The 144,179-nt window shown below is 42.2% G+C and overlaps 2 protein-coding genes and 1 long non-coding RNA gene across 5 annotated transcripts; 2 read left to right on the forward strand and 1 right to left on the reverse strand.

Moving 5' to 3' along the window:
- Positions 1-5,831: 5,831 nt before the first annotated feature.
- On the reverse strand, positions 5,832-20,811 carry AMIGO2 (adhesion molecule with Ig like domain 2). The gene is made up of 2 exons (XM_005297963.5): positions 20,671-20,811; positions 5,832-13,273 (listed from the first exon to the last, which is right to left on the reverse strand). Exon 2 carries the CDS (start codon positions 13,198-13,200, stop codon positions 11,635-11,637), a length of 1,566 nt encoding a protein of 521 aa, XP_005298020.1. The 5' UTR covers positions 13,201-13,273; positions 20,671-20,811; the 3' UTR covers positions 5,832-11,634.
- A 232-nt stretch (positions 20,812-21,043) lies between these two features.
- LOC135973654 (uncharacterized) lies at positions 21,044-99,328 on the forward strand. Of its 3 annotated transcripts, XR_010590592.1 has the most exons (6): positions 21,060-21,184; positions 43,882-44,896; positions 56,870-56,982; positions 73,833-74,053; positions 76,499-76,626; positions 96,655-99,328. It is a non-coding gene; the product is annotated as an uncharacterized LOC135973654 (long non-coding RNA). The 3 variants fall into 3 exon arrangements; XR_010590593.1 differs by lacking the exons at positions 73,833-74,053; positions 76,499-76,626; positions 96,655-99,328 and adding exons at positions 24,615-24,691; positions 63,786-68,748 and having other exon boundaries at positions 21,044-21,184; XR_010590591.1 differs by lacking the exons at positions 73,833-74,053; positions 76,499-76,626; positions 96,655-99,328 and adding an exon at positions 63,786-68,748.
- Positions 99,329-105,331: 6,003 nt separating this feature from the next.
- LOC135973657 (uncharacterized) lies at positions 105,332-108,743 on the forward strand. The gene is made up of 2 exons (XM_065557864.1): positions 105,332-107,520; positions 108,122-108,743. The coding sequence occupies exons 1-2, from the start codon at positions 106,980-106,982 to the stop codon at positions 108,622-108,624; spliced, it is 1,044 nt and encodes a 347-aa protein (XP_065413936.1). The 5' UTR covers positions 105,332-106,979; the 3' UTR covers positions 108,625-108,743.
- Positions 108,744-144,179: the final 35,436 nt, after the last annotated feature.

Genomic DNA, 144,179 nt, shown 5'->3' on the forward strand with positions numbered 1-144,179 from the left:
GAACTGCCCCATTTATAACACACTGTAATTTAATCAATTGTATGCTTAGCATAGGAGGTGTCTTGTCGTGTACCTCTGTGTTTGGCACTAGTGATTGCTCTGGAATACTGTGCCAAGTTCTGGTGTCCACAGTTGAAGGATGTTGATAAATTGGAGCAGGTTCAGAGAAGAGCCATGAGCATAATTAAAGGATTGGAAAACCTGCTTTATAGTGATAGACTCAAGGAGCTCAAGCTATTTTTTTTAAGCTAGAGAGAAGGTTAAGGGATGATTTGGGCCACAGTCTGTAAGTACCTACATGGGGAACAAAATTTTGATAATGGACTCTTCAATCTAGCAGACAAAGGTATAACAAGATCCACTGGCTGGAGGTTGAAGCTAGACAAATTCAGACTGGAAATAAGGTGCAAATTTTTAACAGTGAGGGTAACTAATCATTGGAACAATTTACCACGGGCTGTGGTAGATTCTCCATTACTGGCCATTTCAAAATCAAGATTGGATGTTCTTCTAAAAGAGATGCTCTAGTTCGGGGATCGGCAACCTTTGGCACGCGGCCCAACAGGGAAATCCACTGGCAGACCAGGAAGGTTTGTTTACCTGCAGCATCCGCAGGTTCGGCCGATCGCACTTCCCACTGGCTGTGGTTCACCGTTCCAGGCCAATGAGGGCTGCAGGAAGTGGCGGCCAGCACATCCTTCAGCTCACACTGCTTCCTGCAGCCCCCATTGGCCTGGAACGGTGAACCACAGCCAGTGGGAAGTGCGATCGGCCGAACCTGCGGATGCTGCAGGTAAACAAACCATCCTGACCCACCAGTGGATTTCCCTGACGGGCCATGGGCCAAAGGTTGCCGGTCCCTGCTCTAGTTGAACTAGAAATTAATTCAGGGAAGTCCTATCGCCTGTGTTACGCAGGAGGTCAAACTAGATGATCACAGTGGTCCCTTCTGGCCTATCAGTCTACAAAGGACCGCCTCATAGATGAGTTTATCACCTCTGTGAAGATAAGTAACCACCACCTGCTCGGAGCCTCAGGTTCACACTTCCTTCAGAACCTGGTCTCCCAGATTGTTTTGCTATTTAAAAAATAAAAAGGGTGCGGGGGAAGAGCTTGAATAATTAAATGTATCTGGCACAATAATGCAGTACATATGCGCTGGGTAAACTATAGTCATTAATACAGACTGTGATTCTCGTATATAAACATAATGCTGACTTCAGCAAGAGTTATGCCTGAATTAAAAACTGTGGTAATGGCCAGTAACTTCACAAATCATGCACTGTAGTATAGTATTGCACAGGCCTAATTCACTATTACTGTACAGTACATAGAGACATTTGCTTATGTTTTGTGGTACATTTAAATAATGCAGTAATTACAGGATAGACTTTTTCTATACATAAGAAACCAAAGGATAATTCTTAAAGGTGAGGAATTTTTCAAAACCCTCCAATTACTGGTTTTGTTTATTATGAAACAGTTATAAAACATCAGCTAGCTGGTGCAGGCCAAAATGAACAAGGGTATTCAATAATAGTAACAATTCCTCGCTTTTACATTGTGCTTTTCATCTGTAGATCTCAAAGCACTTTAAAAAAGGGGTAAGCGTCATCTCCATTTTACAGATGGGGAAATTAGTTATTCCTTTGTTTGCAATGCACAGTAGTAACCCCAACAATAAGCTAACACCTGCTATAAAACTCATAGGGGAATAAATGACTATTTTAAAAATTCTGTACCCCAGTAAAATTTCTCAAGCCAGGTACCATTTCCAGACTTGAGCTATGATTAGGGCTGCAAGGTTGTCACGGTGATAAAAAGATCACAGATACTGTGATTTTTCTGTTTGCTCATGGCTTTTCTTTGTCTGCGATTTTAATAGACTCACCCTGCAGTGGCAGCTCCTGTTCCAGCTCCCTGCTCTTGGCAGTGCAACCTGGGGTCACAGTGCTGCGCAGGTCTGGCACAGCTGCTCCTCTGTCAATGGGAGAGAGAGATTGGGTAGCTGGGCCAAATTTGAGTGAGTGGTGTTGAGACCTGGTGGACGGAGAGGCAGCACCACTTACTCAAATTGGGCCCAGCTATGCCCCTATCATGATGGAGGGGCAGTTGGGCTAAACTTAAGTGGTGCTGTGACCTCATGTGCCAGGTTGCAATGCCCAGAGCAGGGAGTCAGGCCAAGCCTCATGAGATGGGAGCTGCCTCAACCTGCCGGGTGAGTGCAGGACACACTCACTCTCCAGTTCCTCCCTCCTTCACACACAGGGCCTCCCAACTCCCTGGGCAGGACTTAACCCCTGTGCATAGGTGCTGGAACTAGTGGTGCTAGGGGTGCTGCTGCACCTCCTGGCTTGAAGTGGTTTCCATTATATACAGGATTTACAGTTTAGTTCAATGGCTCTCAGCACCCCCACTATACAAACTGTTCCAGCGCCCCTGCTCCTGTGGTGCCTCTGCCCACTTTAAATGATGCTCCTGTGATTTTACACCATTTCCCCTTATGACTTTTTTATTAATCTTACTGTGACTGCAGTGTGACTTTTGATTTAAAAAAAAAATGGCATGACAAATCGGCATGGTCAAGGTCATGGTCAAGGATTACGATAGGTCCTCTGGGTTTAAGGGAAAACTGTTATTTTTCCAGTAAGCAGTTGCTTCATCTTAGGGAGGGTATGTGCTGTTTTTTCAACTGATTTGAAGTAGGTCAACCTGAAAGCTCAAGCCCTCTGCAGAAGTGTAATTAAGTATGAATATTAAAGGACAAGACTGTTTTTTCTACAATCATTCAATCATCCTGTGACTTATCAGATCTTTCATAGATACTACTTTGACTTTCTTTTCTCTGTGGGGAGGAAATTCTTTTAGGAAGCTTAAATGTCACAAAGGCAACAACAGCATAAAAAACACGTTGTGGAGCAACATATACTACAGTAAGCTAAGCAAATCAGCTTATGTTTGTAGAACGTATAGATTGAATTTTATCTACAATGAAACATGAACATTTCACTTAAATAGTACAAAGTCTTTTACCTATGATAAAAATAAACAGGGTGTGGGGGAAATAAAAGAACATGTGCAACTAAAAACTCCAGTTAAATCAAATATATCTCCTCAACTAGAGCACATCCAAAAAAGGGGGGAAAATGGAAGGTTCTCTTTTCATAAGTCTGTTAAGCAAAACAAATATTTAGGTTGCAATTACAAATACTGCCTTCCCACCTTCAGAAATGTTAATTTAATGAAAATGGGTCTAGAAGGGATTTCAGGCAATAATTAAAATATACTCATTTACACTTAAAAAACCCTCAAAGAGCAGGTTTTTTTTTCCATATAACATTAGGAATGAATGGTTATTAGAATGGTCACACTTCTCTTTGGAAAAGTTCTACTGGTTTGAGATCTAGGATCACATCCTCTGCTGGGTATATTGGCATAGTACCGTTGATAATAGCCCAGTGGAGAAGCTGACCTGTGTTCCCTATACAATTCTTAAAATGTGGGTGAGGGATCCAGCAGAATTGATGATAGCTCCCAAATCTGTAGAAACTTAACTGCACCCACTGTACAGGTGTTTCTAAACACTTGAACTTGTATTCAAGTTATTATAGATGTCAGTGAAACTACATGAATTTACACTAACTGAAGTCCCAAGTCTACCTATGTCTTTGTCATGGTTTCCTCCCCACTCTGAACGCTGGGGTACAGATGTGGGGACCCGTACGAAAGACCCCCTAAGCTTATTTTTAGCAGCTTAGGTTAAAAACTTCCCAAAGGCACAAATTCCTTCCTTCCTTGCCCTTGGTATCACTGCCACCACCAAGTGATTTAAACAAACAGTTAGGGAGGGCTACTTGGAGCCCTATCTCCCCCAAAATATCCCCCCAAACCCCTACACCCCCTTTCCTGGGGAGGCGTGAGACTAATAGCCTAACCAATTGGTTACAAAGTGAGCACAGATCAATCCCCCTGGGTCTTTGTTTTTCAGTGTCCTAATCAGGTTCTTAAAAAAAGTTTATTTAAAAAAAGATAAAAGAATCACCTCTGTAAAATCAGGATGGAAGATAACTTTACATGGTAACAAAAAGATTTTAAACAGAGGATTTCCCTCTAGGCAAAACTTTAAAGTCCCCCCCCCCCCCAAAAAAAAGGGAAATAAACCTCCCTCTTAACCTAGGGAAAATCCACAAGCTAAAACAAAAGATAATTAACCTATTTTCTTGCTATTACTTACTATTTTTGTAATATTAGATGTCATTTCAGTAGGAGCTTGTCTGGTCTCTCTCTTTGTCTCAGAGAGAACAACAACACAGAGCAAAAACCTTCCCCCACAGATTTGAAAGTATCTTCTCCCCTTATTGGTCCTTTTGGTCAGGTGCCAACCAGGTTATTGAGCTTCTTAACCCTTTACAGATAAAGGAGGGATTTTATGCTACCCTTAGCTGTATGTTCATGACAGTCTTTGAAAAGCACCTAGTGCAAAAGGACCCAGATCTTGCTTGGGGGATTTGAATACTATAGTAATATTAATAACAATAAGGTCATCATGTGGAAATACTATCCCCATTGGCTAAAATATGAAAAACCTTAATTCTGACCTTAAAACTAAGGAGGGAAGTAGCATTGCATTCCCTTTCTACCAAGGATTAGGGACCTATATGGTAAATAATCACAGGCTGAAAGATTATTTGTTCTGAAATGTTCAGTATAAAAAGAAAAAAAAAAGCAGCTGGCTTTGAGAGATTCTACTGTCAATACAGAAGAAGGAAGAGCACAAAGGTCTGCTATAGACAGGCCTTACTGCGAACACTTTAGCTGCAAGTGTAAAATGGCTAATTGAGCTGCTCCAGGCAACAGTAGAGTTTATTTGATTTATTTTACTGTGTGGTATATTATTACCTGCAGTACCTTGATTATCAGAGAAAGTACTAAAACATTTCAGCCTCTGGGAAAAGAGGTTTTGTTTGATGAAAGCTACAGGGTTGAAAGTTGAAGGCTCTGTTCTGCCTTAGGGACACAAATCCTGAGTTTGGTGAAAACTAGTCCTAATTGTGAACAATGTCTGTGCAGGTTATTTTATTCATTTATTTTTGCTGAGGATTTAGTCTTTTGTCTGTTCCTATTTATCATCTAGAGATTCTTTAGAATGGTGGCCATTAACCCTGAAACAGGAAAACTGTAAAGGTCTGGTATTAACCAACTCTTATGGATGGAGACCGCAGTCATTTCCCTCAACCTCCCCTGTCCCCCTGCCCTGCTGCTGTCTCTATGCAAGCATGTACATGTGCATACACACACGCACACTTTCACTAGTGTTCGCACACTAGTTCCAAGCTGGAGTAATTCCACTGAAGTCAGTGATTGTCTACACCGTTGATAAGTGGAGTTTTCAGTCAAGTTAAACTAGCTTGATTGAGTAACTTGAATGGATGAAAAAAAGCACCCTTGTTCCTATTCTAGACAAGGCCTAAATAACATAGTCTAGCCCTCATTCTCTACTGAAATAATTTTTGGGAGCTGCTGGATTGTCTTCTGGAACATACTGCATCTCGGGGCTCTTCTACACACAGTGGTGCGACAGTTCAAATTAAGAAGTGACTTTTAGAAAGAAGTTTAAATTAAGCTGAAATAACTACTCTGAAACCACAATAAGTGTCCACCTGGGGGTTTGTACCAGTTTAAGTAAAAAGGTGCAAATTCGTGTGTAGACTAGGTTTCAGTCAGCAACCAACTTTTTAGTGCTGCAAAGATGTTTGGTAACAACCCCGCTGCATGCAATCAAACTGAATTTATAAGTCTTATCCATTAAAAGGTGAAGACTAACAGGAAGATTAAATGGGAAAATATTTATTTCCTGTCAATGTAAATTACAAAGAAATACAAAAAATAAGTTTGTACAGAAAAAAACTATATATCACACACATGAAAATATAATACAGGGATTTACAGTTATAATAATAATTTGTTTAAATTAGAGCTATTAAATAAGGACAGGAAAATATAATCATCTTGCTTACAATATAAGACCTTTCCAGAAACTTCAGGATGCTATTTAATTTCACATTTCCAGAAACAAATCTTTGAAGTGTTTATATTCCATTTTTGTGATGGACCATTTTTATACCTTCATGTCAGTCCCACCTTCCAAAGATATTTATGTTAGGAATGTGGAAGGGGAAAAAAAATCAGTCAACTAGATCTTACAAATGAACTGATACTCATACATGAACTTAGAAGAGAGAATCCCTTTAGCTATCTATAAAATGATCCAATCATTTTTCACCAGAAAGGTGAAAAAAATTCTATGTGGTCTAAACTGTTCACCTATAAATGAAGTGTATGTTCTGCTTGCTTAGAAACTGACATTTACTAATGCCAGCTCTTACCACTTACACAGCTTGGAAAATATCAGCAGTTTTAAAATTTAAGACAGTAATTAGTTACCCCATCCTGCTCTTTTACATACATCTGGCAACAACATAACTTTCTATTGTCAGTAAGGCCAGTTTTTACACAGAAAATACTTAGGGCCAACCTAGATCTCTCCCAGCCAACTGGCAAAGAGCCAGCTACAAGTGCAGCCATTCCACTTCACTGAGGTGTACAAAGGGAGTATAGAGGGGACTAGTGGTTTTAGCTATCAACATAGGCACGTGCATTCTACACCCTCATAAGGGATAGCGGAGCAGTCATGCTTCCTCTCTGCATCCTCCAGAGTGTATTGGTGGATGCCGTATGTCTGTACTGGCCACAGTACAAAATTGCAGCTATGCCACAATATAGCCCTAAGACGAGCCTTAGGGGATTACAGTACAGCGATGCTATCATTGGGAGTCTTCAAAATGCAATTATTAAAAGAATCCATACTCGGGTGGCAATTGCTACATAGGTATCACAGAAGTGTTTCCCTGTTCTACTGGCCTTTAATTAGAATGTGCATGACTGGGGTTAAAGGGAGGGATGTTTGCCTTGTTTTCATCGTCCTGCTCAGTAAGTGTCAGAAAATATGAAACTGTGTGGATTTTTTCTCCCCACTTTGGATGTGTGTTTCTGTTTTGGGAGGCTGGAGGAAGGCTAAGTCCTAAAATGATCGGTGGTGGATGTAGCATCAGAACCTAAAAAGACTAATTCAGTAAAGCACATAAACACATTCTTAACATTGAGCTTGGCTGGTTTAGGGCCTTTGTTAATAACAGAGCTGTGACTAGGTATGGGGTGGGAAATAATTAGATGTACTTATTGTTAGTTACGTGCTCAAGGTTTGATTAGACCAAGCCTTGTTAAGCTGTTCAAATTGTAGGGGAGTGCGGGTGAAAAGAGGGCACAAACAAGTCTTTCTCACAAGGCTTGTACCCTTGCCACAGGGAGGGCAATAGGAATCTAATGCTGTTGCTGCTGCTAGGCTCCCAGAGGCAATGCTAGACTCATTTGGGGTCATGTGGCCTGTGTGGGAGTGGCTCATGCTGTACTCTTTCAAAAGGTGGTTCACAGGCTGGAGCCTTTGTGGCAATGGGAAGTCCACTGTGCATCAAAGGGATAATTTAGCTCTTTAATTGTGGTTGGCGATATTAATACAATATTAGGAAAAGAGAGATTGCGGCTAATGGACAATTCAGTCATGGATTCAGCTGGGCAACTCTGGAATTTATTCATCACTTGATCGGGGGTATTGGCGTTAGTGTGGTATAATCCTAACTCCTCACTCTGGGCATTTTGCTATCTCCAGAGATAGTACGTTGGGACTTACTTGTATACACAAGAGGATAGTTTCCTTGTTTATGCAAGGGGATCATACTCCATTGCATATTGGGTCCCCTCAGATGCAGCGTGGCTCGTTGTGTTGAGTGAGCATTGGAGCAACTATATAGATAGTTCATGATCTGTGATAGGCAGGCAGGGTTTGCAGGTGTGGTGCTATTGTTGTATTGTAAGTATTAAAGTAAATTGAAGTGATAGGATTTCTTTAAAAATTTTCTTCCTATTAAAGCTGCAACCATTTAACTAACTCCAAGGTTGTGAGATGTGGAAATAATAGGCCTCACCCAGAATGTTAATATTGCTACATTGTTAGGAAAGATTCTTAATCCAGTTTCTTAGATGTATAATCACACAACTGAGCATTTTAAAGCAGGCACTAATATATGAACAGTTAACATTTAAAACAAACATCTGATGCTTAGAACTATATTCGCTCTCTGTTACAGCAGGTTGACAGTTTGGGTCTTACTCTGCAAATTCTTATGCCCCGCAGTGGGATATAAGCCCTCCAGGAGTAAGGGTGCAGGGTCAGTTTCCCCTTTACTAAAACATGGCTTTAAAGTACATATAGTTAATTCAGCATATTGTATAAGTGCAAGTATTGTGTTATGAACAGGCAAGTGAGCGCACACAGTCAAACATTGCTTTAGATATTCAGCTATTTGGATGGACAGTGGTAGCAATCTGTTTTGCTTTTCAATCTATTTTGGATTTGACTCGATTAGCACTTTTATAAAAATTCACACGCACTCCCATGCTAGTAACCTAAGCAAATTAAACCTATATTTTAAGGTACAATTTGTATGTGCAACACCATATCCAATAAGTACAGCCTTTTCTAGCAATACTCAGTTAACAAAAATAGGCCAAATACATACAAATCAGATACTCTTTACCTCTGGCTTTCCCCTTCTGTCTTACCATTTTGTATTCAATCCTCTGTTTCAGTCACTTTGCTCCTTCTTGTACAGTACAGAATATGTCCATGCACATATGGCAAATCATGGGGCTTATTTCAATCTTCTTTCTAATCAAAAAATCCTCAAGCAAGAGACAGATTCTTAAAGGGCACATCTTCCTCTCATAAAGGTCAATGACAAATCTACCGTTGATTTCAGTGGAAACAAGATTGGTCCCATAATTATTTACTAACAGATAGTATATGTAGGGCTACTGATTTTGTTTTAAAGTATATAGCTAAAGTATTACAAAATACAGCTATGTATATGGAAAGGACGCTAAAAGGCTTATATCTTAGATATGAGCAGTTATTTAATATATGTTGTTCAAAGTAAAAAACTGGATCTTTTATACCTACATCCCCATTATTCAGTCTCTACAAAAGAATGTAAATAATCATGTATCTGATTTTGGTTTCATGTGTTGAAGGAAGCAAACATTCTAATGATTCCAAACAGCTGTTCAATTCCTCCTTTTTTCCTCCTACATTGTGTACATCACAGCAACACTGTTTCATGGTTTAATTTGTTTTCTAGATAGGTGGCTGTCAAACAACTAGATACATCCTGATTTTTTTTCATAGCAAATTAGTTGTTATATTTTTGACGATCACAGGCCAAAATTCAGTCTAGTGTAAACAGGTGCCATTCCATGGAAGCCACAAAAGTAGTAAATTATTATTAAAATTAGAATCAATGGAACAAAGTTCAAACACTTACATAATTTAGCCCCTTGACTCTAACTTTGATAATTCTCTCCCATGTAGTGTACTCTTTGGAGATACAGTGGGCAAGGGTCTATCAAACTTACATTGTATAGTACCTTAACTCTGAAGAGACCTGTTGATTTCAATGAGACTTCTCAGAGTTAGGTACTACTCAGGGTGAGTAGGGTGGCAAAGTCTACCCCAATGGAAATGTAAGTAAACTAGAAAAGAATGAAAATAGTTAAAGCCCTGTGTACGTTTTTATAATATTATTTTAAGGACTACAATACAGTGTGCTACCTAGTAATTAACTCTAAATTGTTTTGGGAAACAAGCTATAGGAAAGACACAAGGTTCAAAATAAGGGCCCTATCCTGTGAGCTGCTGACTAACGCTGTGTCTACACTGCCATGCCAGAGTATGATTGCAGCTCATGTAGACATAACCAAGCTAGCTTTAATCTAGCTGGCTCTGGTATCAGAGCCATGACCCTGGGTAATTACTCATGTAGTTAACCCACGCTGAAGCGTATGTGGAAAACTAGCTCAGATATGTCTACACAAGCTACAGTCATGCTCCATGATTGCAGTGTAGACGTGCCCAGTAAGTTGAGGGTATACTGCCCCTCAGAGGATTGAGCCCAAATGTTATAGTTGATTCTCTGACAATCTTTAAAAGCAAATTTTACGAGAACATTAACGTTTTGTGCCTTTGAAAGGACAAAGCAAAGTGCAACACAAAATTAGAAAAAGGGAGGGAAAAAAACCCTCCGCTAAACATTGGGCCCAGACTTGCTCTCATTGATGTCAATGGAAGTTTTGTTACTGAACTCAAAGTGTGTTGAACTGCTTGAGTAAAGAATGCAGGATCCCAAACATGCAATACATGATTGGACAAATCTGCTCACCTTACTTTCATGAGCAATTCCATGGATTTAATTATAAGAAAAGTGAGGAGGATTTTCCCCCTCCCATTTAGTCAAATGTTTCATATGGTAAGAGGTAAACAGATTTTCTGTGCCTGGCCATAAACATTTACTATACAAAATGATTAAGGTAACATACAAACGCTCTGGAATATTCTGGCTTGTGTAACTTCATTTATTCCTCTACAAACTGAATGCTTAGAGGATGGAAAGAGGTTTGATAAGGGCTGTTTGGAGGCATGCTGACTGCAGTTCTGTTCCCTGATATTCAAATTTACACCCAGCTCCATATATTTAAGATACTGATTCTTATAAGCACACAGATTGAAAAGACAGTATCATCTACAGCAAACATGTTCTCCCCACAACTGATATCTAGAAAACACATAGCAAAGTGTCCCCCACCTTCACGTTAACACTTTGGGTAAGTCCTCACTGCAAAGTTAACTCGGATGATGCCCTCCCAGGTCTGAAGCGCCTGGTTAGCCTAGCCCAGGTGTGAGCAGTCCCCCTCCAAAGCCATGCCTGAGTTACTGGGTACATCTACACTGCAGTGAGGTAGTGAGTCTCGGAGCCCAGGTCAACATTCCGGTGAGAGAGGGGAGGGCCTTAGGGCCCAGGCTGCAGCTTTAGTGGGAGCATCTACACTGTTTGTACACTGTTATTTTTAGCCCCATAGCACAAGCCCAAGTCAGCTGACCAGATCTCTGAGACTCACTGCCGTGGGGGCTTTTCTGCAGTGTAGGCATACCCTGTTTCCTCACTGGTGGTGCACTCACCTGTGTGTGCCACTAGGATGGCCATGGGCATATCCCATGTGTGCTGCAGTAAGCTGAGCTGCTTTATGATTCTTTCCCAGCCCTTCTGCACATTGAGGGGAATCGTGGGAAGGCATTAATAGACTACCAGCACTCGGGTGGGGATTTAGCCTGAATCCTCAATGCAAAGTGGGTGGGTTACTAGCCTCAGTGAAAGCAGCACTTGCTCTTGAGCCTACAGCCCCAGACAAGCCTGCTAGCCTGGGCTGATGGCACCACTAGACTCAGGTGAGAGGTTTTTGAGTGTAGACAGGAGGGGGATTGGGGCAACACCCAGGTAAGAGCCTGAGTTAATTCTACAGTGAAGATATACCCTTTGCTAGTTATCCCAATCACAGAAAGAGTAGGTGGACCTGTTCTTGAAGACTACTGACGCTGAATTTTTTGCCACATTTTATTATTTTTTTCCAGATGGTTGCTACAGGCAGGGTGGAGTTGAGAGATTTAACTGCACACTATAAAGCAAACTAAGATGATGGCATGAAAGGTGTATCTGAGAACACTGAGTTGACGGAATCAGAGTCAGATTTTGCTCGGGTCGTTTTCAAGATGCTCTCTGCTATGACAGTTTCTTTGGGAAACAGTCTCACTTTCCCATTCTGCCCCTGTTTTGGCTCATTCACAGGCTCAAGGAACACCACTCTCTTACCACTGCTGGATTTCTTCTCATCGGCTGGAGGATCCTGAGATGGAGTGGAGTTTAGGATGGATGAATGGGCACTGCTTTGGGGCAGCTTCCTTTTTCTTCTTCTTGTCTTACACTGACAAGGACATGGAGTCAGATAGAGATAAAGCAGTACCAAAATAATACTGGCTACACAGGCAGCAAGGGTGGTGAAAGCAGTGTTAAATGCTTCATGAGCATGGGATCTGTTCACTGTGAAATTGCTTACATTAATTCTAACCTCTATGGTTTCATTTAACAGTCTTCTTTTATTTATTGCAATGCATGAATACAGCCCAGAATCCTCCAGCTGGGGATCCATTATCTCTAGACTCCCATTGTGAAACACCTTAAAATTGTCAGTGTCCTTATCTGGCTCCAGTAATCTATTGTCTGGGCTAACCCAGATGAAATACGTTCCTGCATCACTAATTTTGCTGTCACAGTGTACAATCAGCCTTTCTCCAATTTGGGCCTCATGAATAAACCCAAAGGCATAGAATGACACATTGATGGTGCTTTCGGAGCAATTCAGAAAGTTGTCGTGCAATAAAGGCAGTTTATTGGAACCTTTGGGATCAGCTCGTAATACACAGGCATACTCATTTTTGAAATCCACAACTGAGTTGAAGTGTCTGTGATACCAATAAATTAGCATGGAGTATAGAGTACAGTCACAGTAAAATGGGTTACCATGAAGATAAATTCCACTGAGTTGTTTGGCCGGCACTAAACTTATGCGTTGAATGGGTACTGACTGGATGTGGTTATAGGAAATGTCTAATAATACAAGTTCTGTAAGTTTGTGTTTTCCAATATACAAGTCCAGTGGGAAGTGTGACAGTGAGTTACAACATAAGTACAGCTTCTGCAATTTGTATAATCCTCCAAAGGCAGCAGAATCAATCTGTGTTATCTGATTGTTGTAAAGCAAGAGAACTTCCAGTACTCTCAGCTCTTGAAATAAAGGGCTTCCCAGTGTCTTCAGGTTGTTGGATGACAAGTCTAGGTACTTTAAATTTGGAGTTGTGGAAAAGCTGCCAGTGATAATACTGCTAATACTATTATGATTGATTATTAAAGTATTCAATTTGTCAAAAAGCACTGGGACCCATTCAGGTTCCAAAAATGCAATTCTGTTATAACTCAGATCCAGTCTTTTTATGAATTTGAAGAGAGTTCCTGGCACCCTAGAGAGGTTCTTATTGGTGCAGCTTACAATGTCACTAGCACAGATGCAGGCTGTAGGACACAAGCCAGAGGCACTGCCACATACACTTATTGTATAGACCAAAAGGCATAGCAGTCCTTTGCCGTTCAGTTTAAGAACACCAAGTCGAGTAGAAATTGTCTGGCAGCTTAAAGACATTATGGCTCTCTCTTAGCCGTCTCCCAGTTCTCCTTGCCACAGATTATACATGTAGTTAGCCTTGCACTAATCTCTGTTAAAAGAGGAATACAGAAGTACAGAATGTTAACACATAATGTTCACACCCCATTTGGTTTCCTATGCAGACCTTCTGAACAAATGCAGCATTTTTAGTGACTGAATCCCTTCCATTTCACGTTTAGTTTTCAAATCCATTATTTCCTAGGCCATGATTATCAACTTTTTTTTTGCATCCATTAGATTTTGAACCCACCTGCAAATTCTCATATTACAGACCTATCATTTTTTGCTCTCCCTTCAAAAAATACTACCTGTTCTCAGCCTCCTAGCTCAGTACGTGCAATTTCTGACAGTTGAGAGAGAATATTATAAGAAATGGCAAGGTAAGTATGCAATTTCTGAAGGATTTCACTGTCATCCATGTTCCCAGTCCTGGTCCAGGGATGCAGCTTCTGATGCAAGAAAAATAAATGGCTTGCTCCACACCAGTGCTCTTCTTTTCTCTAGTGGGGAGCAGTTTTTGATGGGTGTTTCTTCCCAATCAGGAAATGTTACCCACTTCCAAACCAATAATTTTCTAATTCACTATTTAGTTTTAAATGTCAAGAGAATTCCATTTGTTGTTGTTTTAATAAATTACTGCACACAGTGCAGGGAGCAACACTTGTAGTTAAGATTGCCCAGTACTTTCCATTATAAGAACCTATTTTCTGTTTGCCACACTAACTGTTCAGGCTGAAGTGTTCAATGTGAAGTATCTGCCTCAGGTTGCATTTTTTTGAGTTTCAGCTAAAATGGTTCAGCTGTTTCTCAGAATTTGGTTAGGAGAAAAATAAGATGTTTTGCTCTTGTTTAAAAAAAAAGACTGATATTTTATTGTGATGTTCTAGAGCCTCCATGCTTTGGAGAAGAAACTTGAAATTTAGCAGGGAGGTCACCCTACTGCCAGGAATGTGCCTTATGCCATCTCCATGAAAACACACCCAAATTTGGCCATATTGTAACCCCTGAAAAAAAGTCTCAGTTTGCACATGCTCAGTAGATATGTGTAGAGGTTAGCAGCTAAATTATTCCAAGATTCCACCTGCATTGAGCATACTGCTTCCTCTCACAGCTAGGAACTGGACTGCCTGTACACTGTCCCCACAGAACAACTCCATCTCTGGCAGCAGGATCTGAGCAACTGCTGCTGCAGGCCACAAGAACTGAGAGCAGAGAGCCTGTCCCTCCTGTGCTCTCAGTGCTCCCCCTTCTGGCACCCCGGCAGCATGGAGGCAAAGGAGGAAGCTGCCTGACTTGAAGGCTGAGGGATAAGGAAGGGGGGGGGGGGAAGAGGGGGAAAAAAGAGGGGAACAGAAGCTCAGGGGGAAGAGGGATAGGAACCTGATGGGGTGGGAGGGTTAGAAACAGGAGTGGGAGGAGGGGCAGAAGATGGAAGGGAATAATAGGAATAGTGAAAGGGATAAGGTTTGGAGCAGAGAGAGGAGCCATGGCAGGGAGGGAGAAAGAGGTTAGGAGTGGGAGGAAACATGGGCAGGAGCAGGGGACACAAGTCAAGCCCTTAAAAGCTAGGAAGTGCCAGAAGTAACATTGCCTGTGCAATCTTAATTTAGCCACTTTGTGCATATGCATTATGATACAGTGTTTAATCACATGATCACATCCTACTTTTTTTTCACAAGACCCCCACCTTACACGAGATGGAGTGAGTGAATCAGGGTTGTGCAGGGAAGGAGGCTGTTGTCTGCAGGAGCCCTGCCTCCTTTGTTGCTGAAGTGGCAGGTGTGTAGTGAATGAGGCATGGGACGGCAGGAAGAGAAAAGAAGGCCTCATTTTTAAGGCACTTAAATGTTGTCCTGGAAAATTGCTGCATCCTTGTCTCTGCCAGAGAGTACCAATGATGTCAGGCAAGTTATGTAAACTAAAATTTGTATAGGTGACCACTGTGTGTTCCTCATTTTCTGGATACCAAGATGGGGTCTGATTTGCAGGAGTGCTGAGTACTAAGAACTGCACTGAGGTCAATGGCAGCTCTGCTCTAGACATATAAACTACTACAGAATACTGAGTACTCTGAAAAACCAGGCCTCAGGTTTCTCAAATTGGACACCCAACATCAGTGGACACTTTTGACACTACCTCAGTCCCCTATATGTAAAATGGAGACGATAATACAACCCTCACCTCAGAGGAGTGTTGTGAAGATCAATTCACCAGTCTTTGTAAAGAACTATGATACCATAACCAGAGCACCATACAAAAGCCCATGAGGAAATACAAGATTTTGTATTCAGTACAGGGTTTGGATGGTTGTGGAGTAAATAATGCATGAGGCCACACATTGAATGATGAGGATAAAAAGAAATATTCAGCAGCTGCTCATTCAGTGAGCACCATCCATAATGTGCATCAGAGAAATCAGGGATGCCGCAGAAAAATAGTATGTGATCATGTAATTAAAGACCGTAAGGCTGCAATGGATTGCATTTCCTAACTTTTCAGTGGTTGGTTTTGCAACCTTTGCAGTCTTAACACTCTTTTCACATAGTGGGTTTTTTTAGTGTAATACCATTGGAGAATACTACTGGAGAATTTAAAAATAATTCCCATCTGAACTATAACTGGAATCCCTAAGATATTCTAAATTGGATGCAATTAATTCTGTTTTGGAAGGGTGAACAATAAGATACATAGGCTTCTATGTATGCTTCCATCCCTATCCACTGCCATTTCCACAGACAATTTTAATTTCAGTGCTAAGATATTTTATAAGGGATATTGCTACGTGGGAAATATTATAGCTAATATTTGTCATTGACAATAGAATATTTATGTACACAACTACTTCACAATAAAGTTGGATATGTAATTTAGTAGGAAACATTTAACAAAATATGATTGATGGTAAAAAATGAAGAATGCATGTGGACTTGCATTAGAGGATAACAATACGTGGTATTAAGTGTCGTGTTTATATTTTGAGTTTATTGATTTAAAATTATAGTATTTATAGAGATAAGGTGGCTGTGTCTTGATGAAATACACATTTCTGTATACTTGATAGGAATTATGGGCCAGATTCTCAGGTGGCACGAACAGTCCCTTTGATTTCAATGGAGCTATTTACAGCGGCTGGGGATCTGGCGCAGTCTTAGATTTTTGGTCTGGTTTTTAGAGGTAATGGGTGCTCAGCACCTCTGAAGACCAGGCCATGTATGTCATCAGTGTAAGATTTAAGATGTCCTCAACTAGTTAATGGCACAAACCTTGACACCACTTTATGTCCTCATATGAATGTCTCCGTGTCTTCTTCTCTGCTTCCTCCCATGCCTAGAAAAATCTCTCCAATTTGCACACCACCTCTCTTGGCTCACTCAAGTCCTCCTTAAAAACTCACTTTTACCACAAAGAAGTGAATTATTTAAAATTAAACGTAAATGTTTGTTCACTAATTGTGTGCACAAAGTGAGCTACCACATATCATCTCAAACTTCTCTTCACCTCATCTGTATTCTCCCTCCTTAAAACATGATTGTCTAGACAAATAAGTAGGCAGCTGGCATGCTATAGCTGCTGCTTTAAATGTTTGCCAGAATTGTTGGATTGTCTCCATATGCTCCCCATCTGTTTGCTGCATTCACCTGCTGTCTCTTGTTTTATACTTTGACTGTAACCTCTTCAGGGCAGGTTACATGTTATGTACAAATACATGTTGTTATGTATTTGTACAGTGCCCAATACAGTAGGGCTTTGATCTGTGACTGGGGTCCCAAGGTGCTAACCACAGTACAAGTAATAATAATAAATCCTAGATTGAAAAATCTAAGCAGGGGGATTGTGTCTACCTAGCTGTTGTGTGAAGAGCTGAGCGCAACTTTGGGCATGGTACAAACAATAATATTGCTCATTCCCTTGCTTGTAAGTGCTTGTGTTTTGTTAGTGACGGGATGAGGAACCATGTTAGAACTTCGTAATTCTAACTGGTCAGGAAACCAAGTTTTCTAGTGGGTTTTTTCCTTCTTTTTGAAAACTGATATAAATAAATGAAGATTCAGGATAAAATTTTCAAAAGCACCTAAGTAACTTAGGAGGCAAGTCCTATTTTTCAAAATCAAATTTAAAATCAATAGGCTGTGAAGTCATTTAGGTGCTTTTGAAGATTTGTATATCTAGTCTTAAATATTAAATTTGATTATAAGCTCTTTGGGGCAGGTATTGCATCTTCCTATGTATTTGTCCAGCACCTAGCACAATGGGGCTCTAATTATGACTGGAATGTTTAGCATTACTGTAATTCTAAATAAATAATTACACACACAAAAATTAAACGTGAGGGCCATTATTATGTTTGCAGAGTTAAGCACTCAAAAGTTAGAAAATGCCAGAATTCAAGTTGCCTGTGCCAGTCCCAGTCTTTCCTCCCCTCCTGCTCCCAGTTCTGTTCTTCTTGCCCACCCTTCCCAGTTCCATTCCCTTGTCCCCAGTCTCCTTGCCCACCCCATCCCAGTTCCACCCCTCCTGGCTCCTCACCTTATCTGTCTCTCTCTCTCTCTCTCTCCCACCCACCACTGGTCTCCAATCATCCTCTGTCCCCCACCCATGTTCCCTTTCCTTACTGGCTCCTAGTCCCAGTGTCCCTCCCCTGGCACCTCATCTGAGTGTGACTCCCAATCTAATCCCACCTGTACCAGTAATTAAGCATAATAGTAACTGAAATGAAATGCTGCTGGGAAGGCAAAAGTATTAACATTAGCATCTTCCTTGTATTACTTTTTGGATTAAATTTAACAAGCCTTTTCTCACACACAAGGTATAATGATTTGATTATTGAAAATAGACAAGTATTATTTTAAAATAAACCTACTTATATGAAGTACAAATATTCTTTTAAAATCCTAAATTTAGGGATCCTGCATGTGCATAGTGTTAGAGCCATCAATTAGGAATAGTCCATTTAGATGAACAAAAATATTTAAGACCCAGTTTTTGCAAAGGTTCCACATTGGCCCTCTTGAGGAATCAAGCCCCAAATATTTTGATTAATCTTGGAAAATTGATCATTCTCTATGGAGGGCTCCAGCCCTGTGTAATGTCACATACACTTGCATTCATGGGGGATATTGGTCATGGGGAAACTTCTGGGGTTTCTGCCAGGAACCTCATAGCTCCGTTTTTTCCAGTTCCATGCTTTTGCTCTGCCTTTGATGGAGCACTGCAGGTAAAAATTTTTGTTTTTTTGTTTCTTTCAAACTGATTATGTTAGGATTTTTTTTTAAACAAGACTGTTTTGGAATATTTAACCTTTTGGGGTGGGAAAGACACCAGTGAGCAGCTGCACTCAGCAGCTTTGATAGAGCAGAGCTAGATTATCCAGGCATCGTGTGCACCTGGACGAGTGACATGATGGGGAGATGAGGGGACACTGTTACTGAACTACAGAATGGCTAAGGCCTACTGGGCTACACGCTTAAACAGGATTGAGCTGCACTTGCAGGACCCATTGGGGTGGTAAAAATAGCTTTACGTCACCTTTGCATCAAGCTGATCCTGGGGTCAGTTTGGTGACCGGTTCGGTTCCTAGTGCAGCCTCAAGCCAGCACCTAGCTGCCGTGACCCTCAAGATGTGGTGGCGGAGAGTCAGCTGTAGCAATAGTGACACTAAGCACTCTACTGTGTTTTTACAGAGGGATAGCTCACATGCATTAGTTACTCCATGGTACAAATGCTGTTTTAGTGAAGACGAGGCGTTAGTGGGGCTGAAGACCTGACCCATCGAGACAGCCACCTCACAGACCTCATTGGAGTTAGACTAGGGATGAATTTGGCCCAATAGTCTTACCCAGAGTGACACCTCATGCATAGCAACACATCACAAAGGGACTAAGTAAAGCCATCTTTTCTCCATCTGTATGCATAGTGCTTGGGGTGTCATTTAAGACTGAGAGTTTCCCCGAGACATGTTTTTTCTACTAAAGATAGCTCATTTGGCTTACATGAGCTAACTGCCTGAGAGATGGGTGAACAAAAGGGTGGGGGTGCCAGAGAGCCTGGATTGGGTTAGATACAGAAACACTAGCAATATCATATACAGGAAGTCAATCTCTGCAGCTCTTTTCAGTTTATATGAGTGCAAAAAATGCTGATGCCCAAGGCTCTCTGTAGTACAGACCCTGCTACTATGGCCTTAATTGCCAAGCAGATCATCAGATTAATGGAAACCTGCCTTTCCCCATGGCAAACTGCAGCCCACTGGCAGTGGTGTCAGATTTCGGTCAGTCTCCAAGCAGTGACATTTTCTGCAAAATATAGCCCAGTTTAGGATTCTCACTGTCTCCACGGGCTTTTCTGATCATTTAAACTAAACTTTAGGGGAAATGTTCACTTATTATTCAAACATCTGTTTTTAACTTTTTTTTTTAAACTGCAGAGCTCTTTTATGTGGTGTCTCCTTAACATCCTCCTACAGCTAAACTTTACTATGTAACCAAGCTCTAAAGTTGCTCTGGGGAAGGGGCAGTATCAGGACTGAGTGGGGTGATTTGAACTGACAGGATCTCCTGCTCTGTAACAGGCTTAGCTCACAATATGAAAAATGCATAGATTACTGATTCTCAAAATAGCATTGTTTAGTTTCCTTGTTAGCTGTCACTTCTGTTACTTAAAGGTCAAAGCATAGTTAAATATTTATTTTAGGGGGGATTTTAAATCATTTACTGTAGAGGGGTTTAGAAAATGGTTACCCCCCATGCACATACTCAAAGTTTTAGAATTAACATCTCTTATGAAACTAACAAATTCCCCATGGCATATAAAGAGGTGGTGGCTTTAAATCTCACTGAAGAGTTAGGAGTGATTACCACAGTTTAGGTTTAGGAAGATCCTTAATGTTGAACTTTTTCACTCCCAGGGGGAACCCCCTCTTTCTCCTTGTCTATCTTTCCCCCTCCCTTAGGGAAGACTATTTTTCTCACTATGGAGTGATGCTCAAATTTACCACAGTCTAAGGTCTCTCTCCCCTCCTTTCCCCTTCATCTCTCCTCATTTTTGCGTCTCTGTCCCTTCCTCTCCGATTCTTTTCTCCCCTTTCTCTGTATCTCCCCACCTCTGCCCCCCTCCGTTCAGAGCCCTGGCTTTGCTCGGGGCAAGGATTCGGCTGGCAGGGAAGGGCGCCTTCCTTGTTACCGGGCGGGCTCACGGCTCTGGGGCGTGCTCCTGAAGAGGGAGCGAACCCAGGCGCTGCTCCGGGGCTGCCTGCTAACTCCAGCCATGGCCAGCAGGAGCAATGCATCCGGATCGACGGGTTTTGCCGTCGCCTTCATGCCTCTGCCCGCAGAACCCGCCCGGTGCCAGGGCACGGCCAGGGCCCGAGAGTTCCCATTTACCCTGCCACAAAGGGCATCTGGAGAGGTCCGCCAGAGGCTGCACTTGGCAGGGTAGGAGTCGGATTACCTGGGGGTCCAGGCAGCCTCCTGGGGAGGAGCAGCAGCAGCCGCTTGTTCATCGCAGGGGGCAGGGCGGAGCCGGAGGCGTGGGGAGCGCTGGCCCTTGCTCTGCGGCGGTGTCCAGCCCTGCATGCTCTTTGCCCCGAGCCTGCTCCAACTTTGAGGACGGGCGGAGCCGGAACGGGAGCCGGGCGCTCTGGCCGCACAGCGAGTCCCTCTTCGCTTCGCAGCGGGCGCCTGCCTTCATCTGCACCGCAGGGACTAACAAATGCGGAGCCAGCCGCCGCCTCCGCCCCCCGGCAGCGGGATTGGTTAGAGCAGCGGGGGGAGGGAGCTGCCCCACCGCGGGTAGCCAGTGGCCGCGAAGAGGTCGGAGAGAGGGACGCGGGGTGTCCGCAGTAGCCACGAGGCTGTGGCTGAAGTGGCAGCGAGGAGTTCAGTGCTGCTGCGGTGATGGGGTTTTATTCTCTCTTCCCCGCCTCCCTCATCCCGGACCCGATCCTGAGCCCGATCCCACTGAAGTCAGTAGCACAGCTGCGAATCGGGCCCTTGGTTTCCACTGGAGGAGGGGCAGCTCCTCCTCCTTTGAGCCGCGAGGGGGGGCTGTGGTATAGCGGGGCGGGGACAGGGACAGGCGTCAGGGGACGGGAGTAGTCGGAGCTCCTGGCAGGGATTTCACAGGGGAGAGCCGGGGACGTTCCCAGTGCAAAGCGAAGTTGCACCTGAACAGATGAAGGCACGTGTCTGTCTGTCAAGTGCGTGGAGCCCAGCGAGCCTGGGGGCGGAGTGGGGCGTGGGGTGGCTCCTGGCCACATGGGCTTGGAACAGGAGTGCTGAGGCTAGTGCCCCCCATTAAGGGTGTGTTGGGAAAGGGAATGAATGGGGCAGTTTAAACACGGACAGCGGCCCGATCCTGCAGCCCACGGCTCCCCTGAATAAACTAGTCCCGGGAGCAGGCATTGCCGCACAGCGCTAGCATAGACACACGCGGAGCGGGGCGTCGCAGCTCCCTCCTCTCCTGCTGTCTCGCTAGATGCAGATGCGCCGGGACCGGGATCCTCTGGTTCCCTGGGTACATGTGGTCACGACGGTAAAAATCCCCGAGTCAGCCGGAGCCCCGCTGCTGCTAGCTGGACTGGGAGATGGGGATCGGGGCTGGGGCGCGCTTCTCTCTCGCTGAGGCAGCGGCTTTCAGTACACAAAGCACCAAGGAGGAAACACGAAAAGGGCAGCTGCCTGCCTTAATGCAGCTGCATCTTGTTGGCCACGGTTGATCTCCTCGCCAGCCCCTCTCAGCTTACCCCCTGGGCACAGGCAGGGGCTTCAACAGACTCTGGGGATAAGTTCACTGAAGCCGCAGCAGTAGCTGAACAAGGCAGCTAGGGTGACCAGAGAGCAAGTGTGAAAAAGCGGGAGAGTGGGGTGGGGTTACTGGGGGACTAATCCGGCGATATAAGACAAAGCCCCGGCCCTAACAATTGGGACCGTCCCGATAAAATGGGGACATCTGGGGACAACCTAAAGCAGTGATTTTCAAACTTTTTAGGTTGCTTACCCTTTCTAAATAATGTAGTTTACTGCATACCCCCATCTGAGCTAGGCAATGTTGACGTGGGGGAGAGGGGAGGCTCATGGGTCACCTGCCACTCCCAGATTTCTGCCTTCTGTTTAGCAACAGCTTCTCAAGTTTTTCAAACTGTGGGGCATATCCCCCTATGGGGGCATGGAGGAAGGTGGAGGGGGGGGGCGCGTCGTGATGCCAGGTGGCTCAGGCCTGCTCCCTGCAGTGGGGCTCCTGGAGGGAGGGACCGCAACCTCCAGCCTTTGACACCTCAGGAGGCCACCCAGCCTGTCTGGGTTGGGAGAGGGGCACAACCCAAAATTATAACTCAAAGGGGGCACGAGGCTGGCCCGAGCCCCGCCACCCGGGGCTGGCCCAATCTGCCTGGCATCACTGCTCACCCACCCCATACTTTCCTGCATGCCCCCCTAAGGGGGTGCGCGCCACAGTTTGGAAACCTCTGTATTAAATAAAAATGCATTGTCTGCCATTACAGGATTTTTCTTGCGTACCCCCTGACAAGGGCTCATGTACCCCTCCTGGTACATGTACCCCAGTTTGAAAACCACTGTCCTAAAGGCAGCACTGCTGAGTCATCCCCCAAAGCTGTGGCCTCCTTAGAAAGAGGTGGCAAATCTGAAGAAGTGTCCCAGATTGAGGTGTCAATAAAGGAGATTTTGGAACAAATTGATAAATTAAATAGTAATAAGTCATTAGGACCAGATGGTATTTACCCAAGAGTTCTGAAGGAACTCAGATATGAAATTGCAGAACTACTGACTGTGGTATGGAACCCATCACTTCAATCAGATGACTGGTAGCTGGCCAATGTGATGCTTATTTTTTTTTTAAAAGGCTCCACAGGTGATCCTGAAATTATAGGCTCAAAACCTATATCTTCAGTTCCAGGCAAATTGGTTGAAACTATAGTAAAGAACATAATTTTCAGACACATAGATGAACATGATTTGTTGGGAAATAGTCAACATGGCTTTTGTAAAGGGAAATCATGCCTTGCTAATCTATTAGAATTCTTTGTTGGTGTCAACAAATAAGTGGACAAGAGTGATCCAGTGGATATAGTGTACTTGGACTCTCAGAAAGCCTTAGATAAGGTCCGTCACCAAAGGCTCTTGAGCAAAGTAAGCAGTCATAGATCAGAAACTGGTTAAAAGCTAGGAAATAAAAGGTAGGAATAAATGGTGATTTTTCACAATGGAGAGAGGTAAATAGTAGTGTCCCTCAAGGATCTGTATTGGGACCAGTTCTGTTCAACATATTCATAAATGATCTGGAAAAAGGGGTAAACAGTGAGGTGGCAAAGTTTGCAGGTGATACAAAATCACTCAAGATTGTTAAGTCCAAAGCAGACTGCTAAGAGTCACAAAGAGAATCTCACAAAACTGGATGACTGGAGAAGAAAATGGCAGATGAAATTCAGTGTTGATAAATGCAAAGTAATGCACATTGGAAAGCATTATCCTAGCCATACATACAAAATGACAGGGTCTAAATTAGCTGTTACCACTCAAAAAAGAGATGTTGGAATCATCGTGGATAGTTCTCTGAAAACATCTGCTCAATATGCAGAGGCTGTCAAAAAAGCTAAGAGAATGTTAGGAATCATTAGGAAAGGGATAGATAATAAGACAGAAAATATCATAATGCCACATAAATCCGTGGCATGCCCACATCTGAATACTGTGTGTAGTTCTGGTTGTCCCATCTCAAAAAAGATATGTTGAAATTGGAAAAAGTACAGAGAAGCGCAACAAAAATGATTAGGGCTATGGAACAGTGGCCATATGAGGATAGGGACTGTTCAATTTAGAAAAGAGATGACTAAGGGGTGTGTGTGTGACTGAAGGCACCCTTGTATTCACACTCTACACACTACTGTAATAATCTTTGAACAAAATATGCCCTGTGAGGTATCATTTGAAACTAATAACTTTCTGCTCAGTAATATCATGGTAAAACTTATTTAGCAACATTGTATGTAAAGTTATGAACATAAGCTGAAATCATGACTGACATATGTGTACCAGATAAGTCCAGGGAATGAGTAAACCTGTTTCTCAAAGATGAAGGACAAGTTGATGCCCGAGTCAGGTGTCATCAAAGTTGATGGGCCTTCACCTATCAAGTGGCCATTCTTTGGCAAGGAAGGGGGATGGGCTGGAACAAACATATCTGCTCTTAGCAAACAACAGCATGAAACCTCTCCCCCCACCAGACCCTATGTTTCCTTTCTTTCAGCTGGAAAGAACTTTATCTAGGGGTCTCTCTCAGGTAAATGCATTTCAAAAGGTGAATAAACAATAAAAGAGAAAGCAAAAACACCCGAAGGTATCTTTCCCTATCCATCTCTCTCTCTTTTCACTTAAAAGACAAAAGAAACAGCCACTGGAATTTGGGAGCAGTTCCTTGCCTGAGAGTTTGGTCAGCAATGTACTGAAACCATGTGGTAAGGAAGTTCACTTTGAACCAAGTCTAGTTTGTTAAGTTTAGAAAGAGCTTTATCTTTATTTTTCTTATAATCCTTCCTGACTTTATGCCTCATTACTTGTACTCAGTTAAAATCTATCTCTTTGTAAATAAATACACTTGTTTTATTCTTTAATTAGAACTAATCTAGGGTTGTGAATTGTTTGGGTAACTCCATTTAAGGTAGCAGACTGTTATATGTTGATGCCCTTAGAAGGTCAATGGACCTAATATATCTGAACTATCCAGGAGAGGGCTGGACAGTGCAGGACAAACGTCGTTGGGGGAAAATCCGGGACTGAGAGTACATTCAGGTCACTCTGCAAGTAGTAACCAAGGCTGCTGGAAGCCAGAGTGTGGTTGGTGTTTGAGGACAGGCTGCTGGGGTCAGAGTTGGGAGACGAGGGCTGTGACTACACAGCACTCAGGCTGTGACCTGCATGCTGTTTGGCTGTTCGTGAGGAGCCAAGGTTGGGAGTTACAGCTGCAAAGCACTGTGAGACACCTTAGGTTGCAGGGCAAGTGGTGACACAGCCCCTCACTGGTCTGGATTGTCCCCTGGAATGTCATAGGGGGATATGCTAGAGGTCTATAAAATCATGAATGGATGTGGAAAAAGTGAATAAGGAAGTGTTATTTACCCCTTCACATACCACAAGAACCAGGGGTCACCCAATGAAATGAATAGGCAGCAGGTTTAAAACAAACAAAATGAAGTACTTCACAAAACACACTGTCACCCTTGGAACTCATTGTCAGGGATGTTGTGAAGGACAAAACTATTACTGGGTTCGAAAAAGAATTAGATAAGTTCATGGAGGATAGGTTCATTAATGGCTATTAGCCAAGATGGTCAGGAATGCAGTCCCATGCTCTGGGTGTCCTTAAACCTCTGACTGCTAGAAACTGGGACTGGATGATAGGGGTTGGATCACTCAATAAATTACCCTGTTCTGTTCACTCCCTCTGACGCATCTGGCACTGACCACTGTCGGAAGATAGGATACTGGGCTAGATGGACCATTGGTCTGACCCAATATGGCCGTTCTTACGGTTTTAATTAAATCTGTTAATTGAATCTTCAGTTGCCTCTTCAGTATTTGTGCAGGTAGATTAATGCCCATTTGACATTCTTCATGGTCATGCCCCCTTTTAAGGGACGAGGAGGCAGATTTCAACAGGCCTCTCTGGGAGCTTTGCTGCTGACACCACTTAACCGTGACTGTTGATCTGTCTGTAAAGGAAATGAGATAAAACTGCACTGAGTCCCAAGGTGTCCTGTATGCGGAGAGAGTATTTTAGCAGCTGTAGACACTACATCAGGGAAAACTGCACACTCCCTGGCCTCTTAAAAAGGAGGCAGGAAATCCAAAACATGGACAGGATTTTGGGGGGAGCTGTGGAGGAAAGGGTGACTAAAACACTCTGAACATCCTTTTGCTTAAATGATGTGGGACAAAAAGAGAAGACAATTTCATCCCTCCGGTAACTCAACTGGAGCCTAAATTACTCCAGAGATGAATCTGGCCCACAGTGTGAAAATAATCCTCAACTGTGAACATGCTTTTCTGCTTCTGAAATCCCTGGCTTTCATGAGGACCCACCACCATGGGTGTATAAACAGGGAAAGATTTTATTTAAATGCTGTAAATACCCAATAGAGCTGACAGTATATGTCAAAATGGAGAAATATGCACCAATATTGTGCCTTAGTAGATGGAACTGCAGGGTATTAATAATGTAAAATAGATTTAAAAGGCATTGTGTGTGGATTTATTAAACATTTCTCCAGTTAATTAAATGATCAAAATCAAGAAAGGCTCCACAGTAAACAGGGTTTTGTTAAGAACAAAAGAGCCTATCAAATGATACAAGGGGTTATCTAAAATGTATTGCCATGTACTCAGTATGCCTGAAACAAGCGATCTGTGGAAAAGTAGCTTAAAATAGGAAAGCACTATCGGGGAGAGAAGAGGCAAATTTTCCAGCTATAGTTTATACTCTTTAGAAAATTCTTTCAACAGTTTCCAGCCTATTTTAATATTGTTCAGTAATATTTATAACTGAATTTCCATCATCATTTAAAGAACTCTAAATTTAGAGACTGAAACAAAGCAGTGGCTAGTTTAGCAAATAACAGAGATTGTGAATTTATTGTCAACCTGGCTTACAGTTTATAAAATAATTCTCAGCTAGCAGGCTTGTGTATGAAAGCTATTGTAAATCAAACTTTTCTTCCAAGGGCACCTAGCTGAAGTGATTTTTTATGTAATGGTTTATGGCTAGATATAATGTTTCAAGGAACACTGCCATCCTAAAATCCATGTTACAAACAAACAAATGTCTTTACCTGTATGATGGGTGGTATTTCTATTGATATCAATGAGCTCTGGAGCAGGCCAAGATTAGTGAAGTGAATTATTATAAAAATCCAGTTTCCAGGTCATCTTTCATGGGCTTTGTTTTCTTTTTGCATTTCTCTCAACTTGGATAATGAATCAATGAAATAAAATTAATCTCCAGGTTTTTAGTTCTGCAGTGTTTGGGTTACAAACATTGTAGGGGGCTGTGGGCTTATTTAAAGAGAACTGTCTTCATTGGAATTTTTGTTTAAACTGAAACAAACATTTCTATTTGCCTTAGATTTAATAAAATCTTACGCCAAATTTAATTTGATCATATCACTAATATAACTACAGGAAAATATTAACTTTCTTTAAATAAAATAATAATACCCTCCCCTCCTCCCGCCCAGCACTGAAGAACTTGTCCCTTAATTCCTCATGAAGGCAAAACTCCTATTCATGTCAATGATTCTGGCAGTATATAAATTGCTGGATTGGCCCATCAGTAGTATAGACTGTTATCTTATGTAGCAGTAACATATTTGCATGTATTTTTTCTGCATTTCCTTAAAAATGATCAGATTGATTCACGGTTTTATTAATGTTTGTGCAGGGCTTTGAAAATACTATAGAAATGCAAAATGATATTACTGTTTGTAGCTGCTTCACTGTTTATACCCCAAATCTGGAGTGTTGACACCGAGATACCTATTTTCGGGTCTGTAGGTTCCAGGCCATAGCTGAGAGGCTAAAAATTAAGGAGATCTAAATATTTTTTCCTTCTCAGTGTGCGAAATATCATTTATTTTTTCTATTTGAGACTTTAGGGCCTAAACCTGCAAATTGATGAGGACCTTCCAGAAATCAGCGGGAGCTGAGCTGAGTCACTAAGCTCGCAGAATTGGGCCATTTGACTATAAGTAGAAATATGACATGTCATGGAGAAATCATGACCCAGGGACGTACCAAACTGTCTGACAACAATTTAGACAATAATGAATTCTCAGTTGTTGGTTTCTTGTTTAATTTTGACAAGCTAGCCTATGACATGATGCAGCTTAATGATTGTGCTGTTGCACAACATGAAGCTTCATCTGATGCTTCATGTCACATTAAATCATAAGAAGGTTTTTAACAAGAATGCTTTTGGGTTTGAGCAATTGTAATGAAGTAGGGTAATTGTCTTTCTTTTATTAAATGTTACTGATGTGAAAAACAGCCCTTTCCCTTCCTGATTGCTGATGAGATATGGACACAAAAAGTGTGAAGCTAACAGTCCATTAATTAGGACATGACTGTATCCTGTTCCAAATCTAGACGAACACCTCACCAGTAGAAATTTTTGTTGCAGGGAATTATTGCTAGCTGTCTCCATCTTCCAAAAACATCAGGATCCTTCCTCTGCCTTCTTGCCTCTATACCAAACGATCCATTAGACTGAAAGTAGTTATGGAAACGTTCTTCTTTTTGTGGTACGGTACAATGTCAAATACATTGTCAGTGCTAAGAACATTAACAATAATAATTCCCCTATAAACTTAAAAAAATCCCCTTCTAATGTGTTTTAATAAATACATTTTGCTAAAATAATAATTTTACAATTGTCATACATTTTACCACTGAAGGGTCTACAAACATTTCTTAATGTTAGCAAATGTTAAATTTGCCCCCGTTGTAAAATAGTCCATAATACTTATTATAGAATATACAATAATGTCTCTTTCAGCACTTAGCAAGGAATTTTCAAGCAGCACATTGAAAATTATATAGCAGCACAAGAAAACCATGCATGTCTGTAAGATGCTTAGCTTGTAAGGGCAGTTACTGGTCAAAATTAATTCTCGGTGTAACTGCATTGCCTTTGCTGGAGTTATCACCAGAGATGAACATGGCCCATTTTGTTTTAGATGTATTTTTAAGCTTTAATTTGCCATTTTGAAAAAAGAATATAAGAAAAACACTTTCCAGGGACTGACTTTGTGGGCATAGAGCTGTGTTTTTTAATGCCAAGCATGGTCAATGGATGAACAGCTGCGTTCCCCACCCTGCCCAACGGGAGTGGGGAGCCAGAGTGTGGCCCGTGTGGCGGCGTGGCTGCGGGGGAGGGGCAAAAGTGAGGGAAGGGCTGGGACTAGGTTTCCCGGCCGGGAGCTCAGGGGCCTGGCAGGACGGTCCTGCAGGCCGGATGTGGCCCGTGGGCCGTAGCTTGCCCACCTCTGGTCTACACAGACCATTTAATGTGCAGCACATTAGTGTGCTTTAGAAATCACACCCTTGTAGAGTTCATTACTCCACCATGTAGACAAGCCCATAGCTTAACCAGCGTTGGTAGATTGGGTCATATGGGAGGCTAATACAATTAATTGATTCACAGATATGAAGACTGTAGATTTATATAGGGAAGTATGAATGAAGTTAAAAAAACATCATGGGTAATTCCAGTAACTGAAACTTTGAACCTTCTAAACTGTTCAGTTCAAGATGCTTTAAAAATCCCATTGCAGGGGTGGAGTTCCCGATTTATTTAGGTAAACTCATTAATCTGTTATTACTGTTTTCGGGTCTCTCATCTTATTTTATTTATGTATGCATTTATCTGTTTTCCTTCTTGGATTATATTTATTTCTGTCCTTAAGACTTTTCACATCTGTCACACATTTAAAATACAAAATTTGATACAGCCTAGGGGCATGATGGTATCTAATTTACCATTTGAAAATTCTCCACCACTAACTTCAGGGAGTAACAGAAAGGATGAGATTTATAAAATAGCCATGCATGTCAGATTACCATTGGCTGTTTGTATACATTTTTTTATCTCTATGCACTGCAGAATTCAAGGAAACTTTAAAAATCAGCTTAATGATATATTGTTTTATTGGAATATATTAACAAATTGAATATTTTAAAAAGACAAAAATACATTTCAGTGAAAATAAAATGCTATCTCAACCTGCTGATAAGAGAGAGGGAGAGTTTTCCTCAGCACCTCGCCTGTGGAACTAGAACTGCTTTTATCAGACAAGATGCTTTTATTACTTGTTCAACTCCCTGTTCCCTCAGCAATGACCATGTTTTTCTGGCAGACATCTAACTGCTTCTCTTTTTAAGAAGCTAGAAAAACAACACATGGGGAGGTAAAGTGCTGTGTTATAACCAATCAGGTTTGTCTTTCCACTGCTTTAAGCTCATTTTCTCTTGGCCATTGAGAGCAGCTGCTTTTAATGAACACAAATAGGCCAATAAAATCCACACGCATGTTATTAGAAGGGTTCTTACCATCTACATTATGTGAATGAGATTAGCAGTCTGAAGTCCAAGTATCTTCCTTTGGAGTTTAAATATAGCTCGTTTTTTTTGCTCCAGGATTATAATAATTAGCTTTTGTTGTTAATTTATGTTGGTAATTAATTAATCTTCTCTATTTTTGATCACCCAGACCCTTCTGTTCATGAGCATTCCTCAACAACTAACTTTTCATTGCCCAATTGTCTCTTAGCTGCCTGATTTGAGTGCAGAGGGGAGAAGAGCTGGACCTAGGGCAGGGTGATGTGTGGGGTGGAATGATGAGAATAAAAATAGTATATCATGTAATTAAAGACCGTTTCATAATGCATACATACAAGGGGGCTGAAGTAAGAATTCACAGGCAACTGTAAACCTAACATTTCCTAACTTTTGAGTGCTTGACTTTGCAACCTTAACAGAGTTCTTTTAACAAAGCTTTTTTTGTGTGTGATAGAAACATAATGTAATAAAAATGGGCATTTTTTCTTGAACAAATATCTAGGCATTGTTTTGCATCAAGTATCACAGACATTAGGCCCCAACCCTACCTGTTGTCAGAGTGCTGCACCAGGCTGGATCTAGACTTCAGTGGCATTCCATATAGGCATGGTACAGGATTGGGGCTCTGTTCTCTACCCCCAAGGCCCTCTGTTTTTGCGTAACTATCTATGTGCTCTCTGTCTTCTTGTTTGATTTAATCATGAGGAGGCAAGAATACTCATTTCCCCTATGGGAACTGAAGATTATACTCAGGGCTAGTTTACACTAGAAGCGCTACATTGGCGCAGCTGCATTGGTGCAGCTGTCCCGCTGTAGCATGTTTGGTAAAGATGCTGTATGGGAGAGATCATCTCCCACCGACATAGTGCTGTCCTGACTAGAGCTTAGGTTGGTGTAATTTACGTCGCTCAGGGGGGGTGACTTATTCACATCCCTGAGTGACATAAGTTATACTGACATAAGTGGTAGTGTGCACAAGCCCCCTCAGTGTTCACTAGTCTAGTTCTTGTGTCACCACAATGTTGTCACTGAACTCTTGCTCTCTATTAGCCTCCCATGCAGACCTGGCATTTAACTTGGCAACGCTCAAGGTTCTTGGTGAAATTAGTTCAACAGTGTATCATCATATCTGCCCAAGCACATCACAGCAGGGCCGGCTCCAGGCACCAGCTTAACAAGCAGGTGCTTGGGGCGGCCAAGGGAGAGGGGTGGCACCTGCGGCAATTCGGGGGCGGCAGGTCCCTCACTCCCTCTAGGAGCGAAGGACCTGCCGCTGAACTGCCGCGACCACCAATCGCGGCGTTTTTTTTTTTCCAATTGCCGCCGCCGATCGCGATCATGATCGCAGCTTTTTTTTTTTCTTTTTTTTGCTTGGGGCAGCAGAAATGCTGGAGCCGGCCCTGCATCACAGAAAATACAAAATGTCAAAAATCATAAATATTAAAAAAAAAACACGTAACTGCAGCTCTATCCATACCCACATTGTACAAATTAATGTACAGCATTTGAAAATCTAGCCTAGAGCAATATTTTGATTAGTAGTATTTTGTTGTTTTGAGATTGTATGACAAAGCCTATTGTACGTGCCCTCTAGATAAATAAGAACAGCTATATCTGTCTTTCATCTGAAAATAATTAAAATGTACAAATGTGGACTGTATTTCTCTCAGCACTGCTTTTGATTATAGCTCTATACCATCTGGTGAGTGGGATTAGCAGCACTAAGTGATTTGTCACAGGTTGTGCAAATTATCATTTTTATTTTTGTGTTTGTTATTTTTATGTTTACAAATAGATCAATGTGGAGTAGTGTCTGCATGGACCAAAAACAACAACAAAGCATGCTAAGATCCTCTCTGAAAAAATTAAAAGCGATGAATATTGTTCACTGTGTGTGGGATTAACTAAAACAACATTTCCCCTTAACTCTTTGTTTTTCATTTAAGTGGGAAAAGTCTAATCTGGATCCTGTTCAGTATAATTAATAGTACAGTTCATTAAAAGTTTCAGATACAGGACCCCCTTCGGCAATGAATTCTGAATCGGTGCCCTAATGGATCTGTATGGATTCAGGGGTCCTCCTTCACAGAGCTCATTGCTGGATTGGGGACATAGCCCCAGGTAGAGGTGCTCACTCATTCCACATTGTTTAGCTACATTGAATGGTTCTAGGTAACATTTAATTCCATATCTAATTTTCATAAGTAGCTTCATAAACATTCATAGCCCAAGAAACCGCTGTCTCCTCTGCATCCTGTCAGCAAAATCCTGACTGGCAGGACTTTTCTGAATAGCGAAATGATTGATCTCACTAGGCTGTCTTCATTCAGCCTTATATCCAAGCACTATGCCACTTGCGATAGCTCTTAATTTAATCTTCAGAAAGATCCTGCAAATCCAGGACAGACTCACCACAATGAGGAAACAAGATGAAGTAAGGAGAGAGGATCATACCTCCTCTTTGACAGAGTTTGGCCCAGTAATGAAAATGGAAACCCTAGAAACTCTAAGAAATTATTGATCACTACACGTGAAACAGCCCCAGTGCCTCTAATGGTAGGGGAAAGCCAATGCAGAGCACCTAGGCCCACTACTAACACAGATCATTTACACCTTCTTTGCAGAAACCAATCTACCAGCCAGCCTTAAGTATGCCATATCCAGTTGGTCCTCCAGAACCCACAGATGACACCAGTGTCCTATTAACTATTGCCTTACAATCAACCTCTACTTCATGGGAAAAATCACAGAGAAAGGTGGAGTGAACAATCGCCAAAATCACTATTGTAGGGAAATGTCCTGCACCCTTCACAATCAGGTTGACGAGTAAGATGTGACACAGAGATTGCTCTAGTGGCATTGATGGATGATCTCCTTATGTCCATACACAGTGTCTGTGCTAGTACTTTGGCTCCATCAGCACACATTTGGTACTCCTTCCAATTTACTGGATCAAAAGGGCGAGAAAAAGAATCCAGCCCTTCATTTTTCTCAACCACTATGTGATTTGTTTAGCTCAATGTTTGTCCTTTCCAAAAACTAGAAGAGATCCGGTGATCAGAATAGTAATGCTGCCTAGGTCTTATATAGCAATTTTCATCCATAGATCTCAAAGTGCTTTACAAAGATGGGTCAGTATCATTGTCTTCATTTTACAGATGAGGAAACTCAAGCACAGAGAAATTAAATATCTTGCTCATGGTCACACTGCAGGTCAGTGATAGAGCCAGGAATAGAAACTCAATTTCTTGATTTCCAGTCTTGTCCAGTCCTGCTGTATCTACAAGGCAACACTGCCTCTATTTCACATTCCCCTCTTTCTGGGCCAATGAACTGACCTCAAGTAATTTAAAAATTGTTAAAAGATGGGAACCCTAGCAAGTCACGGCCTGAATATAGCTTGAGTAAGAATGACACCCCTTGTGACTTGGTTTGGTTTGCAGTAGTGTCTCCCTTGTGGAGTATGAAATGGGGACTTAGCTCAGTGTTCTCAACTAGGGTACACGTACCCCTGGGTGTACACAGAAGTCTTCCAGGGGGTATATCAACTCAGATATTTGCCTAGTGGCACTAGCAAAGTCAATACAAACTAAAATTTCATAGAGACAACGATTTGTTTATACTGCTCTACATACTGAAATGTAATTACAATATTTATATTCCAATTGATTTATTTTATAATTATATGATAAAAATGAGAAAGTGAGCAATTTTTCAGTAATAGAATGCTGTGACACTTTTGTATTTTTATGTCTGATTTTGTAAGCAAGTAGTTTTTACGTGAGGTGAAACTTGGGGGTACGCAAGATAAATCAGACTCCTGAACGGGGTACAGTAGTCTGGAAAGGCTGAGAGCCACTGTTTTAAACCAAACCAGTGAGGCTTCTCTTTAATGCAAGGGAAATGGGTTTTTGAGACAGAGCTTACCTTCCTTTTTCAATATCCAGTAACTAAATATTTATTTGTCATTAGTTTCCCAACTTTAAAGCTAATATTTCCTGTCAGCAAAGTTATCTCCCTATCGTAAACTTCCAAGAATATAGATATGCACATAAGGCGGATCAAATGCCCAAGGAAGTAAATGGAAAACACCTTATTGACTTTAAGGGACTGAACAAGAAACAGGAGCAATGTTACAACATTCCCTTAACCACTTCATAGATTTTAAGGCTTGAAGGGGCCATTAGATCATCTACTCTGGCCACATGTATAGCACAAGCCATAGTGTATAGACAGTAACTTGTATATGTTCCAGAAAGGCATCCAGTCTTGATCTGGAGATGTCAAGAGACGGAGAATCCACCACTTCCCTTGGTAGTTTGTTCCAATGATTAATCAGTCTTACTGTTAAAAAGGTGTGCCTTATTTCTAAATTGAATATGTCTGGCTTTAACTTCTAGCTCTCAGTTCTTGTTATCTTTGTAAAGTAAACCTGAGAGATGGATCTCCAGTAGCATGGAATATGGAGAAAGCATAAAGAACCCAAACACGAGGTATGAACTTATTCTGTGCAGAAAGCCCATTTTTTTCCTGTCAAAAACAATAAAAAAGGTCATGCTCCTGTAGTTAGTCAATCCCATATTTGGTTGTTACTGAGCTATCTCTAGCTGGGAATTTAGTGTCTAGGTCTTGTGTTAATAAGAACTCTTTTCTGGAATACATAATAATAAGAAAGCTATTACTCTTTTTTGTGCTATCGCTGATTAGATTTCTTTAAAAATATAAGCCCAGGTACAGATTGTTTTTGAAAAACCCAAGCATTCAGGCATGGATAATACTTTTGATTCTGAAATGATGTATATTTCTTAATATGTCTAATATGCATGTAATTTGATTCAAGTTTACTGTGCACCAGATAACACTAGATTGCTTTATTTCAGAAAGAAGTGTAATCCAGGGATTTTCTGCGTACATTATTTGTGTAATTAGAAAAAGGCCATGGCTGACGTCACTGTATTAATCTCCAACAAATTGGAGCATTTGATCACCTGCTGACATTGAAGCCCAAAAGATTCTGGGGCACATTTTAGTTAATCCATGATTAAAAGCATGATTAATTTGCCTTTTTACAATATTGCTAGAAAACTGCAAATGGAATTCAACATACTGTTTCCAGACATTTCTATTATGTCATTTTATATGTAAAATAAATCTTTTAATGGCAATAGGTGGTTTATCGAATTACTTTTAACATTTGTAAAAAGAAGTCTAAATCTATACTCACATAAGAAAAGTGAGATTCATTGTCTCAAGTAAACCTTTCATCGCAGATAATGTCCATTTTTTAATCTGCATGATAATGAGCATGATTGATTTAAAATACAAAGATTTAAATCGCCAATTTAATCAAGATTTAATCGTGATTTAAATCAGCAGTTAGAAAAACTTTAAATAATTGGTTTTAATCTTGTTTTGCAGGAATTCAATTAAAAATTCACAAAACCAGAATTTAAAAATTGTTTTTTATTAGTTAAATAAAACGACCTTAAATGTACTGGATACATGGGGATGGGGAGTAAATTTCTCACAACATGTTTTGCATTTAAAACTAACAGATTTTTTTAAACAAAAGAAGTATTATCTGTAGTTAGTGAATTGAAGTGATTGTTTCTAGCCACCATGTCCTTCAAGGTTTTAGAACTAATAGATCTCATCTTGTCCCACTTGATTGTTATTCATAGATTGGAAGAGGAAAAACAAGATTTCCTGCTTTTTCAGCTCCCATTTGGTTTCTCAGCTTTGAATGAACTAGTTCAAATGGAGAAAATATTCTCTCTGCACCTGTGGAAAAGGCTACTGTCAAAAGATGGTTTAGCACTTCAACAAACTCTGGCTCCAGGTGCTTAGTCAATTACTTCCACCAGTTCAGTGGTTTGACCTTCTTTAAAACTTTGGCAGCAAACAAGTATTGCTTGAATGGTTTATCTCCAGCCTTGAAATTTATTATCGTTGGTATAATTAATGGATGCTTATTAGATGCCCATGTCATAGTAGCATCTTCCTCTTCTGCAGTTAGACAATTACCCTGGTACTTTTGGGGAATGGGAATATTTGCAAGAAAAGGAGGCAGAATGAGTGCTTGATCCATCTGCTTCTTCACTGCCTGCAGCTTAATTTTGTGGTTGAGCATTTCTTTCTGCAGTGTTTCTTAAAGTCCTTTCCAAATTTCAAATTTCATTAGCAATAGAGTAGCTATCTTGTATTAACAATAGAGTAGCTCTCTTTCTGTATTTTTTCCAAAGATTTGGAAATCAGTTTCAGTATCTTCAGTGTATCATCTACATTTCTCTTTAGTTTGATGTTGACTACTGTGGCTGCAATAGTTCCATCTATATTTTGTCATGATTTTCCTCACAAAGTGTCATCAGGATAGGCCCGATTTTAATAAGTAGCTGAAAACAATCAACCATTGTACATCTCGGGGGAGAATTAGTTCTGATCCTCTGTCATTCTTCAGTGAAACAGAACCCAAGTGATTATCACAGGAGTATTTTACAGGTTCAACAACAATTTCCCTTATTCTTGGAGTATCTAAGTCTTTGGCTAAAAGATGCATCAAATGAGGATCTATGTATTATAAATTACAGGCTCACTTCATTATCCTCTTCTAGATTTATTCCATCTTTGCTATATTTGTAGCATTGTCTGTGACAAAGCTACACACAACACTGATTTTTTGTTCACAATTCCTAATAACTTTTAATATTACTTCTTTCATGCTTTATTATGCTGTATGGGTATTATGCTGTTTCTATAAGGTAGACAACTCCATTTTATGTTCTCACATAAACACATGTTTGGTGGTTCAAAAAGGCTAATTTCACAAAGCTGAAAACAATTATGAGCAAATCAGCTGGGAGGAAGAATTTAATCAAAACATGTGAATGATCATTTGGCATTGTGTAAGAACACTTTACTAGATGCCCCAAAAGCCACAATTGAGGAAGAAGGCTCTATTGGTTAAATAAACCCGACCTGAATTAGAGGGAAAGTGATGGCAGCTATAAAAAAATATAAAAAATGGAAGAAAGTGGAAGTTGACAGTAATGAATATAAATCAGAAGGTAGAAATTATAGAAAATTGATAAGGGAAACAGAAAGCCAAGGAGAAATCTATGGCCAGCAGAGTTAATGACAATAAGGAGTTTTTAAAGTATATTAGAAACAAAAATAATACTGCACAGATCCATTATGAGATGGAAATGATAGAATTATCAATAATAATGTGGAAAAGGCAGAATAGTTCAATAACTATTGTTCTTCTATATTTGGGGGTGGTGGTGGGGGAAATGATGTAGTCATCTCATATGTTAAGACTCTTTCTATTCCACAAGTATTTCAGGAGGATGTTAAACAGCATAGCTACTAAAGCTAGACATTTATAAATCAGCATCCAAGATTTTTAAAAGAGTTGGCCCAGGAGCTCACTGGACCATTAATGTTGCTTTTCAATCAGTATTGGAATACCAAGGAAGTTCCAGAAGACTGAGGAAAGCTATTGTGCCAATATTTAAAAATGGGTAAATGGGATAACCTGGGTAATTATGAGCTTGCCAGCCTGATATCAATTCTGGGCAAAATAATGGAGTGGCTGATATGGGACTTGTCTAATAAAGAATTAAAGGAGGGTAATATAATTATTGCAAGTCAACATGCATTTATGGAGAATAGAATCATAGAATATCAGGGTTGGAAGGGACCTCAGGAGGTCATCTAGTCCAACCCCCTGCTCAAAGCAGGACCAATCTGCAGACAGATTTTTTTGCCCCAGATCCCTAAATGGCCCCCTCAAGGATTGAACTCACAACTCTGGGTTTAGCAGGCTAATGCTCAAACCACTGATTCTGTCAAACTAACTCGATATAATTTTTAATGAGATTACAAATTTGGTTACTTAGACTTTTGTAAAGCATTTGACTTGGTTCCACATGACATTTTGATTAAAAAACTAGAAAGATATAAAATTAACATGGCACACATTAAATAGATTAAAACCTGGCTAATTGGTAGGTCTCAAAATGTAATTGTAAATGGGTGTGTTTCTAGTGGGTCCCACAGAGATTGGTTCTTGGTCCTGTGCTATTTAACATTTTTTAATCAGTGATCTGGAGAAAACCAAAAAATCTCTAATAAAGTTTGCAGATGACACAAAAATTGGGGGAGTGGAAAATAATGAAGAGGACAGGTTGGTGATACAGAGCAATCTGGATCATTTGGTAAACAGCAGCAAGCAAACAATCTGCATTTTAATATGGTTAAATGTAAATGTATTAATCTAGGAACAAAGAATGCAGCCACACTTTCAGGATGGGAGACTCTATCCTGGGAAGCAGTGACTCTGCAAAAGATTTGTGGGTCATAGTGGATAACCAGCTGAACATACGCTCCCCGTGCAATGTTATGGCCAAAGGGTCTGATGAAATCCTTGGATGCATGAACAGGAGAATGCTAAGTAGGAGTGGAGAGGTCATTTTATCCCTGTATTTGGCACTGGTGCGACACTGCTGGAATATTGTGTACAGTTCTGGTATTCGCAGTTCAAAAGGATGATGTTATATTGGAGAGTATTCAGAAAAGAGCTATGAGAATGATTAAAGGATTAGAATGGATTATAGTGGTGGACTCACGGAGCTCAATCTGTTTAGTTTAACAAAGAGAAGGCTAAGGGGTGACTTGAGTACAGTCTATAAGTATCTGCATAGGGAACAGATATTTAATAACGGGCTGTTCAATCTAGCAGAGAAAGGTATAACATGATCTAATGCAGGGGTTCTCAAACTGGGGGTTGGGACCCCTCAGGGGGTCACAGGGTTATTACCTGGGGGATTGTGAGCTATCAGCCTCCACCGCAAACCCCGCTTTGCCTCCAGCATTTATAATGGTGTTAAATATATAAAAAAGTGTTTTTAATTTATTGGGGGGGGGGAGGGCACACCAAGAGGCTTGCTACATGAAAGGGGTCACCAGTACAAAAGTTTGAGAACCACTGATCTAATGGATGAAAGTTGAAGCTAGACAAATTCGTACTGGAAATAGGGGATACGTTTTTAACAGTGAGAGTAATTAACCATTCAGACAACTTGGTGGTGGTGGATTGTCCATCACTGACCATTTTTGAATCAAGATTGGATATTTTTCTAAAAGATATGCTCTAGGAATTAATTTGGGAGATGTTCTGTGTCCTGTTATACAGGAGGTCAGACTAGTTGATCACAATGGTCCATTCTGGCTTTGGAATCTATGAATCTATGAATATTTACTGTATTTGTGTACATTGCTCATCTCTCAAGATTCAGATTATTGCTTTTCCCTTCAAGGTATTCCACATACTGTTCTATTTCCTTCTCATATACAGTCTCCGGCAACCTTCTACCAATGTCTGATCTCCTTCATGGAGTATAACTTGAATGCTTTCACCGTGTTGATGAAATGTTTGCTTTGAACCAGCCAAAAGGGAGAGTTCATTACATACATGAACAGAGCAATCTTTCCATCTATGGAATGTGGCTGGAATTTGCTGAACTAGATTACAAAGTTATCCATGCTCTTTTTGGATGATGATTGTTTTTTGGGAAACAGGCAGCATACTGTCAGACATATGTTTACACACAGTGCTGCTGGTGGTATCAACAGATCACTCTGAAGTTGTAGATGGTGGACTGCAGATGATGGACATTCATAATCTCTTATGTCTAAATTAGACTCTGAAACAAAATGGAAAAAAAAAGTCAATCATATGTACTCTCACCCAGTACTATTCAGTGCACTACTTAAAAAAAATGAAACTGTCTATCAAAGACCTCCCCTCTTGTAGTTAAATTTAACACCGTTGAAAAATGATTGATAGAATAAATTATATCGGTCCAGCCTTGTAGGGAAAATATTTAATAAATCACCAGGTTTCTCTACTTCTAGTTAAACCCTTATCTTTATCAAAATGCCAAACAGATGAAAAACAACAAACAAAAAACACCCTCTCAAACTTTTAAATTTTAAAATCCTAAAATGACTAGCAATACTTTACTTTTCATCTATGATTTGCTTTTGGTTATAATGAAAAATAAAATATCATTTAGAAATCAAGGAGCATTAAAAATATAAGTAATGAATACTCCCAAATATAACATGCCAGTCAAATTTTAAACACTGAAGCTTTTTGAAATTCATAATCCTCCCCCCAAAATAGAAGTTTATGACAGGCAGTTAATTTCATGGCAATTATCTAAGTTTTCATTTAGTAGTATATTTCATAAAAAGACATTCCAGGCCTTCCATAAACATTCTTTAAAACAAAAATGAATTAGCTCATTGGTTGATCCAGATTGGTATGATATGTCCACATCATTTTCTAAGTCTTTGCAAACTTCTGATGAATAGTTTTCAAAATGTTGTTTTATTCTGACCTGGTTTTACATCTCTTTTTTCACAGTTTGCATTTGGCACATACTCCCTTTTTATTTGTGAAAATATTCCTAAATAGGGTCTTTTTTAATGACCTGCAGCCGTGGCAGATCTACACTAGAGAGACTACTCTGGAGAATGCTAAGAAACTGTAATGAATAGACAGAAAAGGTGAAATGAAAAGTATTTCTGCTAAACTGAAACAAAACATAATTAAGATAGAAGCTTTTGTGCATAATAGAAACTGAAAGCTCTGCTATTTGAAAAAAATATAAATACCAGAATTCTGTTGTAAAGATTGAAGATTATATAGATACTGACAATGCAGTGCATGACATTGTACTATATAAAGCTTGATTTGACTCAAAAGATAAAGCTGTCTCCCCTCCCCCATTTTTAACATAATTAAAAAAGCAACATCCTTTAACTCATAAAAATGTGAGAGTGGCTCATTGATGTAGCATTATCAGGAACAGCCTTCCACAGGGCCGCCCAGAGGATTCAGGGGGCCTGGGGCAAAGCAATTTCGGGGGCCCCTTCCATAAAAAAAAATGCAATACTATACAATACTATATTCTCATGTGGGCCCCTGCGGAGCCCGGGGCAAATTGCCCCACTTGCTCCCTCCCCCCCCACCCCCATGGGCGGCCCTGGGAAAAATAAACCTTCCGCATCTCAGCACAAACCCAGTTTTGAGACAACTTCTTTACAAGGTATCACTGGTTCTCAGCATCAGCTAGTGCTGAAAGGCACTAAAGCTCATTAAAAGGGTTGGACAAATATTTTTCCGTCAAAACTTTTTTTGGATCGAAAACTAGGGGTTTTTAAAAAGCAAAAAAAATCACGGACAATGTCTGCTTTCCTTCAAAATTTGTTGTGGTTTTTTTAATTGAAAAGCTGAAATTAGTCTGCCAAAACCTGGATATGGTTTGGGGTTTCAGAAGTGTGTGGCCAAATATTTGCTGCTTGCTGTGTTTGATTGTTTAAAGAAACAATAAAAAAATTCTGCTTAAAAAAAATCCAAAACTTTTGAACCACCTCAGCTTGTGACCAAATGCCTGAGCCCATCCAGTCAGAGATTTTTCCAGGTTTCTGATACTCTGCTGGCTTCCTTGACTCTCATCTGTCTCCATAACGTTGGGTTCATTTAGGTTAGAACATAAGAACGGCCATACTGGGTCAGACCAAAGGTCCTTCTCATGTGATCCCTCCCCCAGTGTCTAATTTTAAATGAAGCTACCCTCCCCTGACATGAATCTCCCTATGGCACTGAAATTAAATATAGACTATAATTTGGCATTTGAGAAGTGAAAGGGATGGCAGCCCTAATGGAAAATCTAACAGCTTGGCTCTTCTGCAAGCCTCAAACTGCTGATGAGCTTTAGGGTAGGGAAGGCTGTGCCTCCCAAACAACCTGGCCCTGCCCCCTATCTGACCCCCATCCACTTCCTGCTCCCCGACTGCCCGCCCCCCTCAGAATCCTCGACCCATCCTGCTCCTTGTCCCCTCACCATCCCCCAGAGTCCCCCCAACCACCACCCTGGGACCTCACCCCCACCAACACCCCCTGCTCCCTGTCCCCTGACTGCCCTGACCCCTATGCACCCCCCCGCTAAGTCCTGACAGACCCCCGGAATGCCCACGATCCAACCCCCCCATTCTCCGTCCCTTGACCGCCCCCCCCAACCTCTGCCCCCTCCCTGCCCTTTATCCAACCCCCCCAGCCCCGGACCCTTACCCCCGGCTTCCCCCTCACCCGGACCCTCAGCGTGTGGCATCCAGGAGCATCCCTGGACAGCGCTGCAGCATGGCTCCAGTGGGGCCTGAGCTCCTCCCCGCTCAGAGCCGCGTGGTAAGGGGGCGGGGCTGCGAGCTCCAGCGGGGCCTGAGCTCCCGCCACTTGGAGCTTGCAGCCCCGCCCGCTTACCATGCGGCTCTGAGCGGGGAGGAGCTCAGGCCCCGCTGGAGGCAGGGACGCTCCTGGATGTGCTGAGGCTCCGGGAGAGGGGCAGAGGCGGGGTTGGGCCGGGGCCAGGGCAGGAGCCTCAGCCATTCTCGTGGGGGCCCCTGCGGAGCCCAGGGCCTGGGGCAAATTGCCCCACTTGCCCCCCCCTCTGGGCGGCCCTGGCCTTCCAAGGGTAGTAGTGGGGGCAAAAGACATATCTGGCTTCAAGACTAAGCTTGATAAGTTTGTGGAGGGGATGGTATGATGGGATAGCCTAATTTTGGCAATTAATTGGTCTTTGACTATTAGCGGTAAATATGTCCAATGGCTCGTGATGGGATGTTAGATGGGGTGGGATCTGAGTTACTACAGAGAATTCTTTCCTGCGTGTCTGGCTGGTGAGTCTTGCCCACATGCTCAGGGTTTAGCTGATCGCCATATTTGGGGTCGGGAAGGAATTTTCCGCCAGGGCAGATTGGCAGAGGCCCTGGGGGGGTTTTCACCTTTCTCTGCAGCATGGGGCATGGGTCATTTGCTGGAAGATTCTCTGCATCTTGAAGTCTTTAAACCATGATTTGAGGACTTCAATGGCTCACACACAGGTTTGATACAGGAGTGGGTGGGGGAGATTCTGTGGCCTGCGTTGTGCAGGAGGTCAGACTAGATGATCATAATGATCCCTTCTGACCTTAAAGTCTATGATTCTATGATTTATTTAAATTATTTGAATAGATTATAGTATGTTTAGGCCCTCTTATAGGTTGACAGAATTTCAAATTTAATTTTAAAGGTTTATTGTTAAAAAGAAAAATATATTTAATTTAAATAAAAAGATCTGATTTAAAATAAAAAATCAGATTTAAATTAAAAAAATGCTTTTATGCACCCTGATTATAACAGATGGTGGGTAACATTTGAAAATGTGCCTAAGTGACTTAGAATCTTAATTCTCAATGTAAATCAATGTGATTTAGCTTCAGAGTCACTTGGGTGCTTTTGAAAAATGTATCTAGTATCTTTTGATTGTAAGACTTTTGGGGCAGGAAATGTATCTTTGTTTTATATTCACCATATAAAACTGTAAAGCACTATGTACATTTCTGGAACTATAATAATCTATTTCTGCTTAAGAAGGATTTCTGTACAGATAAGATATATAGAGTGAATGATGAACCTTAATTTTTTTTCCAGATCATGAAATTGCACAGTGTGTGTGAAAGAAGATATATGGGCTCTTTAAAGACAGGCTTCCCATCCTGCAATACCTTGATCTGGGCAACAAGGCATGCTGGGAAAGAGAACCTGTCACAGAAGACTCTTAGCTAAGTGATCAATAGCCAAGAAGCACAGCTCGAGATGAAAAAAACTGAGACAGAGGTTGAACCTGATGCTGAACCGGAACTTCATGACAGTGTGGTTTGATCACTCTACTGGGTGTTTCTTGAGATTTCTTTTTTAAATCAGTGCATTTGTAATTGTTTGAAAAATACAGACACTAAGGGAATGGAGTGAGAGTTTATAACAGCATCTTGAGTGACTTTAGTTATGGTCAAAACACTGACCAATTCAGCATTATCTGTCAGGGAGGATTATGTACATTACATACAAAGTATGCGTCATGCGTCTGACGAAGTGGGTATTCACCCACGAAAGCTTATGCTCCAATACATCTGTTAATCTTAAAGGTGCCACAGGACTCTCTGTTGCTTATTACATACAAAATATCTTTGAGCATGGAAGATGAAGTATTCTCACAATTTGAGTACTTATTTCTTTGAATTAGGGGTAACTGAACTTTATGGCATTTAGGATTTTTAAAAGTGGAAGTACTATCAGTACTTCATACTAGTTCTCTGAGAGAGGATGTCTCTTTAAGAAAGTCATGCTTGGGAGTCGGCTCTGCCTAGTCTGGCACAGTACAGAGCAACAGAGACTCTGGAAGAGAGCGGTCAGACTTTGCAGAGAGTCTAGGTCTTGATTCTAATAAATAACCATCTCTGCTTTGTCTGAGTCTCCTTGATAAGAACCCATGTATATGACATGATATCAGTGGTGGGGTGAAGAGGACAGACTGGAAATGGAGCAGTTCTGAACCCCAACAGAGCTCAAACTTTCCATCCATGCAGCAAAGAAATGGAAGAGTTTCAAGCAGCCATTCATCTCTGCATGTTGACAAGTGGAGCCACTGAGAAGGCAGATAAAAAAGGTAGATATTTTCCTTAATATAGCTGGGTCAGAAGCACTAGATGTATATAATAGTCTACAGTTAAGCCAGGAAGAGGAGGATAGTTATGAGACAGTACTGGAAAATTTTGAGGAGTACTGCACTTCCAGAAAGAATGAGACTTTTGAAAGATATACATTCCATATGAGAGCTCAAAAAGAGAGAAAAAATTGTGACTGATCTAAGTCTCCTGAGACAATCAAGTAATTATGGAGAGCTCACAGATTCCTTAATTAGAGACAAGATTGTTATGGAGATCAGAGACATAAAGCTCGGAAAGAGACAGCTGGAAGATCCAGACTAGAATTTAGAAAAGGTAATCAGAATCAGATTATTCAGGCTAAAAGGGAGCTGTTGGATGGAAAACAATACATGGAGGCAGTGGACAGATTGACAGCTCCTCTAAGCTACAGAAAAATTAAGAAGCGAAATAGGTTTGAGAAATCTAGAGAGAAATCTGGAAAAAAAAATCCTATCAGATTGAGCTTGTAGAAGGCAGAACATAATGCTGTACTTGGTGTAGTGGCAGACCTGGGCCACAACAATGTTCTGTTTTTGGAAAACTGCTTCAACAACAGCAAAAAGCTTAATTTCTTTTGCAAGAGCTTGCAAACAGGAATATCATGCGTGCAAACAGAAACAAAGCATGCATACCCTGTACCAAGAAAAGAGCAGCAAAGGCACCAATGAAGAATTCTTCTTCATAGGAACTACACAGTACATGAAACAGCATCACCATGCGACTGGACTATTACTTTAGAAACAAATGGAAACTTTGTGACTTCTAAGTTGGACACTGGTGCACAAGCAAAGGTGGTGCCCGAATCTATTATACAGGCCTTTAAGGATAAGCCAAGCGCAGTGAAAAGACAAAACAAAACAGGGAAAGCTCAGCGCTTACAGTGGGGAGCTGATTGAAATAAAGGTGAAAGACAATATGGAAAGGATAATGTTTGTAACTGCAAGGGAAAAGACTACCACTACTAGGGTTGAAAAGATGTAAGCCCCTGGGCCTTATACATAGAGTGTACTCTTTAGAGGGGTAGGTGATCACATACATTCCACATGGCTTCAAGGGGATTGGAACTGTCAACAGAGTACAAGATAGAGTTGACTGAGCCCAATAGTCCCACAATATGTGCCCGTAGTAATATACCTCTTGTCCTTAGGCAGAAACTCAAAGAGGAATTGGACAATTTAGTTGCGCTAGGCATGATAGAGAAAGTAGAACTGACAGAGTGGTTCCATTTTTTAGTAATTGTTGAAAAGAAAGATGGAACCCTTTGCCTGTGTCTAGACTCAAAGCAACTTAATAAGTATGTAAGAAAGGGAACATTTTCCTATACCTAAAAGGGAAGAAATCTTTGGAGAAATGGCTGATGCCAAATATTTCCCCACACGAGATGCATCAGCTGTATTTTGGCAGTTTCTCTTAGAAAAAAGTAGCCCACATTTTTGCACTTTTAACACAGCCTTTGGGAGATACAGCTTTTTGCAGACTACCTTTGGGTTGATGTTCTCGATCTGAAGTGTTCCACAGAAAAGTACCACAGATATTTGATGGTATTGAAGGTACCAAAGTACATATGGATGATGTTTTGATATGAGCACATATCATAGAAGGAGGAATGTGACCGGGGGCTCCAAAGTGCTCTAGAAAGGGCTTGTTGAGCAGGGTTAAAGCTAAAACAACAAAAATATAAATTTAGAGTCAGTGAAATAACACATCTGGGAGCAAGACTGACAGAACATTACCAATATGCTGGCTCCAACAAAGACAGGGTACAAAAATCCTAGGAATGGTAAATATTGTAGGGAAAATTGTACCTAACGTGGCTGATAAAACCAGCAACATGAGAGTACTCCTGTGTAAAATGACCAATGAACATGGGATGCCAATGATCAAAAGGAGTTTGAAAACATGATAAAATGAATAAAGGAGGCTCCAATTCTTAGAGATGATGACAGAAACCACCAGACAATGTGGTATACAGATGCCTTCAAGGAAGGAATTGGAGCAGCACTCATACAAATGTACGATGAACACTGGAGACCTGGGGCATATGCTTCCAGGACACTAACCGGAACAGAGTGTCAGTATGCTCAAACAGAAAAAGGAGGCCTTCGCCCTGTTTCATGGATGTAAAAAGTTTCATGTTTTTATTTATGGGAAACCAGTAATAGCTGGCCACAAGCCTCTAGTGGCTATGGGGGGGGGAAAAAAAGGTTAAGCAGACATTCCCCTGCCTAGGATACCAAGATTATTCTTTCAGTTACAGTTATCTGATTTACAAATGGTACACAAGCCTGGAAAGGCCTAGTGCTGGCAGACACACTTTCCAGACCTTTTGATAGAACTGTAGAGGAACAACATCCACACTTGGATATTGTGCATGTAAACCTCATAAGGAAAACATGGCCGGTGTCTGACAAAATGTGGACTGTAACTGCCAAAGCCACAGCTGAGGATGAGACATTGCAAAGTGTCATCAAAGCTATGTGCACATGGTGGCCTAGACATTATATATCCAGTCCTTACTCTCAGTTTAAAGGAGAACTTTTGGTACTGGATGGGATTCTGTTCAAGGGCACAAGACTAATTGTTCCAGGAACATTACAGAAAGATATGTTAAATAGATACACTAAATACACGGACACCTTGAGAATAGAAAAATGTAAAAGGAGGGCTAGAGATGTTTTATAGTGGCCTCAAATGAATGCGTACATAGAAGAAACCATTAGAGCTTATGAAACATGCAAGAAATACATATCTAGTCAAGTAAGAGAGCTCAGGATGACTTCAGCTCCATGGTATAAAGTGGGCATTGATTTGTTCACATATACTGGAAAAAACTGTGCTGGTTTTGGATTATTTATCGCATGTCCCAGTAATAACCTTGCTAGAAGAGACTACTGCAGAGCATGTAATTATGCACATGAAGTCCATTTTTGCTAGACATGGTATACCGGAAGTGGTAATGTCAGATAATGGACCACAATCTGATGGATATAAGTTCAGACAGTTTGTTAACAAGTATGGGTTTAAGCACATTACATCTAGTCCTAGATATCCACAGTCTAATGTTGTAGTGGAAAATGGTATAAAAAATAATCAAAAGTCTGCCAAAAAAAAAAGCAGAGAAGACTAACTTGGACCCTTACCTAGCATTGCTGAATTATAGGGCTGCCTCCTTAAAGTATAGGTTGTCACCAGCAGACGATTTGTTCAACAGAAAACTGAAAACAAGAATGCCTAATTTTGTAGATACAGATAAAAATGATCCAACTATGTATGAGAAAACTGAGAAAGATAAAGTTTATTATGACAGAGGGTCATGAGAACTTGAGCATTTGCAGCAACATGATCATGTATGTATATATGATGGAAAAACCCAGAAGGCAGAAGGTCCTATGAAGTTGTCACTCCTGAGGAACAGACATGCAGACAGAACAGGAGATACCCGCCATAAAATCTCAGGATGAAGGGAAGATAGCAAAGAAGGCAGAGTCCAAGTCTTCAGTGACGGAACCAGAAAGTGGCATGGAGGAATCCACAGAACAGACTGCACCAGTGAGCATGGTGGCACTGAGCACTGCACTGCAGTAGGGTGACCAGATGCCCCAATTTTATAGGGACAGTCCTGATATTTGGGGCTTTTTCTTATATAGAGGCCTATTACCTCTCACCCCCATCCCGATTCTTCACACTTGCTATCTGGTCACCCTACACTGCAGAGAGTGTAGGGATGACACGCAAATCCATGAGACTGCGCAGGGCCCCTCAAAGACTAATAGAAAATTGTTAGTGAGCAATTAGGTTTCTTTATTTGTATACATACAATTGGGTATTATGTTTATTTGGAAAGGGGAAATGTGAGGATACTTCTGTAAGAGAGCCAGTCCTGGCAGTCGCTCTGCCTAGTTTGGCACAGCACAAGGAGGTTCATTGTGACACAGGGTATGTCTACACTGGAATTAAAAACCTGTGGCTGGCCCATGCCAACTGACTCCGGGGCTGTTTAATTGCAGTGTAGACTTCCAGGCTCAGGCTATCGCCCAAATTCTGGGACCCTCCCACCTCACATGGACTTGGACAGAGAGAGGTCAGACTTTGCGGGTGGTCTAGGTTTTGCTTCTAATAAGTAACCATCTCCCTCTGCTTTATCTAAGTGCCCTTCATAAGAACCCATGAATAGTGCACTCTGCAGTTCTCAAAGCATGTGTATAACACAATTCTACTTTAGGATCCCTGCACTTCAAGCTGAACAGATGTGTGGAGGGCGAGGGAAGAAGAAATCCTCCCTGAGGGCTGTGGAGCAGATACAAATCTGCTCCACAGAGGCTATTTCAGCCAGATGCCCTGTCTGACTGATACACACTGCACCCCCCCATGCATACTGCTCTACAGTGAGCTTATGCAGAGCAGGGCTCTGCATTATGGCAGTGGGGCACCTCCTCGCTATCTCTCTCCTTTGCATACACGTCCCAGTGCCAAGGGGTGCTCTGTAGCTGCGAAGGCAGAGGTGGATGGATTTTTTTACCCTAGAAGCCGTTTCCAGTTGAGAGCACACTTACAGAGCCATGGGGAAAAGTAAAGCTACCCCAGTTACTACACTGATTAAAAACAAAACAAACAAACCAGCACAAAGGGTAAAGAATGGAAATTCAAATCTTGTTCTATTACAGGGCTGAAACTATTTTTCTGGTTTTATCTGTATTAAGATAGTGAGAAAAAAGCTGGTAAATGGGTGGCCAACAAAATTATACTACAACAAGCTTAAGCTATATTGTTAGGAGAAATTGGAATTCTGGGGGTTATTTTTACACACAATCAAGAGATACCCTTTTACTGGTAGATGTATATTTCCACTTTTAGTGGAACATGCAGAGAACAAATCTCTCAAAACAGTTCAGTGCCCTAAACTTCAGGAAGAAGACAGAGAATATTTAGAGAAGCTATCTAATTACAGGAGCACTGTAGAAGCTATTAAGGTTGAAAAGACAGGTAAATTAAGAGGTAACGAAGGTCTGTTCAATTTAAAATTAATAGTTTCCTTAGATAAAACACATATCTTCACCCATGAGCTTGGCATCTTAGTTAAATTTGTAATCTTTCCTAGGTACATTACAATCAAGACTTGTGGGAGCTGATATCTTTCTGTTTTTCATACTTACTAGAGCTACAACCAGGAACAGGAATTCTGCAGTTTCTTCTCTGCAACTAAACCTTTTGAGCCCAAATCTCATCTTAATTATATCCTGATGAACTGCCTTTATTGCCTTTGACTTCGATGGATGTGCACTGGTATAAATGAGGCAGGGGTTTGGTCCATTTGACTTTGCAGTGTTGCTAATATACCATATAAATGTAAAAAGAACAGGAGTACTTGTGGCACCTTAGAGACTAACAAATTTATTAGAGCATAAACTTTCGTGGACTACAACCCACTTCTTCGGATGCATATAGAATGGAACATATATTGAGGAGATATATATACACACATACAGAGAGCATGAACAGGTGGGAGTTGTCTTACCAACTCTGAGAGGCCAATTAAGTAAGAGAAAAAAAAAAACTTTTGAAGTGATAATCAAGCTAGCCCAGTACAGACAGGTTGATAAGAAGTGTGAGAATACTTACAAGGGGAGATAGATTCAATGTTTGTAATGGCTCAGCCATTCCCAGTCCTTATTCAATCCTTTGTTGATTGTGTCTAGTTTGCATATCAATTCCAGCTCAGCATTCTCTCTTTGGAGTCTGTTTTTGAAGTTTTTCTGTTGTAATATAGCCACCCACAGGTCTGTCACTGAATGACCAGACAGGTTAAAGTGTTCTCCCACTGGTTTTTGAGTATTATGATTCCTGATGTCAGATTTGTGTCCATTAATTCTTTTGCGTAGAGACATATAAATGTGTGGCACAAGGTCTCAGATGGTAGCATTTTGCGAACAGAATTAATAGCGCTGGTTGGAAAATTTCAAATTTTGAAATTTTGACAAAAAGGACAATATTTTCATGATTTTTTGTGATTTTTTTCTATTTTCTGACCAGCTCGAAAACTCCCCCTATGATTCTATGTAAGATGAATCTAGATAATGAAAAATCTCACAGAAGGGGTCAGAAGGAGCAAAACTTCATGAGTTACACCCCACCGAGTATCTCCAGAAACATTCTTTCTGATCAGAAAGGTTGGTGGAGGGTTGGGGATGCTACAGAGATAGATAAACTCCAGGTATAGATAAACCCTAGTTCTCTTTGTGGGTGCTCAGTAGCAGCCAGACAGGAGAACCTGTCAGAGGTATTACAGTTCAGAGATGTATTGGCTCCCATCTGAAGTTCAATGTGGAACTACAGGGCTCTGCAAGGGATGGTGTTCTATCCATAGAGTGCCACATCCTCTGTCCTCCCCTCCTTAGTTTCAGTGTTCCATCTTTGAGCAAGTATGATGAGAAGAGGTAGAGCTACCCTAGCTTTCACAAAGAAAGGTGGGAATTCAGTGAGCAGATGGGCTTTTCCCTGCAATGTGGGAGAAGCTGGCACTTGGTGTCTTCTGCAAATTCAAACATAGTTTCTGTGCAACTCATGTCCACAAGATTTCTTCTATCAGAGGGGTAGCTGTGTTAGTCTGGATCTGTAAAAGCAGCAAAGAGCCCTGTGGCACCTTATAGACTAACAGATGTATCAGAGCATGGGCTTTCATGGTGAATACCCACTTCGACGGATGCATGTCACATGCATCCGACGAAGTGAGTATTCACCCACGAAAGATTTCTTCTGTGCACGTTCCTGGTTACAGGCTCCTTCTGGGTGATACAAGAGTGAAGTGTTTAGTTTAGAAATGTGAGTGCCTCAGAAACTGAAATGGGGAGATTATAAATGGAAGTTTGTGCATTAATTACAGCAGACTTAATTCTCTATCCGTCACCTCTTTTGTTTGCTTGTACAATGGTAGGGTCTAGAAGTCAAGGCTCCATTGTGGTAGGCACTGTACAAATATATGACAAAGAGGCAGTCCCTGCCCCAAAGAGCATGCAGTCTAAAGACTATATTGCGTCCTGTATTTTCATAAATGTTTGTGGCAAGGGTGTTGGCACATCTCAAGGCTGTGAATGCTGGTTTGGTTTTTCTTTGGGGCAATAACTATTTTGAAGATGTGGTTAGATGCTTCATGGGCATGTTATCTGTAGTCTTTTTGATATGGCTACTGTTCTAGAGGTTACAATGGTTTGTGTTTAAAACCAAACAAAGAAAAGTCCATCGGAAATTGCATAGCCATTGCAGAGCAATACTTTAGATTGAAGAAAGTGATTGTTGTACAGTTTTACAGATGCTTGTTTTGTGATGTGTCTAACATACATTTGGGTGCTGCATAAATCTAAAAAATTAAAACTTTTGACACTTAATACATTTGACAGTATTTTTGATCTGTCCAAGTCAAATGATCCTATCAAAAATGTGTCATACCATAAGTAACACTGGTGAAGGCATCGATTTCAACTGTCTTAAAATAAACAAAAAGGAACTGCTTAGAAGTGCAGCATGCTAGTGGTAATTTAACTTATATGGTGCAATACATAATGTCTTTGTGCAATACCAGCTAGCTCTAACCTACATTTCAATTTCCAATAAGACTTTATGACTAGATTGAAGAATGTCTACAATTTAAATCTATACGTGCAGATGAAAGATGAAACTAGAATGAAAGGATTTAGGATCAAATTATGTAGGTACAACCCCTAATGTATAAGAAAAGAATTATCATAAAGCTTGATCTAGCAAATGACCTGTGTGCAGAAGTCCCATTGACTTAAATATGAGTTTCATGCCTAGGGTGACTACAAGATCCTGTATTTTTCCATAGAAAGAAAATTTATCATGCAATTTAATAGAAGCCTAATTCTATTTCTATTGAAGTCAATGACAAAGCACTTAATGTGGTACTTTGCAAGTCTATAGAAATGGATTAGGTTATAAAAATCTGAAAAATATAGCTTTATATTTAATAGAAAATTTAATATTGGGCTTGGAGCAGGTCAGGGTCAGCTGCTCTTACTCTTATTGATTAGTACGTGACTCAGGAAGCAGGCTCATCAAAGTCTTATGAGAAGGGAATAGTACATCTAACATTGCAAAGACTATTCTGACTTTCTCCTTTAGTGCAAAAGCCTATGGAGGTCAGACAGCTGGGGCAGGAAATTAATAGGACACAGTCCCAACATCAGCACAGGCAATAATGTCTTCCAATCTTAGGCAAGTATATAGTCCCCATTGCCGTAGTATCTGAGTGACTCACAACCAAAATGACATAATGTAGTTATCCTCACAGTATCCCTTTGAAGTAGGGCAGTACTAATACCCCCATTTTACAGTTAGAATAATAGAAATGTATGGCTGGAAGGGACTTTGAGAAGTCATCAAGTCCAGTCCTCTGCACTGAAGTAGGACCAATAAACCTAGACCATCCATGACAGATGTTTGTCCAGCCAGTTCCTAAAAAGCCCCAATGATGGGGATTCTACAACCTACCTGGGAAGCCTATTCCAGAGTTTAACTACCCTTCTAGTTAGAAAGTGTTTCCTAATATCTAACATAAACCTCCCTTGCTGCAGATTAAGGCCATTACTTCTTGTCCTACCTGCAGTGAACATGGAGAACAATTGATCCCCATCCTCTTTATAACATGGGGAACACAGGCATAGAAAGAATAAGAGACTTATCCAAGGGTCTCAAGTCTGTGGTAGAACAGGGAACCAGCTCTCTTCAGTCTTACATTAGCACTTTAACCAATGCCAAACCCCCCTTTAATAAGGAATCATGTGATTATATTTCAGCCAGGCAGTTGGCAAGCAGCGTAATTTCCTAGGCTGAACTGGACCCAGATGCAACTATTAGACCAAAAAACCACTGTCTGATAAAAAACAACTAACATACCGTGCAGCTGGTGGGAAAATGTAATTTTACAGTAACAACCCCAAAAACCAACTGATACCAACTGAAACCTGTGGTAGGAAATGGCAAGTCGGAGGCAGTGTAGCCTAGTGAAACAGGCACCATATTGGTACTCGAGACCTTGGTTCAGATCTTGGATCCATTTCTGTGAGATCTTGGGCCAGTCACCTCACCTCCCTGTGCATCAGTTTTCCCATCTGTAAAACAGAGATAATGATCTTTGTAAAGTGCTTTGGGATGTACAGCTGAAAAGTGCTACATAAGAGACAGGTATTATTACTGAGGGTATACAGCTGTTCAGGACATAGATCTTACTGGGGTAGAGCAGAACTTCATATGTGAAATACAGGGAGGCAATATAGGAGTAGAGCATGTGTTTGTGTGGAAAATTTCCATGGAAAACTTTGATGAAATTGAAGACAAGTTATTTTGTCAACACTTTCAGTAGAAAATATTAACTTTTTATGGGAAACATCAAAAAGTTTTCCAGCAATTGTTGGATCAAAAATTAAAAAGAAAAAGAAAGAAAAGAAAAACCAACACTTAATTTTTCATTGGAAAGCATATGCTTTCCTTGAACATTTTGTTTCACCCCAAAAAGTTTTGATGGAAAACTTTCAACCAGCCCCACACAGGAGATTTTAAAGTATAGGGATATTTTTCAAGAGTGAGGACACTGTGGAAAGACAGTAATAACTAAAAGTAGATCTGGTGCCTGAGTTGGGGTGTTCATTATGGAGCAAAAGTCCAGTGGCATTGTGTGACCCAGTCTGGGATTAAACTAAACCTGCAGAGGAGCGATTGCATTGAATCAGGAGATACTGATACAGTCTGGATGAGCAGTAGGGTGACTATACACTTGCATCTGAAGAAGTGAGGTTCTTACCCACAAAAGCTTATGCTCCCAATACTTCTGTTAGTCTCAAAGGTGCCACAGGACCCTCTGTTGCTTTATAAAGAAATCATTATGCAAATTAGAGAACTTCATAGATCTAAAACCACTGGTTGATGGAAGCCACTATCCACAACTGAGGCTATTCTGTGAGAACTTTTCTCAGCCAGAATCTTTATAGTCTGGTGTTGGGAATGAGTTCTGGCTTATAAAGCTGGATAAATAATTATTTAAACTGCTGATCTTCACAAAGCCTTTGGACACTGCACGTAGCTGCACAATGGAGCTGGTTGAAAAATGCCAATTATTTTTGTAGTAAATATTTAAAAAACTATTTTAAAACTGCCAAAAAATTTTTGGGTTTCTCAGCCAAAAAAACCCTAAAATTTGAAAAATTTTCAGTTTCCAAAAACTATTGTTTGGTTTAATTTTTGTGTTTCTAGTTTTTTTGTTGAAAAAAAAAAACCCAGAATATTTTCACCCAGACAAAATAAAATTTAAAAAAAAATCCACTAAACAATTAATTTTGGTTGAAAAGCCACTTTCATTAAATGTGTTGACCTCTGCCCCCAACCCCCCCAAACAATGTGACCAGCTCTCCTTTCAGGTGAATGAACATAAGCCCAGTGTGACAGGGCTAGAACTGAAGGGGTTAAAAAGCAACTTTTCTATTACATGTTCACAATAGACTGCAAAACCTGGACAGTAAAGTATGTGGTAGGAAGTGACCCACAGAGGGCAGCGTTAAGATGCTCCTGGGTGCTGGATCTTTGTTAACCCTTAAAGGACCCTAGGCCAGAGCTGAATGGAGTGAGAAAGCCCCGGCTCCCCTACCAATCTCCCTCCACATTAAGGAGGTCCTAACCCCCTAATCAGTAGGTGACACTTCAATGAGCACTAGCCATCATACCCAGCCCCAGAAGTGTTTCAGAGAAAATTCACTCAGACATTGTCTCACAAGTGCCTGCCACAAATGCCCCAATCAGCATGTCAACACTACTAGCAATCACTCTTAACAGTAGCTGATCTCCTTCTGGTAGCACTGGAGAAGTCCACTGTATGTCACCTGGCATCATTTGAATTGTTTGGAAAATGGAACCAAGAGTGAAAGTAGTGAAGAAACTATTCTAATCAATTGTACCCTCAAAAGTGGATCCTGTTTTCAACAATCCTAGCAGAAAATGATCAAACATAACAAAGACATAACAAAACAAAGCATACTGCATTGATGCAGTCCTGGCATAGTTTAAGGTAAGACAAAAACCCTGCTGTCAGTGAGAGGCCTGAGAAAATACTGGTCATATAGTGGGTTTGAGTCTCTTATTCATGTTGACTAGTTCATTCATTCCATGAGTAGTCCCAGTGGGTCCAGTATTACATGCTCAGGCTCAGTTGACTCTCCCTATGCCCACGTATGAGTCAAGATGGCAGAATCCAGCTTGGTGTGTTTAATAAAGCACCATTTTGTATAACTCTGCCTGCTTGTTTTATAACTTATTAATAGTGAAGTATTCACATCAAGAAACAACTTTCATCTCTGATTTGTTTCGTTCAATTACCGTAAACCAGCAGCAGCAAGAACAAATAATGGGATGAGAGAGTCACTTGTCAGACTTGAGCTTCTCCAAACATTCTGTGAGCAACTGATTATGCCCACACTCCCATCTGCAGTTTAAACATTCTTATGTCTTGTTCATTAGGAACAGTAGTATTGTTTATTTCCCAAGCGATGAACAATTAGTAGTGGATATAATTAATGTGTGACAATCTTCCTGCTTCTTATCACAGTTCCAACAAAGCTTCCAACTTAATGCTTCAATAGATTTTTGAAACTCCTGAAACTGACAGGCAAACAGTTTGTACAGGATGCAGGCTGTTAGTGCTAACAGGAAGAATTCATATTACTGTACTTAGCACAGCATGTTAATCCACTTCCATTTGGCTAGCAGCTGGCTGGGTTGAGGGATTATATCCCTAATATTTATGCTGTTCTTAAAAAATAAAGTTGGGGGACAATATAAGAACTCTAGTCACAGATAAGAAACTTTTCTGTATTATTAGCTAACACGGTCCCAACCATCTTTAATGGACCCTTTTTTTTCTTTTCATACAGGCAAAACACTTCAGTGTGACTGTACTGGCTGACTCCTATCATGTACGAAGTGGCAATATTTAGGGCAACTTGTTATTTTCCAATCCACATTAAATGCCTGCACTGCAACTAAGGTAATTGTATTAGATTACAAGTTACTCAGGACTGAGACTGTGTCTTCTGTGTCATGTACAGCACCAATCACATTTTTGGCACTTAATAAATAGAAGAGAACAATAACTCAATTTCCTTTCTTACATAACTGAGAGGAGAACATTGTTGTTGACATATATTGAATTGTTTTGATACAATCACTGATGCCATTTTTACTTGCATAATCTCATTCTCTTCTTTTAAACTAGAGCAGAAATGTTACTGATATTTTAGCAGGGCAGGTAACGTACCTCTGACATACAGTAAACATCTGCCACGTTGAAAGTTCCTGTTAAAGCCCATAGAAATATCTGACAATCTGCCTGATGCTGTATTCTGCACCGCATTGCCTTTCTCTTTCATATATATATCATCACTCATGCTGATCAGTAGACTCATTGTCTATTTCACTATAAATACTTTCATCTTTCAACCTCTCTAATTAAAAAAGTCACTCTCAAACACCTTCAGGGAGAAATAGCTCGATCTTCATGAATAAATAGACTGAGTGAGAGAACGGTTTGGCCATGTTCAATATAAAAACTGCTAGGTTAGAAAAGTGTTAGTCATTTGGATTGCCAAAATAAATAAAACACTGATTTCTATCTTGGATTTTTTTCCTGGGGTGTTTAGTAACCAGCATCAGTGAGAGTGGGCTGAGGCTGCAGACTGCTTAGTTCGATCATATAAGAATTTTGGCACCAAATGCATTTTTCAGTTCAATGGGTTACAACTGGGAGTAACTCCAATAAAGTACAATTTTAATTAAAATAGATTCATGCTGTTATTATAACGTGGGCCACCACTTTGTAGGATATTGAGTAAGACGAGCTGGATTTGGCTCAGCGGAATTGCTCTGGACTGACACTGTAACCGAGTACAGGATTTGTGTCTCTGTCCCCTTTGAACGACATGAGAAACCCACATACATTATGATGCATATGACATTCAAAATATTCATAGAATCTAAGGCCAGAAGGGACAGTTATCTTCTAGTCTGACCTCCTGTATACCACAGGCCATAGAACTTCCCCCAAATAATCCCAAGAGCGTATCTTTTAGCAAAACATCCCATCTTGGTTTAAAAAAATGTATATCTGAGCACTACACAACAACTTAGCAGTTATTGGGCCAGATTCTGCTGGTATTTCTCACACAGACAGTTCCACTGATTTCACTGGGACAGCTTAACGGCCAGAACCAGATCCTACCATAAGAAGTGTCATTGATTTCAGTGGGACAACTGCTGGTGTAAGATGCTGCTCACCATGAGTAAGGGCATCAAAATCTGACCTTAAGTGAATAAGTGAGCAAGGTTTGGCCAGTTCTCCTGGAAAATGGTGGCAGCCCAGCTTTGACAGGTGTGAATCACGTTAATTATTTCAAAATACAGTGATTTTACAGACTATAATATAGATCTAACACTGGTGGTGGCACCTATAGCCACACAACAGTTTCAGCTGGACAGAAAAATGTAGGTGATGATGACAGGGCACAGGGGTAGTGAGGAGAGAAATGGGTACTGGGAGCAGGGATAGGAGAAAGACAGAGTTGGAGACTAAGCTGGGTTTTATGGGGATAGTGGTGGAGACATTTTGAGTCAGTGCCAAAAGGGACAGGATGAGGTAAGGGGCACTTCAGAGTTATCAGTTAAACCTACTTGAGTGCTAGAAATACCATGAGCTCCTGGAGCCTTGTCTGCATGAGCAAAATTGGTGGGAATTTTTGTTTGTGAAAGCCTCCAGTGTAGACACAACCTAAGAGAACATTGTTAGCCAGGCAAATAGTCAACACAACTACTTTAGGCTAATTATACATATTATGGTGTTGTGGCAGCTCTGCTGTAGTTAAGACTGCATTACAGAACTCGGCTTTACACGTTTTTTATTACTTAAGAACTTGTGCATTCTTTCTACCTTCATACTGTGAAATTTCATCACAGTCACCTCAGCATGGTTGAGGCAAAATAACTTTCTCAAATTCATGGACTGTGTGTCAGTCCGATGTACTGATCTGTTGATATAGCTGATACAGGAGCAGTTGCGGTCACTGTTAAGGTTTTGTGTGAGAGAGCAAGTTTGGTGACGTTGGAGTGTGTATTGCATTTGGTTACAAATTACTTTTGGATATCTGTTGGAGGTGAAAGCCTTATGGAGTGTGTTATCAAGAGTGTCAAATGCAATATAAAGCTGGAAAGGACTGCACAAGCCTTTCCTCTTCACTTCTTATTTCCACGCTTTTATGGTTTTGTGTGTGAGAAGTGTGTCCCACTGCAACCTCAACTGTCATTAAATGTAGTTCTTATTTGCTAACATAAAGAATACTTTGAACAGCCACTCCACTCATACCATGAGGCTTTTTAAAGTTTTGTAGCTGAAATTAAGTAAGGCGAGATAAGAATGTTGCCCCTGATTGATACAAAATTTGCAATTTTATTTTAGTTTGTTTTCTAAGGATTCAAGAATCCATGATATCAAGCATAAGCTCTTAAATTCATTTAATGTGCAAAAAATAATTTATGCATCTCAAAATTCATAATAATGTTGAAAACATTGTAATAAACTAATGATATAAAATACCACAAATACAGTAACTATTCCTGCACACCAGGTCAGTTTTCACAGCTTCAGTTATAAGGCCAAAAGGGACCCTTGTGATAATCTAGTTTCCAGTGTTGGGGAATCCAACACAGCCCTTGGTAAGTTGTTCCAATGGTTCATTACCCTCACTGTTAAAAATTGGCATCTTATTTCAAGTCTGATTTGTCTAACTTCAGTTTCCAGCTATTGGATCTGGTTATACCTTTGTCTGAAGAGTCCTCTGCCACAGATCTGCTTGAATGCTCCCTGTCCTGGGCACTAACCAGACTGTGAAAGAACCACTGGCTGCCATTTTATTCAAGTTTCTGAAGTCTGAATTGAATACAGACACTGCCCCTGGTTTGGGGTCCCATGCCCCAAGACCCCTACTGAGTGCGCAGATCCTCCATCTAATCACCCTCTTCTGAGAGCTAAGACATCACAGTCCAACTTCCCCTCCCCTGTTACCAGTACTGATCCCTCAGACTCCACTGTAGCTTAAACACACCCTCTCCCAGAACTCCAGTTGTGTGGGGTTCTGGGTCCAAAGGTTAACTCTTCAAGGGCAGGTGGCAGTTGAAACACACAACAAATACAGACTTTGCACAGGATTCTAAACCACCATTGCTCTTAATCAAAGGAGAAATACACAGATCTATATAAAAATAATGAACCCTACATGAATTTCTTGGTCTCTGTTTCCTCACCACTCTAGAGCATGCTTTGGTCTGGGGTCAGAGTCCTCTACTGCAGTGTCTGGCTTGTCTTTTCAATCACAGAGCCTCTCTTTTTCCAGGTCAGCTTGCTTTGGCCTTGATTGATCCTGCAATTAAACCAAAGTCCCTTGTTATGAAAGTGTGCCCATCTCTTCCCCTTCCCTGCCCAAAACTTGCCGTGCAACTCTGTGAGTCCGTCGAGTCCCACCACCAAGAGCTGGTTCTTTTGGCCTGCTGCTGATAATCATCCACTATACAAACCCCAGCACCCTACAGGCAAGCTGGAGGAAGTGGCTTCTCCCAGCACCTATTGAGTGGTCAGAGTGTAGTTGTTGACTACTCTCCATTGAATCTACTCTGGGAGAGACATGCATATAGCCTTGTCAGCCAGAGTGAAGACACATAGACATAGAAGCATTCCATGGTACAACAATTTTCATAAAGAATTCATTGTTTGTACAGATTACACAAATCAGCACACCCTCAACTGTCAAATTTCTGTTCCCTATGTAGTGAACTTATATTTCTGTAGTGTGGTTCTTTTATTTAATGTAAACATCTGAACTCTGCATTAGCAGCACTATTTCTAAAACTGTTTTGATATGGTCACACGTATACAGTCTGTATTAGTTGTAAATGTCTGATTCATTTGTTGCCTTCAAACAGAAGCCCTAGCAAGGTCTTGGAAGCCTGACTTCTTTTTGTTGTTGAATCAGTCAGTCAGTTCCTTAAATATTGCTCTTTCTCCTATTAAAATAAGCATAGAATTAACACAGCTGAGAAAACTATTTTGAACGAAGAAAGGTAAATCTTGCTAGTTTTCTTGCATCCAAAGCAAATATTTGAGTGCTACAGTTCAATATTTCTCAGGTTATATGAGATTTTGAATTAGAGTTGTCTCTCTGAGGCCAGAAAGTTTCATTAGACTTGTTTGAGTTCCCTGGGTAATATCATTTCATTTCGTGTCAAATGTAATAACACATGTTGCTAAAATAATTAAGATAAAGTTATAACAAAAATTACATTGTGCTTACAGGCAGTCTGAAAAACAATAAATAACAAACAGTAGGTTGCTTAGCTGGCTTTTAGGTGATATTTCTATCCAAGACTATTTTGACATGCAGGTAATGGTTTTGGAATGCATTCCATATTTGTAACTACTTGCACTATTGGAGTGGATCCACTGAGATCAGAAGGCCATGTAGCCTTTAGATATAGATATTTGCTAGGTAAGGCACAGGTATAAGTTAAAGCAGTAATGCAATGAGCCTACAAACCTCAAGACCTGTAAGATACTAGCTAAACTAGGTTAATTAAGGCATAATGCTCCCAAGCCTTATCACAAGTAGCTAACTAAGAGTAACCCTAGATCATAACTAAACTGCTGATAGATAACCACAAGATGCTAATTTATACCAGCTTGGGGTATTTTAATTTAGGGATATCCCAGATATCTGACCACAAGCATGCCATGGCAACTAATTGACATATATGCTAATAAGCTTGAGGGGAAAGGATTAATAACCTATGGGAGAAAGGCATCCCAACATTAGTGGGTGAAGAACTACAAATATGGTAAATGGGCTGAACCCCCTACTGAATATGTGCTAGGCATAGTGGTGTCAGTATAACACATGATAAAAGCTGTATCCTGGCCTGTGTGCCTTAGAAGATGCCAGGATGATGATCAGTGGTGATGATGATGAGAAAGGAGATGATGATGAGGAAGATAATGACTAACATTTTAGGTTGTTTTGCAAGGGATGGTATGAGTATATGGATATTCACATATACATTCTGTATTATCTCCATCTACCTTGCTGGTTTAGAGTGTTTGTGACTGTATTAAAAAAAACTAGTATAAATATAATGTATGATTTCCTAAGTGTGTGAGGTTTTTTTTTTTTTTTTTTTTTTTTTATAATGGAGATATCCTATCTCCTAGAACTGGAAGGGACTTTGAAAGCTCATTGAGTCCAGCCCCCTGCCTTCACTAGCAGGACCAAGTACTGATTTTGCCCCAGATCCCTAAGTGGCCCCTTCAAGGATTGAACTCACAACCCTGGGTTTAGCAGGCCAATGCTCAAACTACTGAGCTATCCCTCCCCCCATGCACATTGGGGTTCCCAACCGAATAGTAATTTTAATAATACTAGGCCTCATCTTGGGACAAGAACCTCAAAGTGTTAAAGGGGAATTCTTAAACAGTCAATATAATTCATATACAATCAATTGATCAGGCAACATCAACTGCCAGTGTTTCATAGGTCCATTCCTTGGGCTCAGGTGCTGATTACTCTGGCCCTGATCTAGAAAAGCATTTAAACTCACATTTAACTTTAAGCATGCAAGTAATGAAAATCATGATTGGTTTTCAATAGGAATTGAGTGCCGCTTTGAAAACCCTAGCTTTAGGATCATTGGTTCAGTAGTAGTTGCTAAACAGTGCTTCATTTCACCCGAGGCAATTTCATCTGACCAAACATGCCTTTCAATGTAAATTGGGCACTGAACTCTCCTAGATACCTTTGAACATCCTGGCCTACTGTAACCTTTTGTGATTATTAGAGAAAATGGCAGCTTAAAGACCTGATTCTGCCTGATCCAACTGCCACTACAATCAGTGGGATACCTAGTCTCTTCAATGAGATTTGGATCGGGGCCTTGTGTAGACCTTTGCTCTTGTGTGAAGTGTAGTTAACTTTAATGCCCCAGTCCTGTATCAGGACCATGTCACATGAGTGCCAGGGCTCATGCTAACAGATACTGATGTAGGACTGAAACTTTAGGGTACGTCTACACTACCCACCGGATAGGCGGGTAGTGATCGATCTATCAGGGATCGATTTATTGCCTTCTCATCTAGACGCAATAAATCGATCCCCGAATGTGCTCCCCGTCAACTCCGGAACTCCATTGCTGTGAGAGGCGGAAGTGGAGTTGACAGGGAAGCGGCGGCCATCGATTCTGCACCGCGAGGACCCGAAGTAAGTCAATCTAAGTTGATCTAAGATACGTCGACTTCAGCTACACTTTTCTCGTAGCTGAAGTTGTGTATCTTAGATCGATCCCCCCCCAGTGTAGACCAGGCCTTAGATTATCAAACTGAGTGAATTTGGCGGTTGGGAAAGAATTTCCCCCCCAAGTCAGATTGGCAGAGACTCCAGGGGATTTTCACCTTCCTCTGCAGCATGGGTCACTTGCAGATTTAAAGTAGTGTAAATGGTGGAGTCTCTATAACTTGAAGTGTTTAAATCATGATTTGAGGACTTCAGTAACTCAGACAGAGATTAGGGATCTATTACAGGAGTGGGTGGGTGAGGTTTTGTGGCCTGCAATGTGCACGTCAGACTAAATGATTATGATGGTCCCTTCTGACCTTAAAGTCTTAAGAGTCTTTAAAAAGCCCTCTGCTTATTTTTCAACCATGAACATGTATAAATGTAGATGAGTAACTAAAATATTAATTTTGTCTTCTTGATTTACCAGGAAGAATTCCATACAGAAGGAAAAAAAGCTATTTTGACCCCAAAATATTTAATGCTTTAGTTGCAAAGAACAGATCTCTCTTAACGAAATAGCCTTTTCAGGTTTTCCACTGCTGCTCCCAGCTCTTCATCCTCCATGTTGCAGAGTGTCTTGATTGCTTAATTACAAATTGCCTCAGTCATTAAAATTATTATTGGGCAAAAATGATTTTCTGAGTTAGAGAAAAATATGAACAAAACAAGCCCATTTCAGAAATTAAGGGCAGTTATTCAGAGGCAGTTGCTACAGCAACATCACTTGTTCACAAAAAGACAACTGATAAATAAAAAATACAGTACTTGATGTTGTTTTTTGGGAGGCTCTCAGCTCTGCTACAATCCCTTTGTTCCATTTAGCTTGAGAGTTCCCCCTTTGACACACTGTACCTCAAAGTAGCACCCTGTAACCCCCACATTCATCATTGGTATGTGGGTGTGATATTTCATATGGCACATGCCTTGCAAGGTATCATATGAAAGTTCATGATCTGCTGAAACTCAGTGTTCTGTCAAGAAATGTGTATCATCATTGTATATGGAATTATGACATTCTGCTATATGGTTGATATTGAATATGTTGTATGTCTGGGAGACGTCCACGGCTAGCTCTGTAGTGGCAACAAAGAAAGTGACACACACCCAAACGGGCGTTAAGCAACCATCATGAGCTATTGACCAGCAGGGAAATTGTAAACAAGAGATTTACAATTCTGTAAGAGACGGTTGCGCAAGCATCACACAATGAGGATTGCTTAACTCTGTGACTCAGCAAGGCCCACCAAGACATGTCTGGACCAGTATCTTCCCTGGGACATGAATTGAGAGTATAAACTAAGGGACAGTGGCATCATGAGACCTCCCCTCTTCTCCCCCACCTATGCTGGAGGCAACAAGAACGCTGGGAAAACAAAGACTTTGAACTGAGGAGACTGGTCCCAGGCTGAGAAAGAAATTCAGCCTGTGTATTAAGAAGTGTAACCTACCTGCAACATCCAGTGGGGTGAGAAAAGCTGTTTGATTCAAATCTTGCTTAGTCTGAAAGTTTAGGTTTTATAATGCGTGTTTACTTTTAATTTTCGTAGTTAACTATCTCTGAGCTTTATGCCTACCACATAATCACTTAAAATCGATCTTTCTGTAGTTAATACATTTATTTTAATGTTTTATCCTTACCAGTGAGTTTGTCTCAAGTGCTTGGGGAATCAGCTGAGATTACAAAGGCTGGTCCATGTCCACTATCCTTTGATGAAGCGGCGAATTAATGAATGAGCTTGCATTGTTCAAGAGAAGGTCTTGAGCGGTGTAAGAGGGTACATTTCTGGGATGCAAGGCTGGGGGTTGGGGAGATTTGCTGGTGTCTTCCCCTGTATAGTTCATGAGTGGCCTGGAGAGCATTCATGCAACTGAGGTTGGTGTATCTTTGCATGCTGGTCACCAAGTGATCACAGCACCTGGAGGGGTTTGCTGCTTGTCACTAGCAAAGCATCATGAGAGACAGCCCAGGGTGGAGAGTTAAGGGGCCACAGTGGTCCTACAGTTCCAGTTTGTATCCCAGGGATCCTGTCACACCCCCACAGTAGGGGAGTCCTCTGTTGTAGATAGTTCTACCTTTATGCTTCACAACTCCTTGCACTTCCCACTCCCTTCTTCCCCAGCACATGGAGATACATTTTTGCTAGCCTGTGAAAAGCAAGTGCATATCAATTACTTTTCACTTGATTAGTTTATATACCACAAAATGCTCCAGTCTCTTCTCACCCTTTGGATAAGCAACTTCCTTATTTTTTGTACTCTTTTATAAATAAAAAAAGGTTGGAAAACAATGTAAAGGAAACTGTATCCACTGGGATGTTTCTAAAGGTAATGCTGAACAGTGTGTAGATATTAGTGCTAAAGGTGCATCTGACATTCTGGAGTCTCAAAGCTCTCATCTGGGAAACATGGACATATATGTACCTTTGTGTAGCATGGGTATTTCATTTAAGATGCCAAAATGACTTTACAGGTTTATGGAACCCGCAATCAATATAGATTGTCCCAATTTTGCATATATTCTTGAATGCTAAAACCCTATTAAATTTGTAAAATAGTTCTTGTGCAGAATGTGGCATGCACTGTACAGCACACATGATGATGTGATATCAAATTATATAAACATTCAGTAGAGATGATCCATATAACACACTTGTGAGCAACACGACCATCCCAAACTCATGCCAAGAAATCCTTTATATTGGTGGCTCCAGAACTGTGGTCATGGTCCACCAGTTATCTGCAGAGCACTCCCTGGTGGCTTGTGGAGAGGGGGAGGGCACATGGGGCTGGCTCTCTTTGTTTCCATCTGCGAGGTCTCATTAAAAGAAGTTTTAAATACATTCAGTACTTTCCTAGCATTAGTTTTGCAAGTAAGCAATTGTTGTAGTTGCCACAGGGATGTTATTCAATCACCATTAGGAGGCTATGTGGTCACTGCAGTTATGAAAAGACATTTTTTCTATTAAGCTATGGTCCATACTATAAAAAAGCTAGTGAACCTCTACTTTATTCCACCATAAAATAGTGTACACTTATAGTGTGAAATCTAGGCCCCATTGAAGTCAATGGAGCAAGGCTTTCAAGCTGCTTAGTGGATTTACATCTGAGCTGGCTGCTGTAAATCAGCAATTCCACCAAAAGCAACAAAGCATAACTCATTTTTTAAATTAATCAGTGACTGATCACTGCGCCATTTTAAAATGTAATTTTAGTTAAATTAAATTTCCAGTTATCTCAACTTATTTATTCAATACAATAAAAAACTGGGCAAACAGATCCACATTTGGGTCTTGTCCTGTATGAAAGCTAATCCCACAGAAGTCAAGAGCCAGTAATTTAATCAATCAAATTGGTGAAGAAACTGGCTGTAAGTATTAAATCCTTGTTGTGTGTATCATCATTTTCATCGCAGTTTGCCTTCCAAAAACTAAGTAAGGTACATATTTCCATCAGTCCAAATCATGTTTAATCACATATAAACATGGGGAGTAAATCAGCATTATCTAACTCCATACTGGGTGTAATTTTTAAATATCAATATCAAAACCTCTGTCTTCTAGCTAAATTGATGTAACAGAAAATCTTTTTATCCCATTAATAGTGTAGCTTGACACATAACTACATATGTTAAGAGTTCCATCCAATGATTCTCAAATATTTTTGTCTTTGTAATGTTTAATAAGACATTATTTGCCACTCCACACATGATGGCTTGAATTCCACAACGTTAAGTGACTTATCAAAAGCTTGATAGGCAAAGAAAATAAAGAGCTGTTATTGTCTTTGTTGCCCTGGTAATATTGGCCCATATTCTTGCCCCTGCTCTTCTGGCACAAAACAGGAGGAATGCTGGTTTAACAGGATACATGGGTACTTCTCTTGTGCAAGGAAATGCCTGAATGGCATACAGCCAATGCAGCAACTCTATGCCAGCCATCCTCTTGGCTTCCAGCACAAGGGCCATTCCTGGGGGAAAGTGGATATGACTCTGCAGTTTAGCTATTTCCAGCTGCCAGAACATTTCTTGGGGTCATGGCAAATTGACGTAAGTTAGAGCAACTTTTGATCTGCTCTGATTTATGTCAGGGACCAGGCTGGTGCCTGGTTAGCTCCACTAATCTAGGGCTACAAAAGGTGACTTAAAGGTGACTTAACTGTGATTATGTCAGCTTTGAGGCTGACAGCACCACCTAGAGCAGTTCTTGTTCTTCCTGTGTTCAAGCATATGAATGATCTGGCCCCTGTGCAGGGGCCCAAGTGTGCCTTCTCTTCTTCCTAATTGCCTTCCAATACACTGTTAGACACAAAATGATGCAACAAGTGCAGTGGATCTGGCATATTTGGATTTCACTAAGCTAGTTACTATAGTTCTATATAATAAATCTAGTGGAAATAACAAATAATAATAAATCATAGAAAAATATAACTCACAGAGGTGAATCTTAGTCCTTGTCTGCTGTGATCGTCATAGAGATAAAATCATAGTGCTAACACTTACCATGTTATTTCTGCAGAGATTTGTAACATTTTTACTGTTTTAAACCCTTCCTTCCCTGGTGCTTGCAGTCTCAAGATGGGCTTGTAATTTTTTTTAACCAGTTGCTGATTGGTATTGAGCAGTTTAAGTCTTGCAACTGTTGAGTGTTACATGATCATGTTCGTTGAATATTAAAACATGTCCTTATTTGTAGGCATATTATTAAAATGTTTATGAAATGCAATTTAGTTGTTACTGTTACAAACTTGGACAAATTACAAAGTAACCTGGAATATGTCTATTAGAAAACCTATGTTCCAGCATTATTAATACAATGTACAATGCTGTGAATTTTAAAGCATATTTTTCTGCAGTACACAAAATTACCATAAACTGATTTATGATATTAATCTTATTTTATGAGAGAAGTGCCCATAATATGATCCATTCTTTATTTTGAACAGTTTCAAATTATGTAACATGGGTCAGTTTCTTTTCTATGGTTTCTTTTGTATTTCAGTAAATGAAATAAAGTAATTTCTCCTGGGCTTTATAATTAAATAAACTATGAGTCTCCGAAATAGAAAATTATCAGATGTTCAGTGCACTCTGCTCTGTCTCTAGAATTATTACGTAATGGTACCCAGACGATTCTGCTTATTATTTTCTACTAGTAAACTTTATTATGTATGCAGTTCCACTGCAATTACCTGGGACATTTATTAACTCTCCGTGGAAAGATAAAAATGTCTATTAAGCCATGGCTCCCCAACACTGCTAATGATAACTCCAGTGTAATGCTTGTTTAAGTTCACATTAGTTCACATGTGTTCATGGAAGACTATGAGTAGTGTCTGAAAACTAACATTTCTGGCAACTGTTCTGTGTGAAAAATCCCCCCACCTCTATTTACATAGAGTGGAGCTCATTTTTATATATTTAAAAAGGAACTATTTTTAATATCTGTGTATCAAATTAAAATGTTGGTACACTGAATGTAGAATAATATTTGAGTTCTCCTAGATGAGAAAGCGATGTTAAAGGATCAATAGGTAACTATAAAATATACTTTAAGAATAATCTTTGTGACGGGTTGGATCACAGAAACCCCCTTGGGAGCTGCCACCTGATGTACCAAGACTACCCCTGCTCCTGTTTTCCCTGCCAGCTCAGGACTCCAGCACCCTGTCTTGCTGAGCCAGACACTCCCGTCTGCTCCAACACAGACCCAGGGTCTGAATCACTTGTCCCAAAGCTGCAAGTTTACCTGAAGACAGCTCACAGAAGTGTGCTTGTCTTTGGCACTCAGATGCCCAACTCCCAATGGGGTCTAAACCCAAATAAATCCGTTTTACCCTGTATAAAGCTTATGCAGGGCAAACTCATAAATTGTTCGCCCTCTATAACACTGATAGAGAGATATGCAGAGTTGTTTGCTCCCCCAGGTATTAATGCATACTCTGAGTTAATTAATAAGTAAAAAGTGATCTTATTAAATACAGAAGGTAGGATTTAAGTGGTTCCAAGTAGTAACAGACAGAACAAAGTAAGTCACCAAGCAAAATAAAATAAAATGCGCAAATCTATGTCTAATCAAACTCAATACAGATAAGTTCCTCACCAGTTCCAGAATGCTCCCTTTTACAGGCTAATCTCCTTTTAGCCTGGGTCCAGCAATCACACCCCCTGTAGTTACTGTCGTTTGTTCCAGTTCCCTTCAAGTCAGCTGAAGACAAAATGGAGGGGTCTCCCATGGGTTTAAATAGACTCTCTCTTGTGGGTGGAGATCCCCCTCCTCACTCCTATCCAAAGTCCAGCTCCAAGATGGAGTTTTGGAGTCACCTGGGCAAGTCACATGTCCCTGCATGACTCAGTCTTTATAGGCCGAAGCCATTGTCCACATGGTATCTTGCATGTCTCCAGGAAGACTTTTTATGTGGATTGGAGCATTCCAAGATGCATCGTTCCCCAAGTGTTTCCTGATCAGGTACTTAACCTGGCGAATTCCTTCCTAAAGAAGCTGACCAAATGCCTCACAAAGCTTACTTAGAAACCAAGCAAGCATACCGCCCATATTCTTAACCTCAAGTAGAAAATGATATATATGTACAAATAGGATGAATAGATATAGTAGACCATAACCTTTACGGAGATATATTACATGGCACAGGCAGCACAAAACATATTCCAGTTATGTCATACATACATTTATAAGCACCCCCCCATAAAGCCTTATGGGGTACGCTGTCACAATCTTCTTTCAGTGTTTAAGAATTTTTTTAAATATAGTGTTATTTGGTAAACAACCCTGATCTTGCCTTCATTGAAATCAATGGCAAAATTCCCACGGACTTAAATAGAAGCAGAATCAAGCCTCAGGTTTGTATATAGCATATCCAGAGAGAAAAAGAGAGGTGGACTTTTGAGTTATTATTTTGACTGTAACCAGCATTATGTGAACTACTGTGGCTGTGTTTAGAGGCTAGTAGGAGTTCCTTTTGGATGCTGAATTAACTCTTTTCAAATGTGAATTCTGTATCACCCACTTCAGATATTCTCGCTCTATACTAGAGTTGGTGGAAAAAATTTCCACCTAGCCAAAGAGTCTAAAGCACATGAGGCTAAAGCACTAGATAGCTCAATTTAGGTACTGCCCTGAATTGGGGCTGTTTTTGAGATACTGGACCACAGGGGACCTTTCCTGAGCAACATGCTGTGCAAAAGGAGTGCACAGGAGAGGCACTCACTATTGCAACATGGGGAAAGAAGACCTGGCCTTCCCTCTTCTCTGCCCCGTTTGGGGTGGTTGTGCCCAGTGGGGACACACAGAGGGAGCAGACACTGAACGTCCCTGACTACAAACTGAGATTGTCCCTTGAAGGTCCATAGACAATCCGGCCTATAACTCTTATAGGCTCAAAGGAAATCCCTTTCTTTAAGGAATGTAATACTAGATTACAGGATCCAGGTGTATGGAAGTCACCCTGTGTTTGGTGTTCATCAGCCCAGAACATTCTAAACATTAGAAGAAGCTCTAGTGGTCACCAGGCATTCAGCATCTGGCCAGTCAGGCTGGATGATTTAGGGTTTACTAGAGTCACCAGGGTTGACATTAATACTCTATTTTATTTTCTTGGGCATTTCTTCTGCCAACATTTTCGATGCTTCTCAAAAAACAATCAAGTAATTGGTCATCAGGCATAAGGGTAAATTTAAAAAACTAAGATAATGAATTGCGTGGTATTTCATTAAACTGGGTTACATTAAATCCATGTGTTAATGAAATGAAACTGTTTTAAATTTGTCTACGAGTGCTAAATAGTTTTCAGGTATGGTGTTAAAATCAAATTTGAATTTGAGCAGGTAATTGACTGCTACAGACAAGGGCGGTGCAACCACTAGGGGAACTAGGCAGTGGCCTAGGGCGGCAAGTGGTTGGGGGCGCCCAGGGCCGTCCTCAGGCATAGGCAGGGCACCTGAAAATTTGGGGCACCACTGGGTCTTAGTGTCCACCCTACTGGTTTTCCTATCCCTGTTCTGACCCTTCCTGCAGGCTCTGAGTCTTCCTAGGAAGGGGATCTAGTAGTTAAAAGAGAAACAGTCTCCAGCCTGCCAGACCTGTTAGCACAACACTGAAACTGTTAAAGAGCCATTCAAGGGGTAATGAATTTTAACAGGCATTTGCCAATCCCCAGGTATCTACTGTCAGTTTCTGAATGTACTGACAAAAACAGTTGTGCATGACTGTAATATTTACTCAGAACATGTCAGTCTACAGGACCTTAGTTTAAAATTTGCTTTAAAAATATTTCATTAGTGAGTTGGTGAAGATTATAAAATCACATCTCTAAAAAATCCTTGCATAGATTTTTAGATGCACAATCATCGTTAGCCTTAAATGCTTGGATCTTCAGACATATGGTTCTTTAAATAAATTCTTCAAAAGACCACCCTTATCTAAAATACACATTTCAATTACTATAGTAAAAAAACTTACTTCCAAAGTCTTCCTGTCCTTTCTGTCCATCCATTTCTTTCGGGGGGCACCTGCAGACTGCAGCAGATGCATGCGGGCAGAGGCCCCCGTGTGACCCCCAGTTCCCCCCTCGCCATGCTCGGGCTCTGTGGCTCCCGGGCATGTGAGCCACTGCCAGGGCACGGGGCCCTGAGACTGCTCCGGGAGGGGGAGGGGCGGCGGCGGCTCACACTCCCGGGAGCCAGGGGCGGGGGGTGCACAGGGGCCTCTGCCCACATGCATCTGCTCCAGGAGCCCCCAGAAGGCAGTTCCTCCCTGCCGAGCTGCTGCAGCGGCCCAAGCCCGGCAAAGCTAGTGAGTGGACTCGGGGCGGGGGCCACCGGGGTGGGGTGGGGAGGGCTCACGGGGGGGCTGTGCACCCTCCAGGGGAGTTCAGGGGGCGGAGAGGGGGGGACCTGGTTTGGGGCTGGCCCCTGGGGTCTATAAAGGCTCGTTGGGATTTGCCCCTCAATGATCCGATGTTACGGGGGCGGGGTGGGGGGAAGGGCAAGGTGGAAGTTTCGCCTAGGGCGCAAAATATCCTTGCACCGGCCCTGGCTACAGAGCTATTGATGCTTACGTATCAAAATGAATGTGTGTTACCTTTCCTTGCAACTGCATATTTCACTTTTGAAGCTGTCATGGAATGCTCAGGACCTGACTGTTTCTCCCTGGACAGAGCAATATATTTTCATGTGAATGTTTTTTGCTTATGCAAAAAAATTAGATTGACAGGATTAGGGTCTGAAACCATTTGTTTATAGATGGACAAGTAGAGAGTGGGCATTGGCTATTCAGCTTCCCATGCTGTAGGCCTCAACCAAGTTGTAGAAAGACCATTTCTAGGGGAGAGAGGTTAGTTCAGCCTCCATGCCCATTCAGTCCTTGCTCTCTGTTAAAAGTGCCAACCAGAGGGTTGGTACCAATTGTCCCAATAGTTTTTAAGATATGGTAATCTTTCCTCTGGTAAATGTACTCAGGCTAGAGTCTCTAGATAGCCCACTGAACAGCCAGGGCCGGCTCTGACTTTTTTGCCACCCCAGGCAAAAAAGCCTCCGGCCGCCCCCCCGCCCCCAGCACAGCAGGGGAGGGCGGCCGGAGCCCCGGGGGGAGGGTGGCGAGCCCCGGCCGGGGCTCCGCTCTCCCCGGCAGCCAGAGCGCCGGGGGGAGGGCGGCGAGTCCTGGTCAGGGCTCCGCTCTCCCCGGCAGCGACTCCCGGTCGGGGCTCCGCTGTCCCCGGCGGCCAGAGCGCCGGGGGGAGGGTGGCGAGCCTGCCGCGGCTCCGCTCTCCCCAGCGGCCAGAGCGCTGGGGGGAGGGCGGCGAGCCCCGGCCGTGGCCCTGCTCTCCCCGGCGGCCGGAGCCGGAGCACCGCGCTGCCCCCCTCCAGGTGCCGCCCCAAGCACAAGCTTGGTGGGCTGGTGCCTGGAGCTGGCCCTGTGAACAGCCATCAGATGGCAAAATGTTTTGGTCTGTAACAGACCTGCGCTACCCAAGAGAAGTGTTCTGTTACCATTACTCTCAACCATTCAACCCCACTGCAGTGTATATAGTACATATTTTGGAAGATGGAAATCCTGCCTCAAAAAAGTGATTTGGTAAGAATGACAACCATGTAATTTACACATTTTGTTTTGCATTTTCACAGTTTATCATGCTGAATTTCAAAACATCCAACTACATTCCTCTGTGCAGGGTCTGTCACTGACTGTAGACAGACACTTTGAAACTGTTTGTTTGAAACTAAATATTTATGCTATTTTATAACAGATAGGAAGATATTTAAACAATATAATCATTCTAAAAGATGTTTAGTCCTTCAGTAAATTTAGAAGGAAGCAATAATTAATGTTGCTTTAAAGTTAGAACCATGTTGTCAGCTGGTTAGTCTCTGATCAGGTAGCTCGAACTAAAGCATCTAAAAACAACAAAAAATGTTGTTAATAATCTTGTCACTGTGATTTTTTTTCAAACATAAATTTAGGGCTTGTGAAAGGTGCTGGATTGTTGGAGCTGTTTACACGAACCACTGCAAACTCATTTACCTTTGCCCGGGAAAGACCACCTTGTTGGTGAAAGGGCAATACGTTTTCTGTGACCAGTCTTCGTTGAGACTATTATGGATGCCAATCGTGAGGTTTATTTTTGTGATGTGGAAACCTGGTTTCTAGGAACTTGACTGTGGCCACCAACTCTTATCATGAGGTGACTTCTGATTATCCTTTTTAACATCGAATTCATAGTAAAATTCATGGTAGTTATGATATATTTTGTTTTAAAATGGAGTTTGTTAGCAGTGTGAAAGCTAGCTGAGATCTTTTGTGTTTACTCAGTCAATCACTTACATTTATATCAGCACCTCTCAAAGAAATCATCCCACAGTGCTTTGAAAAACAGTTACGAGGACACAAAATTAAGTAGGAATGACTAGAAATGTGATTTAAACAATGCAACAGATCTAATTCAGCATAGCAAAGAATTTTAAAGGTAATGGGCATAACAATGAACAATGAATTGGTCTTGAGACTTGGACTATACCCAGCATATCATAAGGGATTCAATGTACACTAAAGAATATGAGGAAATAATTGCCTAACCTGGAAGCTTTATACTATAAACAGACAAAAACAAATACAAATGTTTAAAAAAGATGAACTCAAACTGGAACGGGTGCAGAGAAGGGCCACTAGGATGATCAGAGGAATGGAAAAGCTGTCGTACGAAAGGAGACTAGAGGAGCTTGGGTTGTTTAGTCTGACAAAGCGAAGGCTGAGAGGGGATATGATTGCTATCTTTAAATATATTAGAGGGATTAATACAAGGGAGGGAGAAGAGTTATTCCAGCTTAGTACTAACGTGGATACCAGAACGAATGGATACAAACTGGCCGTGGGGAAGTTCAGACTTGAAATTAGACGAAGGTTTCTGACCGTCAGAGGGGTGAAATATTGGAACGGCCTACCGAGGGAAACGGTGGGGGCGACGGACCTGTCTGGTTTTAAGATAAAGTTAGATAAGTTTATGGAGGGAATGGTTTAATGGTAAAACATAGTAGTCAAGGAAAGCCAAGCAATGGTGGGTAAATAGTATAATGGCTAACGGGGTCGGGCTGGAGACTCTTGCCTATATGCTCGGGGTCTTACTGATCGCCACATTTGGGGTCGGGAAGGAATTTTCCTCCAGGGCAGATTGGCTGAGCCTCTGGAGGTTTTTCGCCTTCCTCCGCAGCATGGGGCAGGGATCTCTAGCAGGAGGGTCTCTGCCGATTGAAGTCACTAAAAACAGGATTGGGGACTTCAACAGCAGAGTCCAGGGAAGGGGTAGGGACGGTTTTATGGCCTGCAGCATGCAGGGGGTCAGACCAGATGATCATAATGGTCCCTTCTGACCTTAAAGTCTATGAGTCTATGAGTCTATGAGATAAAGCCAATGATGTTTAAAAAACAATGGGGAAATGTTGGAAATTGGATATAACTGGAATTGCTGAGTACTGCAAAAGTACTCAATTAATAGCTAAAAGTAGCTGGGAGACCAGGTAACAGAAGCATTTCATTATTTAATTTGAAGACTAAAAGCAAGAAGCAAAATGTCAGTGTTGTACAAAGACAACAAAGACTCTAGCTGACATATACTCCTCAGATGGCAATATCAAGTCTCAGCGATTGGCTTGATCCTTCTTCCATTGAAAGCAAGGGCCAAAATCCCATTAACAACAATAGGAGAAGAAATAGGATGAAGATAACTGATATTGTGATAAGCAACAGAGGGTCCTGTGGCACCTTTGAGACTAACAGAAGTATTGGGAGCATAAGCTTTCGTGGGTAAGAACCTCACTTCTTCAGATGCAAGAAGAAGAAGTGAGGTTCTTACCCACGAAAGCTTATGCTCCCAATACTTCTGTTAGTCTCAAAGGTGCCACAGGACCCTCTGTTGCTTTTTACAGATTCAGACTAACACGGCTACCCCTCTGATACTTGATATTGTGATGACTCTGCTGAGCAGCAAATTCATTGCCTTTTTTCCTCTCCTTAAGGAGTGACTGGGAATCAGAGGTCAGCAGGAAGGAAGCTCATTTGGGAGGAATCCAGCAAAAGCAGGCAGTGTGGGGGCTGGGACAGGGAGACTGGGTGACTAATGGGAGGGTAGCAAGCCGTGGCTGGCAGGGTTCCAGCAACATCAGGATACAGGGTGAGCAGCCTATAAACAAGGGCCATGAGGGAGCCATTATAACTGGATGGCATAGCAGGAGCCAGCAAACAGGGCTGGAAACGGGAAAGTTTGAGTGGAGATCCATAAGAGAAGAAGGGAGGCAAGCCCCTGTTCCTTAGGAGCAGTGAGTGAATTCTTGAGAGAGTTTGCTTGCTGCTTGTGTTGTTTGTTTGTTTTTAGTTTGTAGGAGCTGGTAGGGGACAGTGTGCTGTTAGATAAGTAGAGGCTTTGATCACAGAAGAGCCCTGATTAGGGGGTGGGGCTTCCCTGATTAGGGGGCCTATGGAGGCAGCCAAGCAGCCAGCCAGCAGCACAGGAACCAGCAAACTTCTGGGCACAGGGGAATGTGAATGGGAGATTGGAAGGGAAGTTTGGGGGAAGGAGTGTGTGCTGTTCCATTTTTGTTTTGCGTGTTTTTTTTTTCTTTTTTCTCCTTGACAGGAGCTTAGGAGGGAAGGCTGTGACAGCCACAGAGGCAGTGGTGGTAATGACTCCAGGAATAGAAGAGACAATGAAGATGACTGGATGTGGAAGATGTGGCATGTACTTTATCCTGGAGCAGGGACCAGGTAAGTGCTTCATTTGTATGAAGTGCTGCCTGCTAGAGCTGATGGAAGAGAAGATCTGAGGTTTAGAGATGCAGGTAGAAACTATGGTTGAGTTTTGAAGGGGATTTGAGCAGATGACGGAGGGAAGAAGAGAGCAGACTGAAGGGGAAATTTAAGATTCACAGATGCAAGCTGGACTGGAGAATTGTGAGGGTCAGCTGATGAGCTTGTGATTATGTGAACCAGGCAGAGGAAAAAAACAGCTAGTAAAGGAGAAATAGAGCTCAGGAACAGGTTTGCTGAGTTGGAGAATGAAGAAGGGGTGCAGCAGGCACTAACAGAAGGTGGGAGAGCAAGGAAGAAAAGAAGAGCGGCTAGTCCTACAAGAAGAGGAGAAGAGTCAATGGGTATAGCCAGAGTTTGAAGCCACAGGATGACAGAGGGTGACTTGCAGAAGATTGCAAGTGAGAACAAAAGCCCAGAGGACTTGCAGCCAGAAAGAACAGAAGGGGGAAGGCTGGAGAATCATACCAACACCAGGAAGAGGCATGTCTACGTGACTGGGGACTCCCTACTGAGAACGGACAGGCCTGTCACCAGAGATGATCCCAAGAACAGAAGATGTGTTCTGTCTGCCAGGAGCTAAGATATGGCATGTGGACCTGAGGCTGAAGAGGATTCTAATGGGAGCAGGAAATAATCCACTGATTATCCTTCAGTGAGAATCAGTGATACTGAGAATCATGGTTCAGTGGGAATGAATGAATGATATTGCTAGATTCTCATTGGAACGCATCAAGGGAGACTATGCCAGGCTGGGGAAGCCGCTTAAGGAAATGGAGGATCAGGTGATCTTCAATGGGATTCAACTGTTCCTGGAGGAGGAGAGCAAAGGCGAAACAAGATGATAATGAACAACAGATGGCTCAGGCAGTGGTGCTACAAGGAGGGAATTGGGATGTTTGACCAGTGGGAGGCATTCACGGAAAGAGGACTGTTCTTATGGGATGGATTCCACCTGAATAGGTAGGGAAATAGACTTCGGGGGATGGAGGTTGGCACAATTGAATAAAAGAGCTTTAAACTAGGAATTCATGGGAGACAGTTGAGAGGTGCCCATGTAATTTCTACGCCTGATTCTAACATTGAGCAGAATGAAAATCAAGTAAGAGAGGATACAGCAATGGAGAAAGAAGCAACAAGGAGTGGAAGACGGGAAGGATCAGCAAGGAAAGGTACCTCTTGGAGGTCAGATAGTATAGGGAAAAAGTGAGAACTGCCAAAAGCCAAGCAGAGTTGGACCTTGCAAAGCACATTAAAACCAATAGTAAAAGCCATATAAAGAAAAAGAAAACAAGGAAAGAAGAAATGGGTCTGAGGATGGGGTGGAGATTAAAGATAATCTACGCATGGCCCAATACTTAAACAAATACTTTGCCTCAGTTTTTATAAGGGTAATGAGGAACTCTGGGGTAGTGGCAGCGTGGCCAATGGAAACGAGGATATGAAAGCAGAAATTACCATATCCACGGTGGAAGTCAAAATCAAACATCTTAATGGGGCCAAATTGGGGGGCCCAGATAATCTCCATCCAAGAATATTAAAGGAACTGGCACATGAAATTGCAAGCCAATAGCAAGGATTTTTAATGAATCCATAAACTCAGAGGTTGCACCCTATGACTGAAAATTGCTAATATAGTACCTATTTTTTAGAAAAGAAAGTGTTTCAGGAAATTTCAGGCCCATTAGTTTGATCTCAATTGTACGCAAGGTCTTGAAAAAAATTTTGAAAGAGAAAGTAGTTAAGGACATAGAGGTAAACGGTAATTGGGATAAAATACAACCTGGTTTTACAAGTGGTAGATCATGCCAGACCAACTTGATCTATTTCTTTGAGAAGATGATTTCTTAGAGAAAGGAAATGCAGTAGATCTAATCTAAATGGATTTAAGTAAGGCATTTGATACAGTTTCACATGGGAAATTCTTAGTTAAATTGGAGAAGATGTGGGTTAATATGAGAATTGAAAGGTGGATAAGGAGTTCAAGGGGAAACTACAGTGGATCAAACTGAAAGGTGAACTATCAAGCTGGTTACTAGTGAAGTTCCTCAGGGATCTGTCTTGGGACCAATATTGTTTAACATTTTAATTCATGACTTTGGCACAAAAAGTGTGCTAATAAAATTTGCAGATGACACAAAATTGGGAGGTATTGCCAATACGGAAGAGGACCAGATTATCATACAAAAAGATCTGGAGGATCTCTAAAACTGTTGTAATAGAAATGGGATGAAATTGAATATTGTGAAGCACAAGGTCATGCACTGAGGGGCAAACAACAAGAATTTTTGCTATTAGCTGGGGACATACCAGTTAGAAGAAGTAGAGGTGGAGAAAGGCCTGTCTGTATTGGTTGATCACAGGATGATGGAGTTGCCAATGTGATGAGGCTGTGAAAAAGGCTAATGTAATCCTAGGATGTATCAGGTGAGGTATTTCCAGTAGAGACAGGGAAGTGTTATTGCCATTATACAAGGCACTGGTGAGACCTCATCTGGAATACTGTGTGCAATGCTGGTCTCCCATGTTTAAGAAAGATGAATTCAAACTGGAACAGGTACAGAGAAGGACTAGTAGGATGATCAGTGGAATGGAAAACCTACCTTACGAGAGGAGACTCAAGGAGTTTGGCTTGTTTAGCCTAACCAAACCAAGGCTGAGGGTATAGCCAGGGACGGCTCCAGGCACCAGCACACCAAGTGAGTGCCTGGGGTGGCAAGCCTTGGGCGGCAGCCTGCCGGTCGCTGTGAGGGCGGCAGTCAGGGGGCCTTTGGCGGCATGCCTGCGGGAGGTCTGCTGGTCCCGCGGTTTTGGCGGCAATTTGGCGGAGGGTACGGCAAAACCGCAGGACCGGCAGATCTCCCGCAGAAATCCCGCCGAATCCGTGTAACTGCGGACCGCCCACAGGCATGCCACCAAAGGCCGCCTGACTGCTGTGCTTGGGGCGGAAAAAAACATAGAGCCGCCCCTGGGTATAGCTACCGTTTCTTTCTGCCAGCCCTAGTAAATCTCTTCCTTCTAGTTAGGCATCTGAGTGCTTAATGTGACACCAGCAGATGCTACAGCCTAGAGGGCCTAGGAGTTGAAGTACTGACAATGCCTGCCTTGGTAGTTGATTCATTACAATATGATTTTTTTATTGTACAAAAATTGTAAAATTGCACATAAAATTGTACCTTAGAGATGGGAACTAATATACCATATGGCCATCAAAGAGAAATATAAGAGAAGGGAGCCTCCATCAGATGCCAGATTAAATCAAAATAAATTGTTTTTTCAGCCCTGAGGTGTTTTTTTAAAAGCAGATTTGTGTGACTGAATCCTGGAAATATCAGTCAGTTAGATCAGTGGTTCTAAACCAGGGATAAGTATAGCCCGGGGAGGTGGGAGGTGCAGTATGCGTAGTCTTCCGGCGGGTACGTCAACTCATCTAGATATTTGCCTAGTTTTACAACAGGTGACATAAAAAGCACTAGCAAAGTCAGTGCAAATTAAAATTTCATACAGACATTGACTTGTTTACACTGTTCTATATACTATACCCTGAAATGTAAGTATAATATTTATATTTTAATTGATTTATTTTATAATTATATGGTAAAATGAGAAATAAAGTAATTTTCCAGTAAAAGTGTGCTGGGACACTTTTGTATTTTTCTGTCTGATTTTGTAAGCAAGTCGTTTTTAAGTGAGGTGAAACTTGGGGGTATGCAAGACAAATCAGACTCCTGAAAGGGGAACAGTAGTCTGGAAAGGTTGAGAGCAACTGGATTAGCTCTTCAGAAGGACTGATTTTCACAATGAAAGACTTGACAGAGAAATATATGTCACTTATATACATATTAAATTATAACTGAATCTCTGCTAAGAACTATTGACCCACAAAAAAGAAAGTAATGCAGATATTAAAATGACAAAGTCAAGCATGTGGCCTTAAGGAATTTCCACAAAATAGATAAACTAATCAGATGAGCAGCTTGCTGGTGCTATAACAAAGGACACCTACTGAGAAACAAGAGCTAAACTGGCCTAGGGAAACAAAGTGTAAAGTCAGCTCCAGAGGAAATGTTGAATTGATTGGGGGAGGAGAGGCTCCTGGTAATACCAAATGTGAATCTGGTCCTACATTCCTTCAAAACACCATGCTCTCAAATGATGATTTATAAGATCTAGGCCTATTAGATAGAATAAAGATAATAGCCTCCTCTTTTCATGGTCATTACCAATCTATGAGTCCCTCGAAGAGTACTCTTAGTGCAAGGCAGTAATCAAAACTTAGATTGAAACGTCAAAGTCAGACTAGATGCTTGGGTGGTCCCTTCTGGCCTTAAACTCTATGATTGTGGGGCATGTGCTTGCATTTGAATCCTATTATTTCAACTGATTGGAGAGGATGTGAAACACTGAAATCGGCCTTTTACAAATTCTATAAGAGAGAGGGCAGACCATTGGGTTTTGTTTTTTGGATTTTATCAGATTTGGAACTGCTTGTGGTGGAGTATACAAACCCTACACTAGACAACAAGGGGTTAAGGAGCTGCTCTGAGCTCAGCCAGCTCCACCCTGCCATATGTGCAAGGCATCCACAGGCAGGAGCAGGAGTTAAAAGGGGAGCAGAACAGCTCATTTATGAGCAGACCAGGGAAGAGAACATATCTTCAGCCCCTGAGGAAAGGAGCTTCCCAAACCATTGCCTGAAGGCCCCTCCCTGACGAGAGGGAGGGGCAGATCCTCATACTCCCTGAAACTGTCTTTTCTGCCCCTCCCCCCAGTTACTCACTCAGTTTGTTTGTGTTAATTCCCCTTGCTTTTTGTTTATGAGCTACTTCAAAAAGGGAGAGACTTGGAAGTGACCTGGCTGGAGGGCCAAGTCCCAGGAAGAGGTGAAGTAGTCACTGACATCAAATCCCAGTGGAGAGAGAGCTGCCATGTCATGCCTGGCCATGAGGAGGTGCCAGTGCTGAGCTGATGCTTTCACAATGCTACATCTGTTTTCTCATAAGGAGAAATGTAAGATGTGCTATAAACATTACATGTTAGCAAAGGAAAACCAAACAGGGGCTAAAACTCTAATAAATCTAAAACATCTACACCTCCGTGTGGACCAGGGGGCCAGTTCAAAACATCAGCTGAAGAAGTCTTTTCCCTGAAGTTCTCCATGGTTGAGGGATGGGCTGCTTTCTCAGGCCCTGATCCAGCAAAGCATTTAAGCACATGCTTAATTTTAAGCATGAGTAATCTAAGGCCTTGTGGACATTAGATTCCAGCCACTGGTGCAGTTGCCCCTGTGCAAGCCCTTAGTATAAATACCACTGGCACCACTGCTTTAAATTGTCCTCTCACTGCTTTAAATTGAGATAAGCTGCACTAATGCAAATTTGCAGCTTCAGCTGGTTTGTCTGTCTAGAGATGGTTCTGCCCCAGTGCTCCTACACTGGTGATGGGTCACCAGTGGCTGAAGTCTGGGCAATTCTCCCCTGCCAACATCATCTCATTGCCTTCAGTTACTTGCAAGCTTAACTTTAACTGGGCCTCTCTTATCATGTTACATTTACCTGAAATGTTCCTTCTGCCACTCAGACACCATATCATTCATTTCTTTCATTTTCTCTTCAAACATTTTCTTTCTGCCTTTGCCTACAGTCAACACAACCCCACTCATCTTCCCTTCCCTCCTTACTGCAGCTCTCGGGTCACTTCTCCCTATATCAGGGAATAAATATTCTAATCTTTACCCATTTTTAAATTTCAGCTCTTTCCTTTCGCTCAAGTCCACTATTGTCTCATTTTTGTTTTCCTACACCACCTGTAGGAGTGTCATTGCACCCAGCTCTCTAAATTGTTCTCATTATCTTATGTCTTGCTGTTAAGTGTTTTATGATAATTGGGGTGTGTGGGCTGTTTCTTGGAGCTAAACCCTGAAAGTAAAAAGGGCTTCTAAAGAGAAGGAATCATATCCTAAGTCAATCATACACTATTGTGATTACTGATTAGAAGGCATTTGTAAAACAATTATTTTTGCAAATGTGACCTTTTAAAGTTTTATTCACATGCTTGTCTGTTGTCTACTTGAGATCAGTGATTCTTTCAGTAGAACGAGGAAGTATCACTTCTGTTTTAGTGTCTGGGTAAGGTCTGATTCTGATCGCTGCACATTCGATTGACTTCTGTGAGAACTGGGTTCTCAGCACCTTTCAGGTTTAGGCCATTGTGTTAATTTCAATATGCCTTTATAGATAAGTATAGTATCTAGAAGAGATGAGTAGGTGTATGTTTAAAGAAAAGTACGTATGATGTGAGTAGTTCTGAACAAAGTATCTAGAGGATTATTTATCTTCAACTTTGTGCATAGCAAGGAATAGAGACAAATGGACAAGGATCTCTTTCTCTCTCTCACACACACTGCATTGTTTTGAAAATTCTGTCCTTCTACTAGTTTCACACATCTGCAGAGTAATAGCATATTTCTGAAGTCGTTTATGAAATGAACAACTTCACAAAACATGGTGTAATGAGTCTTACGAGTAAAATTGCAACTAATTGAACTAGCAAAGAAAAATATATCTCCTTTTTAACACAAATTTGTTATTAAATAGCACATGACACCTTGGGTATCTAGATTACTTAATGTCAGTTTAGGTGGTGATTAGATGGTTTGAAATAATTACTTGAAAATGTATAGAAGGCTGATCCTGCTCTCAGTGAAATCGGCAAAACTTTCAATGAGCTAAACTGGAGAAAGAGACTGGACCCTAATTTATGCTTATCATGTAGTGGCATTAGTGACATGCAGAAAACATTGTTGTGCTTTCTATTAAAATGAACAATAATAAATCAGACCAGGAAAATCTTCTTACGTTTCCAGGGCCAGCACAGAAAGCAGGTGCTTGGGGTGGCAATGGAAAGGGGCGGCACATCCGGGTCTTTGGCGGCAATTCGGCAGCGGGTCCCTTGGTCCCTCTCAGAGGGAAGGACCGGCTGCCGAATTGCCGCTGAAGAATGAAGCAGTGCGGTAGAGCTGCCGTTGAAATGTCGCCGATCGCGGCTTTATCTTTTTTTTTTTCTTCGCTGCTTGGGGCGGCAAAGAAGCTGGAGCCGACCCTGTAAGTTTCATTATTTTAACTTGCTAATTTTCAAGGGGAAAAAATGGGCACCTTTTTAGATAACCATTATTCTGTTTAAACAGAGTAAACACTTAGGCTGTAAGATCTTTGAGGCAAGGACCACCTTTTCCTGTTGCATGTACAGACACTACCATCCTGGCGCCCTAGTCATTGACTGGGGCTTCAGGGTGCTACCACAATGAAAATTATAAAAAGTTTCTCTTAGAATCTACCTGGATCTGATTCAAGACTGGATGAATCATTTATAGATCTTCAGAGGAATAAATCTGAACTCTAGTGACCACTCTCCCATGTCCGCAGTCTCCACTAATTTGTTTAACTGCTGCTAAAAATAGCAGTGATCTGCCAGTTACAGCAAGATGTGTAGAAAGATTTTAATTGCATGACAATGTAAACACAGTTGTTTAAAGAATGAATACAATATGATGATTACTTAATGTGTAGTCCTCAATCAAGCCCAGGATCCTACTGTGCTAGGTGCTGTCCAAACATGTGAAGAGCTTATGATTGAAGAAGCTAAGTGACGTATGAAACATCGGGGAAGAATGATAAAGATTGAGATATAATATGGCAAACTCCTCTGGCTTCAAATGACTGGACTCAGTGCCTAAGAGACCACCAGTTGCTAGAGAACTTCATGGCCTTTTTTTAAAAGGAAGAGGCCTCATTTCTTGAAGAACCTTCAGAGAATTCCGGGTTCTACAAGAAAACTCTTCCAGACTCCAGAAACTAACTCCAAGAAATGTTTTGAAGATGCCTCAGCCATCTCTCTGGTGGTGAGACTGAATGGAATAAACCTTGTCAGAGGGCTTTTGTTAAGTAATTAACTCTCTTTCATAACAGAAGAACAACTGTGCTTTGAAGGATGAGCAGATGACTCACTGAATGGAGTCAGAGGTTTGGGGGTCATGTCCCCCAGATCCATGTGCAGAAGAAACCTTCAGTACATGCAAGGAGGCTCTACCATTTCCTTAACACCTTCTTTCCCAGGGCCACAATGCCACCCACCTCCAAAATGGGTGGGAAGACTTGATGGGGCTAGTCTGGTGGTGATTGAAACAGCCCCAGTTGAACAGGGGAGAACACATGCTGGAGGATGCAGATTCTCTAGCCCCTCATTGGCTAGCTAGGGAAGGAAGGTAGCTAATTGGTCCCTTGCCCTTCCCTTTCATTAATTTAAACTCTAGCCTAGGCCATGTAGAGCCTCATTTTGTGCTGTTCCAGCAGCCCCACCCTGTCCTGGTAGCCTCAGAGCTGTGTTTTGCAGATGCTGCAGGTCTGACATTGCCTGTTTTGGGGATTAAGGAGGAATACTTGTTTTACCATAGAGGCCAAATTGGCAGAGAGCTGGGAAGTTTTTTGCCTTCCTTGCCACATCCTGGAGGTGAAGTTAAGTTAAACAGGATTTAATAATTAGTGATAGTGCTTGGTAAGGATATTAGTTTGTTGCAATTTTCAGCCAGTTTCCAGTGTGATTAAAAGGAATGGTTCCTAGAAGTAAAAGACCCGAGATTTTACTGATACACCTTGTGCACTTGGAATAGGGGAAGACTTGGTGACCTTTGCTAGGCTAAGGTTCCTCCTCTTAATATCTCTCATGGGGGTGGGTGGTAAGACTCAGACCAAGCTGAGGCCTAGGATACGCTGAAGAGAAGCTTCCCTGAGTTATGGGTTATATGGTAGAAGCCGTGTAACCCCTGCACTGGAACCACTTAAATGCCTGATAGGTGAGACTATGGGTGACAGGGCTGGTAGAGTCCCTCCCCTGTCTTAAGTTTGATAAAGTTGAGGCCTCCTGCCTAAAATCCATCCCTGTTTGTCCTCCTTTGCTGCCCTGTCTACACCAAAGGGATCCATCCGCTGTGCTGGGATACTGTGTGGAGTGAGGGGACTGGAAGTGGGTGTAGTGCAAGAGTGGATGGGCTGGCACATATTGGCCCCATTGCCCCTTGCATTACCCCCAATGGGCTGATCCAAATTAGTAAGAGTTTCTGAAGGGCACTATAGAAGTTATTCAAATTGTCAGTTATATTAGATCAACTGGGTCTGAGTAGGGTGGCAGATTTTTCCCCTTAGGCTTTGCCAGTGTTTGCCTAAACTAAAATCAAATCTGCCCCTACCTATTAGTAAAACTCAGACTGATTTGCTTTGCAGTAATACTTAATATTTTGGCCTGCCAATCTTTGATCCTTTACACTATTTTTGGTAACTTAAAACAAAAAAATGCCTGGCATTTCTTGTTTTCTTCACCATTTCCTGCCATCCATTCCACTCTGTTGTACATGTGGGAATTTTAAATAAAGATAATTTAAAAAGCTCCAAGTTTGCAGAATGCCTAGCACAGCAAGGTCTTGATCCTGTTTGGGACTGTTACCCATTATTGTAATATGAACAATAATTTTAGCAAAACATGGTTCCTGAACCATAACTTCAGCTTTTTGATGGTTTGGGTGTCTGGAGCTTGAAGCTTCAATCCTTTTTGCAGCTGATTCCAAATGAATATATGGATTTATAATCTTTTAAAGTAAACCATTTTTTATTATCGCTGCCTGAAAATATATCTGTTATATTCAAACTCAGAGATTCAGCCTGTGGTGAACAATACAGTTCTTTCAGTAATGCGTTGTTACTATTGTACAAGAGGCATATTCTGAAGATATAAGCTGTGGCTGTGTTACCATGGCAGTAATCATTCGACCAATGCTGCTTTTTTGAAAGCTTTCTAATCTTTTTTTCCTCTAACCCATTAATACCTAAACAAGCATGAATCTTTTCAAAATGTCCAATTTTAAAATTATCATATTGGCTTTTTTCTTTCCAACCACAAACTAAAATAAAACCTAATAGCGTTTTTGTCTTGTATAGAACTGAACCTGATGTTTATAGACACATAATTTGCTAGTCCAGACCTTGTGATTCTTCAAAGTGGCCTTTGGTCAACAATAGGAAAGAAAGGGATGAGAGGGAAAGTAACCTACTGTAGAGATACAAATAACAATCATACAAAAGATTTTTCTTTTGAGGTACAACATGTACTGAAGAATAGATCTTGCCATGGGAACACTTGTTTAAATCACAGCAGTTCCCATCTTTCCCAGTAGGGTGTTGGCCTGTCAGTGGTGTTCTCTTAATTGCAAATGCAAAAGTTGTTTTTACATACAATGAATGATTGAGATGATGTTGATGCTGTAGTCGCTTTTCACTTTGCCAGGCTTTTAAAGCATATTTTCAACTAGATCATACGTTATTGGACAGTGTGCTTATCCTGGGGAAAATGTACCCCGGAATAATTTATGGTGGGCCCTGGTCTCACAAAATACAAGGAACATGCTGTCCTCCTTCGAGGAATGTGACCTTTTCACTGACATACAATTGTAATAAGGCTGAACATGACTCACTTCAGTGGCTGTGTGATTGGACCCCTGGCTTTCAGTTCTGCAATGGCTTTGCACTTGCTTTTGGGTGTATGGATTATTGATAAAACAATAAGGACCCAGTTCTGTCACACTCACTCATGCTGATTAGTATCTTACTCCACACTAAGGGCCTGATCAGCACCAATTGAAGCCAATGGGAGTTTTTCTGTCGACTTCAGTGACTGCTGAATCAGGTCTATAGTTCCACTGATTTTAAATGTGTTAGATTCTAGCTAACACTTCCCATGTGGTAGGAGAGAAAAAGGGGGCTCCCTCTGACTTGTAGAGCCGGTAGAAAGAATACAGGCCCTACACTCAGTCAATGGGGCTGCCCACGAGCAGAGAGGTCCACCTGCGCAGATCTAATTGCAGGATTAGGGCTTAAATAGGAATGGACAGTCTAAAGCTAAGTTGACTCAGCTGTATATTTCAAATACTTCCAGCATTCTTCCACCACTAAAGTGGTGTAAAGTGGTAGAACACCATAAATAAGAGAGAGTAATTATAAGGCTAATTGCCTGCTGTCAGCTTACCACAATAGTGTTGAAGGGCAAAAATAGACTGACCCCTGCCATAAGCTTGAAAAGCACACTTGTACTTTATTGTGAGTGCTGCAAATTACCCAGATCTTAGCTCATGTTGCCAGAAAGAAAAGTACATTGTTTCCTGACGCATTTATTATTCAATCAGGCTCACTTATTTACACTTTGTTATAACACAAGAGCAAGGGGACTGCTGCTTATTTAAATTAAAAAATGATTAAAGAGGAAATAATATGTGTTATATATTTTGTCTTCATTATAGACAGGGCTGGTAACACTGCCTATTAAGGTTGCCTGACACTTCCCATTATAGGACCCTGTTTTCAGTTGTTTATAACTTTGCTAGGGTTACCATACGTCCATATTTTCCCGGACATGTCCGGCTTTTTGGGCTCCAAATCCCCGTCCGGGGGGAAATCCCAAAAAGCCGGACATGTCCGGGAAAATCGGAGCGGGGCCGGGCCGGGCCGGCGGAGCGGGGCTGGGCCGGGGGCTCTGGGGCCGGGCCGGCGGTGCAGTGCCGGGGGCTCGGGGGCCAGGGGCTCGGGGACCGGGGGCTTGGGGGCCGGGCCGGCGGGGCCGGGCCGGGGGCTCGGGGGACGGGCCGGCGGTGCCAGGCCGGGCCGGGGGCTCGGGGGACGGGCCGGCGGTGCCGGGGGCCGGGCTAGGGACCGGCGGTGCGGTGCCGGGGGACGGGGGTGCTCGGCCGGGGGCCCAGGGGCCCGGCCGGGGACCGCAGTGCTGGGCGGGCCAGGGGTGGTCGGCCGGGGGCCAGGCCCGGGGCCGGTACCCCAGGGCCCGAGCCGACCCAGGCTAGAAACGCTGGGGGGGGCCAGCCTGGGCCGCGCCTCCTCCCCCCACAGCCCCCTTACCTGCTTCAGGCTTCCCGCGACTCAAATGTTCGCGGGAAGCAGGGGAGGGGGCGGAGACTTTGGGGAGGGGGCGGAGTTGGGGCGTGGGCGTGGGCGGGGCTGGGGGCGGGGCCGGGGCCCCGTGGAGTGTCCTCCTTTCGGAGGCACTAAATATGGTAACCCTAACTTTGCTGAAGTTTAAAACTTGGGGGTGAAATTTTCTAAGTCAGGTTCCACAGGGACTTGTAATTAAAGAATGTGTCATGCAGATGCACGAGGGTAGAGAATTAAGGTTACACAGACAAACACAATACTGGCATTTCTTGACTTGTGAATGTTTGACTTTGCAAATGTATTGTTCTTTTAATGTAGCTTTTTTTTGTTGGATATTTTTTACCTCACATGAATAAATCTACCAATGAAGTTTGGGAGTAATCTAAAAAAAATTACATTACTCATCAAAATCTAGATTGTGCTGTGGTCCTACATTGTCTTCAGTAAGCCCCACCATTCCCTTGGTCAGCACCTTAGGATGTATGTGTGAGTGAGTGAGTGAGTGAGAGAGAGAGAGAGAGAGAGAGAGAGAGAGAGAGGAAAACAAAATGGCTCAATGTCCAATCCTCTCTACCCTGCTCCTGAGAAAGCGGGTGGGAGGAGGGAAAGAACTAGGCAGAGCCCTTCCTCTCAAGCCATCAAGCAGAACTGGCTGAATGGAAGTGATAAAGTATTCTGCATTTTGTAAAGGGCTGGTGCAACAAACTCTCTTCCTCCATTCCTGCAGAGACAGGGAGCTCCAGAAGAGTTTTACCTGGATGTCTCTAAACCACAATTGTTTCCTGGCGTTTGTCCTGGGCAGTGCTGCCCAATACATATTGTGCTTTAGGTTCAGCCCTGTCTCTCTTTACCAGATTCTGATATCCTTGTTTATGTTATGTTTATGAGAGAGAGGTGCTTCTAAGTGGGAGTGAGGTGACAGAACCTAGCCCAAAGAAATTAAGAAAATATGGTTTGTGTTTATTATATATTTCATTTTTCCGGGGGGCAAACCCAATGTGCCCAGCAGAAGTCATTCACATTCTGACTTCAAAAGTTCCTGTTGCCTTTGTACATTTCAATCATAATATGCAGTGAATGCCCCTGTGTATTAAGCTGTTGAATGGACTTTACAATAGAGATTAGACATGAAAACAAAAATTATACTCTCAACCTTAACACTGGTAAATGGCTTTGTGACATTTATTAGATTTTTTTTCTTCCGTTTTTGTACACCATTACTCTAGGAGCAAAATTATGAATCGAGGAGAAAATGTCTGATTAAAACCTTGTCTTTATACAACTTACATTTTCAGCCAAATTCGACCTACCTTCGAAGCCACAAATATTTGTCAATTCATATGTATAACTTCTATGGCAACAGGGTTTCCCCCCCAAACATTACAGCATTGCGTTAGGGGCTGATCCAGCACCCACTGAGGTCAATGGCAAATCTTCTGAGCAAGACTGGCTGCCTTTCTGGACAATATGTTTTAGTCAGCCATAAATTATTGGGCTTAATATAAGAGTATCTGTGTGAAATTCAATGGCCTGTTATACAGGAGGTCAGACTCCGGCCTTAAATTCTAGGAAAGGATTGAGCAGTTTAGGTGAAATCCTGGCCCTGTTGCAGTTGCTGGAAGTTTTGGCATTGGTTTTTAAATGGGAATAGGGATTCACTTCTAATGCATAAGGAACTGAAAAGGAAACTGGCTTAAAAGCAAGGCTGACTAGACAGTTTTTTCTTTGTTCGGACTGAGAGAAAAGCAAAATGTAAACCTGCAGTATAAATAGGGAACAGGAAAAAAGGAGGCTATTAAAATTATGGTCAGTGTAATAGTCTAAATTGGTGTTGGAAGGGGCTTGCCGCTTTTCATTGTGAAAGCAGATGGTTGTTGATTTGTCTCCCCTAGTGCAGAGAAGTAGAAATTGCACTTCTGTGATCCAGCTCTGTGATTCACCACCCCCTGGGGGAGGGCAGGTGGTATTTCAGGGTTCTGCTAATGCAAATAGCTTTAAAGTCTGGTCTAGTCTCCATAGGAGCCCAAGAGGCAGAGGCTTTCTGGGAGATATGGTGACTCTATGTGTCTCCTACCTGCCTCATTCACAGTCCCTTAGCCAGCTTGTGTGAGGCTGTGCTGTCTCTTGCAGAGAGCTTTGTTTTCCCTAATTTCACTGCCTTCCAGTTTGTTTCTCGGGGAAGAATAAGATGCTGGTTTTATAGCTTATAGAACACTTTGTGTTATAGCTCCTGGGTAATGTGGCTGACCTCAATTGCCATGCCCACTGAAGTACTCAAGCTAACAGTCACCTTTTTAACAGAGGGTGAGGTTGGAGGCAGGGTATTTTCAGTTACATCTACTTGAATCTGGACCTTATTCCCTTGGTCCATTAGAGCCTGTATTTGCTGGCCTTCAGATCATGCTTCAAAGCATATATCTTCAAGCTTCTCCTGGAATAAGGGCTGAGTGGATGGTATTGGATGTTGAGAAAATCTCTTGGTTTGGAGGATTTCATATACTGGACACTGCTCCTAAACATTTTGTTTACTTCTGTACATGTACCCAGAGCAGTGAATGGACACTTTAAATGACACTTCTTTAAATAAACGTGAATAATTGGGGTGGGAAGAGGAAGGCAAATCCAGAAGTGTATTGAATGAGATGTTCCCAGTATGAGTGAGACTGACAGTTGATAGAACTAGTGGGCCTGATTTTTCGCTGTGCCCAGCTCTTGTTAAGTGCAAGTTCTCTGATTCTCTGCTTAGCCCCTGATGCAGGTTAGCTTGGGGGCTGCTCTAGCCTATGCCAGCTCACAATGGTCCCCAGAAGTCCATTCATCAGCTGGAGATGGCTGGAATGCTTTAAGTGGGCTCCCTAGTCCAACTCAAACCCTTTTAAACCAAAGGTTTTAGCTGGTATCCCAAGTGAAGGGGGTTATATTGTATGTCCTCTCTGATGGACCGCAACCTTGTTGTGGTGGAGAGGCTTGCATGGGCTAAAGCCCCTCAGAGCTATATCGTCCGGAGCTTTTATACTCCTGGTAGGGTCCCCGTTGGCGAGCAGGTCTGAGGAGAGGCTCCTGACTAACCGTGGTCCAAACTTCAAAAGACCCCAACGGTGGATCAGGCCCATATAGAGGACCTTCTAGTACTCTGCGGCTGTGAAGGCGGATGAGGGCTGCAGAGGAGGGAAGCCCCTGGTTGTCTTGGATGTCCTTGCCATTGGGCAGGGTTTACTTCCTGTCAAGTTTCATGTGGTTACCACCTGTGCACAGGTTTCCCCACATTAAAAGATTTCATGGGTAGGCCTCTGCCAAAGGGTTCACACCCACACAAAGTCCTGCGGTGACGGACAAGTGGCAGGGAAGACAGGAGCAGTGATCTCTGGGAGTCTTTAGTCACAAATCTGCACGCAGGCGGCGGCCGTGTGATGGTTGTTTTGTGCTTGGTTGAGACGGACGTGCATTTCGGCAGCAGTGGCTATGACTGAGCAGGCCTTTTCAGGATCCCCTCTGCTCACCCCAGATAGGGAGGGGGCTAGAAAAGGTGCCCCGAACATAGGCTGTCTCATGCTCTTCCAACTGGGTGGCCGTATCCAGTGGGATCACCATCCATTAGTAAGATCAATCATGTACCTGCAGCTTGCTCCACCACACTGCAAACACCCAAAGACTAAGCAAAAGTAATACAATGTCAAAGCATTTCAAGACCAAGCCAGCTGTGAGATGTTCCAGCAACATCTGTCTGAGAAACTCTCTGACCTGCCTGACAACATCATTAACATTCAAGAGCACTGGGATCAACTTAAAAACACCATTCACAATGCATGTGCTGAAACCATAGGATATTCCACGCATCAGCGTCAAGACTGGTTTGACAAAAACAATGAGGAAATCCTAGCATTAATTCAACAGAAAAGAAATGCATTTTGTAACTGGCAAAATGATTCCTCTAACGCAGGCCTGCACAACTCGTAAAGTGGCAAGGGCCATATTACTCCAAAGAAAACAACTGAGGGCCGAAATCCCCCAAGCACTGCCAACCCCCCCCCAGCGCCACCCAGCCCCCCCGAAACACAACACCCCCCCCAGCACCGCCTGCCCCACAGAAACAACCCGCCCAGCACCGCCGAACCCCCCCCCCCCCGCGCACCATCTGCCCCGCGGAAACAAACCCTCTTCCCCAGCGCCGCCCCACCGAAACAGCAGTATTGAACGGCAATATGTTATAGCGGCCCCTAAGGTAGTATAATTAAGGTAAAAGAAAAATGCCTTTTTGCTAGAAGTAAAATAAGATCTCCCCCCCCACTTTGTAATCGATTGCCTTGTTGAATGTATGAGGTGTGAATGAGGAAGGCGTGGAAGGCAGGCACCTCTGGACAGCTGCAACGCTTGGAGAGGGCAGGGCCAGCTCTAGGATTTTTGCCACCCCAAGCAAAAAAAATTTTGGCCGCCTCCCCTTTCTTTTTCATGCCCCCGGCCCCACCCCAACTCCACCCCTTCCGAACCCCTTCCCCCAATCCCCAGCACCGCCTCCTCCCCTGGCGTGCCGCATTTCTCCCCCCCATTGCTTCCTACGGGCCCCCCGTGACGTCCCGCCCTAGCTCACCTCCACTCCACCTGCTCCCCCGGGTATACCGCCCCTCCGCTTCTCCCCCATCCCTCTCAGGTGAGGGAGGGCGGAGAAGCGGAGCAGCAGCGCGTTCAGGGGAGCAGGCAGAGCAGAGGTGAGCTAGGGTGGGGGGGCGCAGGAAGTAATGGGGGGGTTAGAGGAACCGCTCCCCACTCCAGCTCACCTCTGTTCCACCACCACCGCTTCTCCCGAGCGCCCGCTGCTCGGCTTCTCCTCCCTCCCAGCCTTGCTGCGCGAAATATCAGTTTTGCACATGGCAAGCCTGGGAGAGAGGGGGGAGAAGCGGAGCGGCGGCGCATTCAGGGGAGCAGGCGGAGCGGAGATGAGCTAAGGTGGGGGGGGTGCAGGAAGTAACGGGGTGGTAGAGGAACCACTCCCCACTCCAGCTCACCTCCGCCGCTTCCCCCGAGTGCCCCGCCACTTGGCTTCTCCTCCCTCCCAGCCTTGCTGTGTGAAACAGTGGTGGCGGCGTGCTCAGGGGAGCAGGCGGAGGCGAGCTGGGGTGGCGGGAGCACTTTTTTCCCATGCCCCGGAGTCAGCACCTTTGATGGCCGGCGCCAGAATGCCGCCCATAGAAATGTGCCGCCCCAAGCACCTGCTTGTTTTGCTGGTGCCTGGAGCCGGCCCTGGGAGAGGGGATGGGAGCAAGACCAGATCAGTAGATCAGGTCAGCCACCGACTCACCACTCGCCTCCTCAGCCCGCTTGCTCCGGCTCGCCTACTCACCCCCCTCCACTGCCCGCCCACTCGCCTCCTCAGCCCTCCACCCTCCCGGCTCACCTACTCATTCCCTGCCACTGCCCGCTCGCTCACCTACTCAGTCCCCCTCCCTCACCCGCCGCTTGTCTACTCACCCCCCCCTCCGCCCGCGGGCTGCACAGTGAGCCCATCTACTCAACCCCTGTGGGCCGCACAATGAGCCCACGCGGGCCGCATGCAGCCCCCGGGCTGCATGTTGTGCAGGCCTGCTCTAACGAACGAAAACATGAGGCCTATCACCTGCTTAAAGCCAAAGTCCAAAGATGGCTAAGTGTCATCAAAAACAAGTGGTGGCAAGAGAAGGCCTCTGAGATCCAGGGTTTCATAGACCAGGATGACATGAGAAGCTTCTTTCAAGCAACAAAAGCTATATATGGGCCAAGCTCCAAAGACCCAGCCCTCTTACATTCTCAGGATAGCTCCACCCTCCTCAAGGACAATGCGGCCATTAAACAATGTTGGAAGGAGCACTTTGAGAGTCTACTAAATTGCAAATCCACAGTCTCTGAAGATACCATCAAGTTTATTTCACAATGCTCAGCAACAGAACACCTTGCTGATCCCCCATATCCTGAGGAAGTCTGGGATGCCATCATTCAGACAAAAAAATCACAAGGTACCAGGCCCTGACGGCATCCCAGATGAGGTTTTTAAAGCTGGTGGAACAATGCCCCAGCACAAACTTTGCCAACTCCTCAACAAAATCTGGACCTGCGAAGAAATTCCACCTGACTTTAAGAATACATTGTTACAATATTCAAGAAAGGGGACAAATCTTTGTGTGGAAACTTAGAGGTATTGCTCTCCTCTCCATCGCAGGGAAGATTCTTGCCTAGATCCTACTAAACCGCCTCCTTCCCCTTGCGAAGGAACTCCTCCCCGAATCACAGTGTGGCTTCAGGCCATCCCGAGTCACAACTGACATGATCTTTGTGGCACGACAGATTCAGGAGAAATGCAGAGAGCAACACCAGAAACTGTTTATGGCATTCATCGACCTATCCAAGGCCTTTGACTCTATCAACCGTGATGCCCTATGGAAGGTGCTGTGTAGGTTTGGCTGTCCACAGAAATTCATTTCCATCATCAGACTACTCCATGATGGGATGGCTGCCACCGTTTTGTGCAACAGCTCAGAGACCGAATGATTCATCATTCTCACTGGTGTCAAGCAGGGCTGTGTCATTGTGCCAACACTCTTCTCCATTTATCTTGATGTGATTCTGATTCTCATTCCCAACCACCTTTCTGACGGAATCGGGATTGAGTATCGTATGGATGGCCAACTCCTCAATCTTTGATGTCTCCAAACAAAATCTAAGATCACGAGAATTGTCATCACTGACCTTCAGTATGCAGATGACTGTGTCATTCTTGCACACACAGAGGCTGACCTAAATCTTTTTGCAGATGCCTATCACAGCCTGGGTCTCTCACTCAACATTGGGAAAACCAATTGCTGCCAACTCCACCTGGCAGAAGGTTACATGTAGAATAAAGATTTGTAGTGGTGTTACCAACACTGGGATCATGCTGCATATGTAGTAGTAACAGGGAAGGCAGGTGTGTGTTTGTGTGGGGGTGGAATTATGGCATGAAGGGGCCAGTCCTATCTTCCTTTCATACTCAAGCCTCCCTGTGACTTCAGAGAGATTCCGGGGTGTGCAAGGAATACAGAATCTGATCCAGTGGATGAAATTCACCAAAGCACAAGGGCTGGCCTATGAAGGACTTTGGGAGGATAGGTGGAGTAGGTGCATGGGAAGGAGTCTCTCTTTGACTTATGTGACAAAGAGAAATCTCTGCACTGGCTCTGAGTAGCTTTGCCTGGAGGCCTTCATTGGGGAACCTGTAGATTAGGTGCAAAGAGACTGTGGCCTCTGTTTCCCGCTCAGTTGTAGTCATTCTGCCTGCCTGCAAGTTGTATATAGGTGATTTTACTGACTCACATTCCCCATCTTAGCTCCCCTCGTGCAGCTCTGAGTACTTGGGCTTCATGCAGAGGGGTGAATTTCACACTGAGTGCATCATCTAAAATCCTTAATTCTTTCACGACTATCAGAAATGAGATTGTTTTTCACAAAAACAAGTTTGCAGTTTGGAAGTCTCCCTATTTTTTAATTATGCAGTGCTTTCATAGGATAAATATTTCACTATGCAGTCCAGTGCTCAGCGATGCTATAAACAAATACCGGATGGGGTGGGGGGATGACTCTCATAAATGAGTCTTCCTCTGGAATATTTTACGTTTTTTGCCAATTTTGTAGCACTTAATGTCATTACGCATTATATGATATAGTGCATCTGTATCATAAGTGGAATTTACTGTTTGTTGATTCCTTACGCTCTGAAGACACATTTCTGTTTCACATTTTTTTTAATGCCTTCCAGTGTCAGGATTTGCGAAGTGACTCCTGTCACACATCTGGAATAACTGAGCAGATCTAATCAACCTTAGCATTCTAGCTTTCTAATAATAGAATCCAGGCTAAAAGTGAAAGTGTTCTTTCTCTTTACAGTCTTTCACTTGCTCAGACATTTTATTTCCCTGTAATAGTAAAGAGTTTGTTTCACAGAAGCTGCTCTGAGAACTAGGGGGAAAATTAATTAATTTTTCTGATACAACAGCTGTTCCAGGAAAAAGCAGACAGCCGTGGGAATCAGCAAGGACAAGACAGCAGAGGAATGCAGCTGTTGACTAAGTATTCAGAGGAGGGAAATGATGTAGGGCATAGCCAAGGTTGGCAGAAAAGCTGGAAAAAGGAACTCTGAAAGAAATAATAAGACCAAATCCAAACACATGAAATTTAGCAATGAAGATAAAATGTACAAATGTATCCTTTTGCAGTAGTAAAGATGGCCCAAACATTCTCAGAGCTTGAGGGGTTTTGGATCCAGTGCACTTGACTCCATAAGTGGGGTTTTCCAGTCCTGGGAAGACGTGACTCCTAGTGCACATCTCTATTCTATTGTTCTGGGACAATTACTTAAAACATCACAGCTCACGCATCCCTACTACTCCGATAACTACTATGCTTTGGGCCAGATTCTCATGCCAGTGCTCAGACTGAGTAGCTGCACTGGGCAGATACATGAGGGTTGGAGCTCTAGCACAACAGGACTGTCATGCTGGTTTGCAGTCTTTAGGGGCACCACAATGGAAATAATTAATACTACTACTACTAATACACAGCATATGAAGTAACCCTCACTGCTAAGGATAATTCCCCGTAATTTCCACCCAATGTCTTCAGTGGGTGTGCTGTGTTAAGTGCAGTCATGTATTAATCATGTAGATTTCTTTTCACATTTCACATTTTCACAATTCAGCACTGGATTTTCTTCTAATTCCTATTTGTTTGTTGCAAGATTAAATGTTAATGTAGGAGGATGACAGTTTAATAAACTCTAAATAATTGAACTTTTCTTGAATTGCAAGAGAAAACTCTTAAAACACAGAAATAATTTGCCTACCTTTAGTGCCCATCTATTTGTTTGCTTTCTCTAAATTAAATAAGATCACAGAAGATTTAGCATATTTATTTGATTATAGCAATGCAGTTAGCAGGAAATGAACATTTGACTTGTCTATTATAAATTTGCATTATGTTGGTAGGTAAGATGCAAGATGCTTCTTAAACTAATTAACAATACTTCCTCTTTGCAATTAAAACAGTACATAAGTTATTAGTGGCATTTAAACAATTTAAAACTGCTGTTTCATAAAGCTCTCTGGAAAACTGTTATTTGGGTAATATCATTACTTTATATAGCTGAGGATCAGTGGAGGAAATAATTCTGAAAGTTGACTAATAATTGATTAATGGAGTAGAATATTATGAATGTATTTGGTTGTGAAGGGGGGAAAAGTCAGTCATTCAGAAATCATTTCTTATAACATTATTAAGTTCATTTCCCTAGAAACATGGATGTCTAAGTAAATATTCCAGGCATTTATTATAATAGTTACAGATATGAAGGGATGCCTAAATCCTACCCTTATATGTAGAAAATATCCTCTTTGACTTTGGTCATTCTTGGCAATATATGCATGTACACTCTTGTTTATTGTAACTTCTTGACCCAGGCATAGTTTTAAAAAATATTTATTTATAATGCGTATGAAACACAAAAGGGTAACGGCTGTGGAAACTAAAGCTGTCTACTTAGAGAGCAGTATTATACACTCGCCTTTTAACTCAACCTTGACACTGATAGGCCCTGACTGTTCATGCTGAAAAGTGATTTAATTTCTCCACTAGCCTCTGGTGATTCTCCCTGTATAGCCACCAAACTGACAAAAACACTTTAGTTAATTTTGTGTGTGTGGTTAGAATCCTTTACTCCATATCTGGATTGCCTACAATAGCCTCACATTTAAACAGCAACACTGAAGTGAAAAATGTATTAACCTCAGGCAAAAAACATACTGTCCCAATACCACAGTAGGAGCTTGCTCTTGGGAAATTCTGAGCTGCTTTTGAGAAGTGCTAAGCTCCTCAACTCCCATTGAAATCAGTTGCACAACAAAGGACCTAGGCCAGCATGTGTATCCTTTGTTTCATTGACCCCAAGTGGAAGATTTGATAGCCTTTCAAATATCAATTAGCCATTGTTCATGAATATTAAATGCAGAGTACACTAAATCCTCCACTAAAACATCTGAATGGAGCCTTCAGATCATTATTCTAATTATTCTTAGTAATTTTCTTCACCAAAGTGCTTTACATTAAGGGCCAGAATGTGGCTGATGCACATAGGAGGGGAGATGGTGCAAACAGCTCTCTCCTGTCCATTCACAGGCGCCAGCCATAATAGGGCTCTCTGAGATCAAATACTAGGCAAATAAAGTGCCGCCACTAGATTTAGCAGGGAGAAATGGGGAAACATGGAGCCATGAACGTGGCTGTGGCCCTTGGTGATTTAGAATGTGTGTTGTAGCCCTAATTTATTGACCCCCCCCACATTAGTGGATACTGTACCTCAATTTTACAAATGGGAAACTCTGAAGCATAGGGCTGGGTACAGTTATTAAAGCAAGGGGAAGCAGAGGACTGTCCCTCTCTCTTCTGTGCTAAAAGCAAATGGACATCCTCTGTGTTCTCTCTGGCTTGAATAACCAGTGCTCCCACCAGTGGTGCAAGTATGGCGGTCTGGTCCGAATGCCGTACTAGTAAGATATCTATAGCCGGTACGCAGTGCTGGAAAGACACAGGAGGAGCAGAACATCGGGCTGTCTGGTGGCCCCACGCCGGCAGCTCCTTCGGCGCGGCTGTATCGCCTCCAGCCCCACTCCCAACTCTTCCACGCAGCTGCGTCTCCTGTCTGGGGTCTGTACAGCAGCCCTGCCAGAAGACAGGGCTAGGGTTGGGGCTGAGGGTGGTACAGACACACCAGAAGAGCTGCTGGTGTAGGACTACCAGATGGCCCCACATTCTGCTTCTTTTGCTGCTGTGGTTCCAGACAGCCCTGTGTTTCAGAAGTCTCCGGCGCAGAGGGAGGAGGACAGAGCCCCCACCCCAGGTCACATGGGATGGATCATGGGGAGGGGACGGGGAGAATGCAGGGGCCCTGGCCTGGGGGTGGAGTGGGGAGGAGTCAGGTGGAGGGTCACGTGGGAAGGTCACATGTCCCCCCTTTGTGTCCCTCCCATCAGTGCAGTGTACCGGTAAGAAATTAATTCTACTTGCACCACTGGCTCCCACACAACTTCCCATCGTTGGCTGGTGCAGCTCTGGTCAGTTCTCCCCTTCCCATTTCAATCTTCTTTACCCAGTGGATAAGTGACTTACCCAAAGCCACAGAGACAGTCAGTACCTCAGCTGAGATTAAAATTCAGGATTTAAATGACAGGATCCACTTGATATCTTCAGAACATGCCGCTTTCTATGGCTTTTTAAAAACTTTCAAATGCATAATGATCTGATTCGAGGGGATATAGAGTTGGATTCCCAAGCTCTCAGAACAGGGTATATATGCTTCCTTGGTACACCAATGCACATTATTCTTTGTAAGAGTTACCATAAAAATGGACTGTGTAGGAGCATTTTCATCTAAGCAATAAAGCTTCTAACTGAAAGCCCAGCGCGTGAGAATGCTACTCTCAATAAAATCAATTCACCAGCTCATTGTCTTTATAAAAATTATCATAATGATGATCTGTTCACTGGATGGAGGAACCATGCTGAGCACCATTATTTTTCCTATCGGGTGCGTTATGCTATTAAACTGTTTGTTCGACCCATCCATCTCACAGTGTAATGGGACTAAGACTAACATTCCATAAGTATTTATTATGATTTCAGTATAATTCTTCTATTTCATTTTGTATTCTGCTACTCTAAGTGCATTAGGTGCCCTGAGGGAACTGTTTTTTATGGGGTGCCCTATTCCGATTTCTGGGTAATAAAACCACTCAGGTTTCTTTAGCACTTCTTGGACAAAGTGTTCATGAGAAACTGTATAATAACAATGGAAATTTTCTCAGTCAACAAATGAGGAAATGGTCAGCAATGGATCCTCCTGAATCTAAAAGTAGCATAAATCTGAATGTAGACAACAGGAAAAATGTTTCTAGAACTGTAACAGGGCCTGCTTGTGTTAGGTGCTGAGTATCCACAAATTGTATTGGCTGCAGTTGATGTCAGCTCTTTCTGGACCTTTTTCAGCCCACAGGCAGCAGTAAAACTGAATCTCAGTTTCCTGTAATATCCCTAATGATGGAACCATCCTGTCGACACCAGTAATTAAGCCACTGAAATAGTTAAAATAGCTTTACCATTTAAACTGAATTCTGCAATCTCAATGAATTCAAATTTCATTTGAATCCTAGTGAAGCTAATTCACTTGCATAGGTTGTAAGTCAGTATAGAATATGGCTCACATTGGTTTTGGTTATGCTGTGCTTTCAGCTGTACTGATTTTCCATGGCTATTTTAAAGGTGATCTTCAAATATTTTTTTGAATGTGTAAGTCTGAAAGGTTTTTATTCTCTCCCTCCCCCTTTCGTTATTTTAAATTTTCTTTCACGCTTTGGAGTATTGAGAATGTCAATTCTGGTTTTGCTACAGGACTAGTTGGGTATCTCATCTGTGAATTGGTTCCTCTTTAATGCCTTAGGTTAGGGTATGTGTACACTGCAAAGAAAAACCCACAGACTGCGTCTCAGAGCCTGGAACAACTGAGTTGGCTCATGGGGCTAGAGCTCTGGGGCTAAAAATAGCAGCATAGAGATTTGGGCCTGGGCAAGAGCCCAGGCTCTGAAACCTTATGAGGGGGGGAGGGTCTCAGAGCCCAGCCTCCAGCTTGAGTGGAAAAGTATATGCTGCTATTTTAAGCTCCGCTAGCCCGCATCAAGTGACCTGGGCCCTGAGACTCAGAGCCAGGGGCTTTTCTGTGCAGCGTAGATGTTCCCTTAATTGAAGAAGTCCTTTCCCCCAAGCGTCTGAGGCATTAGATTTTTAACCAAACCAAACAAGAAGCAACGTTTTAAACATTCTGACTAAAAATCCATTTCCCTCAGCTCAGCTTTCAGTCTCTGATTTCTTCTGATAGCGTAATGACATTAGATGTCAGTTCATCCATACATTTCCAGAGTAGACAAGACCTGAATGTTGAATGTTTTTAACCCTCCTCAAAAGACACCCCCCCCCACCGAACAACCTCCACCTCCCCACCCTTTGGAGAAAGTTATTTTGTTTTGAATGCTTTAAACATCATAAAGAAGTAAGAAAGGATTTGAATTTGTTTGTTTTTCTTCTTTGTAAGTCTCCTTTAAAGCTGTATCTAAACTGGCCAAACAAGACACATCATTCACCTCTCATGGCTCATTGGTGCAGCTCCGCTGATGACAGCAGCATTGGAAACTGTTGTGAAGACAGTGCACAGGCAGAGTTTGACAACACATGGGTAAGAAACCCTCTGCCCATTTGCTGCTGTCACTGATGGGATACTTTGGGGAGCATTATTCCCATTAGACAAGATCTAATATTCCTGAAACCTATTCCCAATATACTGACATGGAAAGGTAGGAAACTTATTAAAATTATCCGTACAAAATACCCTGGGGTTAGACAGGGAGCTAAAATGTTGAGTAGAAGTGTTATAAGGGTAACAAGAAAACATTTTCCAGTTTACTGTACATCTGTGGCTGAATAAGTCTTTGCAACACCCATCCACCTATTTTCCAGGCTAATGGAAAGGGTGCACATTCAGATTGCCACCTCCCGTAGGAAAGACCATGAGAGAGGTCTGAAAAGAAGAAAACTGCCATTTTCCTCCCACTGAGTTCCCCCAAATCTCCAGAGGGGCTGAATAATGTTCTTGTTCCAGTACGATGCAGTATATATCTTTCTCATATATATCCTGGTTCCTTTGTTCCTGAATTATGCAGGCCAGGAAGCAGCAGGAGTGGGAGGACAGCTAAAATTAATGGCTTGGAGTCAGTAGTCATCACTAAGTGATGGTAAAATTATCATATTTGCTGCAGTGAACTTAAATATTGAGGGTCAAATCCTACCCTGGCCAGCAGATTCCAGTGAGTGGGCCTGAGGGATTGCTGGTGAGGCATAGAAAAGCAGCAGCATGTGCAGTTGGTTTGTGTACTAGCCTTGTAATTTCAGAACATGTGCTAACCATGTCAGGATCTGGACACGCATCCATACCACCTCTGTTTGTGGCAGCAATACATAGACCATCCCAAGAGCATTCTGCATACTGTGTGCATCCTTCTTTGCTATACAGAGTTATGGTTGTGTGAGGAGCAGTATGATAAGCCCTCAGTGTCAGCAAATGTTATGCAGTATCTAGATACAGTTGTCTAAATAATGACTTTCATATATTTGGAATCTGTCTGATCTTTACAACTTTTTAATTTAAAAAACCCTAAGTACTTGGCACTTTAACAAGTACACGGAACCTACCAATTTAAGTGGGTTTATTATGAAAACTATACATTAATATAGAGGACTGATCCTGTATTTTTGTGATGTTTTTGGTAATAGCTGTAAAATCAGTGGAAGAACACGACAACAGATACATGGGAAAAAAATAAACCTCAACTAATTTCCAAGACAAGCCCAGGCCAGCTAAATATATATATATAAAGGCCCTGGTTGCTGTTTGCCTAGAAGGATACACATTATTAAAAAGTTATGATTTGTTCCTCAAACCTTTATGTGGAGCTAAGCAAATGGAAGCAAAGAAACTACTGTGACAGTTGGAAGGCTGAGTTTGCATTGGATATTTTCATAAAAACGCCCACTGTTATTAGCACTTGTTCAAATCCTCAGGTGATAGTGTGTAGACAGGGCAATGGGTGTCCATTGATCATTTAAGTCTAACCCTGTTCAAACAGAGGTCTATATAACATGGTTGTTACAACATCAACAGCTGCTATCGCCTTGTCTGTGTTGGCACTCCAATTATTACTGAACTGTTGACAATAGGAAATTTTTTGAAAATCCTACACCTTGGCTACAAAAGAAACATTTTCCCAAGTCCCATTTTCAAAAGGGACTTAGGCTCCTCCTCAGGGCTAGGGTTTCAAAGGCATATAGGCATGTAATGGGATCTTCAAAAGTGCCTAAGCAGGTTAAGCACCTGAAATCTATAGGAGTTAGGCACCTAGTGTAGTTGGACACTTTGCACGCCATGTTTAGATGCCAAAATACCTTAGAAAATCTGACTGTAAATCACTTTTGAAAATAGGATTTAGATTCCGAAGTCACTCAGGCCCTTGTGAAAATTTCACTAAGGCCTAAAAGGAAACTGAAACGATTTTTTTCCAATTATTTAAACACCAGCACTTTCTCTAATTGTGCTAATTTTGCCATTGTTGTTTCATTTTGTACTCCATATTTTAACTTTGTTGACAAACGGACGAAGAAGTTTTGTTGCTTTTATATTATTTAATACTCCCATTCAAAGAACTATACTGCAGTATTTATATAAACATATTGTCATGAAAAATACACTATCTTTATGAATCTTTCTAATGTGGCAGTCTCATGGCAAGAATTCCTTTGTTCAAGGTTTTCCAGAAGGAGAAGAAGGGGTGGGGAAAGAAACATTCAAATATGTATCTAATCCCAAAATCCATTGAAGTCAATGGAAAGATTCCCATTGATTTTAATGGGCTTTCGATCAGCGCCTTGGGAATCCCCAAAGTTCCAAGACCTGGACTATTTCTCAATATTGTAAGTGTTAGCCTTAATACCCATATGGTTTCACTCTATCCTGCAACTTCTTTTCCCCCTTCATGTGCATTCTATTTAGTGCCAGACTTCACCCACTTGACTCATATTCAAACACTCAGCTATATAAGAACTAGGTATTATTACCCAGTGTTCTGCGTATTGGCACTGGTTAAGCACATGTCAAACTTCAAACATATGAGTAGTCCCACCGAGGTCAATGGGATTATTCACATGCTTAAAGTTAGGCATGTGCTTATGTACCCTGCTGAAGTAGGATCATAGTGACTAATTTTAATTTTAACACTATTTTCTGAGGCTTAAAATTAATTGAGAGCCCAACTCCTCCCTTTTCTCCTTGGCCTGGGTAAGCAATGCTTTCACACACTCCCCTCTTCCTTGGCCGAAAACTTCCCGCTCCTGCTTCCATCTACTTTAACCAATGTACTTATCATATATTTTTATAATTAGAGATGGGCTTGAGCTTTGAAATTTGGCTTAGGGTCTGAACTCCACCAGTCAGTTTCTTGGGCACCGACAGAAGAACTCAAGTTGATTCTGGGAAGAAAGGTCATAAAAGAAAATGGAGGGAATAGTGAGCTAATATAGGGTTACTATACGTCCGGTTTTTCCCGGACATGTCCGGCTTTTCGGCAATCAAACCCCCGTCCGGGGGGAATTGCCAAAAAGGCGAATATGTCCGGGAAAATGCCGGCCGGGCACTTCCCCTCCCGCGGCTGCTCTGCTCCTCCCCTGACTCTTCGGCTCTGTTTAAGAGCCGAGCTGCCCGAGCGCTATGGGCTTCAGGCAGCCCCCTTGCCTCTGGACCCCAGCCGCTGGCCGGGCACTTCCCCTCCCGGGCTCCAGCTGCACTGCGGAAGCGCCGGCCGGGGGCGCAGGGTCTGGGGGCTGCCCGGCAAACCATGAAGCCGGTAGCGCTCGGGCAGCCCTTTTCGCGTGGCTGGGAGTGGGAGGGAGGAGGGGGCAGAGTTAGGGCGGGGTTGGTGCGGGGAAGGGGCGGGGAAGGGGTGGGAAATGGGCGGGGCCCGGGCCCCATGGAGGGTCCTCTTTTTTTATTTGTCAAATATGGTAACCCTACCTAATAGGTCTACCCCTCTTATGACTAGAGAAGAGAAGAGGAAGTAAGATGTGCTAACTAGAAGAAGTTTGTGAACTGAAAGTCATTTGTAGTGCTGAGTAAATAATTGATTTTTTTTGGTGACCAAACGAAAAAATAAATAAATACATGAAAATTGATACATTTTTAAAGGAAACTTAATTTTTCTGGGTTTTCTTGATGAAACAAAAAACGGAAAAAACTTTGCTCAAATCGCATGACACATTTTGACTGTCAATTTGGATCAATATTTTCTAAACAAAAAGTTGATTTGAAACAAAATGTCATTTTTATATTTTCAAAACGTTTGTTTTCAGGGTTGTGGTTTAGTTTTGCTGAAACTATTTGTCAAATTCAATCCAAATAGTCTGTGGCCACCAAAATGTGTATTTTTTTTTTTTGACAAATTTTCTGTTTGCTGAAAATATTTCATTAAGGTCTAGTCATTTGGCCTTTTCGTATTCTTGGGACCCAACAACCTTTTTTGATATCATTCTGTTTGCCACCTCTAAGAGACTGTGCTTACAGGAATTACTTTACTTGGCCAGAAATGCTGACTGTATGACTAATGAAAGTCCTTGCCTTCTTGAGGTGATGTTTCTGGAACTGTCACAATTTACAGGGGTGGTGGGTATTTTTTGTGCCGGACGTAGATGATAGTAGGTATATTAATACCCATACATTGCTAATTGCACCATTAGAGTCTGATGGTGGGATTCTCAAAAGCACCCATTGGCCTCAGTGGAGAGGTAAACCAATCCTGAGTGCTTCTGAAAATCCTAACCCTAATTTTTAAAAGGATATTGCTTAGCAGGGTAAAACATGAAAATATTACGGTAGTCTGCGGAAAATGAGAGGTAGTTACTTCCATATATGACTATCCTATAACAATAGCTACTATTTGTTTTTCCATCAGATTTAGATTAATTCTCCAGTTCAAATATAAGACATGATCAAAAGTCCATTAGGCTCATAACGAACAAGCATTGTGTGTTATTAGGAGAGGGCAATGTTTAAGAATATAATCCACGAATCTTCCAAACACTTAAGCAGTATTTCACATGTTGCATTTGTTATGTCTAAAGGATGGAAAACATATTGCTAAATATGGATTTTATCTCCAACCATTACTAAATGTTGCAACTTATTTTGTTGTAAATGAGCCAAAAGAATATAACAGACATATTGTGTCAAAAATAAAAAGATTCAAAGCATGTTGTAATTGTCAGTATTAGTCTCACACAAGATCAACAGCTAAGGCCTGGTCTACACTACGGGTTTAGGTCGACTTTAGCAGCGTTAAACCGAATTAAGCCTGGACACGTCCACACAACGAAGCCCTTTCTTTCGACTTAAAGGGTCCTTTAAACCGGTTTCTTTACACCACCTCTGACGAGGGGATTAGCGATAAAACCGGTCTTTGCGGGTCGGAATTGGGGTAGTGTGGACGGAATTCGACGTTATTGGCCTCCGGGAGCTATCCCACAGTGCTTCATTGTGACCGCTCTGGACAGCACTCTCAACTCAGATGCACTGACCAGGTAGACAGGAAAAGACCCGCGAAGGTTTGAATTTCATTTCCTGTTTGCCCAGCGTGGAGAGCACAGGTGACCCCGCAGAGCTCATCAGCACAGGTAACCGTGATGGAGTCCTCCCAGGATCGCAAAAGAGCTCCAGCATGGACCGAACGGGAGGTACGAGATCTGCTCGCCATATGGGGAGATGAAGCAGTGATAGCTGAACTCCGTAGCAGTAAAAGAAATGGAAAAGTATTAGAAAAGGTCTCCAAGGCCATGAAGGACCGAGGCCATAACAGGGACACACAGCAGTGCCGCGTGAAAATTAAGGAGCTACGGCAAGCTTACCACAAAGCCAGAGAAGCAAACGGAAGGTCCGGGGCAGAGCCGCAAACTTGCCGCTACTACGCGGAGCTGCATGCGATCCTAGGGGGTGCAGCCACCACTACCCCAACCGTGTGCTATGACTCTCTCACTGGAGAAACACACAGGGAAGACGGTTCGGGGAACGAGGAAGATGACGATGGAGGTACTGTAGGTAGCTCACAGCAGCAAGGAAGCGGAGAAACCGGTTTCCCCAACAGCCAGGATATGTTTGTGACCCTGGACCTGGAACCAGTAACCCCCGAACTCACCCAAGACCCTCAGGGCACACAGGAGACCTCTGGTGAGTGTAACTTTGTAACTATTTGTAAACATTACAAAAAAAAAGCAAGCGTGTTTAATGATTACTTTGCCCTGGCAATCGCGGCCAGTACATCTACTGGAAAAGTCTGTTAACGTGTATGGGGATGGAGCGGAAATCCTCCAGGGACATCTCCAGAAAGCTCTCCTGGTTGAAATGGGGTGATTTTATTAAGGGGACATTCAGAGGCGCCCGTTCCTGCTCTTCTGACCAGAAATGTTCCCCGCTGTTAACCACGCAGTGGGGGGAGGGGTGAAGTGATCATCCCAGAGAATCGTGTGTGTGTGTGTGGGGGGGGGGGGTGGTTTACTTGTGTTTGTGCCGCATGTTAACCGGGAAACCGCAGCCCCCTCCTTTTACATTGAAACCCCATTTTAAATGGACAACCCAATTCATCCTTGATATGGGAAATGCGCTGCTGTTTGCAACCTTTCCCGCATGTTAAGAAGGTTAAAAAAGCCAAAACACTGTGGCCTACGATGGCTGCCTGCAAGCCGAAATATGCGACCTTGTAATGAAAGAGTGTACCCATTGTTCTCTAAAATGTGTCTTTTTTAACCACCTCTCCCTTCTCCTCCGCCAGCTGCAAATGTTTCTCCTTCGCAGAGGCTCGTGAACATTAGAAAGAGAAAATGTAGGACGAGGGATGAGATGTTCACGGAGCTGCAGATGTCCGCCCACGCTGATAGAGCACAGCAGAATGCGTGGAGGCAGTCAATGTCGGAGATGAGAAAAGCCCAATATGAACGAGAGGAGAGGTGGCGGGCTGAATCGCGGGATGAACAGAGCAAGTGGCGGGCTGAAGACGATAGGTGGCGTCAGCTTGCAGACAGACGGCAAGAGGCAATGCTCCGTCTGCTGGAGCATCAAACTGATATGCTCGAGCGTATGGTTGAGTTGCAGGAAAGGCAGCAGGAGCAGAGACCGCCGCTACAGCCCCTGTGTAACCAACAGCCCTCCTCCCCAAGTTCCATAGCCTCCTCACCAAGACGCCCAAGAACACGGTGGGGGGGCCTCCGTCCACCCAGTCACTCCACCCCAGATGATCGCCCAAGCATCAGAAGGCTGGCCTTCAATAAGACTTAAAGTTTTAAAATGCAGTGTGTCCTTTTCCATCCCTCCTCCCCCACCGATCCCAGGCTACCTTGGCAATTATCCCCCTACCTCTGTAAGGAACTAATAAAGAATGCATGAATGTTAAAAAAAAATGACTTTATTGCCTCTGCAAGCGGGAGGGGAGGGTGGGGTGGTTGGTTTACAGGGAAGTAGAGTGAACCGGGTCGGGGGGGGGGTTTGGAGGGTTCATCAAGGAGAAACAAACAGAAGTTTCACACAGTAGCCTGGCCAGTCACAAAACTCGTTTTCAAAGCTTCTCTGATGCGCACCACGCCCTGCTGTGCTCCTCTAACTGCCCTGGTGTCTGGCTGCGCGTAATCAGCGGCCAGGCGAGTTGCCTCAACCTCCCACCCCGCCATAAAGGTCTCCCCCTTACTCTCACAGATATTGTGGAGCGCACAGCAAGTAGCAATAACAATGGGGATATTCTTTTCGCTGAGGTCTGAGCGAGTCAGTAAGCTGCGCCAGCGCGCTTTTAAACATCCAAATGCACATTCCACCACCATTCGGCACTTGCTCAGCCTGTAGTTGAACAGGTCCTGACTCCTGTCCAGGCTGCCTGTGTACGGCTTCATGAGCCATGGCATTAAGGGGTAGGCTGGGTCCCCAAGGATCACGATAGGCATTTCAACATCCCCAATGGTCACTTTCTGGTCCGGGAAGAAAGTCCCTTCCTCCAGCTTTCGAAACAGAGCAGAGTTCCTGAAGACGCGAGCATCATGTACCTTTCCCGGCCATCCCACGTTGATGTTGGTGAAACGTCCCTTGTGATCCACCAGGGCTTGCAGCAGCATTGAAAAGTACCCCTTGCGGTTTACGTAGTCGGTGGCTTGGTGCTCCGGTGACAAGATAGGGATATGGGTTCCGTCTATGGCCCCGCCACAGTTTGGGAATCCCATTTCAGCAAAACCATCCACTATTGACTGCACGTTGCCCAGAGTCACTACCCTTGCTATCACCAGGTCTTTCATTGCCCTGGCAAATTGGATCACAGCAGCCCCCACCGTAGATTTGCCCACTCCAAATTGATTCCCGACTGACCGGTAGCTGTCTGGCGTTGCAAGCTTCCACAGGGCTATCGCCACTCGCTTCTCAACTGTGAGGGCTGCTCTCATCTTGGTATCCTGGCGTTTCAGGGCAGGGGAAAGCAAGTCACAAAGTTCCATGAAAGTGCCCTTACGCATGCGAAAGTTTCGCAGCCACTGGGAATCGTCCCATACCTGCAGCACGATGCGGTCCCACCAGTCTGTGCTTGTTTCCCGGGCCCAGAATCGGCGTTCCACGGCATCAACCTGCCCCAGTGACACCATGATTTCCACATTGCTGGGGCCTGTGCCTTGTGAGAGGTCTATGTCCATGTCAATTTCCTCATCACTCTCGTCGCCGCGCTGCAATCGCCTCCTCGCCTGGTCCGGGTTTCGCCTTGGCATGTCCTGGCTCTGCATATACTCCAGGACAATGCACGTGGTGTTCATAGTGCTCATAATTGCCGCGGTGATCTGAGCGGGCTCCATGATCCCAGTGCTAGCTATGGCGCCTGGTCAGAAAAAAGGCGCGAAAGTAGTATCTGATGGACCAGGAGAAGGAGGGAGGGCGGGAGGGAGGGAGGGCCAAGTGACGACATGGCGTACAGGTACAGGAACAGGGAGAAACACAAACAACTGTCACACAGAATGGTCCCCCCAAAGATTAAACTGAAAACCCTGGGCTTAGCAGGCCATTGATTTCACGGAGGAAGGGGAAGCAAATGAATACAGAACAAATCTATTTTTTACATCTTAAGCTGGCAGCCGACGGTGCAGCATGAGTGATAGCCTCTCCAGTACGATGATGACGGATACCAATCATAAAATACCATCATCTGCCAAAAGGCAAGGGGCTGCTGCTGTGTAGCAATGCAGCCCCACGTCTGCCAGCCCCACGTCTGCCAGCACCCAGCATCACCCTCGGCCTCTTCTGGGTGCTTAGCAGACAATACTGGGCAATTGGCAGAAAATAGTATATTACGACTGGTAGCCATCATCATCGAAACAGTAGCATGTCTGCCCAGGTGGCCATGATTGACAGCCACACCAATACGACGATGACGGGTACCAGTCATAATATACCATCGCCTGGCAAGGTGCTGGTGCAATGCAGCCCTACGGCTGCCAGCCCCATGGCTATCACTCATGCTACACCGTCTACCGCCAAAAGGCAGTTAGCAGCTGCTGCTGTGTAGCAATGCAGTCCCACGTCTGCCGGCACCCAGAGGACATATGGTGACGGTGAGCTCAGCTGAGCTGAGCGGGCTCCATGCTTGCCGTGGTATGTTGTCTGCACAGGTAACCCAGGTAAAAAGGCGCGAATCTATTGTCTGCATTGCTGTGACGAGGGGGGAGGGGCCTGACGACATGTACCCAGAACCGCCCATGACACTGTTTTGCATCATCCGGGCATTGGGATCTCAACCCAGAATTCAAAGAAAAGGCGCGAACCGCTTCTCGGCTCTCTGAGCTGTGGCGCAAACATAGTATCGGATGGACTAGGGGAAGGAGGGAGGGCGGGCCGAGTGACGACATGGCGTACAGGCACAGGGAATTAAAATCAAGAACGGTGGCTGTGCATGAGGGAGAAACACAAACAACTGTCACACAGAATGGTCCCCACCAAAGATTAAACTGAAAACCCTGGGCTTAGCAGGCCGTTGATTTGACGGAGGGAGGGGGAAGCAAATGAATACAGAGCAAATCTATTTTTTACATCTTAAGATGACGGTGCAGCGTGACTGATAGCCCTCGGCATCTTTCTGGGTGCTTGGCAGCAAATACGGGGCGGCGTATGACGATGGTCTTCAGGCCTATTGCACAATCGGCTGCTCGGGGAAGACTCTGCTAACGTGCGATGACCCGACTTGTAATAGGACGGCTAATAGTCGTAATACACCATTTACTGCCAAAAGGCAAGCCCCACGGCTGCCAGCACCCAGATCGCCGATGAAGGCTACCAGTCTACTGCACCGTCTACCGCCAAAAGGCAGTTAGCAGCTGCTGCTGTGTAGCAATGCAGTCCCACGTCTGCCGGCACCCAGAGGACATATGGTGACGGTGAGCTCAGCTGAGCGGGCTCCATGTTGTCTGCACAGGTAACCCAGGTAACCCAGGTAAAGAGGCGCGAATCTATTGTCTGCCGTTGCTGTGACGGGGGAGGGAGGGGCCTGACGACATGTACCCAGAACCGCCCGCGACACTGTTTTGCATCATCCGGGCATTGGGATCTCAACCCAGAATTCAAAGGGGCGGCGGAGACTGCGGGAACTGTGGGATAGCTGTGGGATAGCTACCCATAGTGCAATGCTCCGGAAGTCGACGCTAGCCTTGTACTGTGGACGCGGTCCGCCGACTAGAGCACCTAGAGCATTTTATTGTGTGGACACACACAATCGGCTGTATACAACCGATTTCAATAAAACCGGCTTCTATAAATTCGAACTAATTTCGTAGTGTAGACGTACCCTGAGAGAGTCTAAAACAATGAGAGAATTACACAGCAGTTCCTAGCATGGCGTATATTTGTCCACTTTGCAAGGAAAGAAATCCTTCAAGGGATCTTTCATTTTAAAAAATGTTGTAATTAGAAATCCTATTTCAAGGAAGCTAACTGCCAAAATTCACTTTCCATATTTTGTTTTAATTTTTTATGTGCAACTATACACTAAAAATTGATACCTTTTACTATTATATACAAGTCATGCAAAAAATGAAAAAAATACAGTATAGAATAGGATAACCCAACTCTTGCTTTCATTAACTGTATGTCAGTCAGATAAGTTGCTGTTGAATTTCAGTGTTCACTTGATTGGAAAGTAAACCCAGTGCCAAAACAGTATAATGAAAAATTAAAAATTAATCTCAGTACAAAGCATTATGATTTAGAAACCTGAATTAAGATGAAACACTCATTTAACTGTAGGCAGAATAGAACAGGGAAGCAATAGGAAATTACACACAGTTGAAAGTTTACTATATATTAGCACACAACTGTGAATGAGCTTACAGATAGCACCAGGCATCACAGTTAATGGACTAGATGTGACAATTCTTGTGCATTGTTTAGAGCTTCTAAAACTGGATAATTACAAAACTCTCCCCTAGCAACAATGGCAATTAAACAGATGCTGCTTTAAAAAAACAAAAACAAATCAACGTCTTGATTAAGAGCCCAATCTAGTAGGTCCTTACTTGAGCAACATTCTTGTTTAAGCCAATGACATTGTTGCCTGAAAAAGACTATAGAATGGGCTCCTGTAGCAAAATAGTAGGGTTCTTCTCTGTCATCCTAGCTTGTTGCTGTTAAAACCTTGCAGGGACCTGCTAATGGATTCCTGCAAAATCATTGCAGAAAGTGGAGTTTGGTAGTTTTGAACTCATAGATTGGTAGAACAGGTGAAATGGATTAGGAAGAACAGTCCTCAGATAGAAATCCTAGCAGCAGCCAAGCTTTGAGAAGGTCAACACTGGAATTTTTGTTGTATTGCTTTTTGTCAGGAAGAGGATGCAGTGTGTCTGCACATACAGCAGGACACACATTCCTAAAAGGAGTCCATTGTACAAGTACAAAGATTAAGTCATACAAAGCTATGAGCCATATAATGCCATTACATTTTTAGGCAGTATGCCTTCATTTCAATGAAGACGCATGCAGGGCTCTTCCGAACTATTCATTTTTAAACAGAACTTTTTAAGGCCATGTCTACATTACAGACTTAAGTTGACTTAAGTTATGGTGACAATCATAAACCGCTGTAACAAAATTGCTTATGCATGTTCACACAATTCTCCTTGCATTGGCAGAGTGTGTCCACTATTTGTGCCCTAGCACTGACAGAGAGAGCAGTGCACCATGGGTAGCTATCCCACTGTGCAAATCGCCACCATCTCCTGTTAGAAGTACTGGGAATGGATCGCAGTGCATCATGGGGGAAGGATCACCATCCCCATGATGCAGTTTTCTCCATCCCATAATTTCAATAGCTTCTGACTGCATTTTGCACCATTTTTCAACTGCCCCTGTAAACTTTGCATCTCTGCCTGAAAGCATGGATCCTGCACTGCTCACCAGTCTTGTGATAACCATTATGAACACAACATGGCTGATTCTGCAGTATTTCATGAGCTGTGAATCTGAACATGAATCTGTGCTGCCTGCCCTGCTGTGTGCCTTGGAAAGAAACAATTCAAGACTGATGTTGGCATTCACGGAGCAGCTGCACATGGTGGACCGTCCCCATTGGGCTCGGGAAACAAGCACTGAGTGGTGGGAACGTATTGTGATTCAGGTCTGGGATGACAAGCAGTAGCTTTAGAACTTTTTTATGCACAAAGCCAACTTCCTTGAACTGTGTGTGGTGCTTGCCCCTGCCCTGCGGTGCCAATGACACCAAAATGAGAGCTGCCCTAATGGTGGAAAAGTGAGTGGTGATCGCTATGTGGAAGCTGGCAACTCCAGATTGCTACCGGTGAGTCATGAATCAGTTTGAAGCTGGGAAGTCCACCATGAGGGTTGCAGTGATACAAGTGTTCAGGGCCATTAGTCATCTCCTGCTACAAAGTACTGTGACTCTGGGCAATGTGTGGGAAATAGTGGATGGCTTTGCAGCAATGGGATTCCCTAACTGCAGCAGGGTGATAGATGGCACAAACATATTCCAATTTGGGCCCCATAGCATCTTGCGATGGAGTACATCAACAGAAAGGGCTACTTCTCTATGGTATTGCAGCTGCTGGTGGATCACTGAGGTTGTTTCACTGCCATCAAAGTGGGGTGGTCAGGGAATGTGCATGATGCACGCATCTTCAGGAACACTGACTTGTATAGAAAACTGCACGCTGGGACTTTTCTTTCCAGACCAGAAAATTCCAACAGGGGATGTGGAAATGCCCATAGTGATCCTGGGAGACCCAGCCTACCCCGTACTCCCACGGCTCATTTCTTTCTTTGTGGAAGCAAAGAAACATTGACAGCAGCAAGGACCACTTCAACAACAGGCTCAGCATTCGCAGAATGACCATAGAATGTGCATTTGGCAGATTAAAGGGTCACTGGTGCTGCCTTTTTGGCGGGTTAGACCTCAATGCGAAAAATATTCCATGGTCATAGCAGCCTGCTGTACTCTAAATAACATTTGTGATGCCAAGGGAGAAAAGTTTCCCCAGGGGTGGAATGTTGAGGTGGATCACCTGCTGGCTGATTTTGAGTAGCCAGAAACCGGTGCTATTAGAGGAGTTCTTTCTGCAATGCATTGAGCCAGGCATTGTTTACTTTCCACCTTCTATGAACCCTGTAATGATTCGTGCCCGAGCATTAATTGTAGTCTACAAATGTGCTTGAATTTCTGTTGCAACCAGCCTGTGTAAGTCACAAATAAAGAATCACTGTCTTTGTAAGACTCAATTTTTATTAAATAGCAATATACAGATTAACATTTCTTACAAGGGACATGGCAGTCTGAAATGAGGATCTCTTAGCTGTATGTAAGTCCAGCTGTCATTATGGAAAATGTCCTTAGGGGTCGAGTGCAAGGGGTACTCCGATGGGCTGGGAACGTGAGAGGAATGTCTGGGGGGAATTTGGGGAGAGCAAGGAAGGCAGTTCTGTATGGGCTGGAGGGTGAGTTGAGCATGCATGTGTTCTGCCTGCAGCGCAGTCAGGTACGTCGGCATCTCTATTTGGTCCTCCAGGAGCTTTATTATCTGCTTCAGACCCTGTCTCCTCTCCTGGCTATCCATTTGTAGTTTTTTGTTTATTGTCTCTCTCCATGCTCTGTGCTCGCTATTGGCCTGATTTGATGATTGCCGCAATTCCGAAAACATGCCCCCCTTACTCCTCATTGTTCACCTCCTTTTCTGATGAAGGCTCTCTGCCGGTGTGTAGGAACTGGCCCTCAAGGGCACATCTTCAGAAGCAAAAGAAACAATACACAGAGTCAGTATTGTTTGTGCACTTACAGTCTTGCATTATAAAAGTTACATATACCTCTTTCTCACTTTCCCTTGTCAAGCACGCAGTAGGTCAGAATACTAAACGTGGTGTGTTCAGCCTAGACCCAGGGCTTACAAGATGAGACAGGGTCTGGGTGGTTTCAGAAGGGGATCAGACCAAGAGCCTGGAGACAATAGTGAGAGCGATTGAAATCACACTACTAAGGGTAACCGAAGATGCAAGAGTGCATCTTGAGGCTTCAAACTGGGTCCCTGTGCTGCTCACCTATGTGCTGTTTTGGTTCCTCCAGAAGTAATTATTGATTGGCCCAGCAAAGTTCCTTAGAATGGGGGAACAAACAAAGCAGCTCTGCCAAGAAACCTTTGGAAGAAGATTTCAGGGTATCTGCAGGAAAGTTTCCTAGAGATCTGTATGGAGGATTCCTGGGAGATCTCGGTGTACATTAACAAGGGCCCCCACTGCATAGCTGCACAGGGGAATGTGAAGCAGATGCAAACAGTACCTAGTGTTGTTAATTTCGATCCCATCTCCCACGTGCACCATGTAACAAAATAAAGGACATCTCTACCTCATGTAACCGTGCACTATTGAAGAAATATTAGCATTTATGGGAGCTCCCCTCTCCTGCTTCAGGCATGCCAGACCTGGACTGCTGGGACTGGCTAAACACCTCCAGAGTTAAAAAGAGGTGCTGGCTTGCCACATTACCAGATGAACCTGTTGCTTGTCCCACATCCTCCTCCAACTCGACTCCTCATCCACCATTTCTCCTCAGGGTTGACTCCACTGGCCACTGCTTCCAGTCCCCCTGAAGTATCCACGGGGTTCGTGGCGGTGGGGTCACTGCCAACGATGGCATGGAGCTCCTTGTACAAGTGACATGTTTTCTGTGCCCCACACCAGAGTGATGGTTGGCCTCTCTTGCCTTCTTGTACACCTGCCTCAGCTCCTTTATCTTAGCACAGCACTGCTGCATGTCCGTCATGCTTCCCAATCCATGCCATGCAATCTGCTTGTAGGTGTCAGTGTTCCTAAGACTGGATCGGGGCTGTAACTGCACAGCCTCCTCTCCCCACAGACCCAACAGACCCAGCAACTCCAGTGTACTCCACATGGGAAGAGGATGGGTGGGGCTTTGGGGAAAGGGGCGGAGCAGAGGTGGGAAGAAGCAAAGTGAGGGTGGGGCCTTGGGGAAAGGGGCAGAGTAGGGGCAGGGCCTTGAGGCAGAGTGGGGGTGGAGCTCCCACTCAGAAAGAAGAAAGTCAGCACCTGTGATTGTGGATGCAAATTTCTGCACACAGTTACATGTGTCTGCTAATTGTGGTAGCAAAGTGAGACAATTTTAAGTTCTTGTCTCTTATTATTTACACTATGGTAGCATCTAGATCCTTCAAGTAGGAGTGGGACTGTATTTTGCTAAGCCCACTATCAATACAAGCTCTGATCCTGCAAACACATTACATACATGAGTCAGTTTCATGTAGATTATTGAAATCAGTGGGATTACTTGCATGCTTAAAATTATGCACGAGCATAAGTGTTTGCAGAGTCTAGGTCCTAGAGTAGGACAATCTCTGCATGAAGAGCTCAGTCTGAGGCCTGGTCTACACTACAGAAGTAGATCGATGTAAGGCAGCTTATGTCAACATAACTCTGTAAGTGTCTACTCTAAAATGTAGCTTCCACCAATGTAACCTGCCCTCTACACTAGCTTAATAACTCCAGCTCCATGAGAGCATAGTGCTTAGGTCAGTGTAGTTAGGTCATCGCAGTGTTAGTGTAGACCAGTGGTTCTCAACTTATTTATATGTGGCCCACAATGTGTTACCTGGGCCCCAGGCTGAGAACTACAGTGCCCCCCCGAACTCCTCCAGACCCCTATACCCAGCACCTCCAGCCCAGAGACCTTTCCACAGAGTGGGGCCAGGAGCAAAGCCTGGGGCATGGGGCATGGGGCCGGGCGGGGCCTGGCAGCAGCCCTGACCCTGGACCCAGCCACCCTGACACCAACCCTGGACCCCGATCCTGAGAGGCCAGCCGGCCGGCTGCCCCGGACCCCAGACCCCCGATCCTGTGGGGCTGGGTGGGCAGCCCTGACCATGCTGCACTCGGCTGGGCGGTCAGGCAGCCTGGACCCTGCCACATGGGGTTGCTGGGCAACTGGGAACCAGACCCCGCTGTGCAGGCCGGGCAGCCTTAAGCACAGAGCTGGGCCACAGCTGTGTGCTAATTGGGCCGCATGAGGCCTGCGGGCCGTGCGTTGAGAACCACTGGTAAGACTGCATTGCTTGCATCAACTTACTGCCTTTCAGAAGCCATCCCACAATGCCCCACACTGACAGTTAAATTGGGGCAAGCGCTCCTGGTAAGAACGCGCACCGTCAACACAAGGAGCGTAGTGTGGACAGGCAAAAGTGATTTAATTGGTGGCTGTATGTCGATGTAAGGTAGGTTGATTTAATTTTGTAGTGTAGACTTGCCCTAATTTAAGACAGAATGCAGGTGAGGGTATAACAAACAGAAAGAAGGAGCAAGGAGGGAGGAACAGAGAAATGGCAATAAAATCATCTGTTAATATAGGTCAGGTATGTGCACAATTCAATGATTTCCAGGCTTTTAAAAAACCTTTTAAAATGTAAAATGCATATAATGTAAAATGAACAAGAACATTTATTCTTTACAGGATTGCATATATTTTCTCTCCTTCTGTTCATTCAAACAATGTGTTGCCCTGGAGTCAGGTTGTAGATACAATTAAAAAATCATAGTAATCAATCAATATAAGGTGTGCACAATACCATTTCTAGTGAAATAAAAGTGGTGTTATCCATGATCCAATTAAGGTTGCCAGGATTTCCATTCTGAGAACCTCTCTGGAATTTATTTATACTAATTCTTTTTATATTGCATCAGTAATTTAGTGCAAATTGTCCATCAAATGAATTATTTATTTTGTGTATGTTTATTCGGGTTCACATATATTATATTTGGCAGAAGTCTAGCTGCATAGAGCAAAAAAATTAAAAGTATATAAAAAATCAAATGGGATCCATCTAAAAAAACCTATCTGCAGGCCAAACTAACACTCTCTTTCCTTACTCACTCAGTACTCTGTCCCAGGGAAAAGCCTTGGAAAATACATGGGCTTTGCAGCCTGCCTGAAGGTCAACAAATCCAGACTCTGTTGGACCAAGATAGATTCGTCTGTCTAGCTTCAACTTCCAGCCATTGGATTGTGTCTTTCTCAGCTAGATTGGAGAGCCCATTAAATATTTGTTCCCCATGTAGATACAAATAGGCTGTAATCAAGTCACCACGTAACCTTCTCATTGTTAAACTAAATATAGCCTATCCTTCCCCTGCATGTGCACTCCTCTGAATGTCAGAATTCTGAGTGTGCTTGAAGATCTTGAAGCTGGGGACAGTACTCTGTCGGTCCAATAAAACAGTCCAACCAAGGCAACATGCGGCAGAGCAACTCTAGGTTTGGATCATTCCTAGCTGCACAACCCCTCTGAAGATGGGAGTTGTTTTAACCGAAGGTCAGGAACCCTGGATCCTGGTTAGTCCATATAGGGTGACCAGAGAGCAAGTGTGAAAGATCAGGACAGGGGGTGGGGAGTGGGGTAATAGAAGCCTATATAAGAAAAAGACACAAAAATCGGGACATCTGGTCACCCTAAGTCCATAAGACCACTTCATCTCATGGTTAGGGAAACCCCTTAAAGTCTCTTTGCTGTCCCCCTTGCTGCAAGCACTTTCCCAATCAAAAGTGGTGGATACACACACTGCCTTCACTGCAGGCCCACCTCAGTCAGTTCTGGACACAGCAACAGTCTCTACCCTGGCTCCAGTATTCACCCAGCTCTATTGGTAATCAGACTCTGCACTGCCAATGTGAAAATTGAACTGATCAATTTTTCCAAGGTACTGAATACCTACAACTCCCATTAAGTCAAAGAGAGTGGGGCAAGTTTAGCTCCTCCAAATCAAGCCGTACAAATTCTATGGTGCTCTTGAAGGTGACCGTGAGAGAATATTTAAAAAATAGGTTGTGCCCTTATTTGCTTCTTTATGATATATGTAGTGTAATGAAAACTGTGTTAAAATGATAAGCTATCACTTTAAATTTATGGGGTTTCCTGGTCCTGCTTGCAGGCTAAGGGGCTCTGATGGACGCATATGATCTGGGTCCTCAGCAGTCAATCTCTAAAAGAGCCAGTCTGGAGGAAGGTGAGTTGAGCTGTGCCTCTTTGCCTTAGGTACTAGCCTCCTATGTCTCTCTTCATTTGGCTGTATGTTAGATTTCTGGATTCTAAGAAATATATTGTTAGCGTCATTCTTTCAGGAAGGGTTTTCTTTCTAATTCTCTCTGTGTGTGCCGTGAACATAACAATATACAAAGAATGACTAATATGTTGTTTTTTTCTACCTGAATTTTTACTTTTAGGAATATCCAGTCAGGTCATGTTTGATTTACTGGAGAACTCTTTGTGGATTTTAGATGTGGACAGGGAGCTTTGTTCCCCCTTAGCTAAAGAGGCAGAAGTGTGGAATCATTAATAAAATGGGTCCTTCCTTCTAAGTGTGGGTTAGGCATTGAAATTATATTGATGACAAAAAACAAAACAAAACAAAACAAAATTTTTAGTAGTCGTATTGGAAACTGAACAACTGAAAGGGGAATGCATTTTTCATTCTTGGAGATCTCACAGGTTTCACTATTTCTCAAGTCAACATTGTCTTCCAGAACTGAAAAGACCTGGATCTGTAATGTCAAAAAGAAAAAAAAGTAGAATTTAAATTCTTGTTGTTATTGGCAGTCCTTTCAGCCTTCCTTTCCTCATATTTCATGCAGTATTAACAAAGTGTATAAGTCCATTTTCCCCTCTTTAGTGGTTACCCTTAATTCTCCTTGTTGTGGCCAGGGATTGCAACCATATTGTACTCTAAGAAGATATTTCAGGCTGTTTCAATAGACCTGTATTAAGGTTGTCATGGCAATCTCTACCAATGATTTCCTTGCTTTTGTTGACCCCCTAACACTATTTTAAAATGAAATATACCAGAAATCATGGAAGGCTAAACTTAATGGAACATTACTGAAGCCATAGGTCTATTAATTCCTAATGCTGCTATTGACCTAGCCAGCCTAAGTGCTTAAAATCAGCAGTTTCAGTGTAGTTAGTGTAATTACCCTAACAGTTGCTCACTTGGATGCAAAGTGCAGCTCAGGGTCCATAAATGTTGCCCAAAGGCACCCTCCTGTTCACTAGATTTTAGATACAGAAGTATGGCCTTGCACAGACTGAGTCTAAAAGGACCACACCCTGTCTACTATTCTTCTCTACTGGCTCTATTAATGACTTGTTTTTCATTTTATTTTCATTGCTGAAGCAATGTATGCAAAGTAGCAGTTGCCTTGAGAACTCTAGAAGTTCCCCATGCATTCTTGAGTGTCATAGAGTCCATTCCCCGTACCCCTGGAATTGTTAATCCTTCTCTTTAACTGTATATTTGGCTTGTGTTATTGTGGTACCTCTTTCGCTCCTGATGTATTTACTGTGCCTGATTTTTCACTTTCATTTAGTCCCCTTTACACACCTCTAGCTGTGCAAGAGGCCTTAAAGAGACCCTACAATGGTGTAAAGTAGCTCTAGTGTAAATGAGAAAAAAGACCCACTGTTGTTGCCGAAGAGAGAACTTTATCATACAACTATAGCCAAATAAAGGAATCTGAAATAACAGAAATGCATGGATAGCATCTCAAATAAAATGTGGTTCCCTTCTCAAAGCTGTACTGCAGTCTGGAGGTATTGCTGCTTTATGGCTTTTAAAACGATAATGCTACCACATTTTTTCCTTGTTCTGAAATAACATTTTAATTTACTTTCTTTCTTAGTTGTGGCGGTTTGTGAGCAGGCTGAAATTCTTGTGGGCAGGGACTGATGTAATATCACATTCATGATAAAAACTTTATATATAAAAGTTGTCTTTCTAAGAGTGCTCTGCCTTTTGGGGGACATTTTCATTCTGCCATTTGTTTCAATTTCACTAAGAAAACTGTTTAGTATTTTTGCCTGATGCAGAGCATAATAAACACCAAGCACAGAATCATCCATCAGTTATTTCACTGATTAGGTGGACAGTCACTTGCTGATTTGAAAGGGATCCAAGCAATTTTTTGGGGGGGGGGGGGGATAATTGTAGCAGAAATGGCTTCTATGTTAGATGATAGATAGGAAGTGTTCAGAGAAAAAGCAAATAATTTAAATTTTAGAACCCATCTTTGCAGTTTGCATTTTTCATTCAGTTAATTGGTACGGGAACCACAGTTGTCCTCCAGAAGTGGGGACATCATTTTGTCTTCTATTATGTCTAGGTTCTAGCATACATATCTCTCTTCAGTAGACAGATGAGTTATTCTCCTCTTTTATTCTCTTATAGAGTGAATTTCACTGGTAGAGAAAAAGCTATCTGCAGCACACTTTAATTTTTCATGGGGAACTTATATCTGAAGTTTTCTAATATTTCTTAGCATTTCCTCCAAGGTAACTTTATAAATTGGTGAAATCTGTGTTATTCAAAACACCCCTCTGCTAAAAAAAAAAAAGATAAATAATATGCAACTCAGACAGGAGGTCCATCTTTTATACACCTGTTTCTCCAGCTGTCTTCCCACGTTATATGGGATTTACATTTTTTTCTGTTTCCTGCTCAGCAATACTTCTTATGGAATGAGATCTCCCTGACAGCTCAATAGATGTCTATCTGGGATTGTAATGAGATAAGAATGTATATTAATGATAAATCCCAGTGAGCTTTACTCCATTTCCCCTGCTTAGGAACTGCAGAATGATCTTTTTTTGCAGAAATAAAATGTGCATGTACAGATTGGAGGGGAATGAATACAGGTCTGCCTACCTTTAGTTTCTCAGAAAGAATGTACATTTTTGAGTCCCTTGAATTTATCAATTTTGAATGAAACATGAAGTTATAATTACCAGTAAATTGGAACAGCTGTTTCACTTGCAATATGTAACTTTCAAAGTTTTAATGAGAAAATGGATGAGTTATGCATAGAGTTAATTGCCTGAAATTTCAGAGTAAAGCAAGTTGAGGCCTGCAAGAACATTTTACTACTTTCCTATTTTAAGTCAGAGAACACGGCCAGATTCTCATTTACAGTATGGCCTTTTGCACTGTTCTGTAATGCAGTTTGCGCCCTCATTGAAGCACATTTACAATACCAGAGTAGGAGCCTTAGCCCTGCTCCACACTTAAAACTTAGGCTAACCAAGCTATATCACTCCGGGGTGTGAAAAATTCTGAGTTTTGTAGTTAAGCTGACCTAACCACTGATGTAGACACAGCTAAATTGATGGAAGAATTCTTCTTTCAACCTAGCTATTGCTGCCAGCCTGCTTGGGGAGGTGGATTATCTGTACTGACGAAAGGGGTTTTTCCATAGATGTAGGAAGCATCTACTCTAAGGGTACGTCTACACTAGCCGCCGGATCGCCAGGTAGCGATCGATCTATTGGGGATCGATTTATCGCGTGTAGTGTAGACATGATAAATTGATCCCTGATCGCTCTCCCGTCGACTGCTGAACTCCAGCTCGGCGAGAGACGGAAGCAAAGTCAACGGGGAAATGGCGGCCGTCGATCCCGTGCCGCGAGGACGCAAAGTAAGTGATTCTAAGTCGATCTAAGATACGTTGACTTCAGCTACGCTATTCTCATAGATGAAGTTGTGTATCTTAGATCGATCCTCTCCCCCCACCCCCAGTGTAGACCAGGCCTAAGGGCTTTCAGCAGCATAGCTCTTTCATTCTTGACAATAAGACCCACAGTGTCTTTTCCAGAAAGCAAACCTTATCTACTCTGATTTTCTCCCAGAGCCTGCAATAATATAATTTAATCACAATCTGCTGCACTTTTGTACACTAACATATGGATATAATTTAAACACCTGTGGGTTTTTTTTTCTTGATGCACTTTACACATAATCCAGTCACACTTTCCATGTCTTGAAAAGAAAATAGTTTTATTGTTACTACTAAATGGTATTTATATGTGTAGGATAGAAAATTTGATCCCAGGATTATGCCTGGTCTATTCTAGTGTGATCCTTCCACAAATTCTGAATACCTTTACCAAACCATGTCAGAGTTTCTAAGGCCTTGTCTGTGTGGGGAAATTTCCAATTACACCTATATAGTTATACTGGCATAACCCAAGTATGGACACTCTTAAACAACTTTCCAAGCAAAGAAGCTAAGCAACAAAAAGGAATTCTTTTACCAGAATAAGAGTGGCCACACAGGAGATTAGAGCCCTATAACTGTATCTGTTTACAAACACATTTAAGGTTATATAAAAACTCTTTCCTGTATAGACCAGACCTAATACACCCTCTGGTGGGTTCCCCCCAGGGTTCCACCTGGAATTGGGGTACCACTGAGCCCTCTTACTCACCTGGGCTCCCTCTCACCTGCTCCTGGTCCTACACTTCCACCAGCATACACACAGGTAGGGGCACACCCAGCTGAGTTACATGCAGGCTCTCTGACCAGCCACTGCATGAACTAAGAATAGAGGGGCTACAGCCAAAATAATTGCCAGCTTCCCAGTCTAGGACCCCAGAGCTGTACTGTCATGCCCTGGTCAAAAGCCCAACCAGTATGAATTTATTATCCAGTTTGACTCCCCCTCAATGTGAAGAGGAAATGCAACAGCCTTTGCCCCTTGAGCTAAGATTCCCAAGCATGTCACTCCAAACTTACTGGTTTAGATTAAAACATAAAATAAGTTTATTAACTACAAAAATGAAGATTTTAAGTGATTATAAGTGATAGCAAACAGATCAAAGCAGATTACCTAGTAAATAAACAAAAATGCAAAGTAAGCTTAACATATTAGAAGGATGGGATTTGAATTAACAATCTTTCACCCTGACTGATGATACAAGCGGCATGCAGATTCTCAAGGCATCAGCTGCACTTGCTCTGCAGCTTGGGATCCCCAGGTTTTCATACAAATGCTAGAAATCCCTTTAACCTGGGTCCAGCACTTCCCCCAGTTCAGTCTTTTGTTCCTTAGGTATTTCCAGGAATACTCTTGTGTGGGGAGTGAAGAACAACTGATGATGTCACCCCCTTGAAATGGCCCGGTGGACACCAGCATTACATAATCTCTATTAGCAGCTGTGCAGATAATCTTATTGTACTGGTTTGCCAAATCTGCACACCTCAAAATATACTTGGGGTAAGTTAATGTAATCAGTTTATCTAGCGTGGTATGTCTTCCCCTCAAGGGGAAGGGCTTCCAGGGAAAAGATAGAGCTTGAGTAGAGGGGCCTGTGTTGTTGGATTAGAAGTCCTGGGTTCAAACCCAGTGCACATTCTGTGATATCTGTAGTTTTTCCTGTTGTGGTGGTAAGTCACAGATCTTATGTAGTTGATTTAAAGAGGCACTGCCATACCTGCCATAGCACTGTTGCTCCTGTGTTTGCAGAGGCTGATGCAGCCCTGAAGGAGAGGGAACAGATATTGTCTTCCACTTGTCAGTGCTGCCGTAAAAGGAGTGCAGGAACACACAGCCACACTGGGAGAGCAGCTTTTCATGGTTTAAAATTCTTAAATAGAATTAAGCAGTTGATACCAGGATTCTGGCCTGAACGTTACAGGAGCTGAGCAAGTGCAAAGCATGCTGATTGTGAGACCACAAACTTGGCATGACCCAAGTTACTCAACATTTGTGTTCTTTGGGTATGTCTACACTGCAATTAAAAACCCACAGCAGGCCTGTGCCAGCTGAATCGGGCTCATGGGGCTCAGGCTGTGGAGCTGTTTAATTGCAGTGGAGACTTCCAGGCTTGGGCTGAAGCCCAGTCTCTAGGACCCGTCATCGTGGGAGGGTCCCAGAGCTCGGGCTGCAGCCTGAGCTCGAGCCTGGGAGTCTCAGCCCTGCAGCCTGAGCCCCATGAGTCAGCTGGCACCGGCCGGGAGTGGCTAATTGCAATGTAAACATATCTTTTGTGATTATTCAGTGGGGAGAGCCAACTTTTGTGCGACCTAATGGTGTGTTGCAGAGGCTGCTCAGAAAAAAATCATCTATGTTGTCAGCAAAATGGTGCTTTCCATCATTAGCCCAGACTCTTTAGGGTCCCAACTCTGAAGGCATCTTCCCGAGTTATTCCACCTCAGTGGAGGATAAATTCTGAAACTAGTTGGGTAGAGCTCTTCTAAGGGTTGGGAAGTCAGTGTTGGAGTGTGACCACTCCCTCTCTGGTCACACTCTCTTTCACTTCAGTGAGTCCGGAGCTGTGCTAGCCAGAAAGAAATGCAGCTTTTGTTTTTCTCCTTGAATTCAGCTGGTACCATTCCTGGATGTACTGGCCACAAGATTGCAAGACATTTTTGGTAATTGGGTCCCATGCCACATTAGCACTAGGCATTTGAGAATTTGACCCTTAGTGAATACATATATTTCAGTAACTGGATAAAAATAGATTAGGAACATTCTCTTTAAGCTGACAATGATTTTTTTCTCCTTCCCCCACCTTATAGTATCATTCAGTTCATTAAGGTCAGAAACAAGTTCAAAACACCCAGCTGCTTATTATTATTTACTATTATTTAACTGTTATTTAAATTGCAGAAAAAGCTTCCATTTGATTCATCTATGTCTGAGCAGTTTGGAAGCAACAATATTGATCCCTTATACGGAAATTAGCCATTTTTATATGACCCTCTTCTGAGAAGATTTGCCTTTGTTGGTTGCTACTGGAGTCATTTTTACACAAAACGATCTCTCTTTTTTTGCTTTCCAATGTCTTGTTTTCCTTACTAAATTTTTCTGTTTAAATTAAACAAGGAAGATTGATGATGACCTATTTTTGTGTGTATGTGGGGGAGGAAAAAGAGGAATCAATTGTGGCTATAAGAGACAGCTGGAAAGTATAAGGGCAATTTGCCTGCATTTTCACTCCTGTTGATGCTGAGGACAAAAAATATATATATTTGGACCAATAACATCTTATATTTGATTACAGAAAGCTTTCAATGCCTACATTCGATTTTGCTGCATAAATCTCGATTTACCTAATCTACCCACATACTAGGAGTCTGGCATATAAAACTTCAAATCTATTTCTGTATCAGGCAACTTCACTTGTGCATAAAAATGCTCCAGGGAGAGATTGCATCTTAGCTGCCATTGCTATGCTTGGTTTTTGAATCACGCACATTGACAATATCTATACTGGATATATTTTTGTCTTCCGCATATTCCTATGCATTTTAATGGTGTCGAGGGGTGGGTGAGTCTGTATATGTATACACATACATTTACAGTCTATTGAAATGTTTCAGAAAACCTGTATCTTGAGAAATGACAATCTTTTAGTAAAGCATATTACAATTATAGTCATAATACATAGTCTGTTACCTTTATTCTGCTGTCTCTTGCACCTGTACATGTGCATTATTAAACACTGAAGTATGAAGTTAGACAAACTTTATGTTGCAATATGTGGATTATAAAGAACTAAATATATTTAATATTTGCAGTAAGACAGGGTATGATGCTTGTTATTAACCCTGAAGCTACTGATTTGACTGTAGGTTTTTTTTTTATGCCCCAGTGCCATTGTTTACTGTGATGCATATGGATTGTCAATTTTTAGATGACATAAATATCAACTGGACCTCGGTAGAGCAAAGAATGACTAAACTGTAAGTTGTATTATTGCCCCTCTCTGCTCTCAAATCCAGGCTTCTTTTCAAGGCAGTTTTAATTCTTTATCCTCTGCTGGGTTTTTTTGTTTTGATTTTGTTTTTGTCATGAGATTCATCAATGCAAAAAGTAAGTGGATGATGCCAGTATAAAAGCTACTTGACTATCCAATGTAATGGTAAAAATGCTTTAAATTCATGGAATTATGTTAATGATCTCAGAGTAGTCTTTGCTATTACTGCTTCCCAATAAACTGTAGGCAAAGAAATGTATATATGTCCAGAAAATCATATTTGAAGACTTTCTCTCATATATCTTTTTTAACGTAGACACTTTGGGGGCTATTGTCCCCTTAAATTGCATGTGCAACTTTCTCACTGACACTAATGAGACACCAATTTCAAGTTATTCAGAAGGATCTGAAAGGAAGTACCAAGGAGACAGACCACTCATGAGATGCCACAGGGAAGACTCCACAGGCAACTTCAGGCAATTAGCTCTATGCACAGCTCGTCCATTTTCTCATAAAAACTTTGAAAGTTACATATTGCACAACTCATCCAACAGCACACAGCTGGGGACAACTGATGATTTTCTCTCCCAACCCACTGAGGGTAAATCTTTCAGAAAGGAAAGGATTCCAAATAGATGTGGATGTAAACAGAGTAGAAGGGCAGATCCTTGGCCCATACACATTATTTTTATGGCTTGCTGATGCTGACTAGGTACCATAAATGTATACTAAACTAACTAGGAATTATCACAGTTAATAAATCTAGGTCATAATTGAAGTCAAGCCAATAAATCAATGGATTTACAATGATACTGAATTAAATCACCAAGTAGTCAGCTCATCAAATTAATACAGTCAGTAATCAAAGCATGAGGTTAATATAGTACCTGACTGATTCTTATAAATAGTAACCACAGGAATTTAAGGAGGTAGCTGTCCAGTTAGTTCTAACTCCTAATTACAGCTCCTTGCCCAGAGCAAGGAAATCCATTGCACTGGTTGAAAAATTTAGAACCAAAACCAAACTAATTTACTTGTCAGCCCTCAAAGCAAATTGAGACTTGTCAAGGTTCCTTCCCCACTCTGAACTTTAGGGTACAGATGTGGAGATCTGCATGAAAACTTCTAAGCTTAACTACCAGCTTAGATCTGGTTTTGCTGCCACCACTCCCGAGTGCTAACTCCCTTCCCTGGGTAGCCTTGAGAGTCTCCTCCACCAATTCCCTGGTGAACACCAATCCAAAACCCCTTGGATCTTAAAACAAGGAGGAATTAATCATTTCCCCTCCTTCCCTTTCCCCCCACCAATTCCTAGTGAGTCCAGATCCAATCCCCTTGGATCTTAAAACAAGGAAAAATCAATCAGGTTCTTAAAAAGAAGGCTTTTCATTAAAGAAAGAAAGGTAAAAATCATCTCTGTAAAATCAGGATGGAAAATCGCTTTACAGGGTAATCAAATTCAAAGAGTCCAGAGGAACCCCCTCTAGCCTTAGGTTCAAAGTTACAGCAAACAGAGGTAAACACTCTAGCAAAAGGAACATTTACAAGTTGAGAAAACAAAGATAAACCTAACACACCTTGCCTGGCTATTACTTACAAGTTTGAAATATGAGAGACTTGTTCAGAAGATTTGGAGAGCATGGATTGATGTCTGGTCCCTCTTAGTCCCAAGAGCGAACAACCCCCAAAACAAAGAGCACAAACAAAAGCCTTCCCCCCACCAAGATTTGAAAGTATCTTGTCCCCTTATTGGTCCTTTAGGTCAGGTGTCAGCCAGGTTACCTGACCTTCTTAACCCTTTACAGGTAAAAGGATTTTGGTGTCTCTGGCCAGGAGGGATTATAGTATTGTACACAGGAGGGCTGTTACCCTTCCCTTTATAGTTATGACAAGACTCCTCCCATAAGTTACTGTATATATAGCGGCAATCCTGTTTGCTCCCCTATCAGCCTCATACAGTAGTAGTCAGCAATTGTTACTTTCCCTTACAGAATACAGCTTGGTCTTGCTGATGCTTTTCTCTAACCCCCAGGGAGACACTCAAATTATTTTAAAAGCGAGACTTGCATGTGGTATAAGTTTAAGGAATTATTATTAATGGTGCCATTCACAACGTGAAGTTTGACTGATGCTCATATGCATGTGCTAGTGTTCAAACATACACATTCACATTCATACCCCAGTAAGAGAAAAATGATAATGAGAGACATCTCCCTCTTTCAAAATAAAAGAGTAAAAAATACATAAAGTTAAAAGGAGAGGTTCAAAATCTTCAGCTTCCATGGTCTTTGGACTCATGTGTCAACAGGCAGGACTGCAGTGAAGGGGACCAGGCAATAGTGTCACTGGTTGGTACTTCACACTGGTGGGGTCTTCCAAGCACTTAGCCTGCTCAGACTGGTGTGGCCCATAGTAATCTGTTTCCCCTTTCTGTAGGACCAATCTTGGCTAGTAGGGGGATCACCCTTGCTTGGTATCATAGTGCCTGCAGAAGAACACACAGTCTTCTCCACCCTATAGCACTTTCCAGGCAGTCTTCCAAGCAAATCAGGGACATCACACATCTCAAACCCCAACAACATGTTCCAATCCTTGTTGAGCTTGTTGAGCTGGGAAGGATTGATCAATGGTCAGTTTGGAAAGTCCATGTTACACTAACAGTTCTTTTACAATATCCATTGTTATAATCTCAGGCAACGTGTACTCCAAAAACAGCAGAGTGTGGGACAAACAAGAGACAATTTGGGGGAAGCTTCCCCAGCCTCCCCTTTCAGGGTAATGGCTGGAGGGCACAAGTTGGCACTAGGCATCTGGTAGAAGGCATTGACACATTCATGAGTATAACTAACAAACCAATCAACAGTCATTGTCATTCACCCATACTCTTACAGCTTCATACACAATCTTAGCATTTCTTGAAAGAAATATAGAGGTCTTATGGCAACTGTCATGCAACCCTTTCACCAGACAAGGAATTGGGGAATTAACTGATGTGACTTTGACTGCAAGAAGGGTAATGCCTTACTCCTATCAACTTTTAATCTAGAGGAAGAGAGCTGCTTTAAATCTTCTCAATATGCATTAGATCTTCTCAATATCCTCTTAAACTTTAATTTTCTTTATTTTATCCCAAGCCAAAATTCTTATTTGGGCTATTTCTCTTACACCCTTCTTAGGGATGGGTGGATAAAAATTGATGACTTACAAAAGATCAGATTTTTTTTTATTTTAAATTAAATACAGATTTATTTCTAAAAAATAAACCATTTAAAAGTAAATTTGAAACTATAGAAACCTATGTTAAGGCCTACATTTACTATGGTTGATTAAACGCATTCAAATTAAATAAATAAAATATTAGACAATACATGTTTATTCCCAAAGTTTTACAGAAAGCCAACTCACTGGCTAAGCACTTGGAATCAACATTTGCTGAAGTGCTAAACTAGCTTGTGATAGCAGCAATCTCTTATGCAAATACAAAGAGAATATTTTCTTCATTTCAGTTTATTCAACTACTTCAGTTCAATGACTAGCTCATTCAGAGCACTGAAGAAGCAGAAAAGCTTGTCTTCTTTCAACCTATGAATAAAAAACTAGATGTGTGGATGAGATCTACTAATTCTAAAATCCTGGAGGGCATGGTGACCAGAAACGATCAGTTCAGTTCACTAACTACAGATAATACTTCCTTTGTTTAATAAATCAGTTTTAAATGTAAAACACATTGTGATAAATTTTTTTCTGTATCAAGCACATTTAAGGTAGCGTTGTTTAGCTTTATTAAAAAAATGTTAAATGCAGTTTTGTGCATTTTTAATTGAATTCAAATTTTCATTCAAATAAAGCTTAACAGAAATCACAAGTAAAAATATTAATCATCTAGTAAATAAGAAACACATCATTCCCTGCTTCCTAACTCAATAAAAAATGTACAAATTAAGAATCTAAATAATTATAAGTTATGCTATATAGTTGCTTAACTCTATGTAGATATAATGTATCCACCCAGTTAGTAAAAAGAAGCATCAAATTTAGTGTAAAGGCTAGAGTAAGCTAAAAATCAACATGTTTTAATGGTTAGCAACCAGTGAGAATCAACCTTTCTTTAAGAAAATGACTAAAAAGTACAAATGCAAAACAGGCGTAAAATCAATTATTTAAATCAAGGCTTTCTGCCTGTTGATTTAAATCATGATTAAAATCAGTGATTTAAATCACTTTGATTTGAACAATCCACCCTGTTTTGGGGGTTATGTGTGACAGATATGTAAATTTCTTGCAATATCCTTGGAAAACTTTATTGAATTAAGTTTAAATAGCTTTTGAGTCCATGTATTAAATGCAGAGTTATGTACTATTGTGGAATTGTATGTAATTGCACTGGGGGAAATATGATCAGTGTAAATCCTGGGAAGTGTTAGGAGCTTCAAAGGACTATTTGAAACAATGTGTCAGATAAGAATGAATCTCTGGGACAGAGTCAAATGGGTTTCCCAAGAAATCTGTAGGGGGAGGTGCATGCAGATGCACCCCTGGTTGTGCAAAACCCCCAGCCTATTGAAGCTAAGCTCTGAAGAGAGAACCATTATCTGCCGATTGTCTTTTACATGAGGACAAGATCAAAGGAAAGAGTGACCTATTTGTGGTGGTTCTTGTTCTGAGCAAAACTTGTAACCACAGAAAACCCCCTGTGTGGAATCTGAGGAACTGACTCCTACCAGAGCTCTTTTTGGAGTTGGGGGTTGAGTTATGGTAAGCTTATTAGCACATGTGTAGGGTCTTTTATTGTTTTCTCTGTAATCCTTTCACCTTAAGAATAAATGTGCTTGCTTAGAAAGAGCTGTGTGCAGACTTAGAACTACAGGCAATTATGCTGGTTATAGCCTTTGGAGAGAAAGCAATGTGCAGATGCTTGCTATTTAGGCCATCTGGCTTGCTGGGGACAACACAGTGTAAGCAGGGAACCGTGCAGCCAAGAAAAACCCTGGTTAGGAAGGAGAGAGACATGGGTCTTCACTGAAAGGAGATGACTGCTGGGAAACCAGATACCTAAAAGTGGGTGCTGTTGGTGGATGATAGAGGGGGAATACATGTGCAGTTGCTCTTAATTGTGACAGTATGATCTGAGGGAAATGGCGGGGGTGAATTAATGAAATATTTAAGTGGGACCAATAGAATGAATCACTACCAGAAAAAGCTTGGACGCTTTCTGGCTGAACTGTTAATAACACACACACAGCTTCTGTTTATAGGATGGCCATTGATTCAGCTGTCTCTCTTTTTGTGTTACAAAACGACCATAGACATGTCAGCACCAAAATTCGGAGCTGGTTTTGACTGACACCAGACTAGTGATTGGGCCATATCATTTTTAATGACAGGCTGGCACATATTGTTAAGTGATCTATTTGCAGAGTATTTGTGGTGGGATTAAAATGCATGGACATATAACAGGAAGAGAGAAACAGTCTGAGAATTAGAACAAAGAGCTTTTCTCTGCAATTCTGAAAGTGGTGTGCCAACAGCTATGATTTAGCATCTGCATGTTCCTTTACCACTTAGTATCCCTGTTCAAGAGTGTACAAATGTATTAATAAACTGGACCAGCATGCATATGCATGTGCCTGTGTCTGGAATTCAAATTTTCATGTATTCTCAGAAGCTGTGATAATACAGGTCTGAATCTCAGGTCCATTCTGGACCCTTGTGCCTTCAGATTAGGTGCAAAAGGAGCCAAAAAGTCAGCTGACTTGCATATCCTTTGTTTGCTTCACACCTCTTTAAAGATGGTGGCTTGACTTTCCTCTGAAGAGTCTTATGTAATGGATGGAGAACTGTCAGGGAGTTCATTGTGACTCCCCGATTCTCAGCCATTTGTCCTGGACATAAACCGATGCTGCAGTGGGGCAGCTTTAACTTATGCCACAAGCATAAGGTCTTTCATAGCTCTTATGCCAGTTGGGAGTTGGATGGAGTGGAGCCTTCATTCCTTCCCCAAATGCACCTTGCCTCTCTTCACACTGGGCAATGGAGTACTGGCTCAGGAGATGGTGGAGCTGGGACAAGAGGCAGCAGAGCCACCTTTGGTAGCTTTATGCCAGTAGAGATTCCCCTTATATAGTAAGTTCTCCAGGGGCAATTTCTATCTGCCCAAGTTTTATCGTAAGTAGCACAAAGGGGACTGGAGAATCTGGTCCAAAGGAAACCCGATAATCTTGCTTGGAGTATGTACTCCTATGAATGTTTGAAGATCTTCAAATGTGAGAGGACCCATTCCAATATGCGTGGGGTAGGTATCAAGATATTGAAACTTATTAAGTGGTTACCTAGCATCTTTGTAGATTTCCTTGAAGGAGTCTGTGTTTAAACAAAACATCACTCACTACCTTCAGTAAATCTTTTTCTGGTGATGTTACTTGCATTTCAGTGGTGCTATATTCTAGAAATGGCACATCTGGACATAATGGTTGTATAGTGGCAGTTACCAAGACACCTGTTGATAGACCAGGATGCTGAGTGAAATTTAGCCAGCCATTTCTAAATTGTGTTAATTATATAAAACTTCTTCATAGAAATGGGGCAAATTGAAAATATCCACTAAATGGGGTATTAACAAAACATAGTATGTATCACTACCCAACCCTTCCTACTCCTGATTTCTGCTGGTAAAATATTCATATTTCAGAATATGCCTTTTTGTTATTTTTATCTGTATAGCATTTGATATTCCTGACATGCACCATAATTTACTAGCATTATTATTGCCTTTTGCAGATTAGTGAGTAAAGACCACTGTTTTGCTCCAGGCTATTAAATATTGCTTTCTGCATCATCAGTCATGGTAATTCTTAGCGATGATAACGGTGCTTTGGAGTATTTTTGTGACTAGAATTTTTAAGATGTACTTGGTAGGTTCTAATTTTAGAAAAGTGAAAGTGATGATCATGGTTTGATTTGTCTGAATTACAGGTGTACCCTGCAATTTAGATCTTGTCAGTGTTGCAAATTAAAATTGTCCTGTGCTATTTAGCTTGGTTAAATGACATTAATGTCATTGCTTATGCACTATCTGTCACATGGACTTGAATGCTAATCTGAGGCTCATCAGTGCTGAGCTATCTTTGGTGACAGCTACTGTAAATGTACTCTGGGGAGACTGCTTTAAGAAACTGGAAGGTCTTTGAGGTAAATGTTTTGTGGTGCTTCATGCCAATGCATGCTGAGTTATTCAGGATTATATTTAAAACTCACTATTTGCGGGTTGCCACTTTGCAGCCTGCAGATAATTCACTTTCAAGAAAGCTTTGTTTGTTTTACCAAAATCATACATTCAACAGAGATCCAACCTTTAATGCTAGAGTTATTTCACAGGAAAAATTGCAGGAGCCAGCATTTCAGCTTATGCTCTATGAATTGGACCCAGGCTGCCTGGGTCTGGTAAAAACAAATGAGGAACATTTGATAGCAGAGATTGCTAATGTTTCCCTATGGGAAGACCACCTTCACTCATGCAGGTGGTTATCAGGCCCCTATATCCAAGAAGCTATCTCTTGCTCACCCACTTATTGCTATATCTCCTCTTTTGAGGAGGCTTATTGAGAAGATTGTAGTGAGCAGCACTTGGTGAATGGCTGATTTTTCTGTTTCTCCGGTAGTTCTGAAAAATTGTAAAAAAAAAAAAAGAATGTTCAGTTCAGGTCAAACTGAATTCAAAAATTTCAAAAAATGTTGGCAGATTGAAAGGCCATCTTGAGTCAAATGAAACATGTCATTCAACCCAAAATGTTTTGTTTCCAGGCACTTTTGTTTTGTTTCTGGGAATCCCCACTATTAGAGGTTTTAAGAACAGCTTGGACAAACACCTGTCAGGGTGTTTCCTACCCCACACTTTTATGATTCTATGACTTTTAAAGGGCTAGATTCACAAAATGGCCAGAGGAAGAGGAACACTGCCTCAGTATAAGTTTTAGCCCAGTGTTTAGGGCACTTACCTAGGATGTTGGAGACCTGGGTTCTGCCTTATGTGTAGAATGGATTTGAACTTAGGTTTCTTTCCGTTTAGGTGAGTGCCCTAATTACTGGGCTATGGGGTATTCTGGGGTGGGTGGGTCTCTCTCTCTTCTGTTGAATCTCTTCCACTTTGTATAAATACTTCAATAGTCAGTGGGCCAGGGAAATCAAGTAAAATCAAGTGTGGCGTGGTGGCTAAGACACTTGTGTGGGAGGCCCAAGGTCATGTTTTGTCTCTACATCAGGCAGAAGGGAGAATTTGGACCACGGTCTCCCACAGCTTTGGTGAGTTCCTTAAGTGTTGAGCTAAAAATTATTAGGGGATGGCCTTCTCTGGCCATTTTGTGAAACTAGCCCCAATATTTTTTTCTGGCCAAAACTATTCAGGGAATTTGTGTCAAATTCACAAATAGTTTGGGGTGACCTAAACTGGGAATGAATTATTCTCTGAAAAAATTCACTCAGCTCTAGTACTGAGGCTACTTTGGTGTCATCTGGACCATTCAGATTGCTTGGATTCCAAAAGGCTCTATTTTGACACCTCTTCTGCTCAACATTTATGTAAGGTCCCTAGGGAAGATTGAGAAGCATTTTGGAGACTAGGTATCATCAATATATTGAAGATAAACAATTCTAAGGGTAAACAGTTCCAAACCACCTAAGTGATTGAAATGAATGACAGAAAAATCCATACATGATTGAGTGACTGAAAGTCCATGGGACTTAGGCTCCTTAGTCACTTAGCCATTTTTGAAAGTTTTACCGCCTCTCATTCTCATCTGACTCAGATGGTACAGTTGATATGCTTTTCAGTGTCTAGCCAAGATATGGGCACGTGGAGCAGCCAACTGGCCGAGGTACAAGTCAGAGAGGTAGCAAATGATACAATTACATTGGAGAAGCATTTGGAGTCTATGGCACGAGATGTTCTTGTTCCCTTTATTGAGAGATTTTGCCTACAGGTTGCCCAAGAAATGCAGTTTGGGGGTGATCTTAAACTCTATTGTTGATGGAGTTCCAGGGGATGCCAGTGGCCAAGAATATCTCTGTTCATCTGTGTCTGGCAAAATGTTTGAACCCTTTTTTAGATCCAGACCAAACCACCATCATCCATGTTTTTATAACTTCCAGAGTGTATGTTTACAATGTGCTTTACATGGAATTGCACTTAAAAACCAGTCGAAAGCTGTAGCTGATTCAGAATGTGACTGCTTGTTTAGTTCAGTGTGAGTTAAAGGGAACATATGATACTTCTTTTCCACAACTGCACTGACATCCTTTTTACTTCAGGAAACAATTCAAGGTATTAACTTTGGTCAAAAAGTCCTGTTTAGCCTGTGTCCTGGCAATTACTTCACTCCCCCTAGTCAACAGTGGCAGTTCACATCAATTGAGGTGTAAAAGATAGACTTAATCATGAGTTTTCAGAAGTTTAAAAGGGTCTAAAATTATATCTGATTAAATGTTGTGTCCTAAGACTTGTTGATAGGGTGCATGTTTATAAATCTAAAAATAAGGTGCAATAAGGGCCCAATTTTACTCTCAGGTGTATGTGTACCTGGCTCATATGGGCTTCAATGGGAGCCCCTCATCCATCCAAAGATGGAATTTAGGTAACAAGAGCCCCAAACATGCAACTTCAGTTCAGGAAGTGGGTCTAGATTTATAACATTAAATATTCAAATCCACTCTCCAGTGCCCAGCGTGAGTGCCTTGGCTGGGCTCTGGAGAGGTACTTGAGAAAAACAAGGAATCATCCTTCGCTGCCCCAGGTTCGGGAGCCCTTGCAGAGCCACTCTTTGGCTGGTACTGTAGCACTCAGGTTGCAGAAAATTTCACTATCTAAATGTGTCACATCCACTCACTGAACCTCAAAGTGAACTCTGCTCCCAATCCTCCGACCCACTTGTGCAGTGATATTTCCCTAGTTCCAATGTCAGGAGAAACGCCTGGCTCGGTGAAGGAAAAGGAAGGATTCACCACTCAGTGAGTAGTGGGGCACAGAGATTTTGTGAGAGGTCATGGACGAGGAATCTTGTAGGCAACAGCTGGATCATCAACCCAGAGAAAATTGAGGTGGTACTAATCAGAGTTAGTTCAGAAAGAAGAGCTCATGTGGCTTGAGTTCCCAGGATAAGGAGCAAAAGGAGATGATATGGATTGAAAGACTGGAGAATTCCACAGATTTTATATTATTAGACAGAGATTTCTTCTTCTTTTTTATGAACTACTCTACAGGGGTTTTGGTTGTTGTTCTTATTGCTTTTTCTTTCCCCTCCTCACTTTCATTTCCACAATTCAGTGACCAATAAACAATATCTTATACACTTCTAATTTATGTGGGAAAAGAATCCAAAATAAAATCCTGTAACTTTAATTCTGTAATACAAAGCTTAGTATTTTCCAATTAGTTTAGTTTAGCTGCTTCAGTAAATCTAGACAAAAATGTATCTAGATTAAAAAAAAATGGTGTCTAAGTAAATCTGACAGCTCCATGATTCTTCAAGATGGCATGTGATTTGAAAACATCATCTGGATAGTCACCAGGGTAATTTAGCATGTTTTCATTCCAGGATACTGGGAAACAAATGTACCACTATAAAATGAAATTAATTCCCTTTATTTCTGCTTCAGGAAAAAAAAGGTATCTAACAATGACATTACAAAACCAGAAATTCTTACAACACCCAATGAAAGACACAAATAGAGAATAATGGGTGTTGGTTATGAGGTGCATAAAAAAAACATAGATGTCACCTTGGATTTATTTTGACTTAACTGTTAGATTTATACTCAACTCTTACTAAAATTGTTTAAAATCGACTAACTGCGTTAACATTTTAAAAACATAATGTGATCATGCCCTTTGTCCTGTGATTGCATGTGCTTTGTACCACTACAGGAAAGATCTTTTCTAGGTCAAGTCTCATGTGCACCAGAAGCTCAATTCAGCTCCCACTAAAGTTAATGAAAAGACTCCCATTGGGAATTGGATCAGGCCCCAGGGGAGCAAAGTGTGAACTGTGCAGTTAGTGTGCTTATCCCTTGGGTGGGTGGGGAAGCAGGGGGTGTCTCATTAGCTTTTGCAGCAGTCTTTCTGGCCCAACTGCTGGTCTACAAAAGGAATCTGTGTCATCCCTTGGTATTGTAGAGAAAAAAATGGGTGCTTCCTCTAGAAGGCCACTTTAAAAAATAAACACCACACACACAACTTATGCCAGCAATGAATTTGGCCTTCTGACTCCATTTTAGTAAGAATGATAGGGCCTGATTCATCACTGCATTACTCTGCTTTTACATTGGAGTCAATTGAGTTACACTGGCATAAATCATGAGTAACTCAATAGTGAATAAACTCATTAAATCTATAATATCAGCCTGCTTATATAAAGATAGACCATTTGAAATGAGAACATATGCATCCTATATGTATTCTGCCCCCTCCAAAATGAATAGACCCAGAAAAATGGGATTCTGTTAATGATCATTTAAACTTAACCATATACACACTTTAAGGTTGTACCATTTCTTTTCCCTGATACATAGAGCCTACCACCATACTCATAAAACTGGAAAATAACTTTCATGAACTAGCCCTCTTACAAGAATATTGGCTCACCAAGAATGACTGGAAGCACTATTTTCAGACCCTACCAAAGCAAGTACTTGTTTGTGGAAAGATCACTACCCAGCATAAAACAAATATAACACAGCTGGTTCTTCTAGCTGTAGTCATCATACTGACTGTAAGCAGATTACGTTAATTATAATGGATATTGCAGGAACTTGCCTTCTAATTAAAATGGAAATTAAATTTACAGAACAAATATGCAACAAACCGTGCTTTTTGCCGTAGTTAAAAAATAAAATAAAAACTTCACAGGGCTGACATATGTTATTTAAGTGCCAACAGTATGCTCAGGAAGACACGGTTCCTTTCCGTTGTGAATTCTAAAGGGACAGATCAAACAATGTAAAATGGCTTTGAGGCCAGGAGGGGAGATTCTCAGAGTACAGATGATTTTTTTTTTATTGGCAGTGTGCAGTATTTCTGAGTTAGATTAATTAAAATGAGTTGTCTTGTAAGAAGAAATATGTTTTTAAAGAGGAATTTGAATGGCAGATTCCTTTCACACACAATGTGAGAGGGAATTCCACCGTGGGAGAAAGCATGAAGAGTGGAAGAAGGTTACAGTGGAAGCAGGAGGAATTGGGGTGGAAAAAGGACCAATACAAGGGACAGGAAGAAATCAGGGCAAAGCTGCAAGCAAGGGCAAGCCGTAAGATGCCATATTGAAGTGTGTTTGTAACTGACTTCTGTAGATTTGAGAATCCTGTTACAAATCAATGCTAAATATTATTCTATCAATCATGTGGCTAAACTAGCCTTTGTAATTCCAAGAGGTTTTTTAGATTCTCACAGCCTGTACTTGGCAGTGCAGGGAGTAAGCCACCCCTTTACTCCCATGCTCAGATTGTGACTGGAGTCCTGGGTGACAAGAGCAGGGCTGTTTACTCATTGGAAGATGGACAGAGGCTCTGAGGAGGCCTGGCTCTGTTCTCGCTACTTGCTGTCCAGAGTATCCAGCCAGATGTGTTTCATTTGCTGAGAGTGAAATTGACTGCTGGTTAAGCTGTTCCAGTGGAGCTTGATTAAATGCTGTGAACTGCTCTGTCCATGTGGCTGAAGCAGTCACTGCAGAAGAACATAAATGTGCACATTCCATTAATAACACTGGGACTTTTGCTGTTAAATCCCTCACTACCTCTATTGACCATTGAACCAGATTATCCCTTCTATGGAAAAACCTGCAATGTCTCATATGCACAGCTCCCCGTGGCTGGGCATTCCTCAGGCTTTTGTATTTGGGCTCCATGTGCTTTACCAGAGGCCAAACACTGCCTCTGGCTGGGGTCTCTAGGCATACTCTGGGGGTGCAGATCCTGTCTATCTAGCACCTGTTTCTGAGAGGTGAGACCCCACACTCCAAATGTCTTGAGCCTGGAACTAATGCTGACCTCTCAGACTCTCTCCCCACTCCACCCCCATAGCTTAAGCATACTCCCTTCTAGAACTGCAGCCATGTGGATGCTCTGAGTTTACAGGTTGACTGTTCATGGACATGCAAGAGTGAAAGCAAACAGACATATAGTAATTTGGTTTGGAATACTATATGAAATCTGTCTCTTTACTTAGGTAGCATAAGAAATACACAAACCTAGGCAAAATAATAACCACATCCTCCCTCAACAGAATCCTCTGAGGCGTCCAGGAATTCCCTCTCCTACACATGACTTCTCTTGTGAATCATGGACTCTCTCTCTTACTGTGATGTCTATAGTTAGTGTCCTTCTACGCTCTTATCCAAGCTTCCCCTTCTCGCTCTGAGTCTCTTGAGTTTACATGTCCCACCAACAACTCCTGGTTTCTTTGTTCTGCTGCAGGGGATTGTCCCTTTTCCTATCCCTTGCAGAGAAACTTATTTGAATTGGTTTCCCTAGGCTTCCGCCAACCCATTATCCCAATGTGCTGCCACGTGAGTAGACAACCATTAAAGTCCTAATGACCCACCATTTCACCTAGTGTGGGAGGAAGGTGCTGCAGCCCTGATAGCAGATGGCTGACTTCACATTCACACCGAGGCATTCCATGGCCCAACAAATTCATAATAACTTCATAACATCAACCAGAATTCATAGGTTGTACATAGAGAGATTCCTCAAATTGTCACATAGGCAGATGGGAAATAATAATAATAATAATTAATACTAATACCTAGTGTAACAGATTCTGCCAGCTGCCCCCAGACTGCTTTGAGGGGAATCCAAGCCTCTGGATCCCCGGGTGTCTTAAGCTTCCCTAGGTCCCAGCAGGCTGCAGTTCTGTTTACTCTCTAGTTCTGTCAGCTACCTCTCATGGAAATGGAGCCTCTTAGGCTCCCAGGACCAGCACTGACCCCAGGATACCCTAGTAGCTTAAACACACCCTCTCCCATAACTCCAGCCCAAGATAGGAACCTTCTAGGTTACAATGTAACTCTCTCAGGAGGGATGTGGCAGTTGTGAAGCACATAAAACACAGAGACGGAGACACTTTACACTGATTCTAACACCGTTATTCATCGATACTTATTTATATAAGGCATATACAACTTCATCATATCCACCAGAATTCACAAGTTGTACAGACAGAACTCCATCTTCCTGCCTTGCTTTTATATAGAGTTTCCTATCAGCAGATCTCTAACTGCTTTGCAAAGTCTCAGTATCATTATCACTCATCTTATAGATGAGGAAACCGATATCCAGGGAGTGAAATGACTTGTCTGAAGTCACCCAGCAGGCCAATGACAGCCAGAAATAGAACCCAGGTCCCCTGAGTCCCAATCCAGTGCTCTATCTGCCAAAAATATATGTTGAGCTTAGTTTAGGATTTTAAATGCAGCATCCACATCTCATCATCACTCAATGAGTCAGTGATGGGAGCTTGTGCAAAGGATAGAGAATGAAGCATGCGATACCCATTTAGGTCAGGGTTCTGCTGGAAACATTAGCTCAGCTATGTGAACCTCCATCAAGGAAAACCATGCTGTCCTCGCTCTATGAACTTCCCAGGGCACCTCCCCATTGGCAGCACAACGAATTCATATCCTCACTGCTATCAGCTCCAGTACTGCAGCTGCAAGTTCTTACCCACTACACCTCTACTCCGATCTAACGCGACCTGATATAACATGAATTCGGATATAACGCGGTAAAGCAGTGCTCCGGGGTGGGCGGGGCTGCGCACTCCGGTGGATCAAAGCAAGTTCGATATAATGCAGTTTCACCTATAATGCGGTAAGATTTTTTGGCTCCTAAGGACAGCGTTATATCGAGGTAGAGGTGTATTTGGAAGGGATCAATATCATAGTTAGAACAGCGCTAACTTGCCCATACTCTGTACCTCAGTTAACTGTTGTATTGTACTGCCTCTCCTGTGCTGGACCACTTTGTGCCCTTAGAATGTAAGCCCTTGAAGGCAGGACATGTGTTATTTGTTTGGCACTGCTGGCTTAGTGAGCAGCATCATGTAGGCTTACAGTGCTTCATAAATAATGAACTCTCTGTAAAGTCCTCACCTTTCATTTCAGCGAGTAGCAATATAGCCAAGCTGAGCAGGGTCATCTGAATGATTAATCCCTTCCGAATGACTGCATGTATGGAGATATTTAAATGATAAACCTTGTTTTACAGCGTCAGTAAGGCTTTAGATAGAATGATGTTTATTTCTGAATGAGACGACTGGAAAGAGAGAAAAGAAAGACAAAGTTTTATTTCGCCATATTTTCCTTTTCAGTATAATTTTGCTTAATTCTGGATGCTTTGCTCTTTAGTCTTGTGTCTTAAGGGCAGCTGTCTTTACTCACAGATTAATCAAGAAGAGTTTTTTGTACCACACACACACACACACACACACACACACACACACACACACACACACACACACACACACACACCAGTGTCTAGAGAGAAAAGGAGCATTTTTCTATTGTTCTTATGTTCTTACACAGTTTCTTTTCAATGTTATTCTTTACTTAGTTTTGATAATTTTGATCTTTATTCTGGAATCCTAAAAGAAGCTCTGTTTGCTCACAGATTAATCAAGGCAGCTTCTTTCTGTGCCATTGAATTAATCAATGTTTTGGAAATCCTATTTTAATCCTTACCAGACAATATCTGGAGCATTCTGCTTCTGTTGGCCTGGTGTCAGTGATAATGCTAAAAGTACCCTCAATTCACATGCTCTTGATTTCTCATTGCTTGTTTAACTGGTCATAAAATAATTTACAAATACGTAAAATGACCATATAATGGAAGATACACTGACAGTCTACAACCCAGACTTGACCACCATGCCACTTGCCCATCGAAATAGGAGATCTTTCTTTTATAATTAAAAGCCAAAACTCTAGAATTTCTGGGAAGTTACAGAAACTACAGAATTCATTCCTTGAAGTTAGGTCAACATGTTTTGTAGATGACTTATAGCTTAGCTAAAGACTTACTGTCAGTTTGAATTGAAAAAGATGTTATTACTTGAATTTTTATCATTATAATAATTTACCCATGAACATCTTTACAAGACAATTAATTAGGCTTTAAATATCACAAAAATTTCATATATTGTTACTCATTAAACCATCTCATACATATTTAATTGTTTTTGTTCAAGATCTACTTGCAGAATGGTCAGTCAAATACTTAATATTCAATTATTTCTCTCGCAATCTGGTTGTTTATTTATTTAATTAATGAGCCTTCACACTTTTCTCAGCCTAGCAGACCCAATGACATTTCTTTTAAATGTGCCTCCCATGGTTGCAAACCAACCTGACAAGGCATACTTCCTCGGGACCATATAACTATCTCTACTTCAACTACTACTTGGAAACAATGACCATTCACTTTTATATGAAAATATTTTTTCACCTGTAAAATCTTAAAACTAACAAAAACTTCTTAAAAATGACAGACCTGATCCTTAAAATGAATGTCAAATTAAATATGTGCTAGTTGTAATTACCTAATCAAAACCAAGATATTTTTGTCATCTCAGTATGGTTCCTACTTACAATCATAAATTATAAGTTATTCAAAAAAGTCCTAAATTATTTTTAATCTAGAATGAGAAAAGTGCTATTTTTCTAATTCTTGCCTACTTCAGTCCTACCTAAATAAAGGACCTCATTAAAGTGCAGTGTTACTTCTTACTTACTTCTAATGTGTTGGTTTCC

This window comes from Chrysemys picta, chromosome 1 (assembly GCF_011386835.1).
Source record: "Chrysemys picta bellii isolate R12L10 chromosome 1, ASM1138683v2, whole genome shotgun sequence".
In the NCBI taxonomy this organism is placed as follows: Eukaryota; Metazoa; Chordata; order Testudines; family Emydidae; genus Chrysemys; species Chrysemys picta.

Bases quoted from the DNA above. Each gene is read 5' to 3' on its own strand.
- LOC135973657 (XM_065557864.1), top strand. From the start codon at position 106,980: ATGGAGTCCTCCCAGGATCGCAAAAGAGCTCCAGCATGGACCGAACGG. The intron at 107,521-108,121 runs GTGAGTGTAACT...CTCCTCCGCCAG, and splicing joins GGGCACACAGGAGACCTCTG to CTGCAAATGTTTCTCCTTCG.
- AMIGO2 (XM_005297963.5), bottom strand. From the start codon at position 13,200: ATGTCTTTAAGCTGCCAGACAATTTCTACTCGACTTGGTGTTCTTAAA.